Source organism: Notolepis coatsorum (genome assembly GCF_963971535.1).
Source record: "Notolepis coatsorum genome assembly, chromosome: 1".
NCBI lineage: Eukaryota > Metazoa > Chordata > Actinopteri > Aulopiformes > Paralepididae > Notolepis > Notolepis coatsorum.
In genome coordinates, this window is record NC_140165.1 from 17,592,756 (window position 1) to 17,736,934 (window position 144,179).

A 144,179-nucleotide genomic window follows, 5' to 3' on the forward strand; every position below is an offset into this window, starting at 1 on the left:
CATGTTTTCAAAGTAAATATTTTAAATGCTATAAATTCGGTGTCTGAAAAAATTCAGATACATTATTTTCAAAGTAATTATTTTCAATGATATAAATTCGGTGTCTGATAAAATTCAAATACGACTGTCACTCATTTGCTTCCATAGTTACGCCCTATTTTCTCAAAATCCGCCTAAAAATACATACCGTAAATCCTCAAATAGAGGAGGGACCTCCAATAAAGGAGGGGCCTCTTATAATGGGGGGGAGGGGTGTTGATGCATTTAGACAAACACAGGCCGGGCTCTAATATAAGGTCGCAAAAAAAGTATTTTTTTAATTTTTCATGCCGTGATATAGAATGAGATAAACTCTTGCCAATGGAAATCAAGTGCTGCCTCCCGCTACACTGACTACCGTACATTAACGTGTCCCTCTGGTTAGCTTTAGCGCTAGCCGCTAGCTAACGTTGTCATAATAAATAGATCTGTGGTGTCAGCTGGATGACGTTGACTTCGTTTGCAAACGTTAACGTTCGCTATCTATATGGCGTTGGCAGACGAGGCTGGCGTTGTCCAGTTGACACATTACAGACCATGATGCTATGATAACGTTAGTAGCTAAAGCTACTGCATGTAAACAACTCGATTCAACTGAGGAAGTCGAGAGAGTACCACACGCTAAACCGTCCCCGGACCCCACAACCTAGTATAGACAGTTCCAACTTCAGTGTGTGAATTACATTAATCCCACAATTACTCAACTACACTCAATATTTAAATACCAATGCTAGACTAAATAAATGTAGACAGACAATGTACGTATTTAAAAAAAAAAAAAAAAAAAAAAAAATAATAATAATAATAATAATAATAATAATAATAATAATAATAATAATAATAATAATAATAATAATAATAATAATAATAATAATAATAATAATAATAACTAGACAATTCCGCGCGGGGGAAATTGTGAAAGTGTGGGTGACGCCTGTGCACCGCCGGCCAACGGGGGAGAGGGTCTCTCGCGAGTCTCTATGACAAACGGTTCAAAGGATACAAAAAGTGGTCAACATATACCATTTGAAGATCGGACTTTTCCGAGTTTTAATTTTTTTTCGGACTTTTCCGAGTTTTTGAACTTTTTCAGATTTTTGATGTTTCAGAGTTTTCGGAATTTTCCGAGTTTTTGCATTTGTCCGGGTTTTCGGGTTTTCGGACTTTTCCGAATTTTTGAACTTTTTCGGATTTTTGATGTTTCAGAGTTTTCGGAATTTTCCGAGTTTTTGGATTTTTCCGAGTTTTCGGACTTTTCCGAGTTTTTGAACTTTTTCGGATTTTTGATGTTTCCGAGTTTTCGGATTTTTCCGAGTTTTTGAACTTTTTAGGATTTTTGATGTTTCCGAGTTTTCGGAATTTTCCGAGTTTTTGGATTTTTCCGAGTTTTCGGGTTTTCGGACTTTTCCGAGTTTTTGAACTTTTTCGGATTTTAGATTTTTCCGAGTTTTGGGATTTTTCAGAGTTTTCGGATTTTTCGGATTTTTTTAAAGGGGGTGTGGCCTAAGGGGGCGTGGTCTAAGGATCGGGGGAGTGGTCAACATCGACCAATGAAAGGTGGTCAACATCGACCAATGGCACAATCCGCAAGTCTCTACGACAAACGGTTCAAGAGATACACTGAGGGGGTGTGGCCTAAGGGGGCGTGGTCTAAGGATCGGGGGAGTGGTCAACATCGACCAATGAAAGGGGGTCAACATGGACCAATGAAAAATGAAAGAGGATATCCCTACTGAGTACAATGGCACAATCCGCAAGTCTCTACGACAAACGGTTCAAGAGATACACTGAGGGGGTGTGGCCTAAGGGGGCGTGGTCTAAGGATCGGGGGAGTGGTCAACATCGACCAATGAAAGGTGGTCAACATCGACCAATGGCACAATCCGCAAGTCTCTACGACAAACGGTTCAAGAGATACACTGAGGGGGTGTGGCCTAAGGGGGCGTGGTCTAAGGATCGGGGGAGTGGTCAACATCGACCAATGAAAGGTGGTCAACAGGGGGAGTGGTCAACATCGACCAATGAAAGGTGGTCAACATCGACCAATGGCACAATCCGCAAGTCTCTACGACAGTGGTCACCAACCTTTTTAAGCCCAAGATCACTTTTTTTTTTTTGGTGAAGGCAAGATCTACCTATTGAAGCGTTGAGAGAAAAAGACAGCCAAGATTGTACTTTAAACTAAATGACTTTTATTTGCCTGTATTCTAATTACATGCAATGCTTTGGTCCAACATTAAAACGTCAAAGTAGAACTATTATGTACTTTCTCAGTCAGTGCTAAGTGCAGTCATCTTATGCAGCATCACTTTTCACATCAAAACAAAAGTAGAACTGTAATGTGGACTTTCTCATATTATTAACATTGACAAACATATTTACAATTAGCATTTTATAAAGTAGAACTGTAATGTGTACTTTCTCAGTCAGTGCTAAGTGCAGTCAGTGCTAAGTGCAGCATCAGTTTTCACATCAGAACAAAAGTAGAACTGTAATGTGGACTCTCATATTATTAACATTGACAAACATATTTACAATTAGCATTTTATAAAGTAGAACTGTAATGTGTACTTTCTCAGTCAGTGCTAAGTGCAGCATCACTTTTCACATCAAAACAAAAGTAGAACTGTAATGTTTACTTTCTCAGTCAGTGCTAAGTGCAGTCAGTGCTAAGTGCAGCATCATTTTCACATCAAAACAAAAGTAGAACTGTATGTGTACTTTCTCAGTCAGTGCTAAGTGCAGCATCACTTTTCACATCAAAACAAAAGTAGAACTGTAATGTGGACTCTCAGGGTAAGATCTAAAAAAAAAATTGTAATTGTAATTGTAATTTTTTATTTTCATGGAAAGATCTACAGGGACAGTCTCAAAGATCGACCAGTCGATCAAGATCGACGGGTTGGTGACCACTGCTCTACGACAAACGGTTCAAGAGATACACTGAGGGGGTGTGGCCTAAGGGGGCGTGGTCTAAGGATCGGGGGAGTGGTCAACATCGACCAATGAAAGGTGGTCAACAGGGGGAGTGGTCAACATTGACCAATGAAAGGTGGTCAACATCGACCAATGGCACAATCCGCAAGTCTCTACGACAAACGGTTCAAGAGATACACTGAGGGGGTGTGGCCTAAGGGGGCGTGGTCTACGGATCGGGGGAGTGGTCAACATCGACCAATGAAAGGTGGTCAACATCGACCAATGAAAAATGAAAGAGGATATCCCTACTGAGTACAATGACACAACCCACAAGACAGAGGGCGCTGTCCAGCAATTCAGTACTGCAACACAGTGATGGGCAATGATGGGTTAAGTGGATGATGTCATTGGCAGGTCAGCTGAGCCATGAGCCCTGAGCCTCACAGCTGTTAAGCCTGAACCAATCAGCCATGAGCACAATGACTTGCATATTCTGAATTTTCTTTACATGACTGCATTGTCACGTTGATTAAAAGAAAACTATAAGAGATGAAGCGTTGTGACTCGCACAAGAGCACTACAACGAGTAGGCGAAGGGTTGTGTGCGATAATTGTGGCATTCGTGCGATATTGTGGCACTCCTTCGGCGATCGGAACAGAAGGCTAAAAAATTGTGTGAAAAAAGTGATTTCTAGAGTGCGATTGCATGGCGGTCAATGGGGAGGAGAACCTTCAACTGAATGGTCGTCAGTTGAGATAGAAATGTCCAATTCAGTTTATTTTTCTTTTGTGAGCGGGCTGACAGCCGTGTCATCGTTTTGATGTGTTTGTTTTATTTCTACGTCCAAAATTGAGATCACACTCGCAATTCACCCAAGGTAGGGGAAAAAAGATTATTTCAGCTGCTACACTCTAAATTGCAATGCATTTCCAATGGGACCGAAATTTTACCGTTTAAAGTCGATTCGTAGCCAGACGGTGCGGTGAAACTTTACGAGTTCGAATACCGCAGTTGCCATAGGCAGGCCGCTCGTTTTGATACCTTTCACGTGTATGGGGCGCGAACGCTCTGGCACGAGTGGTGTTGGCTGGCAAAATCTGTGGAATAAAGAAGAAGAATAAAAAGAGTGACAAGAACTATAGTGTGGGTGGCAACCTGGCTTCGCCAGGTCACCCACACTAATGAAGTTGGATGTAAAATATTGTGACAAAACATCAATCTGGAGTAACGTAAAAGTCACATGTAAAAGTCACTTCAGTGCATGCTTGATGGGTCCTGAGCAACGACGACACATCCCGCGGTGAGTCTGGGTCCTGCAACGACGAGGTTGGGAACCCCCCCCGCCCCTGTATATTAATACAGATGCTAGTGCAAAATGAATGGCCACTAGGGGTGTAACGGACTCTTTGAGTCGCTTCTTCTCTCTCCCAGTGCAGAAATCACAGTGACCAGGAGCAGCTTGGAGTCTTAGTTGTTCCATCACTTCAGCCATTATAGTGTTTTTCTTCAGAACAGGCCTCAGAGTTCTTCTTTTTTTTATTGTTTTATAATAAGGCCTCGGAGTAAAAGTCTCCCTGCACTGGGGACATGTGTAGATCCCCTCCTGATCATCGTGATCCCAGCAGTCTGTAATACAGCCCATACAGTAGCTGTGTCCACAGGGAATAGTTACCGGATCCTTCAGTACATCCTGACAGAGAGAACAGCAGAACTGGTCCCGGTTCAGATCAACTCCTTGCTGCAGGCACGTGCACACATCGATTTTCTGCTGACTCATGCCAAGCTCTTTTTGTCTTCTTAGTTGTTCCATCATTTCAGCCAGCATGTTGTTATTCTTCAGACCAGGCCTTGGAGTAAAAGTCTCCCTGCACTGGGGACATGACATGTAGATCCCCTCCTGATCACTGTGATCCCAGCAGTCTGTAATACAGCCCATACAGTAGCTGTGTCCACAGGGAATAGTTACCGGATCCTTCAGTACATCCTGACAGATAGAACAGCAGAACTGGCCCCGGTTCAGATCAACTCCTTGCTGCGCCATTTTATTCTACAAAGAGACAGTTTCAAGATGATGCACAATGAGGTCTACTGAGAGAATTGTTGAATATATACTGTACACAAATGTTCTAGAATGTTCTATTATGACATCATACTGTGACATCACAAATGTTCTAGAATGTACTATTATGACATCATACTGTGACATCACAAATGTTCTAGAATGTTCTATTATGACATCATACTGTGACATCACAAATGTTCTAGAATGTCCTATTATGACATCATACTGTGACATCACAAATGTTCTAGAATGTTCTATTATGACATCATACTGTGACATCACAAATGTTCTAGAATGTCCTATTATGACATCATACTGTGACATCACAAATGTTCTAGAATGTTCTATTATGACATCATACCCATACACAACAGAACATGTTAAATAATAATGTTTGGTAAGGCTGTGTCCCTGAAGCCTGTTTTTGGGATTCAAACTTCGTCAGGGTTCTTCGAACGGACGTTCCAACCTTCGTTTTTAATTAAAGAAATTAAATAAAAAAAATAGATAATTAGACAAAAAATAGAGAATTCCGCGCGGGGAAAGTGGGAAAGTGTGCACCGCCGGCCAACGGGAGAGGGTCTGTACTGGCTCTATGACAAACGGTTCCTAATGTACAGTCTCCTCCCCACCGTATGTATAATTTCTCTCCCCACCGTATGTATATATACCGCCATCTTTCTCCCGGGTTGGTGTGATCACATGACTGACAAAGCCGTGCAGTGATAGGCCAGAAGTCAGTTCGATTGCATCCAGGCTCGATTGCTTATCCTGTCTGGGTAGCCCGGATGATGGTTTTTTACATCGAATTCTATACACCGCAATTATGCATCGAATTCTTTACATTGAATTTTATACACCGCAATTATGCATCGAATTTTTTACATTGAATTTTATTATGCATTCGAATTTTTTTACACTGAATTTTAAACACTGAATTTTTATTTCACATAGGTAGATTCGGAGCAAAAAAATTCAGATACATGATTTTCAAAGTAATTATTTTCAATGCTATAAATTCTGTGTCTGAACAAATTTAGATACATGTTTTCAAAGTAAATATTTTAAATGCTATAAATTCGGTGTCTGAAAAAATTCAGATACATTATTTTCAAAGTAATTATTTTCAATGATATAAATTCGGTGTCTGATAAAATTCAAATACGACTGTCACTCATTTGCTTCCATAGTTACGCCCTATTTTCTCAAAATCCGCCTAAAAATACATACCGTAAATCCTCAAATAGAGGAGGGACCTCCAATAAAGGAGGGGCCTCTTATAATGGGGGGGAGGGGTGTTGATGCATTTAGACAAACACAGGCCGGGCTCTAATATAAGGTCGCAAAAAAAGTATTTTTTTAATTTTTCATGCCGTGATATAGAATGAGATAAACTCTTGCCAATGGAAATCAAGTGCTGCCTCCCGCTACACTGACTACCGTACATTAACGTGTCCCTCTGGTTAGCTTTAGCGCTAGCCGCTAGCTAACGTTGTCATAATAAATAGATCTGTGGTGTCAGCTGGATGACGTTGACTTCGTTTGCAAACGTTAACGTTCGCTATCTATATGGCGTTGGCAGACGAGGCTGGCGTTGTCCAGTTGACACATTACAGACCATGATGCTATGATAACGTTAGTAGCTAAAGCTACTGCATGTAAACAACTCGATTCAACTGAGGAAGTCGAGAGAGTACCACACGCTAAACCGTCCCCGGACCCCACAACCTAGTATAGACAGTTCCAACTTCAGTGTGTGAATTACATTAATCCCACAATTACTCAACTACACTCAATATTTAAATACCAATGCTAGACTAAATAAATGTAGACAGACAATGTACGTATTTAAAAAAAAAAAAAAAAAAAAAAAAAAAATAATAATAATAATAATAATAATAATAATAATAATAATAATAATAATAATAATAACTAGACAATTCCGCGCGGGGGAAATTGTGAAAGTGTGGGTGACGCCTGTGCACCGCCGGCCAACGGGGGAGAGGGTCTCTCGCGAGTCTCTATGACAAACGGTTCAAAGGATACAAAAAGTGGTCAACATATACCATTTGAAGATCGGACTTTTCCGAGTTTTAATTTTTTTTCGGACTTTTCCGAGTTTTTGAACTTTTTCTGATTTTTGATGTTTCCGAGTTTTCGAAATTTTCAGAGTTTTTGCATTTGTCCGGGTTTTCGGACTTTTCCGAATTTTTGAACTTTTTCGGATTTTTGATGTTTCCGAGTTTTCGGAATTTTCCGAGTTTTTGGATTTTTCCGAGTTTTCGGACTTTTCCGAGTTTTTGAACTTTTTCGGATTTTTGATGTTTCCGAGTTTTCGGATTTTTCCGAGTTTTTGAACTTTTTCGGATTTTTGATGTTTCCGAGTTTTCGGAATTTTCCGAGTTTTTGGATTTTTCCGAGTTTTCGGGTTTTCGGACTTTTCCGAGTTTTTGAACTTTTTCGGATTTTAGATTTTTCCGAGTTTTGGGATTTTTCAGAGTTTTCGGATTTTTCGGATTTTTTTAAAGGGGGTGTGGCCTAAGGGGGCGTGGTCTAAGGATCGGGGGAGTGGTCAACATCGACCAATGAAAGGTGGTCAACATCGACCAATGGCACAATCCGCAAGTCTCTACGACAAACGGTTCAAGAGATACACTGAGGGGGTGTGGCCTAAGGGGGCGTGGTCTAAGGATCGGGGGAGTGGTCAACATCGACCAATGAAAGGGGGTCAACATGGACCAATGAAAAATGAAAGAGGATATCCCTACTGAGTACAATGGCACAATCCGCAAGTCTCTACGACAAACGGTTCAAGAGATACACTGAGGGGGTGTGGCCTAAGGGGGCGTGGTCTAAGGATCGGGGGAGTGGTCAACATCGACCAATGAAAGGTGGTCAACATCGACCAATGGCACAATCCGCAAGTCTCTACGACAAACGGTTCAAGAGATACACTGAGGGGGTGTGGCCTAAGGGGGCGTGGTCTAAGGATCGGGGGAGTGGTCAACATCGACCAATGAAAGGTGGTCAACAGGGGGAGTGGTCAACATCGACCAATGAAAGGTGGTCAACATCGACCAATGGCACAATCCGCAAGTCTCTACGACAGTGGTCACCAACCTTTTTAAGCCCAAGATCACTTTTTTTTTTTTGGTGAAGGCAAGATCTACCTATTGAAGCGTTGAGAGAAAAAGACAGCCAAGATTGTACTTTAAACTAAATGACTTTTATTTGCCTGTATTCTAATTACATGCAATGCTTTGGTCCAACATTAAAACGTCAAAGTAGAACTATTATGTACTTTCTCAGTCAGTGCTAAGTGCAGTCATCTTATGCAGCATCACTTTTCACATCAAAACAAAAGTAGAACTGTAATGTGGACTTTCTCATATTATTAACATTGACAAACATATTTACAATTAGCATTTTATAAAGTAGAACTGTAATGTGTACTTTCTCAGTCAGTGCTAAGTGCAGTCAGTGCTAAGTGCAGCATCAGTTTTCACATCAGAACAAAAGTAGAACTGTAATGTGGACTCTCATATTATTAACATTGACAAACATATTTACAATTAGCATTTTATAAAGTAGAACTGTAATGTGTACTTTCTCAGTCAGTGCTAAGTGCAGCATCACTTTTCACATCAAAACAAAAGTAGAACTGTAATGTTTACTTTCTCAGTCAGTGCTAAGTGCAGTCAGTGCTAAGTGCAGCATCATTTTCACATCAAAACAAAAGTAGAACTGTATGTGTACTTTCTCAGTCAGTGCTAAGTGCAGCATCACTTTTCACATCAAAACAAAAGTAGAACTGTAATGTGGACTCTCAGGGTAAGATCTAAAAAAAAAATTGTAATTGTAATTGTAATTTTTTATTTTCATGGAAAGATCTACAGGGACAGTCTCAAAGATCGACCAGTCGATCAAGATCGACGGGTTGGTGACCACTGCTCTACGACAAACGGTTCAAGAGATACACTGAGGGGGTGTGGCCTAAGGGGGCGTGGTCTAAGGATCGGGGGAGTGGTCAACATCGACCAATGAAAGGTGGTCAACAGGGGGAGTGGTCAACATTGACCAATGAAAGGTGGTCAACATCGACCAATGGCACAATCCGCAAGTCTCTACGACAAACGGTTCAAGAGATACACTGAGGGGGTGTGGCCTAAGGGGGCGTGGTCTACGGATCGGGGGAGTGGTCAACATCGACCAATGAAAGGTGGTCAACATCGACCAATGAAAAATGAAAGAGGATATCCCTACTGAGTACAATGACACAACCCACAAGACAGAGGGCGCTGTCCAGCAATTCAGTACTGCAACACAGTGATGGGCAATGATGGGTTAAGTGGATGATGTCATTGGCAGGTCAGCTGAGCCATGAGCCCTGAGCCTCACAGCTGTTAAGCCTGAACCAATCAGCCATGAGCACAATGACTTGCATATTCTGAATTTTCTTTACATGACTGCATTGTCACGTTGATTAAAAGAAAACTATAAGAGATGAAGCGTTGTGACTCGCACAAGAGCACTACAACGAGTAGGCGAAGGGTTGTGTGCGATAATTGTGGCATTCGTGCGATATTGTGGCACTCCTTCGGCGATCGGAACAGAAGGCTAAAAAATTGTGTGAAAAAAGTGATTTCTAGAGTGCGATTGCATGGCGGTCAATGGGGAGGAGAACCTTCAAACAAATGGTCGTCAGTTGAGATAGAAATGTCCAATTCAGTTTATTTTTCTTTTGTGAGCGGGCTGACAGCCGTGTCATCGTTTTGATGTGTTTGTTTTATTTCTACGTCCAAAATTGAGATCACACTCGCAATTCACCCAAGGTAGGGGAAAAAAGATTATTTCAGCTGCTACACTCTAAATTGCAATGCATTTCCAATGGGACCGAAATTTTACCGTTTAAAGACGATTCGTAGCCAGACGGTGCGGTGAAACTTTACGAGTTCGAATACCGCAGTTGCCATAGGCAGGCCGCTCGTTTTGATACCTTTCACGTGTATGGGGCGCGAACGCTCTGGCACGAGTGGTGTTGGCTGGCAAAATCTGTGGAATAAAGAAGAAGAATAAAAAGAGTGACAAGAACTATAGTGTGGGTGGCAACCTGGCTTCGCCAGGTCACCCACACTAATGGAGTTGGATGTAAAATATTGTGACAAAACATCAATCTGGAGTGACGTAAAAGTCACATGTAAAAGTCACTTCAGTGCATGCTTGATGGGTCCTGAGCAACGACGACACATCCCGCGGTGAGTCTGGGTCCTGCAACGACGAGGTTGGGAACCCCCCCCGCCCCTGTATATTAATACAGATGCTAGTGCAAAATGAATGGCCACTAGGGGTGTAACGGTACACAAAAACGATAGGTTATGTATATAACCTAGTTATATGAGTACTGGCTGAGCGTCTCGCTCTTTGCCATATCGAGATATACCTCATCTCCAGTACCTATTGTACTTCATTAACAAAAACAAAGCACCCATGCACTTGACCAGGCCCCGCCCCAGTGTCCCCCTATAAGGCACCAGGCATGGTCACACTCGCCCTTCCTCTGGAAAAAGTTTTCCATCAAGAAAAACCCCATCAAGGGACCTCAGGGCGCGCTAAGAGCGAGACGCTCAGCCAATACTCATATAACTAGGTTATATACATAACCTATCGTTATATGTTCGTACTGGCGAATCGCGTCTCGCTCTTTCGCCATATCGAGATATTGGGACAGAGCAGACGTGTGGCCCGACAAATGTACTCCCTGAGGACCCGCAAGCCCTACCACCAGGGGGGAGGGGAGCCCCTTCAATGCCCTCGCACAACCAATGTGACAGGCGCTGTTTCGACAGTGCCTTACCAGCGCGAGAGCGACCGTAACAAACAAAGAGCTGATCGGTAGCCCTGAGGTCCTGAGTCCGGCTGAGGTAAACCCCCAAAGCCCGGACTGGACAAGACAGGTGAAGGCTCGCCTCTAACTCTACAGCGTGAGGAGGCGGATGAAACGCCTGAACCACAATATCCCTGGAGCGAAAAGAACTCCGGATATTTTTTGGCACGAAGACTGGATTAGGCCTCATAGTCACAACGCTATTGACACGAATAGACAAGCACTCAGGCCGCACCGAGAGAGCACAAAGCTCACCCACGCGCATAGCGGAGGTGATGGCCAGCAGGAATGCAGTCTTGAAAGACAGCTGTTCCAAAGACGCCTGCTCAAGAGGCTCAAACGGGGCCTCGGACAACCGGCCGAGGACCAGTTGGAGGTCCCAACTCAGAGACAGAGAACGTTTCACCGGCTTAAGGCGCCGAGCACCAAGCAGGAAACGCTTCACAAGAGGGTGGCTAAACAACGTAATGCCCTCAAACCCCTCATGACAAGAGGATATAGCCGCGGCATATACCCTCACCGTCGAAGCCAACAGGGTCTGCACCAAACCTGAAAACGGAGGGTGGGGTTGTGTGAATTGCAAGGCAAGCCCCCGCCTCAACGTTAACTCCATCCACTTCGACATATGGCACTGCTGTAGCCATATGTGATGATACTCCCAAAGCGCACCCGCCGCCCTTTGGCGCTAGGAACTGTAGATAGGCGGCCCGGTCCCACCCGCTGTGCGTAGCCAACTCTGGACCCGCTAACCGTGCGGGCAGGGCGGTTCGTGGAGTCGGGACATCGGTCCCTGATACAACCCACGAGGCAATCGCACCCAAGGGGGGACCCCGACAGAAAGGGCCGGTTTGATACGGGAGAAGCTGACATCATACCAGGTGACAAGAGCTCCCCCACTGAACACCCCTCCAGCATGGACCGCTGAGGAGCTATTCTGCAGCTGGCCATGCAAGGTGTGAGGACCCCATGGGTTCCTACACACCGTAGCCCTGCAGTGATATTACTACCACCCAAATCACGCACGCCTGCCAGACCACTACCGGGCTCTCCGGAGTGGGAGGCACTAACGTGATACCCGGCCTGGCGAAGGCGAGGTCGGGGAAACCCGTGCTGAGCATTCTTTCAAAGAGGCCTCGAGTCCCCCTGCTGATAACCTTTGAAGGTGACAGACGTAACACCAGGCTCACCAATCGCAGACGCAGAACGCGTGGCGAGGGAGCCACGTGACCAGGGGCGTAGCTGGGGGGGGGGGTAGCTTAGGATGATTCCAAGGGCCCAGCACTGGGGGGGGGGCCCACACATTTATTTTTTCTTCTTCAGGTGTATTATTGATGCTCTCATTGATACTATGTTTGTTTCTGAAGTGTGTGTGTGTGTGTGTGTGTGTGTGTGTGTGTGTGTGTGTGTGTGTGTGTGTGTGTGTGTGTGTGTGTGTGTGTGTGTGTGTGTGTGTGTGTGTGTGTGTGTGTGTGTGTGTGTGTGTGAGATATATAGAGAGAGAGGGGGGGCTTTGGTAGACTATTGCATTGGTCCATTCATTGAAGATGAACGCAATGTGACATCCTTTACTAGGCTCACCCACCAACAGTGCAGGTGCTGAACTGCTGATCCGAATGTATAGGTAAAAACCATATTATGCGTTTTCATCAATATAAAAATGGGCAAAAAGAATTCCGCTCCCGCGCTTACGCGCGCTCGCATTCACTGGGGGCCTACAAATACATTCTTTCATGGGGCCCAGAATCTGGAGCTACACCCCTGCACATGACAGCACAACATTCTCACGGACAGACCCAGGCTCAGCCATCAACTGAGTGTCAGCCCCTTTCCCCATGAGAAGCGAAACGTGGGGCCGCTTGCGCTTCATTGAAGACCCGCGGCCTGCAGCCAAAGATTTCTATAACCCAAAAACACGCACAATGTTTTCAGCATCGGCTGGCCCTGCAGCCCCACTACCCAACACCAATGTGGACAGAAAAACAATCAGCTGAGCCACGACACTGGCCGCAGCTAAATTCCATCCTATGGCAGTATAAACATCATCAGTCCATACTGCCACCTGCCGGGCCGACTTGCTCTCAAGCGTCGGCTTCCGGGTGGGACACCGTTCAACCCCGCCAGGGCAAAGGATCGATGCTACCTGGCTCTCAAGCCAAGGCACACCTGCCTTGCGCCCTGTTGTCAGCCCATTTACCCGTAAAAAGGGTAAATAAGTCTCAGCAAAACCCCCCACATTAGCTACCGACTGACCTTCATCAATGAACCGGTTAAGAGGAGGGAAAAGCGGTGACAGCCCACAGCGGGGAACAACGGGAAAGTGACCCAGCATTACAGCATTAGCATTAGCAGCGTGCTCCAGGATAGCCGGGAAAACGTCCAACTCAGAGTCACGTTTACCCAGATATCCTGCCCCTTGCGCCAATACACAACTCGGTTGTCTCACAGGACAACAAGCAGTATTACTAACGCCAACATTAATGCCTGATGGCACAGGGCCTACCTGAGCGCGAGTTAGCCCGATAGCTAAACATCGCGCGACGTCCCTCGATCCGCTGTCAAAAGACGAGGAAACCCCAGGACAGGCCCGACGCGCCGTTGGAACATGCCGAGAAGATTCCAGGGGCTGGGAAATCTCCGGCGAAAAACCAACATTGTTCAATTTCTCTCTGCATTTCATAACACTAGTTACATGGGATGCAATGCATGTCCATGATGGAAAACGAAAAAAGAGGAAGGGCGAGTGTGACCATGCCTGGTGCCTTATAGGGGGACACTGGGGCGGGGCCTGTGGGGCGGGGCCTGGTCAAGTGCATGGGTGCTTTGTTTTCGTTAATGAAGTACAGTAGGTACTGGAGATGAGGTATATCTCGATATGGCGAAAGAGCGAGACGCGATTCGCCAGTACGAACATATAACCACGGTTCGGTACGTACCTCGGTTTTGAAGTCAAGGTTCGGTACAGGTTTTCAGTACAGTGGGACAAAGTTTGGCTTTCCATGTTCCACTCAGGGGTGATGTAGTGTGCAGTAACTAATTGTACTTGTAGGGCTGTAAGAATTATTATATTAGATTGTGAAAAAAAACAGCCACCGGTGGGCGGTCGTTAATGGTTAACATACCGTTGTATTCGTTCTGTACACAGCCGTACTGAACCTAAGGTCCAGTACTGAAAACGGTTCGGTACGGACACGTGTACCTTTACACCCCTAATGGCCACCCATCCTTTTTTGCCAGATTTTTCTCTCGAACACGATAAGATGCTAGAACGCTGTACATCTATAACACGAGTTCATTCATCTGTGTGTTGTTTACACATGAACTCATCAACAGTCCTGGGGTTCATGCCGGGTCGTGGCAGGGGTCGGAGAGAGGAACGCCGCTGTATTGTTGTGATAAAGAGCTGTTATTGCACCGCTCCCTGGCAGCTGGCACGGGCTGCCACCTCAGCACAATGGCCGCTGGGCTGGCATGCCACCGGTCCTTATTGGCAAATCCCTCCCTTTTGTCCGGGGGGCTTTAGCTGCATGCCCATTGACCACCACCTGTGAGCACCCACCACACCACCTCTCATCCCCGATCAAACATCGGACCTCCACCCCACCCTCCTCGTGCACACTCACGTGAAAAAAGCGTGTGCACACACACAGAGTGAGACAAACACACAGACACTCGCACAGTCGCGCACACATGGGCTCTGTATCACACTGCAAGTGACAGAATCTTTGGCCAGAATGTGACTCAGATCTAATTCTTTCGTGGCGGCGTGACCGGCACAAATCACATGGAATCTGAGCTTTTTAAATTTGATTTGGGCAACTTTCATATGTGGTCCTAAATCAGATACAGTAGTCTGATTTATTTGCAATGCGACCTCAGACTGAACAGTTGTGCATCATTCACGTCATTCTAGATAGATATTTATTCAAATGTTTACGTCAATCTCCTTTATTGTTCATTTGCGCACGTGGGTCAGTTCAGGAGTGTGTCCAATTCACACTGGAATCTGATATTGGCCACATTTTAAAAAGGAACTTGACCAACAAAAAAAAAAAAAAAACTGATCTGAGCTATAAATCAGAATTGAGCACTAAGGCTTGCAGTGTGAACATAGGCAAATATCTCTCTCCCCCTCCCTCCCCCCTCTCTCTCTCTCAGCAAAACCCCCCACATTAGCTACCGACTGACCTTCATCAATGAACCGGTTATCTCTCTCTCTCTCTCTCTCTCTCTCTCTCTCTCTCTCTCTCTCTCTCTCTCTCTCTCCCTCTCCCTCCCCCCCTCTCTCTCTCTCTCTCTCTCTCCCCCCCTCTCTCTCTCTCTCTCTCCCTCCCCCCCCCCCCTCTCTCTCTCTCTCTCTCTCTCTCTCTCTCTCCTCTCTCTCTCTCTCTCTCTCTCTCTCTCTCTCTATCTCTCTCTCTCTCTCTCCTTCCCCCCTATCTCTCTCTCTTTCTCTCTCTCTCTCTCACTCTCCTCTCTCTCTCTCTCTCTCTCTCTCTCTCTCTCTCTCTCTCTCTCTCTCTCTCTCTCTCTCTCTCTCTCTCTCTCTCTCTCTCTCTCTCTCTCTCTCTCACGCCCCTTCCCTCAGAGCACCCACCCACCCCTCCCTGCTCTGATGTGTTTGGGAATCATCGGGTGGCTTCGCGCCGAAAGACAAAAGGGGTGGTAGCGCTATTATGATGTCTCTTCCTGAACGTTCTCTGTGACCTACTGTACAAAGCGCTGCAGAAGCCACTGTGCGACTGAGGGCATCTGAGGGCACCGACTCCAAACGACCCCAACGTCGACCAGACCTCACCCAAACAAACTGATGCTGTATACTGTACACACATCCCTTACCTACTCGTACTAGTTATACGCTGCTGGCCAGTCTGACTACTACCATAGTGTCTTTATACCTGCATCGCTGTACATACAACTCTGTACACATATGATTAGCACTATACTCAGTAGTACTCATTTATATATTGTATATACCCTGTTTAATCACCTGTAGGCTATATTGTATGTTACACTTGCACTCTGGTTGGATGCTAAACGTCTTTTCGTTGTACTGTACTTGTGCTGTATGATGACGATAAATATGAATCTAATCTAATCAAATACTGTATAGGCTACTTTAACAGGAATATTTCAAATGTCTTTTCTACCCCCCCCCCCCCCCCCCCCATTAACAATTATTCATGTTTTTTCCTTTTCTTGATCTAATATCAGTTATTATTTGACCTGGTGAGTAACTGGCTTCCTGGGTGACACTGTTGGCCAACTATACTGTTTATCCCTCTCTCCTCACACAACGTCTTTTTAGGCATCGTCAAGTGTTTTACAATCAGCGAAGACAGACCCGTTTGATTGGAGGTTGTGTACATGGCAGTGTTTTTATTGGACAAGACATAAATCGGTACGTGGATTTATGGAGATCAGACGGGGTGGGGGGGGGATGGGGGATGAGGTAGTGGAAACGGGGGCCTCTATAAGTCCACGACGCGGCGCATGGAGCCCACGGTGGCGTGAGGGGCCCTCCAGTCCTCGTAGCGCCCGTACTCGCCCTTCTCCAGCAGGTACTGACGGCCCTTGTAGGCGGGGTGCTCGTAGAAGACCCAGGCTCCGTGCTGCACGCGGGCGGACTGGACCTCGCGGTACTGCCAGTGGTCCACCAGGCTGGGCACGTCCTCGCCGAGCTCGATCATCTGGCCGCCGAAATCGGGACGCTCGTAGATTTTGACCTTGTACGAGCTGGAGGTCTTCTAAAGATATCATTTGGAGAAAACGTTAGAAAATAACCTACACCAGAAGAAATTAAGCACAACAAAATGTTCATTACACGCACTTACTGAGGAGCCTCAGATGCATTTGTTTTTACCAAACCATCTAGATTTGTGGTTCTCGACTGGTTTGTCACCCCAAAAAATGGGTCACAGGGACAATTTTAGTGGGTCGCAGGAAGTTGAGCGAAATAGTCTACAGTATTTATGATTCTGCGCCTTTATTGTGAAGGACATATATTTCCCATGACGCAGAGTGCGCGCAGTAGCGTTTGCTGCCAGCATTGTCATGACAGTAACATTTGTAAACATGGCGAAGCGCATGGCGAACAGTGGCCCTCAAGGTCAAGTTCAGTGACCCCCCCCCCCCCCCCCCCCCCTTCCCATAAAAGGGAGCTCTGGTGACAAGTTCTGCACAAATAACAAGCTGTATGCCTCCAAGAGGAATTAACTGTAGAAAAAACATGTTTCTGAGTGGAGGGGACCTTTAATGGCAACAAATTCTGGGCCTGCCAAACCAAGAACTAACTGAGTTTGCAACAAGATGTTCACATGCAACTCTAAGACTTACTCTAGTGTCTAACTCTGATCTAAATCCCCTTGAAGGTCCAAACCTTCAAGCCCCCGACACAATACCATGCTACCTTTCATGTACGTCTTACATTCATTTCACATTTTATTTGGATAAACAAATAATAATGTTTATGATCATTATCCCTTAAAACAGGATAATGTACAACCATGCAATGTGCCAATTTGGATACTCGGGAGCAGTTAGGGGTTAAATGTCTTGCTCAAGGACACTTTGCCGCGCTGCCGGGAGGAGCGGGAATCGAACTGGGAACCTTCCAATTACCAGACGACCACTCTACCTCCTGAGCCACTGTCACTTATCTCAGGTCTTCATCTCGATGGTTAACATTTCTCTTAGCCATTTATTTCATAATATTTATATAGTATAAAATATTCTTTCCAGGGTCACTCTTAAGTTAATATGTCAAAGGTATACACCCGCTGTAATGTGTGTCAACATTAGCCCTTTCACTACCACACTACCAAATGGTTAACCCTTTCACTGCGACAATACAGAACGTTAACCCTTTCACTGCCACACGACAAAGGGTTAACCCTTTTACAACCACACTACAGAAGGTTAACCCTTTCACTACCACTCTACAGACGGTTGACCGCCTGTAGTGTGGTAGTGAAAGGGTTAACCTTCTGTAGTGTGGTAGTGAACGGGTTAAAACCAGATAATAGGATAATGTACAAACTAAAACAGGAGCCCCCTGCACCCCAAAATGTGCCCTCATCATGGGTCAGCGCCGGGTTTCCCCCCGCCGGGCCTGCGGACTCACGTGTCTGACGAGGCGACAGGAGCGGATGGTGTCGTTGAAGCCGTTCCATTGCTGGAAGTCGGGGTACTCGCCCCTCATCACCACATACTGGTGGCCCATGTAGTTGGGCCTCTCATACGCCGCCCACGCCCCCTTCTCCACCCGCATGGAGTTGCAGTGGCTGAAGTGGGAGCTGAGCTCGGCGCAGTCGCTGGTGCACTCATAGGAGCGCCCCTGGAAGTTCCTGTCCTCGTAGAAAAAGATCTGAAGAGGAACGGACCCGGTTTCATCAGGCTAGGCCCAGGCTTGTTTTCATCAGGCGAGGCCCAGGCTTGTTTTCATCAGGCGAGGCCCAGGCTTATTTTCATCAGGCGAGGCCCAGGCTTATTTTCATCAGGCGAGGCCCAGGCTTATTTTGGGTGCATGTCTATGTTCCCCGGGTCCTATGTTCCCCGGGTTCTATGTGCCCCGCTTTGATTGATTGATAGATTGAACATTTTAGACCACCAGCCCTGATTCAAAACTCTAACCTTAACAAGTTCGAAAGAGGGCCTAAGCTTAACCGTTCGAAAACAAGGCGGACATTAATAATTAATAAAATAATAAAAATTTATAAAATGTTTAATCTATTAATCAATCAAAGCGGGGAACATAGAACCCGGGGAACATAGGACCCGGGGAACATAGGGATGATCCCCTTATTTTGACTAACGACTAAACAACTAACGACTAAACAACTAACGACTAAACAACTAACGACTAAAAACACACCTCTTCAAACAATATTTGAAAAAATAACCCAAACCTTCTTAGTCTTTTTACTATTATGTACCTTACTATGCTACTATACCTATACTACTACCTATCATGCTAATAATGTCTATACTATTATGCACTCAGAGTGTAACACTCAAGTTCGATACTATTTGACGAACAGTGCCAGTTGTATACCCTTCCTGCTGACTTGTTGTTCACAATTTGCTTTGGATAAAAGCTAAATTACTAAACGTATAAATGTCTAGGAAAACAGATGCATCGGCACTAAGTGCATCAATGTATTTCTTTTTTACGGCATCTTACCTTGCCTAACTGCTCCATTATTGAACCTTAATCGTCCCACTGCACATTGAAGGCAGAACGGGAGAGATCTATATATGAAGCGTGATGAAATGCTTCGCCGGTGGAACCATTGTCATTCAAATGAGGCCGCTTCCAGCACAGCCTCTTTTTTTTTTTGGCAAAGTTTAACGCCTATTGTATGGATGCAGACTGCAGTTTGCTGGCCAATTCTAGAAGAAATCAGACATGGTGTATCTAATAAAGTTGTTTGCCAGATTGTGGCAATCATGGGAAACTTTCTTATTTCTGCAAAAGTGTCCACAAACTCCCCATTACTTCATGCATCCTTTAATTCATATTGATTTTAATTTTTTCGATTACGAGTGCATGAGCTTTTTCTCTCCATTGAAAGCTTGCAACCAGAGACTCTGAGGAAAAAAGCGCTCTGGCTGATAGTTCAGCCATGTTAAAGGAACACACGAACATTTTGGGAAATTAGCTTACCGTCTTCTCCAGAGAGAGAGACAAGAAGATTCCTCTCTGTGTGTTCAGTAGAAAGCTATCTGGCTGCACGTTAGCCTAGCTTAGCACAATGAATGGAAGCGGACATGGCCGGTTAGCCTTCGGGAGAGGTGTTAGTTGGACAATGCCTAGGCTAACCGGCCATGTCCACTTCCATTCATTGTGCTAAGCTAGGCTAACGTGCAGCCAGATAGCTTTCTACTGAACGCACAGAGAGAAAACTGGTAGATCTATCTCCTTGTCTCTCTCTGGAGAAGACGGTAAGGTAATTTCCCAAAATGTTGGTGTGTTCTTTTAAGCTCGATGGAGTCATTCATATAAATGACATGAAAGTGTGGAACATTTTACATTTGACATGTTAGGCGGACGCTACAGTGTGACAGTAGGACGGACATCACAGCGAGCAAGTAGCGGTGGGACTTGTGATTCCATTTGATTGCAAATATTAGAGTTATACTTTTTCATCATCAAGAGATTCATTATGCATCAGAAAGTTTCGATTAGATCCCATTCAGTGCATTGTGATTTTAATTGTTGACACTTAACTGCATAATAATACCTCTAGGAACATAGTTGTTCCACTGAGTCAGTTAATGAGAAAGTAATTTGAGTCTGCAGAGCCAACATGATCCGGGTACAGTGAAACACTTTTCTGTACGTTTTCAGATTCTTCTTTGACCATCTGATGTTCCACGTTATGAGGTCTAGGTCAAGGTCAGATTTATTTATATATATATAAAACAACCAAGGTTGACCAAAGTGCTGCACAATACAGAGTACAAAAGTACAGTAAATACAGTAGTAATAGAACACAAGATGCACATTTACACAAACAGAAATAGTACTGCAAACACATATAACAATACAAATAAAAAAATTCAATATAAAATTTGGTCAAAATGGAAGCACGGATGTACTTGAGGGCTACGGACTGTGACTTTTCTTTTCAATGTCACATCAATAATAATACTGTATGCACTGGATGTCTGGGCAGCTTGTATCCTTTCGGCAAGCAACCCTCCCTTCCGCGTTGCTCTGATTGGCCAGCGATCTACGCTTGTTTCGCCCCTACGCCCGCGCGAGCGCGCATGCGCATGAGCCGCGATAACCCCGCCTACGCCCGTGCGAGCGCGCATGCGCATGAGCTGCGATAATGCCCTCAGGCAAGCCCCCACGCAGGTTAATAATAATAAATGGGTATCGCAGAACACGCCATATTAGCAACACTCGCACACACGCAGGTTAATAATAATAAGCGGGTATCGCAGAACACGCCATATTAGCATGATAATACCTAGCTGCATCAGATAATACCTACCTGCATCAATATACGCCGCGCTATATACTCCAACGCCTAACTAACTAAGATGGACGATCACTGCTATTGAAATAACGTTCATCTCCGTGAGCCTTCAGAGCTGCTCTTATTTGTAAATAGAAGAAAAATTAGTTTTTCATTGTTCAAGAGTGGATATATGTTGCAGAACATGCCTGTTAATTACCTTTTAAATATCTGTTATGTGGTTAGGGTATGTATGTTTTTTAAATAAATGCCCAGTCTTGTGCTTTGTCACCACCTGTCAATCTGTTCTGTTATTGGTCCATGATGGCAATAAGTTGATGATTTTTACAGCCTGGTGGGCGAGATTATGCATGACCAGCCTGTGATCTAAATATTACCTATGTGTTGATGGAATCACGTCAATATAGAGAGTAGCCCCTTACGTGACTGCGATCTGCAAGCCAGGGGCTTTTGTAAAAAGCCCCTGGCTTGCAGATTGCAGTCACGTAAGGGGCTATATTAGAGAGATGAAAACAATACAATATGTTTTTTCAATTGATATGAATAGCTAGTTACGTTAATATAGAGAGATGAACGTTATTTCGATTGATATGAATAGCTAGTTACGTTAATATAGAGAGATGATAAATTAATTAAACGTAAAAAATGTAAGAATTGAACTAAGAGTGATTTGAACTTGTGACCATATAGGCTCCACAGCAAGCTGGCAAACGAGTTGAGCTAAGTGCGTCGATGTTAAAACTGAGTGACAAATGCATAATTTACACTTGTGCCAATTGCGTGCGTTTGTCTAAGTATTATTATTCTAAGTATTATTATTATTATTATTATCTACCGCCGCGGCGGCAAAACCTATTAAAACCTGCGTGTGCATTTACACTTGTGCCAATTGTGTGCGTTTGTCTAAGTATTATTATTCTAAGTATTATTATTCTAAGTATTATTATTATTATTATTATTATTATTATTATTATTATTATTATTATTATTATTATTATTATTATTATTATTATTATTATTATCTACCGCGGCGGCAAAACCTATTAAAACCTGCGTGTGGGCGTGTGGCGGCAAAAACAAAATGCGCATGCGTGCGTTACCGGCGTAGGGGCGAACCGAGCGTAGAAGATCGCTGGCCAATCAGAGCAACGCGGAAGGGAGGGTTGCTTGCCGAAAGGATACAAGTGTCTGGGCACTGTGCATGTGATGTGTCCCCTCTCCTCTCAGTTTAATAACGTTTATTCTTATCTTATATCTCGAAAAGTAACGGCCGGATTGCCATGAAGTTAGCTGTGTCACAGGTCGACGGAACCCTGCAACAAGGCTATTATTTCAATAAACATTGTGGATTTACTCTGTTACAAACGATGTGGACTCAAAGAGATAGAGGGCAACAATTAATAGGATATGATTGATTCCATATGTTAAGGGAACATTTTACAAGTGTATAGCGCTGGTTAGTTTACTTCCTCTCAGAGATGTTTGGCCTTGAAATGTCCTCTGACACGTCCTCCGCATAGGAAGTGTGTTTACCTACGACAAGTCAAAATGGCTACTGTGAAAAAGGGTGGACACTACAGGTGGATTATTTCTAGGGATGTTCGATATTGGCTTTTCTACCGATATCCGATATACCGATATTGTCCAACTCATACATTTCTGATACCGATATCAACCGATACCGATATATGCAGGGTTTCCCCCGCCCCAATATTTTTTTTATCATTTCAGGTAATTAACATTACATATCTCTTTTCGTGGAATTAACACAACATTATGCATACTTTTGACAATAAATAAAATAAGAATTTGTTCCGATTTTAACCGATACCGATAATTTTCAATATTACATTTTAATGCCAATATCGGCTGATAATATCGGTAGGCCGATAATATCGGACATCCCTAAATTTATTTCCCACATATCTACTCAAATTGCCACGGTCCAGCCACGGTTATGCAAGTGAAAGGAACTCAGTGTATTCAAAGAGTAATTATTTTCTACATTGTATAGATTACAGGCTGTGTAAATAAGCATCGTACTTGCTTTGAAATGTGTCAGCAGTAGCTAAATCTAATGAAGGCAAGTTGCCATCCAGAACTAAATAATTTCATGCTGCAAATATTTGAGAATTCCTTTCTGCGGTCCACTGAGAAGTAATGAGTGCACGTTTAAGTTTCACTGTTTGACTCATCTGGATACATGATACAATGTTAATGTCTTTGCTTCCTCGTGCAACAAAATAATTCTGCTGGTGAGTGTGAGGGATTTGTCCAATGTCCAGGTAACTGCGCCAGAAATGGCAGTTTTTGCTTGCATTTAAATGCCTCATCAAAACGAATTCCATAGCGACACATGCAGGGACGTGCACAGGACTTCAGAGGGGCAGGTGCTCAAAGCCTGAAAAGCGCACTGGGCTTCTGTGTGTGCGAAGCGCGCAAGACCGATTTTTGGGGGCCCTTTTTGGGCAGGGGGGGCCCCCTTTTTATGCTTTTTTGGTGATCAAATTGGTGAAATTTTTTTTTTTATCCACTTTTTCTCCCATTTTCTATATTTTCTCCCATCCCAATTTCGTATCATCCAATTCAACCCTCCCCTGTCACGAACGCTGTTTCTTGCCTCCCACAAGCCGGCTGCAATGTGGACTAAGTCATACATAGCACAAGTCCCCTCCGGTACTTGAGGTAACAGCAGTCGCATCTTTTCACCTGCGCAGCTCGATCTCTCAGTGGCGAGGAGTAACGCGTGGGAGGCTCACGCTGCCCCCGACACTTCCTGATTCTACTGCGCAGGCGCACCAACCGACCTGTAGGAGTCGCTGTCCACAACGCCCGATCCCCACCCATCAGTTTCCCACCCCCTAATACGGCCAATGTGTATTAGTACGGACGACCAGCTAAACTGAAAGCAAATGTGGAGCGCTGGGCTCGAACAGGCAAGCCCAGCGTTTCCAGATTTCGTGGCGAGCGCCTTGCCCACTACGCCACGTAGCCGCCCCCTTGAAAGACACTTTTATCACTGACTTAAACTTACAAATAAAAATAAAAACTTGGCATAAAAAGGGCACTTTTTTATGAGGCACAAAAGGGCAGGTGCTTGAGCACACTTTGGGCTCTATGTGTGCACGTGCCTGGACACATGCATGATCAATCTATAATAATATTCAGGTGAGGTTGATTGAGCCTAATACAGAATAGCTTGTGGTTTAATTTATTTTATGCTAAACATAATATTGTTTGAGCTGAGGAATCCTTTAAAGGCTTCCAGGCAAACTTTTTGGTAAAACCTTGCAAGCTTGGAGTAAACCGCTGCCAAATTATTTTGTCTGCTGGCTTAACATTGTTCACAGAACTTAGTGTTCTGCTCTCTTCCATTCCTTCCCTAATGTTGACACACATTACTGCGGGTGTATACCTTTGAAATATTAATTTAAGAGTGAACCTGGAAGAAATATTTTATAATATCTATTAAATATTGTGAAATAAATGACAAAAAGAAATGTTCACCATCAAGATGAAGACTTTAGATAAGCGACAGTGGATCAGGAGGTAGAGCGGTCGTCTGGTAATTGGAAGGTTCCCGGTTCGATTCCCGCCCCTTAAAGACATTTAACCCCTAACTGCTCCCGATGATCCAAGTTGGCACCTTGCATGGTTGCCTCCGCCATCTGTGTTGAGAGTGAGTGAATGGGTAAATTTGAGGCATAAATTGTAAAGTGCTTCGGATAAAAGGGCTATATAAATGCAGTCCATTGAAAATATCTAAAAAATTCGATCTACGGAGAAAGTACAGTAAAGCCTCTTTTAGCGAGATGAGACTTGTCACAAAAAGATAATAATTGGTAGCATATTAGTATATAAATAAATAAAATAGTATTAAATGTGCTGTAAGTGGTATTTTGTTGTTAAAATAAGTAGTCTATGCCATCACTGGTATACTGTAGACACTACAGTGTAGAGTGTCTGGTCAGTAACATATAGGTCTCCCAGTCCCTCTGCTCTGCAGTAAACAGGAAATACATGATGGTACTGGTATCCCATTCCCAGAGAGAACGCCACATGCATGGTCAGACAAAAATAAGAAATAAGAACTAGTTTTAAGCAAATATGTGCTTGAAACAAGTCAAATAATCAGTGCCAATGCAGTAAGCAAATCTGGCTTGGCAAGATTTCTTGACATAAGTAAAAGTTCTCTCTCCTGAGAGACCATTTCATGGTTGATGGCCTCTTTGGAAATCAAAAGTCCTTAAATGTAGTGAGGGGAATCAATTTGTCCATTTTCAAAGTCTTGGTGTTAGGGTGAGGTGACTTTCTAGAACCCAGGAGCAGAACACAGGCACAGGAGAATAGAGCGGTTTAGAATGTTTAATTGAAGTATGGGGGAAGCATGGTCCAAGGGGCGTGAGAGGAGCTTAGAGACAGGGAACAAGGAGTGGAGGAGTGACGATGGTGTGTGTATGTGTATGTATGTGTGTATGTATGTATGTATGTATGTATGTATGTATGTATGTATGTATGTATGTATGTATGTATGTATGTATGTATGTATGTATGTATGTATGTATGTATGTATGTATGTATGTATGTATGTATGTATGTATGTATGTATGTATGTATGTATGTATGTGTGTGTGTGTATGTGTATGTGTATGTGTATGTGTATGTGTGTGTGTGTGTGTGTGTGTGTGTGTGTGTGTGTGTGTGTGTGTGTGTGTGTGTGTGTGTGTGTGTGTGTGTGTGTGAGGTCCATGAGGGTGCAGGCCGGAGGGGTGAGGTCCTAGACATCGGAGAACAAGGGTTAGTATAGAGCAAAAGTCACTGAGCAAACAAAAACATAATTAGATGAACGCTGAGGTCTTGAAGAGAGTCCTATACCACGGGAGGTGTGAACAACACTCGGACGAGGAGTGGCAGGAGTGCAGGCCGGTGAGTAGGTTGATGGTAAGACGGGAACAGGAAGAGGACCATGTATGGGCATGGGAACCTGCTGACAGACAGGGGAGAGAAAATCCCTGGCTGTGGCTGTAACACTTGGGGCGGGATCCACAAAGAATGGATTGCACGGTGCTAGTTGCACCCTACTTACAATTCATTATGAATTGAAAATGGGGGACCCTGGTATAAACAAGACGAAAGTCTTTCTCTGGTCTGCATCCCCTTAACAATTGTGTGTATTGAGCCTTACTGTATTCTACCCATTCTACAATCTGTTAATAAAAGTTTCAATCAATCAAATTTGGTGAGCAGCTCTGGGTACCTTCTCTCTTTCACTGAATTTAACTATTTAAAATGTCTTAGATTAATTATTGTTGTATAGATTGTAGTTTCGTTAGCAAATGTATAGTGCCGAGAATAGCGTGTCCAGGTGATCGTTCACATGGGTAGCCTTTGTGAACGTCATCATGATCAAAACAAAACTTAAAATTAGTTGTTAGTCATTAGGTAAAATTATGATTAACTAATAATTGCTTATTAACTACGCAGATGTATTATTATAATAAAACTGCATACTTGTGCCCTAATGATAAGGATAAACACTCAATGAAGAAACCCAATCCCCTTGCCACTAGGGGTGTAAAGGTACACGTATCCGTACCGAACCGAACCGCTGTGTAGTGTACCGAACGAATACAACGGTATGTTAACCACTAACGACCGCCCACCGGGGGCTCTTTTTTTCACAATCTAATATTATTATTATTATTATTATACATATTCTTTTTACAAGTCGATTATTAATTTCAATATAGAATATTCGTTGACAGCCCTACAACAAGTACAATTAGGTACTGCACACTTCATCACCCCTGAGTGGAACATGGAAAGCCAAACTTTTCCCGACTGTACCGAAAACCCGTACCGAACCTTGACTTCAAAACCGAGGTACGTACCGTCCCGTACTGTGGTTTTTGTGTACCGTTACACCCCTACTTGCCACGCAGGACTGAGAAGAGGGAAGATGGTTGGAATCTGTTCAATTAAAATAACGTCTCTAACATTCTGTCTTGCTGTGTACAGGTCTGTTGCCGCCACAGACCCACTCCTATCCGAGCTCCGGGGGTCATCAGCTATTCTCGGTCCTCGCTCCACAACGGTGGACCGAACTTCCCCCCACAGTCAGGACAGCCGAAACCCGCCCAATCTTCTTCTTCGTCAATCAATATCTGGAATGAAAAACAATTGATAAATAAATAAACTACTAATCTTTGTACTGTCTTTTACTATGATCCAATCCAATCCAACTTTATTTATATAGCATGTTTATCAACAACAAAGTTGACCAAAGTGCTTCAGAATCAATCAATACGGTAAAAAAACACATAGACTAATCACAATACAATGCACACGGAACTACAAACAGATTACGCACTTTGCTACTAAGGAATCTACCTTGCCTATTATTATTATGCTAATATGCACTCAATCTGTATAGCACTCAAGGGTTACATGAACAACGCCACTGACCCTTAGCTGCCAGAGTTGTACCCCTCCTCCTGCTAACTTGTTGTACACAACTTGTAAGTCGCTTTGGATAAAAGTGTTCAGCTAAATGACAAAAATGTAGTAAATGTAAATATTGCGTTGACTGTCTCTCGAGCTGCATCACTGTAGTCTTATCTATAACCCTGACCTCGTGACCCTGTCGACTCCCAGGACTGTTGACATATCCACCTGTCATAACTATAGTTGTCATGGTGACAGACATTACCCCCCCCCCCCCCGCCCCCCTCTGTCAACAGACAGCTGAGACTGCAGGAAACTATAGACTTACTTCACATAACAGATCACTTAAGTGTATACAATTCATACAGTACAATCCCAAATGTTGGAATCTTTATTAACAAACACTCAATCTTATCCAGAAAATGGATACAAATGTATGTGATATAAATGTATATATACTTTTGCAATAAGTATTAAGCTAAATTCACTGTCTCTTTTCACAAGAGAGAACTAACGCCGAGGCTGGTGTCTGTCTTCTTGTCTCTCTCTGGAGAAGACGGCAGGCTGGTTTCCCAAAATGTTGGCCTCTTCCTTTACGTGAGGGGTGAGGGGGGGGGGGGGGGGGGGGGGGGGGGCTGCACGATGAGAAGTAGGGTCTTCTTTTAGTATGTTATTGTATGTTTTTATTGGATTGTTTTTGCATTGTACATTTTTATTGTATTGTTTTACATTGTATGTACACGGGACTGGAGATGTAAATAATCTAGTGCAATGCATCTTTTCTCTTTGGAGACTAATGTTTTTATTTGTACGTTGCCCCTGAAATAAACGTCTATAATAATAACAAGCTCATAGCCACTTCAGTACAGAGTCTGTGGAGTGAACACAGAGTCCAGGCTTGGGCATCCATGGGCACAGTTTACAACATTTACAGCAAGAAGCATCCTGCTTATTCATCAGGTTCAGGAATTTGAATAACAAAAAGCCATTGCAAAGCGTATAACGTATAAAAGCTACCATGAAGCATGACCTATTCAACACAATACAACACCAGAGCAGCATCAAACATGGGCAAGGTAACTGTATATCTCCTAAAGCTATTTTCAATATTTTTGGTTGTTTATGACATACATTTGATTTGATTTGATTTGATCTTTATTTATCTCGAACAACCATAAACACACAAACTTGAAATAACAAAAAAGAACTAAAAATAAATAAAAAGTTTAATTTCTTTTTTTAAATAAAATACAAATAAAAATAAAATAAAATATATCTTCCTAGACATGGAAGCAATTGTCAACATAGCTCAAGACAAATGGTTTTGTTCGAGAAGGGACAGAAAGAAGCAAAGCTTATCTGGTCCTGCCCCTTCCTTACAATATCATATTAAATTATGTAATATGTTATCTATCAATATCAAAAATAATTATACCTATCCACTACAGCAAAAGATAAATAAATAATTACAAAAATACTAGTTCACGTTATTTTCAAGCTCCTCTAACTTATGCTTGTCCAAGAATTCCTGTTTATATCTGCATTTAAACATTTCAATAGTACTTGTTCTTATTGCTATATCAAGGCCATTCCAATGGATATGCAAATTGGGATGCACTTGCTTTTCAGAGTAGTACGGATACCATACATATCCTGCAGTTTTAAATGGTTCAATGATTGTTTTGTCCTTATCAAATTGCCAGATTTCAGTGTTATTAGAATTAATTTCTGACAGTATTTATATTTAATGATCACTATGTGGAGTAATTTGTATTAAGTGCATGGATGCCTCTGGAATATAGTGCACACTGTGATCATTTGAATTCACAGTGTAGTTGCTTAACAGTGCAAGTAGTTTTGAGGGATATAAACCAACCTCGGAAAAGTTTAAATAATGATATATGAGTATCATTAATTAATTAATTAATGAGTGCTGTTTGAAACTAGAAAGGATCTATTTGGCTGAGATGCACCGGGAGCGTGACTATGTTCCCACAGCCCTACAGTATGTTCCCACATTTACATTTTTCATACATTTGTATCTGATTTTATCCCCCTTTCTCTTAATTTGGTAGCCAATTACACCCAACCTACTATTCAATTGTCCTCTGGTAGTAGAGGGTTCGTCCGGGAACATATAGGGTTGTGGGAACATAGGGCCTAATTTCTTGAAAAATCATAGAAATGTGGGAACATAGGATTGTGGGAACATAGGGCCCAATGTTTTGAAAAATCGTAGAATGTGGGAACATAGGGCCTAATGTTTTGAAAAATTGTAGAATGTGGGAACATAGGGCCTAATGTTTAAAAAAATCGTAGAATGTGGGAACATAGGGCCTAATGTCTTGAAAAATCGTAGAATGTGGGAACATAGGGCCCAATGTTTTGAAAAATCTTAGAATGTGGGAACATAGGGCCTAATGTTTTGAAAAATGGTAGAATGTGGGAACATAGGGCCTAATTCTTTTAAGAAATCGTAGAATGTGGGAACATAGGGCCTAATTCTTTTAAGAAATCGTAGAATGTGGGAACATAGGGCCTAATGTTTTGACAAATGGTAGAATGTGGGAACATAGGTCCTAATGTTTGGAAAAATGGTAGAATGTGGGAACATAGGGCCTAATGTTTTGAAAAATTGTAGAATGTGGGAACATAGGGCCTAATGTTTTGAAAAATCTTAGAATGTGGGAACATAGGTCTGACTCCGGTGCACCTACCCTCCCTCCACCACCTGTGTTGTAACATCCTCTAAACACAGTGTTGGTTCACTTAGTTTTAAAGAGTGATCTTTAGATGAAAAGCACCTCTAGGACCAGTGTAGGTACTGGATATGTTTGGTATAGCTGCAGCAGATCAGCTTGGGGTCTGTTCTACAGTTGAGTTGCATAGCAAACGTAAGACTTTTATCACACAGACTTTTATCAAGCATAATGATGATATCAACCTCAGTTCGCACTATGTGAAACTCATCCCAGTAACATTAGTACAATTGCATGACAGCGCCGTGAGTCCTGTTTACTTTTAATAGCTAGTTGCTAACGTCGCCAATATACATTAGCATTTTCCATTCACTTACATGAACGGTTAACATTAGTTTTCTATACTACCTATATGAGCTAGCTACTTATCTGTGATTTATGTGGATTTGGGTGGTGTACACCAGTCTGCTAGTGCTAGTGCTAGTCTGATTAACACAGTAACCCCCCCCCCCCCACACACACACACAGGTGAAAAACCAATGTTCAACGTTAGCTTGTTAACGTACATTGCTAATGTTACTAACGCTGCTAACACTACTAAAGTTGCCAACGTATGTTGCTGACATTGCTAACATACGTTGCCGGAGTAAGAAGCTATACCGTATGTGTTTAGCATTTTCCTTTCACTTGTCTTACATGAATGGCTTCTTGTGCATTTCATTTGTTTAGATCATCTTCTTCGAGGACAGGGACTTCCAGGGTCGCTCCTATGAGTCCAACACCGACTGCTCCGAGCTCACCACCTTCCTGAGCAAGTGCAGCTCCTGCAAGGTGGAGAGTGGCTGCTTCATGATCTATGACCGCTCCAACTTCCTGGGAAATCAGTTCTTCCTGAGAACTGGAGAGTATTCTGATAACCAGCGTATAGGCATGATCGATTCCATCCGTTCCTGCCGTGTGATCCCTGCTGTAAGATAACTGTATTTAGAACATACATACATAACATTCCAATATATGTCAAGCTCATACTAAAAACAATGTAGCTATATACCTAGATATTGAAAGATATGACGCGTTTTCATATGGTTATATATAACAGAAAGTACGTAAGTAAACACCTTTTAATTAGGGCAAGGTGGTGTCTAGGCCTTTATAACAAATCATTGTTAGAGACATTGCACATGTTGGCAGCCGGGCCTGTGAGCAGAGCGAAGAGGGCCATGGCCACATTCCTTAGTAAAACTACGTTCTATGGGGCCTGAGCAAGGACAATATGCTGATGATTCTACTCTGTATAACTGTGCCTCTTAACCTGGTCTTCTACAGCACCGTGCATCTTTCAAGATGCAGATCTTCGAGAGGGAGAACTTCGGAGGCCAGATGCACGAGCTGACAGAGGACTGTGAGTCTATCCAGGATCAATATAGGATGTGTGAGTGCCAGTCCTGCAAGGTGATGGACGGCCACTGGCTGATGTTCGAGCAGCCCGGCTTCAGGGGCAGGATGACGTACCTCAGGCCCGGAGAGTACAGGAACCTCAAGGAGCTGGGGATGAGCAACACCATGAGGTTCAGCTCCATGAGGCCAATCAACGACACCTGTGAAGGTCAACGCCATTGATCTAAAAGAAATACTGAACCAAAACCTCTTTTGACATGACGCCAAAATTTGCTAATCCTTATTGAAATGTTTGTTTCATTGTGTATATCTGAGGAATTTATGGAATGATCATCAAATTAAGAATTTGTAAAAAAATTATGATTTTATTTTAAATATTTTGTCTTACCTCAAAGTCTCTTATGGATATTAATTTTACCCAGTGATTGAGAAGCAATACAAAATAATTTCTCAGCTAATTCATTTCACATGTGGATACATTAACTTTTCCAAAATATTGTATATTGCATTGACTCTGAATACTATCACAAACTGCCACTGCCCTGGCATTACAAATGCCATCTAAATAACTAAACACTAACAGATTCTGGAATAAATCTTGTATTATTTTCCAAACTACAACAATATCTGTGTTTAATTCTGGTGTTCAGATAAGATTTTACTTGAATTAAAATGGCCAAATTGCAAGAATGTTGTATGAATAGTCATTTTCTTTTACCATGGCAGAGGCATGACATATTATACTGACAGCTTTGTAACTGACCTGTCTCCAATGTCCTTCACAACTCTTCTTCTTGTCTGAGGAAAAGCAACAGTTGTGATTGGAGGATCAAGAAATGAAGTTCCGAAAGGAAAATAAAGTAATTTGAAGTTGAAGTTGAAGAAAACCCAGGTGAAAAAATAAGCACATGTGCACCAAGTAATACATTTTTACTTGCTTGTCCACTCATGATTAATGTACTAGTGCTATTGCAAAGTATACACTTGACTTGAGTACACTACACATACGATTATTAAGACAATCATATCAAGTATAATTTTAGCTATTTAAACTAATCCAGGGTGGCATCAATGGTCAATTTGACAAAGCTATCAAAGCATTATATTAGGCGCATGTGCCCAAGTGAATGATTTGATTACTAGCTGGTTCCCAAGTGAAGCTGGGAGATGTGTTATCCCCTACCCTCTTTGACATTTGTGCAGACTTGTGCATTGGTACATATTGATTTACAAGGCAATTCTCTGTCTCCTCCCCTCTTACTGTAAGGGCTGCGTGTGTGTGTGTGGGTCACGAGCAGATAATAGGGACTCTTTACGTATCCATTTAACTGCTTACGCAGACATTAGGGAGAAAGGGACAAATAAACAAAGAACAACCTTTACAGGTGGAAGCCTCAAAGTGAGTATTTAAGAAAATAAGTCAAGTCCAAAAAACAGGACAACACTCAATAAAGAGGTATTGTAGAAAAAGAAATAAGCCACAAAGGCAACTCCTAAAAACAGAGTTTATATTGAAAACATAAAACAATAAACCTCCACCAAGAGAGTTTATGTGCCGTAGTGGGCAAAATACAGTTCCAAAAGAAACACAAGAAAACTGACATGAAAATAAACACTACCATAAAAGGCTCAGCCTCTATAAAACAAAGTGTAAAATAAAGCCATGCCCAAAACAAGAATGGCTACAAAGAAAGGCTAGATGCTGAATAGGGCAGAGATCAGCATACACTTCAATATAACAAGCCTGACCAGAAGGATAGCCAACACAAAGGAAATGAAAAAGCAGCCAACACTACGAGACTCAAAACTAAATAGACTCAGCTTTACCATAGGCACAGCTGCACTGCATCAGGTGCAATCAAGCCCACACACCTGCCGACCCATGAGGGAATTAACAACAGAGGCCAGTGATGCAGCTATCCCTCACAGAAAGGCAAAATAGACAGCTGTCCCTCACAGAAAGGTGAAATAAGGCCAAAACCATGACGGACCCCCTGAGACACGTCTCAGAAATTCCCGAACAAGCTCAGGGTCCAAGATGTCTCTGGCCGGAACCCACATGTCTCTGGCCCATAACCCTGCCAGTCCACCAGGTACAGCATACCCCTACCAACCCACCTACTGGACAGGATACGCCGTACAGTATACACAGGTTGGCCATCAACGAATTGAGGGGGAGGTGGAAGTCTCTCTGCAGGAACCAACTTGCTCCTCCAAACCGGCTTAAGGAAGCTGCATCCTGATTGGCACTGTTTACACCGAACGAGAGAACGAATGCCTGAGGAAATTAATGAAAACTTTATTTACCAGATTGCAGAATGGGTACAATACAGTACGGCTCAATACACACAATTGTTAAGGGGATGCAGACCAGAGAAAGACGTTTGTCTTGTTTACATCAGGGTCCCCCATTTTCAATTCATAGTGACATTTATGACATACATGACATACATGACATCATGACATTTATGGCATAGGGACATGCATGACATTTATGGCATAGGGACATACATGACATACAGGTATATAGTACTGTTACATTTGTGACATAAACGATATGCAAATATACAGTACTGTTACCCATAGATCCTGACAGAGATGGGGAGGAGACTGTACATTAGGAGGGGGTGGGTGGGTGGGAGAGAAATATACTGGAAATTTATGGATATCTCAGAAAGGCTATTATTTATAAATCGCATCACTGGAAACTCGGTACCTAAAATGTTTTCCCCATTTTGTTGCTGAGCAAAAGTTCTTCCTCGGTTATTTTCACGTTTTAAATGACTAAAGGGTTAAGGAAATGTGTTAGGAGGGTAGGTATATATATAATAATATATATAATAAAGAAGACAGGATCCAAGGAACTAAAAAAAAAATTCAAACGTTAGCTTTGTGTTCGCCACAAACCTTTGCAAACAAACAAAGCGAATGGTCAGAAAATTTAGTTTGCAATGAACAAAAAAGACGCTGGACTGAGGAAAATGTACCAGTCTAACTAGCCCAACTAGGTGTTTCATATTATTTGTTGACTTAAGTGACTTGTAGCCATTAGGTGAGTAGGATTCACCAGTGTCATCACGATCAAATCAATCAATCAAAACTTTATTATGGACTCAGGGTCCATATAAAAGACAGGACATTACATAGAATAAAATACATATAAAACACCATACTGTAAAATAAATCATAGTTTATAAGAGAAAAATAAGAAAAGAAAATAACAAATTAAATATAGATGAATTGATTAAGTAATTCATTCCATATAGACAACTATATGCACATTGCACACACACAGCTGAGATTGAAAACCTCTAAAGCTAAACCTTATATTAGACACAGCCAAGATTATCAAATTTACAGTCATTTAGCGGCAAATACAAAATATATAATATTTCTTAAGACAATTTAGAATAGAATAGATAAAAAAAATTAACATGTAACACATAATAATACAACAAACACACACAAAAAGAATAACCAATAGAATTAGAATAGAATAGATAGAATAGATCTTTATTGTCATTGTTACAGTTGTTACAACGAAATAAAAAAAATGCAACCCTAGGTGCTAGTAAAATAAGAATAAAAACAGTCCTAAACACAGTGTTAAATATAAAAACAGGGTGGGGCGTAAATAACATTAATAAAACAGGGGGGTATAAAATATAATTGCACTATCTTTTAATGTTGTGTGTGTGTGTGTGCGTGTGCGTGGGGGGGGGGGGGGGGGGGGGGTGCAAGGAGACTGTTGTTTTAAAATTTAGCTGAGTTTATTGCACATATGGCCCTGGGATAAAAACTAAACTTCAGTCTGTTAGTCCGGGTGGGCATGACGCTGAAACGCCTTCCCGAGCGCAGCCGCACGAGGTGCTTGTTGCCCGGGTGGTGTGGGTCCTTCAGTATTTTTACTGCTTTTTTGAGGCAGCGGGAGTTGTATAGTCCCTCCAGTGAGGGGAGGGGGCAGCCGATGATCTTCTGGGCCGAGTTGACGACCCTCTGGAGCGCCCTCCTCTCTGCGGCTGTGCAGCTGAGGAACCACACATTTATGCAGTAGGTGAGGATGCTTTCCACGGAGCAGCGGTAAAAAGACACAAGCAGGTCTTGTCTGAGGTGGTAGTTTCTTAGTACTCTCAGGAAGTAGAGTCTCTGCTGTGCCTTTTTTACTATCGCCGTGGTGTTGATTCTCCAGGTCAGGTCATCCTCCAGGTGGACACCCAGGAACTTGATGACCGAGACTCTCTCCACACATCCCCCGTCGATATACAGGGGCTGTATGTCAGTCTTCTTCCTCCTGTACACCACAGAGCCTCAGCGACCAGTCGCGACGCCACTTCCACAATTAGGAGTAAACATATAAAGCAAATTCTCCATAAACTAAATAAATAGATATTACATGTCCCAAAAGGAGTAGGAAGGATATATACACTTACATGGTCCTACCTCCTTTTTATAACATAAATAGCGAACTTCAAGTTCATCATATACAACCTAAATAGTTACCTTTTTTAAATACGGTATGTTTACTCTTGGATACACTTGAAAAAAAAACACAACATTATGTCATACAATCTAGACAGATTGATTTATGTTTATGTTTTTTTTCTCTGAAATGTAATGGAGTAAAAGTACAAAGTATACAAACCTAATAATACTTGAGTAAAGTACAAATCCCCAAAACAGTACTTAAGTATTGTAACGAAGTACAATTACTCAAGTACTTTACACCCCTGGTTCTACATAACATGACAACACTGCATATTAGATGGTTCACTAGAGTATTACTAATCATGCACCCAGTATTAGAGACTTTAGACCTATCTCAAACCCTGCCCCTTTTCTTGATCCTCCAATCACAGCTGTCGCTTACCTCGGACTTCCTCGTACAAACAAAGTTTGTACGAGGAAGTCAGAGGTAAGCGACAGCTGTGATTGGAGGATCAAGAAAAGAGGGCAGGGTTTTGAGACAGGTCCAACTTTCCCCTTGTCTGACACCATTGCTAACCCCAAATGGGGCTGCGACACTATTGTCCCATTATACTTGCATATTCTGATGGTCAAACCAATGAGCCAGAATTCTCACAATGTATTTGGACACCCCTCTTTGAGTTTAACAAACAGCTTTCTATGATTAACAGGATCAGGCTTTGGAAGCATCAATAAACTACACAAGAACTGATGAGTTTTGACATCTATATTTGTTTGTAATTGTTTTAAGACATATATACCCAAGTCAGTGCCATATTTAGCTTTATTATGTGTTAATCAACGAATTAATCTATCCAGCAGGATTTTTCCTAGGACTTTTGACAGCCTGCTGGCTATAGGGCACAAGTCAGCTGATTATAATTGAGTACACCTGTTGCTTTCTCAATTATAATTGAGCACACCTGTTGCATGCTCAATTAACACAGGGTTATTGAAGGTAGGATCTGATTGGTTGATTTAAGAATGTGTCTACCTGGTGCCAAAACGTACCCACTATTAATAGCCGTGACTCAGCACTTGCTTCCCATGTGTTTTGGGTGGTTGTCTTTAACATGGCGCACATAGAGGAAAGAAAATGCACAACATATCTAGTTGTGGCAGTTCTTTTTCTCTTGTGTTTGTTGACCCCGTGTCTAGATGGCTTTGGGTTGAGAACATTGAATGAGAATATGGCAGGCAGTAAGACCACAACGATGGAAGTCAGAACAACAGGGAGGATTCTCTTTGATGGGAAAGACCTGGACTTGGTCAAGACTGCCAAACAAAACCGTGGATCCCTGCATGGTGACTCTTATCAAGCAGATGGGCCAGATACAGAATTTGCTCTGGTTTCTATATTCATGATGCAAAATTGATCATTGTATTTCTTTTAGTTTGGTAAAACAAATGCTGGATATACCATGTTATTACCATCAGTATCATGGTTTAAATCTGATTTCATACCATGGTATTGAATACAACATTGGTACAGTGTGATGCCTGACATTTACCATCAAGTCAAGAGTTTAATTTGTCACAGCATACAAGTATACAGTGAAATGCGGGGGGGTCTTGCCCGCAACGATTGTGCATAGTACAATAATAAGAATCCAAGGGATGAGAATGCGACATTTGTGCAATAATGCAAGTCATAAGAGTAAACATAGGTATGTACAGGAGTTTTTCAAAAGCATGGTAAGACATGCTAAGGTCCTGTGATAGTGCAATACACTGTTGGCTACGGATGGGGCACTGGGTCTTATGTACACTACTATACAACCATTAATAGATACCATTAATACAATGGCTGGTACCATGGTAAAATAAAAATAGCCACCAACTGCCATGCTACTTTTTGGGAGTAGACATACTAATGTGAATTCATGCATAATTTGTTCTGTTTTTTTTTTTAGAGGTGCCGGAAGGTCACGCATATGGCCATTCTCATAAAGCAGTGGCTGCACATGGGTCCTTCGTTGCAATGTGGTGGAGACCAGATGCAGTTCAGAGCCATGGGACCAGGAGCCTCGTACTTCCAGCTGGACCGAGGTAAGACCGCTTTACCTGGTGCTATAAATGCTCAAGACGTGTGGCTGCCATCATGTTTATCCTGCAACAATGTCTTTCTCCTCTAATAAGCTTCATTCTTAGCAGGACATGCACCGCCACTGCCTCTGTTCCAGGTGCCTCCAACCTGTGGCTACTCTATGCACAGGAACACCATGGGCCTGGTTTTAGTGGCTCCGTACAATGGCTGCAATATGATGCAAGAGGTAACTTGTTAGCCTGTTTTATTCGGCTTACCAGTCAAATGTGCCCTGACCCTTTTTAGATGTAAACCTATTTAATGTTTGTCTGGAATTTGTTAGTTTACCTGTGAAATGGATTTTCTAATGGTAATTTGCCCTTTCAGAATGGATGTCATGTTTTGCCAATGCGTTGGCAGGGGATTCCAGTAACGCTCTCGTGTCCCCGAGACTCGACTGAAGCAACCACTGCAGAGCCAATGGCCACTACAACGGGGCCTTCGACAACCGAGGAGACGACCCCTGAAGTGACTGCAACGCAACCTCCAGTACCACCTCACTTGCATCCACACTTCCACCCACATGGCCATGCCTGGAATCCTTATCTCTTCCCTCCCTTTAATCCATTTCGTCCCCCTCAAGAGCCAATGGCCACTACAACAGAGCCTTCGACAACAGAGGAGACGACCCCTGAAGTGACTGCAACGCAACCTCCAGTACCACCTCACTTGCATCCACACTTCCACCCACATGGCCATGCCTGGAATCCTTATCTCTTCCCTCCCTTTAATCCATTTCGTCCCCCTCAAGAGCCAATGGCCACTACAACAGAGCCTTCGACAACCGAGGAGACGACCCCTGAAGTGACTGCAACGCAACCTCCAGTACCATCTCTCTTGCATCCCCACTTCCACCCACATGGCCATGCCTGGAATCCTTATCTCTTCCCTCCCTTTAATCCATTTCGTCCCCCTCAAGAGCCAATGGCCACTACAACAGAGCCTTCGACAACCGAGGAGACGACCCCTGAAGTGACTGCAACGCAACCTCCAGTACCACCTCACTTGCATCCCCACTTCCACCCACATGGCCATGCCTGGAATCCTTATCTCTTCCCTCCCTTTAATCCCTTTCATCCCCCTCAGAGCCAATGACTACCACAACAGAGCCTTAAACCAGACAACCCCCAAAGACGGCACATGGCACCCATTACCGTCTAGCTTCAATCCCCACTTCCACCCACATGGCCATGTCCACCCAACGACCACTACTCAGGCAAATTTCAGTGGTTTCTGCTATTTGTTATGGAGAGAAATAAAAGTGAAGAGAAATTATATTCTTGGGTCTTGTAATTCATTTGGTGCTTTGAAGTTCAAACAAGTAGAGAAACAAGCATTTGTGGCTTTACATTTACAAGTTTTACTATCTGCAATCTTGCAGTCATCTGTTCCACTTCCAGGTTTCAGGCTCCTTCACTTCCATGTCATACTTCTGAAGTAAACTATACTGCTGTAAAGATTTAAATTCTGAGTCAAAGGTATTGTTTGTTTCAATGTCTTTACAGATGTATGAGCAGATTCATCAAATTCGATCAGTGTGCTGTGCATCTCTGCCTTACATAGAATGATGGTGTTTCTTGCTGGAGGAATCATTCTGGGAAGAGTGGTTGCTAGCTTATTTGTAGATGAGTTTTGACTCTAAAGTAACTTCCCTACTGAACTGTAGGACAATAGGAGCAGATTTTTTAACTATAACATTACTTTACCAACTCAAGTCAAGAGTTTTATTCACAGTATACAGTGAAATGCGGGGGTTCTTGCCCGCAACGAGTGCAATAATACAATAAGAATAGGATGAGAATAAGACATAACTGGTATGTACATAAAGTTTACATGCTAAGGTCCTGCGATAGTGCACTACACTGTTGGCTACAGATGAGGCACTGGGTCTTATGTACACTACTATACAATGCTATACTATCTAGTTATATTATGTGTCTTAATGCTAGCTTGCTATATCCATCTGTTTACTATACAAGAACCACTCCCGTTCTTGTTTTTAACGTGCCTTTCAGGTGTAAAGTGACCGTTGAGTGAGCGTATGCATGCAGCATGTGTTTGTGTGTTCATGCTAGTGTGTGTGGAGAGTTCAGTGTTCAAGACTCTGATGGCCTGGGGGAAGAAGCTGAGCCGAAGTCTCTCTGTCCTAGTTGCTGGTGTTCGCAGGCGTTTGCCTGACAGCAGCAGCTTGAACAGGCTGTTGTTGGGGTGGTGAGGGTCTTTCATTATTCTGCAGGCTCTGGATTTGCACCTCTTTGTTGTATAGGACCTGCAGGGGTGGTAGTGCAATACACGTAGCACGCTCAGCTGAGTGCACCACTCTCTGTAGGGCCTTCTTGTCCTGTGCTGTGCTGTTTCCATACTAGGCAGTGATGTTACCAGTCAAGATGCTCTCTACAGCTCCGGAGTAGAAGGACTGGAGTATCTTCCCCGATACTCGGAACTTCCTTAACTGTCTCAGGTGGTAGAGGCGCTGCTTCGACTTCTTTACGACTGAGGTTCTCAACTCAAGAACCAGTGGTGAAAATTATTCTAGGTGTGGCGGTGCCATATTCAATCAGTTTCAGTAACTACAGTATATAATCAGACCTGCAAACTGATAAGGGGTGAAAAGGTGACATGTTGCGAACCTGTAGGTTTGTGGGCATTGTCCCCCAGAAGAAAATCATTGTGATTTTAACATGTAAACGAAGCACTCGGAGGAGAAAATAAATGGAAAAGACAACCTGTACCCGTACAATTACATTTTCACATATAAGGCAGAGGCTGAGAATCACTTTTCTTGCTGCCAGTAGAACTGGAAGAGCTGTCGCGTGTCGCCCTAACCCTTTGAGAAGCTTTGTGGTCCGGGCTTGAACTTTCCATAAATGTATCCATAAATCCATTTTGTTAGATCCAACACTGTCTGAATGTATCTTGTGATTATTATCAATTTCCGATGACAACTATTAGCGTCAAGTTATTTCCTGGTTGACGTGATGTCTGCGCCAAGGTCTTTTATTTGTATTTTCTCCACCAAATTTCTCCTTTAAAATGGCTTTTGGAGAACAGATATTATTGAATTTGGGGGCAGCTTTAATCCTGTCTCTTGAGTCCCTGCGCTCATCATTGTCGTCATCACGTTAGTCCGCACCCCCTAACACACCAATGACTCTGCTTGGGGCGCTAAATTAATCGCCTTTTAGGCATCATATTTGAAGACACTGATTGGCTAAATTTAGTTGCTAGGTGCATTTATGTTGCCATGTGCATTTTTCAATTGGCTGCGTTGTGCACTGACGCCCAGTCAGTGGGGCGATGTTTCTAGCACCCCAGAAGAGAGAGGGGATGAACAGGAAGCACAATGATTTATATTTGATATATATTATACGTAATTGTGCATTTTAAATACAAACCTACTTAAAATGAGTTATTATTTATTAAAAAGAAATTATTATATTAATAGCGGTCGAAATCTACTATAATAGAAAAATCCAAAACCACTTTCCACCAGGGGGGGCGGCACCCTAGCGCCCTCTATGGACCAGCCGCCACTGTGTAGAACCTTAATATTATAGCTTATAACATTATGATCACTGAAGCCAACAGGAGCAGATACTGACTTTGATCACAACTCCTTAGCATTGGTATATGATCAATATGTGCAGCAGGTGTGATCAATACAGGTGGCAGATAAGAACCCGGAGATCATACTTTTAAATGGAGCAAAAGGAAGAACATTCGGCTTCAGAGTCAGTTTGAGGGCATTCCAGATGTTGGAAGCATTAGAAGGAAAAAGCATTTTTTCCTAGTTTAAAGCAAACTCGAGGAACCATGAGAACCGGCAACCAGTCTCATCAACTTGTAAGTGTCAATTTCGTTAGACATAGACAAACGGTGGAGGCAATCATGCAAGGTGCTAATTTGCAAGGTTTGGGGAAAATGTATTGAAAGTTAAAGGTGAAACACAACACGTGAAAAATACGAAAATGTGCCTTTTTGGGTGTTTTCCTATAGACAACATGTCAAGCCAATTTCTAAAAATAAGCAAGAACATGAGAACATTTATTTATTTGAGATCAACATGGAAATCGTTTTTCAAACATGTCTTCTCAAGTATCCTAGAGTCCTAGAGTCCCTGGTCCAGCTTGCGCTTGCAGCAGTGGCGAAGATTCGGCTGTTTTGAGCGGTCATGCTCAACTGCCTGCAGCACATTTTGCAGGTGCTCCTGGCTGCTGCCGCCGCACTCTGGGCGGTCATTCACAACATTGATGGCACGTACATTCACCACACCCATCTGAAATGGGATCAGCTCGGAACAGCTCATCTGTGTTTTCGAGATTACAGCGGGAATGTGGCATCCAGCCTGTTCTCCATTGCATCCACCAGTCAAGCTGTAGCCTCACTGGAGCGCCTGGCCGACGCAATGTTCCGCAGCTTGTTGTTAGCGCCGAGAAGCGCCACCATCTTGCTCACCATTGGGATATTGGTCTTTCCATAAACTACTTTAGCCGCCTCGAACCGTGACAAAGCTCCGTTCGATCTCTGCCAACGACGAGAGGGCCTACCTGGAAGAGGTAGAGAATCTGTCACAGTGGTGTCAGGAGAACTGCCTCTCCCTGAACGTCAGCAAAACAAAAGAGATGATTGTGGACTTCAGGAGGTCGGGGGTCAAGGACTACAGCCCCCTCAGCATCGACGGGGCACCGGTTGAGAGAGTGAACAGTTTCAAGTACCTTGGAGCCCACATATCCGAGGACTTGACATGGACCACACACATTGACAGTGTTGTGAAGAAGGCACGACAACGCCTCTACTTCCTCAGGCGCCTAAGGAAGTTCCAAGTCAGTCAGAAGATCCTTAGGAACTTCTACTCATGTACAATAGAGAGCATCCTGACTGGCAACATCACCTCCTGGTTTGGGAATAGCACTGCACAAGACCGTAGCAGACTACAAAGAGTGACACGTTCAGCCGAACGCACAATTGGAGGGGGGCTTCCCACCCTCCAGAACATTTACAACAAGCGGTGCAGGGGGAAGGCTAAGAGAATTATTAAGGACTCGAGCCACCCGAACAACTGCCTCTTTGAACTGCTGCGGTCAGGCAAGCGATACCGGAGTCTTAAGGCGAGCACAGAAAGACTCAGAAGAAGCTTCTATCCCCAGGCCATCAGGCTGCTAAACGAACAATAAACACTATGCAACAACCATCAAATGCACACAGCACACACACCCACACGCACACACTCACTTAAACCACACAAACACACTTTATATTTATTGATAAAGGATTTGCACTACAACTCGTACACCCACTGTAAATTGTACCTAAATTGCACCTCATCCCATTTCTGCCTTGCACTATATAGTATTGTATTAGTACACTGCACAGTATTGTATATTATATGGTAACTCAGTTATGTCTATTCTGCATCGAACATTGTACATATGTCTATACTGAACACTGTGACCTAATTTTTTTACTTCTAATTTACATGCTATACTATGTTATTTTATTTCATACTTATCTTGTCTTGCACAGTCTCTGGAGCGTAACAGTAAGACGCATTTTGTATAAAAGTATTCTGTACTTCTGTATGACAACTATTAAAGAAACTTGAAACTTGAAAACCTGGTCGCTTGGCATGCAGTTGCATGTTGCAGTTGTACATCATGCACCGCAATATCTGGTGACCACTTGGCACTGGCAGCTTGGTGCCACTGCCAGTGATGATGGCATCTGCATTGGTGATGCTCGTTCCCAGACCGAAGACCAGGCTGCAACTGCTCAGGCGGGAGCCTAAGGGTGGCTGGGCATCTTGTGAGAGCTGGATCCTGTGGCAGGAGCCTAAGGGTGGCATGGGCATCTTGTGAGAGCGGGATCCTGTGGTGGGAGCCTAAGGGTGGCATGGGCATCTTGTGAGAGCGGGATCCTGTGGCGGGAGCCTAAGGGTGGCATGGGCATCTTGTGAGAGCTGGATCCTGTGGCGGGAGCCTAAGGGTGGCATGGGCATCTTGTGAGAGCTGGATCCTGTGGATGGGTTGGCGGTGTTGAGGGAATTGAGTGCCTGTAAATGTAAAGTGGTGTAACCATGAAAAAACACAAAATAATATATATTTTCAATCATGCACCTTGAATACATAAAATCATTATATTAAACATCTCAGACTAGTATGAACCTAGGGGCTCAATCCTCAATTTATTTAACCCTTAAATCTAAGTAACATGTGTTCCTTGCATGGGGTCAATTTGACCCCAGCAATTTAAACCTCCAGAAACTGATTATAGTTTTTATAATTAAAATCGTTACCCAAGTTTGTGTCAGGTACTTAATTCTGTAGTCATGTGCGGTGCTATTCCCAAACCAGGAGGTGATGGTGCCAGTCAGGATGCTCTCTATTGTGCATGCGTAGAAGTTCTTAAGGATCTTCTGACTCAGTTTGAACCTAAGGAAGTAGAGGTGCTGCCGTGCCTTCTTCACTATACTGTCTATGTGTGTGGTCCATGTCAAGTCCTCGGTTATGTAGACTTCGAGGTACTTGAAACTGTTCACTCTCTCGACCGGTGCCCCGTAGATGCTGAGGGGTTGTAGTCCCTAGCCCCCGACCTCCTAAAGATCTCAATCAGTTCTCGTCGTTTGCAGAGATCAGGCCCACCACAGCTGTGTCGTCAGCAAACTTAATGATTGTGTTGCTGTTGTGCTTTGCCACACAGTCATGCGTGTAAAGCGAGTAGAGGAGGGAGCTCAGAACACAGCCCTGGGGGGCACCTGTGTTGAGAGTGATGGATGAGGAGGTGCAGTTACCGGCTCTCACCACTTAGTGGAAGTCCAAGACCCACTGGCAGGGGTCGTAGTTCAAGCCCAGGTCTCTGAGCTTGACGACGAGCTCGGAGGTGACTATGGTATTAAATGCTGAGCTGTAGTCAATGAATAGCATTCTCACATAGTTCCCCTGCCTCTTGTCCAGGTGTGATGCTGCTGTGTGCAGCACATGGGCTATGGTGTCCTCCGTGGACCTGTTGGGCGATATGCAAATTGCAGGGGGTCCAGGGTGTTGGGGAGGGAGGAACATATGTAGCCCGTCACTAGCTTCTCAAAGCACTTCATGGCTATGGAGGTGAGAGCTACAGGGCGATAGTCATTGAGGCAAGAAAATATTTTCAAAGGAAATAGATATGTTTATGAAGGGTAGGTATAAAAGTATAGGCTTCTTCCTACATCTTTTAGGCCATTTTAATATTGTTTAGAATCTTTCTAGAATCTTATATTAGACTTGGCGACTTTGATTCACAAATGCTTGCAGGTTGGATGAAAAACATCACAAGATTTGTGAACTCAGAACCTCCGAGGACCATGTGAATGTGGCATGTCTGCAGTGTGCCCCAGAGTTTATGGTGCGGATGGTTCTGGTAAACTCAACCTGTAAATTGATCAGGACCAATTCATCTATACAAGACGATAGTGTGCAGATGTTATTTTAGGTAATCATTTGAAGACCAATTAGCTCACTTACTGTGCACACATTTGGAAGAAACATATTGAGGTTGACATGGAGCTCTGAAGAATATCTTAACTCAATTCCTTTAGAAAATGTGATTCATGACATGTTGCTTTGTGATCTTTTCTAAGCGATACAATGAGAAGTGGCAAACGAATTTACCAGTTTCCCAGAGTACCTCATAACACCGATTAGGTGAGGAGGATTCACCAGTGTCATCACAATCAAATAATCAATCAACCTTATTATGGACTCACTCAGGGTCCATATAAAAGAGGACATTACATGGAATAAAATACATAACATAAATCATAGTTTAAAATTAAAATATAGATGGATTGATTAAGTAATTAATTCCATATAGACATGACTGCTATGACTATATGTATGAGTCAGATGAGTGTCACACCTATATAAGTCAGATGACTGCTAGGACTACATGTATGAGTCACCTATATGCAAGTCAGATGACTGCTACGACTTTGTATGAGTCAGATGAGTGTCACCTATATGCTATATGTATAAGTCAGATGACTGCCAAATAGGGTTCACAGAAGCAACTAATTAAACTGGTGTTTTATGTAGTTCCAAGTGTGCAGACCTTGTGACTCTTAGTTCAACACCTTACTGTACCTCGATTAGATTCCAATTAGTCATCGTACAGTATGAACATTGGCATCCAACCAGAGCACACGTTAACAGTAAGTATATACTTAACAAAGCTAAAGCAATGGTGGCCAGTGGCAGGGGCGGACCTAGCACATTTGGCGCCCTAGGCGAGATTCACCACTGAATACATAAACCACAAAAAATAAAATAAAAATAAAAAAAAAAATTTTGGCGCCCCCCTCTCGGTGGCGCTCTAGGCGACCGCCTATATCGCCTGTAGGAAGGTCCGCCCCTGGCCAGTGGTATAACTAAGTAGTAGCTATGGGATGTATAGATAGGGGTGTAACGATGCATCGAGCCTAATGTGATGATTCAACTGCTATAGGATGAGGTAGGTCGTTGTGATAGTGTAAGGCAGTGAAGCCAGTAGATGGTATCGGCAGAGTTCCTATGCTATGGTCATTGTCGTAGAGTTCAGCGAGTTGACAGACGGGAACCAGCCAAACCAAGCACCTGCCAGAAACGCCCACCACATCCAAAAAGACACCAGCACAAGGAATTAGCCATTAGGCCAAGAGTGTAAACACTTGAAGTTGTTCCAGGTTGTCAAATACAACCATTCAGAAAGCAAGCAGCCACACAAGATACAAAATACTTTGAAAGCTTGTTTATTTCAATCAGAAGCTTTACTTTTCCATTTCATTCAGTTCTAGTCCTTCAATTCAAGCAGCTTAATTTGACAGATACAACATAAAATGAACATTAAAATTATACAGAAAATCTGAAAAAGGAAATTCCTTCATACCAGGACACTGTTAAACAAAACTCTCATTACCAGACCGACTTAAATAAAATTTACAGAGTGGACCCTTCTCAGGTTTCTTCAATCCCTTGTCATTCTCCACCGATTTTATGACACCCACCACAACAGTCCGCTTCAAGTCCCTCACAGCAAACCGTCCTGAGGAAAGGAGAACCAACATGTCTCATCAAGCCAGCCTACAGTTTGAATGATACAACAGCAGTATACAGTGTAGACATGTGCCAAACCAAGAGTGACATGCTTAATTGAGACAATGTTCGATCTAGTTGGAGCTTAAGTAAATACAAGTTGTCCCAGTGAGGCTGCAAAAAGCAGTTTAGCAAATACATACTGTACATCTCATGTAGAAAACCAAGGACTATAAGATACTATACCTAGGGGAGGATATGTGAAGAAGCTCTCCACGCAGAGGGGCCTGATGGGGACCAGTTTTACAGTAGCCGCATCGCCAGACACCAGCGTCTGTGGGGAGTCCTCCAGTTTCTTCCCAGAGCGGCGGTCAAGCTTCTCCCTCAGCTCAGCAAAGCAACAGGACACGTGGGTGGTGTGGCAATCAAGGACAGGAGAGTAGCCAGCCTTGATCTTACCTGGATGGTTCAGAATGATGACCTAATGGGAGACAGCAATGATGAAAATGTAACAGTAGCCTTCAGTCAGGATGTCGGCAGTGACCAAACCCAAACGAGCCAAACCCGTTAAACCAACCTGAGCCACAAAGCTGTTGACATCAGAGGGAGGATCTTGCTGGGCGTTGCCCCCCACATCCCCACGCCGCAGGTTCTTCACGGACACGTTCTTAATGTTGAAGCCCACGTTGTGTCCCGGCAGAGCAGTCTGCAGCCCCTGGTGGTGCATCTCTATAGACTTGACCTCAGCAGTAAGCTTGGCGGGGGAGAACGTCAGCGTCATACCAGGTTTAAGGATGCCAGTCTCAATTTTGCCCACTGGCACAGTCCCAACCCCTGCAGAGTTGAACAGAAGGGGCATCAAGTCAGCCACACAAGTATACCAATCTGAAGATGTATCTTACAAGAAAAATCATTCCAAACTGCAAACACTGCCAAGCGTGCTCATTATAATTCCCCTGCTGTGAATCTGAAGGAGATTATGAGACTCTGTACAATTTAGAACAGGTGAGGTGCTTTAGTAAGGCGAGGGACTGGTCAAGCCATAAAGAGAACAGCTGACCTCCAATCTTGTAGACGTCCTGCAGAGGGAGACGTAGTGGCTTGTTGACGTTGCGCACCGGAGGGCGGATGGAGTCTAGGACTTCCAGCAGAGTCCTGCCGCCTTCATTACCATCCCTGCGCCTCACTTTCCAGCCTTTGAACCAAGACATCGGCCAAGACAAAATAGTCAGGATGCTGCAAGTGATACAAGAAAATACATGTTCCCCATGTTGTCAAAACATACCTTTTGAGTTGCGGTGATCATGTTCTCCCCGGTCCAGCCAGAGATGGGGACAAAAGGGACAGCGGTGGGGTCGTAGCCGATCTTCTTAAGGAACATGCTAACGCTTTTCACCACTTCATCAAAACGTGGCTGGCTGTACGGTGGTTCAGTCACGTCCATCTTATTAACACAGACGATAATTTGCTTGACACCAAGAGTGTAAGCCAGCAAGGCATGTTCTCTAGTCTGACCCTTCCTGGAAATGCCAGCTTCAAACTCCCCTTTGGCTGCAGAGACCACCAGGAGAGCAGCATCAGCCTGGAAAGGAATTTATAATGTAGTGGGGCTTCAATTAAGGAAGACTTATCATTTTGGGAAATGTACTTACCGTTCTCCAGAGTCAGACAAGATGGATACCAATTTCCTCTGTGTGTTCAGTAGAGCTATCTGATTGCAAGCTAGCACAAACGAAAGCAAATACGGACCACTAGCCTAGCTTAAAACTCCAGGAGAGATGTTTGTCAACAGCTAGGCTAGTGGTCCCCATCCATTCATCGTTTGTGCCAAGCTAGGCTACCTTGCAGAACGATATCCTTCTCTACCGACCGCACAGAGGAAATTTGCATCCATCTTGTTGGTCTTTGGAGAAGATGGTAAGCGCATTTCCCGTAGCGTTTGTGTGTTCCTTAAGGTATAACATTAGCACAAATTACTGTCAAGGCCGACAGAATATACAAACATCATACCATTCATAAATAGTGAAAGGGCATAAATACACAGAGTGGGCCCAACGTTGCCATCAGCCCTGTGAAGGCCACTTACCTGTGATGTGCCCGTTATCATGTTTTTGATGAAATCACGGTGGCCTGGAGCGTCAATTATGGTGATGCTGTATTTGTGAGTGTTGAATTTCAGCAATGAAATGTCAATGGTGATCCCTCGTTCTCGCTCAGCTTTCAACTTGTCCAAGACCCAGGCATACTTGAAGGAACTCTTCCCCATCTGTAGAACCAAAAACATAAGATTGATATAGAAGCCAATATTTTTTTTTTTAATAATTCAAGGCACTCAAGTTGAAAATGTATTAGGCTAGTTTGGAAAAAAAAGAAAACAGCCACACAGCCTTCATGAGGCATTGCAATTTACAATGACACATTTCCATTATGAACTAGCTAAATACTAATTTACTCCTTGGACCAAATAGCACATTTGACCAGCATTTGCCACAGCCCTCATTTCTGCCAGTTATCCATAAAAGCTAGTTTTATATTTTCCGAGGAAAAACATCTAGCCCAGGGACTGGTAGCAACCCTGCTCACAAAATATACATTTATAAATGTATAACTTGATATGCAATGTCCCTGATCAAATAAATAAACAAACGTAGAGGCCAAGTGCCTTCTTGTGATATCACATTCACAAGTGATTTGGATTGATTTAAAAAATGCAAACAGTACATGGACGACTACCCCCCCCCCCCCCCCCCCAAAAGCACAATGGTTGAATAGTCATGCCATACCTCAGACGCAGCCTTCTTGAACTTCTCGATAGTTCTCGGGTCGACGCCGCCACACTTGTAGACGAGGTGTCCCGTGGTGGTGGACTTGCCGCTGTCGACGTGGCCGATTATCACCACGTTGATGTGAGTTTTCTCTTTCCCCATAGCAGCAGGGTTTGATGAACAAGATCACTGTAAAATATCCAGAAACAGCAGAACAACGCTTAACCTTCTCCGTCTCAAAAGGAATGAGACCATGAATGATCACAGTGGAAGAGATTAAATACCACAACACCTTAATTGAAGACAGGTGCACTGCTGCTCAATTAGATCTGGAAGACGTGATACGTGAAATAGGGTGTGCCCTCATTGATGAGGGTAACCGAAGACGCATCTTGACCGGGTTTATCTTGCGACAGGTCACACAAATGCATACAAAATGACAGACGCAGCTTCACTGAGACAGACAGCTTCACTGAGACAGATGCAGCTTCGTTGTTTTGTTGTTTTGTTGTTTTATTGTGGATCCCCATTAGTCTACACCAAAGTGAGACTACTCTTCCTGGGGTCCAAACATAAAAAATACAAACACACAATTTAAAAAATATATATATATATAAAACCACAAACATTGAAGTACTCACGAGAAAACATCACAACAAACAAAACAGTAAATCAAAGCTCACTCAATATTCATAAGTCAGATATCACAATTTTCCAAAAATAAAATACAAATTACAGTCAGTCCATAAGAACAAAACAGATCAAAATCATTTAATTTAGCATAACTTTTCTCAAGTCACTGATCACCTTTATATTTCCATACTAATTTCCATAATAAGTCAATGACCAAAACGTAACTCATTATTCAACATAAATTTGTTCCTTACCATAGTTATATTTCTCTGTATATTATTTCAATAAGCAACTGCTCTATACATTACCGTCTTTTTCAGAGTATTTGTTTTTGGTAGAGGTAAAGTAAAGCATGAATCTAATGCTTGCCTTGTGTTATATCCATGTCTCATATTAGTTGGGTACAGTTGTGAGTGCAAACCCTCTGGTTTCCCAGTATTACAGATATTAAACAAAAAAGTTACCAGGCTTCATGCCATCCTCTGTTCCACTGTCATCCAGGTCAGCGCGGCATGCATCCCACCAACACTACTCCTCACAGAGCAGCGCAGAGCGAGACGTGTCGCCCTGTTCTGAGCGAGCTGGAGTTTGTTCAGATCAAGCCTAGAGGCGTTAGACCATATAGTAGGACAGTAGTCCAGGCTGGATAAGATCAAAGATTGTAGTACAAGCTTTGCTGTACCATTAGTCAACAGATTTCTACACCTTCTGATCATTGAAGTTCCACAGCTCATCTTAGCCACCATATTGTTAATGTGTTTCATGTTGCTTCACTGAGACAGACGCAGCTTTACTGAGACAGACGACAGCTACACTGAGACAGACGACAGCTTCACTGAGACAGACAGCTTCACTGAGACAGACAGCTTCAGGAGGCGTGAGCGAGAGATTGACCAGGCGCAATGGAGCAAATGTGGGTCATATCTTCATGATTACGAAATAGACTGAGATAAATGTTCTGTAGCTACAGTTTATTTAGTAAACACCAACAATGCTCCAAAATCCAGCTTGAGGGACGTTAGGAGATATTTGGGAAGGGACAGAGACTGTCAGCCAGATTACGCATGGAACCTTCCATCTTGCACAACCCTTCATACATCTCCCCACGCTTGTTGCTGCTGAAATTGAGATTTTAGAAAGGTGTGGAATAAAAGTATTGCTTTCCCCCCACAAAAAACATTATGATTGTTGATAAAAAAAAATATCATTAATATTGTGTTTACTTCGGTCTGTCCAACTGGAAGTCTGCATGTCACATATCTTTTATGATTTCTCAGACCCTGCACATCATGATTTCTCACAACGCCACTGAGTGACTGAAACACTAGCTGGCTCTCACATACAATTAGCAAGGATTTCAATGGTGAAATCTGTTTACTGATCAGCTGCTCACTGTTTTCTCTTACCGATGATTTCTCAAACCGGAATCTCATTCACTCTCATTTGCTGAATGTTATCTATCACCTTTAATTAGATCCATTGTGTCATGGTTACTTAATAGTTACCATAGTATTTTAAATGTACAGTACATATGTACACACTATTTTGTTTGCTACTATATGGTGGCCAGTTTTGTTGTATTTACATAGAGTAAATTGCCTTCCTGTTGTAATGTTTCTATTCTGCCTGTCACTCTTAGTGTCAGGCAGAAATAACTGAATGTCCACACAATGACATTATAGCTGAAGGTTTGTTTACTTCCATTTGGGGGTTGCATACATGAACTGACAGGTACCGTATCTGACGTCATTATCAAGAGTCTGGGCTAAACCAACTTATGGGTGAAACCATTACGTCAGGATACCACACCTGTATTTAAGAATTCGATCCAATGCTGTCCTGTGTGTCCTGTGTGTAAATCAGTATGATGTGATTTGTAAAGTATTTATTTTGCACTCAAAGAACAGCAGTCATCAGAGAAGGTCAAATTGGGGAAAAAACTACTTTATTTATCTAACTACAGTTTCAACGATTAACAGGAATCCATGATACGCTTCATGGAGCTGAACCTCATCATGTTGCTCATTCCCTCCCTGAGGTTCCTGTACTCTCCGGGCCTGAGGTACATCATCCTTCCCCTGTAGCTGGGCTGCTCGTACATCATCCAGTGGCCGTCCATCACGTTGCAGGACTGGCAGTCGGACATACGGAAACGATCCATCATGTTGTCACAGTCGTCCATCAGCTCGTGGGACTGTCCTCCGAAGTTCTCCTTCTCGTAGATCTTCATCCTGAACTGTCCTCTGTGCTGTAAGGAGGAAAATGGACATCACCGTGTTAACAATCGCGGTTGTGTTTGAATCCTATGATGCCTACTATAGTCCCTTTACTAAAAAAGGCAATCAGGGCTGGTTGATAAAATCTCCTTAGCTGCAAGCATGTGTGTGTTCGTGCTAAAGTGTCTGTTAGTGTGTGAGCGTATACAGTATAGTATGTGTGTTGTGTGTGTGCTCATGTGTGTGGAGAGTTCAGTGTTCAAGACTCTGATGGCCTGGGGGAAGAAGCTGAGCCGAAGTTCATTAAGACATTAGGGCAGTGAAACTGAGACTTGGGGTATCTCTTACCATGGGGATCATGCGGCAGGAACGGACGCAGTCGCCCATGGTCATTCCCATCATGCGCTGGTTGTCGGGGTACTCTCCCCTCCTCACCAGCATCTGGTGGCCCATGTAGTTGGGCCTCTCGTAGACCATGAAGCAGCCGCTCTCCACCTTGCAGGAGTTGCACTTGCTCAGGTAGGAGGTGAGCTCGGAGCAGTCGCTGCTGGTCTCATAGGAGCGACCCTGGAAGTTCTTGTCCTCGTAGAAGATGATCTGCAAAAAAAGAGCCACGCGTCGTCAGTGACATTCCAGAGATTAAATAGGAGGTTCTTCATGAGCCTAGGGCATCCATACTGCTACTGATGACAACGCTATCGTGTATGTTCATGCATTTTGATTTTGATCTAAGTGAAGCGCACTTTTAGTTGACTTTTAGATCCAACATCAATGAAATAGCCATAAACAAAAAAGAAAGCCATAACAATACTATAAAAATAGCAGCATAAGCAACAATAAAATAGCACAAATTTACAATACAATAATCACAGTGTAATAATCACAGCGTGGATGCGGCGGGTTACTTTCTCATATTTTTTTTATTCAGAGTTAATTATATTGTTTACACTGTTTCTTTGTATTCTTATTCTCATATTCTTATATTCCCTTCTAATTTTATTGCCTATATACTTGTGTCTTTCTACTATTACCCTGCCCATACCTGTGCCTCCCCTCCCCTCTCCCCCATGCTGCTATGACGCCCACATTTCAAAGGAATATCTTATCTTATCATAAGAGTTAATTATATTGTTTACACTGCCTATTTCTATTCTATTTTTATTCTTACTTCTCCACTGCACTATAATTCTATGACCTGTATCGTGTCTCCTACTACCTGTACCTCCCCTCCCCCCTACCCCATGTTGCTACGATGCCTAAATCTCCCCAAGGGGATCGATAAAGGAATATCTTATCTTATCAGCTGAAACAGTTTGTGGTTGGGGTCTTTTCTAATACATTTTCAATATTGTCATGCCTTTGATGTTTTTTTTAAGAATTCCTACAGTATGAAAGTTGCACTTACCCTGCCCATGGTCATGATGTTTGTGGACTAATTTCAGATGTAATGCCTCAACACGGACCCTTTGCCCCTTTTATACATTGGACAGCCATAGTATCCCCGTATGCATTGTACCCAAACCTTTGTGTCATCATTCTATATTGTGGCACACTTTGTGGCATGTCACAATTTGCACTACAGTTATTGTAGGATACAATATGGGTCTGTGTTTACTTCCCACCAGTCCAGTCCACACCTTTCCCCGTACCCGACTTGTTGCATAATCCTTTCTCTCACAGGCATGAATGCAGAGCGACTGGACCGGACTGAACGACAATGGGAGAAAATGTTGTTCTGGAAATCACTGCGATAAACACAGTGGATTTCAATGTTTTTGGGGGATTTTATATTAACTGATTGGGGTGCACTTCCATTCCTACGGCTTGATGTTTGAAAACATAATGTGAGGAATATGAATCCTATTCTGGCGTGTGACCTGGAGGTCAGCGGGTGGGTGGAAGCCCCTCCCCTAATTGCAGGGGAGGGGCAATATAACCCCACAAAACAGCATTCAACTGAACAATAATAACTATTGAGGTCCATTGAATATGAATGCAGGGCCTCGTGATGACTCATGGCGTTTCACACGAATGTAAACAAGGTGGCCGCGGGGTGAGGGTCATTATAAAAGAGACACCGGGTTGGCATGGACTGTACCACTTGGTCATCTGCAACAAGCCATCCCAAACCGTCATCATGGGCAAGGTAATATATCTTTTTTTTGTAAAGTATCTGTAGTCTGTATCTGTAAAAAAAAAAATATATATATATATATATTTTTTTTTCATATTTCACATGCAATATGCACAGCCATTAATTATAGCATTTGTCAATGTGGTTAAAAATCTGTAAAATGCTGAAATTATGCATTTTCCAAAGACAATAGCATGTTGGCTCAGGAGGTATAGCAGTCGTCTGGTAATCCGGAGGTTCCCGGTTCGATTCCCGCTCCTCCCGGGCAGCGTGTCGAAGTGTCCTTGAGCAAGACACTTAACCCCTAATTGCTCCCGATGAGCAGGTCGGCACCTTGCACGGTCGCCCCTGCCATCGGTGTGTGAATGTGTGAGTGAATGGGTAAAATGTGAGGAACAAATTGTACAGCGCTTTGGATAAAAGCTGCTATATAAATGCAGCCATTTACCATTTATGTTGACAATGGGTTTACAAACCGTTTAGACATTCAAAACAAATCCAGTCACAGTGTGTTCTACAGTATCGGCCACTTCAGACAAAGGCCCAGGTGGCTGAACTGTTCTCAAGCTCCGGGGATCACAATATTGTCCTCTTGTTGTCCCTCTAGATCATCTTCTACGAGGACAGGAACTTCCAGGGTCGTTCCTACGACTGCAGCAGCGACTGCTCCGACGTCAACATGCACCTGAGCCGCTGCAACTCCTGCAGGGTGGAGAACGGCTGCTTCGTGGTCTACGACCGCACCAACTTCCAGGGCAACCAGATGTTCCTGAGGAGGGGAGAGTACTCCGACGTCCAGCGCATGGGCAGCATGTCCGGCCAGGGCATGATGGGCATGACCATGATGGACAGCATGCGCTCCTGCCGCATGATCCCCATGGTGAGACCGCGCCTTCGTTGACCTATCTATCTATCTCATCTCACCTATCTCAAATCTTTAATTGATCCTCCAATCACAACTTCCAATTCACTTCCCATAGACAAACTTTTTAGTTAAACTTTTTTTTTTTTTTTTTCTAACCCCTGAAAAATCGAAATAGAGTATGATATATCTTTAATATTGAATACATAAAGTGTTACAAGAGGAAAGACTAGATCCCTGGAGCACTCTTTGAACCTCAAAATGATCTGTTTGGCTGTGGTGCACCTATATCCTCCCACCATCCTTACCAAGCATCCTCTACGATTCTATTTTGGATCTGTGGGCGAGATTACAAACAATATTCAAGCGTTTATAACAAGCTATTGTAGAGGTAATCTTCTCCTTCTCCAAACAACTAATCTAATTAATTGACCTATCTCAAAGGGGAAGCAGCAGTTTCGTACGTAAACTTGGCTTCTAAGGGTCACTCTCGGCCCGGAGATGGTGTGGTCATCGGAACCCCTGCCTCTCGTCTAGACTAGAGCAACAGCCTGGAATAAGATCCAGCCTTCTCTCCTGTGTCTCCTCTACACACTGTCCCCTACTGTCTCATAAAAGAGGAAATAAATACGAAGGGGAGTGAACTATTAAAGGGGCACTTCACCAATAAATAACAACCATTTATTGTGCACATAATCTCACACACATATCCCAAGCCTCTAAACGGCTTTGCACACATTCATTTCGCTTGACAGTTATTGAGAGTTAATGAGTTTGAATATCTTCTCCCCCGTGATGTCTTGAGAGGACACTGAATTCTTGCGTTGTGTTCATGACGGCTCAATGAAATGATGTAGATGAAGGAATAGAGATAAGGATTGTAATATAGGGATAGCTATTCTTTTTATCTACATCACTTCATGAACTCTCTGTAACTGTCAAACTGACTTGCCACTAGGGGTGGGACGATACATCGATCCAGATCGATACATCGATGTAATTATCAACGATCGAATCGGATCGATGCGATGTAATAAGATCGATTCATATCGATACTCTTATTTTGAAAATCCTGTGGCGAGTCTCATAACTGATTGTGTTAAATGCACTACTTGCCACTCTAAAGAGAATCTTCCTCATCATTTTTCTTGGCCTTGTTTTTTCCGTCCAACAGCACCGGGGACAGTTCAGGATGAGGATCTACGAGAAGGAGAACTTCGGTGGCCAGATGCACGAGCTGATGGACGACTGTGACAACATGATGGATCGTTTCCGCATGTCCGACTGCCAGTCCTGCAACGTGATGGACGGCCACTGGCTGATGTTCGAGCAGCCCAGCTACAAGGGAAGGATGATGTACCTCAGGCCCGGAGAGTACAGGAACCTCAGGGAGGGAATGAGCAACATGATGAGGTTCAGCTCCATGAAGCGTATCAATGACATGTGCTGAAATCCCCAACGTGAGAAATCATGAGAGTCTGTCAAAAATAAAAAAAAACGTATTTTAAGTATTTCTTCTAGTGCGTGTCCAGTATTTGTCATAAGCCAGTTCTCTTAAAGTGGAAAAAACACTGCCGGTTTTCTTGTAGGTTTTCTAAAATAATGAAGCGCACAGCTTCCTATTACTCCCCGCAAACATTTCAAGTGTCTTTCCTGAGATAGATGTGGGCACACCTAAGAACCAAAATGACCTGTGTTTTGCATTGTATTTGTTTCATTATCTCAAGGGCCCTATATGGTAAAGTTTAAATTTTGTCCTGATTAAGTTGTCCCTTAAAGGATAACTCCACTTTTTTTTTAAATTAGCTTATTTAACATCTTCCCTGGAGTTAGACAAGAAGATGCATACCTTTTTTGTCTCTGTGCGTGCATTTTAGCTTTGGGAATAGACGCTCCGTTAGCATAGCTTAGCTTCATCACTGGAAGTGGGGGAGGACAGTAGCCTTACAGTGCCTTACAGTGTATTGCAAGGTCTGACATTGACCAAACTTGATATGCATGACCTTGGTGGGCTCTAGGTCAACTCCTGAAAAGGGGGTCAATGTCAGACTTTGCAATCAAAAGTCAGAAGATCATTGTTATAAAGAAAAAAAGCTGATTTATTTTGCCTATAATCTCACACATGTACCAACATATGTGTAAAAATTTACACATTGTCATTTAGCTCACACTTTTATCCAAAGTGACTTACAAATTGTGAATTTATTTGGTTTGCGAGTTGGAACATGTGTGATTTCATTATGATGACATGACATATTCCAGTATTAAATACAGCTTGGTGGAAATTAAAAAAGAAAAATGCAAGGCCTTTGCATATACGTATTTCCAGGTCAATCACTCACTAAGGTCTTGATATCTTTAAAATGTTCATGATTTCACTGAGCTATTGCACTTCCTGGAATATGTGATCACACATTCCGAGCTCTTTCACCCAACACCTCTCAACTAATTTGTAGTTCTTTGTAACAGTACAGTTTGTAGTTTTTGGAGGTTACGGACATAATGAATCGGCTTTCTTTCCCCCCCCCATTCCATTAACACTTTCAGCGCCAGCCATTATCTTCATCCTTGTAGTCAATGGGCCACGCTTTAAAAGATAGGCATTTTCACTGTGCGTCACAATGTTTGCAGAGCTATATCTATATTCTTTTTTTTTTATCCACTTTTTCTCCCATTTTCTATTTTTCTCCCATCCCAATTTCGTATCATCCAATTCAACCCTCCCCTGTCTCGAACGCTGTTTCTTGCCTCCCACAAGCCGGCTGCAATGTGGACTAAGTCATACATAGCACGAGTCCCCTCCGATACTCGAGGTAACAGCAGTCGCATCTTTTCACCTGCGCTGCGCGATCTTTCAGCGTTAGGGGTCTGCGCTTTGGAGGGGCGCCGCCCCCATCGCTTCCTGATTCTACTGCACAGGCGCACCAACCGACCTGTAGGTGTCGCTATCCACAACGCCCGATCCCCACCCATCAGTTTCCCACCCCCTAATACTGCCAATGTGTATTAGTACGGACGACCAGCTAAACTGAAAGCACAGGCGAACAGGCGAACCCAGCGTCTCCAGTATTCGTGGTGAGCGCCTTGCCCACTGCACCACGTAGCCGCCCCCTCACTGCAACTTTCTTGTTGTACTGTACCCCAATGTTTATTGTCCAACCCCAACAAAAAAATACTTTGTGAATATTTCTACTTCTACTTTTACTTTATTTGTGGTCAGAGGGCTAGCCTACCAAGTACAATCAGATCGGTTGTTTAGAGTAAAAAACATCTTCTCCAGAGAGAGACAAGAAGATAGATACCAGTTTCCTCTCTGTGCGTTCAGTAGAAAGCTATCTGGCTGCACGTTAGCCTAGCTTAGCACAATGAATGGAAGCAGACAGTGCCGGTTAGCCTAGGCATTGTCCAACTAACACCTCTCCCAAAGCCTAACCGGCGCTGTAAGCTCATTTCCCAAAATGTTGGCGTGTTCCTTTAAGTACTTTCAGGAGTGCTTCTCATTTATCTTTAATTGAGTACTTTTCTAGACAAGTAGGGGAGAACGGGGGACGTTGTCACACGGGTAGGTTGTCACATTCATTATATTTCACCACCAGAGGGTCCTCTCTCCCATATGTTGGTATTTAAATGTCCAGAATTGGGGTCAGAGTTCACCTACATTGTCATCTTTGGAGTGAAACAGCTGCACTTGAGGTGAGAGGACTTTTTGTGTTTTTCATGTCCATTTGTAAATATTCCACTCCTCAGTATTTTTCTTCTAGGCTTTTACACAATTAATGAAACAATTATTGTGATATTGTGAATTAGTGTGAAGGGATAGCTACTGTATAGTTTATATTGTTGTTAGCTAGCTAACTAGTTGTTAGATGGCTGTTAGCCTTGATGCTATCAAGACATTCCAGTTGGGGTTGGTTGTCACATTTTCTTTGGGGTTGGTTGTCACATGTTGTGTAGGCTATTATTGTTAGGCATACTAGGACCGCTACTATTCCTAATTTATGCAAATGACATGTCGTCAGCTTGTGACTGCAACTTGTTCCTGTTTGCGGACGACTCAGCCCTGCTGGTCTCTGACAAGAACAAGTTACAGGTTGAAAAAGCCCTCAGCTCGGAACTAGGCAAAATCTGCATATGGCTCGCCGACAACAAACTATCATTACACATGGGCAAAACAGAGTCCATTCTCTTCGGTTCAAATAACAAACTCAGCAAGACTGACGACTTCTCGGTTACAGTGGGTGACAATATTGTCACAAGGAAAGATGAAATTACCTACCTGGGTTCCATCCTAGAGGCTAATCTTTCCTGTGACAAAATGGCATCCAATGTAATAAAAAAAGTCAACCAACGAACGCGATTCTTGTACCGGATCTCCTCTCTGGTAAACAAGAATACCCTGAAGACTCTAGCAGGAGCACTCATTCAAGGGTACTACGACTATGCTTGCACCTCATGGTACCAAAGCACCTCAAAGGCACTAAAAAACAAATTACAAACATCTCAAAACAAGCTAGTCAGACTACTACTTGACCTGACTCCTAGAACCCACCTCACCCCTGCCCACTTTGACAACCTAGGATGGCTTAGAGTAGACGACAGAGTACAGCAACTTGCAATGGGCCTGGTCTACAAGATACACTACGCGACCAAGGTACCCATGTACATGTCAACATACTTCCCAAAGGTCAGTGAATACCACGATCACAACACCAGAGGGAGCTCCACAAATCATGTAAAACCCAGATTCGGCTCAAACAAGGGACTAAACACGTTTCGCAATTATGCCACATCAATGTGGAACGCCCTGCCTAAAGCTGTAAAGGAATGTGAATCACTACCCACCTTCAAAAACACTCTCAAAAAACACCTACGTGAGACTGCAATTCGAAACTGGCCCCTACAAATGTCCTAACCTAGTTGTACAGTAAATGACCAAGTAAGGCTTTGTCAACATTCCAATGTACAGTGTAAAATGTGTGTGTGTCCCCTACCCAAACCCCCCCCCCCCCCCCCCCCCCCCCCACCTCCAATGTACAGCCCTCACCCAACCCACCCAACCCCACCCCACCAACCTCCTCCAATGTACAGTTTCTACGCCAAATGTATATACACTCCTTTTCTGGACACTTTTGTATCACAAACAGTACTGTATTTGCAAATCTGATATGTCATAAATGTATAGATGTAGCAGTACTGTCTATCTGTATGTCATGTATGTCATATATGTTATGATGAATTGAAAATGGGGGACCCTGGTGGAAACAAGACGAAAGTCTTTCTCTGGTCTGCATCCCCTTAACAATTGTATGTATTGAGATGTACTGTACTGTACCCATTCTGCAATCTGTTAATAAACTTTTCAATCAATCAATCAAAAGGCTGATTTATTGTGTTCTTATTTTGTTATATAGGATGGCCTAAAGATGTGTTTCCTGTTTATGTTCATGTTAAGATGCATTAAGTTATGTATTTGTCAACTTGTCAATGCAATTAAACTTTCAAATTTAGTTCTGCCTTCTTGTCTTCTTTTTAAGATTTTCCCTATTAAAACACATGGTGACAACCAACCCCATAGTGTGTGACAACCATCCCCAATCCCCATGATGGGGTTGGTTGTCACAATGTAAAAAGTGTGACAACTATCCCCGTTCTCCCCTACTCCTACATACAGTACAATTCTACAGAAGTAACAGTAGTTCTACTTGGGTAATTTTATATTTCAGTGCTCTTTCCACCTCTGCTAGCTGATTTTGTTGTCAATGGTGCTGAAGTACATAAAGCAGTGCTATCATGTGATTGTGCTGATGATAGCACTGCTGTTGTCGACATCATGTTGACTTCAGCTCTCGTAGGAATCAACAAGGTCTCATGGAACTATCCAGCAAGCATCAGGTCGACATCAAAGTCAAAGTCAACTTTATTGTCCGTTTTCCATTTGTGCAAGACATACAGAAATGTTTTATTACGTTTCTCCCTTCCCATGTTGTATATAAAAATATCTAGACAATATAAAACACAGACTGTATGAATTAATGTTGCGTTTTCTTTTTTCAAATGTAGCCAAGAGTAAAGACCCTAACCCTGTCAAAACAAAAACCCTTCCCATGGTAAAGATCTAGACAATATAAAACACAGACTGTATGAATTAATGTTGTGTTTTTTTTTTTTTTTTAACTTTGGCCATTCCCCTGGCTCTTTTATACGTTTATCGCATTTATTCTGGTCAAGGATGACCGACAGAAACAGGCTGAAAGGGTTCAGATGGGGGGGAAGACACTCTGGGAAAGGCACGGCTGCAGTCCGGGATTCGAACTCGCTAAACCCCAGATCCGTGACGAGCACGGTTGTCCCCGGCGCCGAAATGGCACTTGCGGTACGTGGTGAGCTACTGGAGCTCCCTGTGTTTTTTTTTTAGCCAAGAGTAAAGACCCGAACCCTGTCAAAACAAAAACCCTTCCCACGGTGTATATAAAAAGATCTAGACAATATAAAACACAAAGGTAACATAATAGGACACAATATACAACACACAATATACAGGACTATGTATACAATATAAACAGTAGCTAAAATGAAATGAATGAGTGAATTAAATAAAAGAGGTAAAAGAGAACTTAGTGCAAATATTCCTAGCAACAGTAGTACATAGTAAAATAAAATAAAATAAAATAAAAGTGGCAGTGAGTTAGTAAAGTAAAATCCATGAGTCCAGGCCAGGTGTTACAACTGGACATGAATAGCATTTCGTTCAACCGAGATGTAAATTAAGATAAGATATTCCTCTATTGATCCCCTTGTGGAAATGTGTTGGCATAAAAGACATAAATAAAGCCAATAACATTAAAAAAATATATATATTCAGAGTTAATTATATTGTTTACACCGTTTGTTTTTTCTCGTATTTTTTATATCCCGATTTAATTGTATTGCCTAAATGTATGTCTTTCTACTATTACCCTGCCGATACCTGTACCTCCCCTCCTCCATACTGCTACTGTATGATGCCCGAATTTCCCCAAGGGGATCAATAAAGGAATATCTTATCTTATCTTAAGTCGATCTGTCTTTCTGTCTAGCAGTCTGTCTACTTGAAATGCTTGGTTCTGTATGACCCTCCTGACATTGTGCTTCATAAAACAACAATAGACCAAACAATAAAAGCCAAAAACCTACAATGCATTTCTTCGACTCTTAGTACTCTTCCCACTTTTTCATTCCCTTAGGAGCTCTCAACTAGGAAGTCAAATGTGTGCTATACTACAATCATTAAATACAGCTTGTAAGAGAGACCACATCACCCCTGTCCTTGCCTCCCTTCATTGGCTTCCAGTACGCTACAGAATACCTTTTAAGGTTCTCCTATTCGTTTTTAAAGTCCTTAACCCTCATGTTGTGTTAGGAATTGGCACCACTGACCGTTGTTAGCGGGTCAATGTTGACCCGGGGTCTAACTCAGTCCTACTCCTGACCACTAAAAAGAAAGGAGTATCACTCAATATAGTTAATATTAATACTACATCCTAACTAACATTATATGCATTCATAACCATATAATCCCATTGTAATTTGATTTTATGGCCCCCGAGACACTTCATGTCCCTTATTTTTAAGATGAAAATGAGGTTGTTCAATCATAAATGTGAAACCCATAGATAATGATGTTTTCTGACTATAATAGAACAATATTAGAATATAACTTCTGAAAAAAAGTTTAGTATATTTATTATTATTTTATTTATTTATTTATATTTAGTATTTTTATAGTATAGTTTTACCTTGCCGGGTCAAGAATGACCCTAACACCACAGTCGTATCTTTTTTTCTGCAGATACCTTCAGAATTTTCAAAATGGTGAAACATAGTTTTGCTGTGCTTATGTTGTGGAGGATATCATAAAGCCTTGTTCTAATAAAATCAACTACATGGTAGTTATTACATATTATAACCCTCGACAGATGCCTTCAAATCTAGACTCAAAACCCACTTCTACTCATTAGCTTTTCCCGATGTTCACTGAATCATGCCCTGTTTTCCTGTGTGTTTGCTTGTGTGCCCTCCTGTAAAACTGAGATGTGATTGTTGTCTGGATGTATATGTGTATCTACCCTCTCTCTCTGTACAGCACTTTGGTTGACATGCGTCATGTTAAATGTGCTCTATAAATAAATCTGATCTGACTGATTAATTGATTGCAAACACATATTCCAGTGTTAAATATTGTAATGTATTATTTATCATGACAAATACAAAAAGTACAAACTCAAACTCAACAATGAATTATGCTGCCCAAAGCGCCAGTATAGCTTTGTGAGCTTGTTTTAACCCTTTTTTGACAACAATGGAGTTCTATATATGACTTATGTGTTACATCTGGTGTTGGCCAGATTGATCATACTTGTAAGTAGGATAAATGCATTGTAGATTTTGGTCTTTTCATAGGCTATGTTGACCATAAGAAAACGATTGAATTACCCTGGCCTTATCCTTTAAATTGAAACGGATGGACAGTAGGCCTATTGTTTGTGTATTTCTACTAGTGTTTTTCCTAAGACTGTGTGACAGCCATTGTGTGCCAAAGGAGAACATTGACCTTGGCCTTGATTGCCAAATGAGAACAATGAATGAATGACAATGAATAACGAATTGGGGAGGGGGTAGCGGGACTTATTGATTTATTGTGTGTTATTCTGTGTGTCCCCCTCCTTCTGTTTGCGAGAGTGTCCCCTGTGTTGGGTGTGATACGTAGGAATAGTATTTGATGTGGGTTTTGTTTTCATTGTGTGGAAGGGTGCACATAACCACCATGACACCACCAGTAAGAGTGTGTACTAAACCCTGGCTAATGTGGCGCAAGAGTAGCAGCCATGTGGCTGATGGGATTAGTATTATCTGCAGTGCCACCACCTGTCCACAAGAGGGACCCCCAACACCTCCACCCGGTGAGAGAATCCATTGGCTGCGTCTCCCACTACCAATTAAAGGGACATTTCCTCATTGTGTCTTTAATTAAGTGTAATAAAATGTATGGTTTGTTATTCCTTCACCCGTTGTGTCTGTGTACTGTCTGGGAACCTACTATACCAAAATTCACACCCAGGTCGGTTTAGGTAAACTCACTCTTGCTAATTCTCTGAAGTTATAAAAGATTAATCAGACATTTACCCACCATTTCAGATTGAGGGTAAACACTATTACCAGCATACTATCCTGGATGAGTGGTGGGACTTTGAGGTTGCGTTTTCCATTCAATTTGGCACAACACTCCCCCAGTGCAGGTACATGTTCACTGAGCATGTGCCGTATACCCTAACCTCCCAATGGGTGACTCAGCCTCCACACTATTAGCCAGAATTAATTTCCCCCAAAATAGGAAGTAACATCCACAGAAATACATCAGCTTCATTCTTGTCTACCTGTATGCACACGTTCAACTTCTGACCGTTATCTTTTGAAAGAAGACAATGACAACACATGCAGTACATCACAATACAAGGTACACAGTAGTGTATAATAATCCTTTGCACACCAGGCCGTGGCAGTAGCTGACATTGCTACACGTTGCTCGCTCAGCATATTGTTCTCTCTACCATACAAGCAGACGTCTCACAGGGTTATGTATAAAAGGACGGCGTTAGGTCTAGTGTCAAATATATGGGTGTAACGCGTCTGAATGAACCGGACTTTCACACTTAATTTTATCGCCAAGCTTTCGGTCCACATGACGTCTATCAGAATGCTTTATGACTGCATCAAAATGGTAATTTCAAGTGTAAAGGAAAACTTTTATAACCTTATTTCGCATTATGGACTACTGGACTACTTCTGGTCCCCAGGAAATGGTACCAGAAAAAAGGTTCCCTGGAAGTTCCTTGTGGGGAAATGGCGCTTTATCGTCACAATGGCAAGAAACAATTGAAAATCCAGTGATTCTATTGCATTTAGTGGGTCCATATAAACCAAGCGGTTCTTCAGTACTTTATTTATGAGCTGCTGTAGAAGAAGTCACACTTTTTTTCCTGCGTTTGAAAAATTCCAAATCTCTTCACTTCTCACCAGTCAGCAGGTAAAGTATTTTATTTAATTTTATTTAATTTTTATTAAGGATCCCCATTAGCTGGTGCCGTGGCTCCCAGCTAGTCTTCCTGGGGTCCCCACAACATAATACATAAAACAATTAATAATAAAAAAGATAAAAACAAGGATTTAGCATATACCGCAAGTAAGCTAGCTTTCACAGATGCTATAGAAATGAAAAACTATTTAACTATTAAACTATAGCATTAACTAAAACATACAATAAATACCCATTTTTAAAGATACAAAATGAGAACTTGTATGCTAATAGGCAAAAACCCATACACAAATGTAATACACACATTAAGGCAACAGCTGAAAGTGTGATTTGAGTTTCTTTTTAAAAATCGATTCACTAAAAGTGTAGAGATAACTAGGTAGAGTAAAGTAACATGGCAAAGTAATGTTTGGGCAAGAAGTCGTCATAGAAACACTGTGTTACAATATGGATATTCAGTCAGATGACTCATGACAGGAGGGAGTGATCGATAAACAACCCGCCTATAGGAACCATACAATATCATATAAAGCCATATTCTTCTCAGGCCATGAGAGCCAATGGATGCCGAGGTGGTTACTATCTTTTACTATGATGTACTTTGCTACTATGTCTATATTACTATCTACTATGTACTATGTGTCTATACTACCTACTAGGGCTGTCCCCGACTAAGGATTTGGATAGACTAAAAAAGAAAAAGAAAAAAAGTATAATATATATATATTTTTTTTATCATTCCATTTGGGCTGTGGGGGGTGCTTAATGTCTGAAGGAGTCGACTGAAGGCTCCTTGTCCTCTGCAAAAGCATGTAATTGGTCCACTGATGGATACATCTTGATATTTGTCTAGTCTAGTGTGTTCATTAGATGGGTGAAATCCTCTTTCAGTGCCTCTGTGCCTGTTTTCTTAGGCAGTTAGCCTCTGGTATGCGTGCCATTAGCGTTAGCCACGCTTCTAGGCCTCTTTTCTTTTGGAAAGAATGATACAAAAAAATAAATATTATATATATTTTTTTTTTATTCGACTAAGAGGTTGGCAGTCGACTACGGCTCCTTTCGACCGATTAGACGACTAATCGACTAATAGGGGTCAGCCCTACTACCTACTATGCTAATATGGTTATTACATTACATTTAGTCATTTAGCTGACACTTTTATCCAAATCGACTTACAAGTTCAGTACGACAAGTCAGTAGGAAGGGTACAACTCTATCAGCTGAGTAACAATGTTCATCAAAGTGTTCAAACTTGAGTGCTATAGTGTTGAGTAAATGTTAGTATATTAGGAAGAGTGCATGACAGTAAGACGGTAAGTAAGTAAATGTAACACTCAAGCTCGACACTGCTAGACAAACAATATCACTGACCCTGTACCCCTCCTGCTGCTCCTTCTTGTTCACAAGCTAAATTACTAAATGTAAATGTAAATGTATTTGTAAACACCAGAAATCACTGTTGTGCCTTCTCAAAGTGTATTGGGCCTAATTCAATTAAACATCACGTGATAACTCCACAGACACACATCGGACCCTCTACAGTAGTTACCGTCAGTTCTGTTCAAGAATCTACAGCTTGAATATAAAAATGTGAGAGAAGTAAACTGTGCAAACAATATAATTAACACTGAATATAAAAATATGAGAAAAATAAATGAACATCAGTCTATAGTATACACAAAAGAAAATGATAATGGTTCATGTTGATAACACTGTTCAAATTGCAGTCTTATTGCAGGAATCAATTCTATTTTCAGTCATCTGAAAATAACAAACTATTCAGATTGTTACTGAGTTAGATGCATGTATGGTGTATGAACGGATACAATTTAGAAATGAACCTTCTCAAACCTGACCTTTGATCTGCACAAGATATTTGTGCATTTTCATTAGTTTATGCATAACATTGCAAAATTGACCGTTTTATTATATAAAAAGATGAAGAACAAACTATGGTACGGTAAAAGTTGTTACTAGTGAAATGTGATTGTCTTACAGTCTTGCACTCCCTTACTGTACACAGTTGCACAAAGTTGCTTTGCATCAATTTCCCATTAAGACTCCACATAAAATAAATAATGAGGGTAAGATGCAACTTGATAAAGAAATATATTGAATGAAAGATGTAATGTTTGAACGATTTCTTTTTAATATTAACTACATTACAAACAAAATGTCATCTCACAATAATTTCACTGACGAGTAACAGTGTTTTATAGTGAAACATTACTATTCATAGAGCTTGCTTTTCATCGCCGGACCCATTTAATTTTACCTTACAGGGCACTAAATGATCAGTTGCAGTCTGCATTGCGATGATGTATAGTACAGTACAGTACGGACCTCTGTGCTGTTGAGCTGACTCTGTCATTTTATACAATTGGGAGCCCGATTCTTTTGATGTCACATCACGCATATAAAAGGCAGCCCGCCAGTGAGGAGCACAACAGATATCAAAAACAGTCACCATGAACGGAAAGGTAATGAGGGGGTGTGGATCGTTGTCTCCTTAGCAAAGAGAAACTGCAGTATATTGCCAAGAGAAGCTCACTGCCACACCTGTGACAATGATCTTTACAGAGCAGTTTATATTTCACTATTCTCAGTGCAGGACCACATACTACATACCACACAGTGATTAATGCCATGCACAGTTCTATTTAGTGCTACTGTGATAGACACCAAAAAATTAACACAAACATGCACACTGGACTAAGCACTCGCCTACCACGGCAGAGACTCTGGGATCGAATCCAGCTGTCAGCGGTACCTCCGGTTTGGTCAGTCGTCACACGGGTGGGAAGCCGGTGGGGGTGTGTGTCCTGGTCGTTGTAAACTGCGACTCCTACTGGTCGGTCTGTTTACTGTTCAGCAGGGAGGGGATCTGGGGGGAAATGGCGTGAAACTCCTCGCTGTCAGGTGAAAAGAAGCGGCTGGTGACTCCACATGTATCGGAGGAGGCATGTGGTAGTTCTACACCCTCCCCTGGTCGACAGTGGGGCAATGCGCACGACGACCAGGAAGGGAATTGGCATAACGACTAAATTGGGATGGGTGAAAAAAATACAGAACCCCCCCAAAAAAAAACATGCACATTCAGCTTAGGTGATTTCCTAATGTCAAACCTTCATGCAATCCGCCTCTCTGTCCCCAGATCACCTTCTACGAGGACAAGAACTTCCAGGGTCGCTCCTATGAGTGCAACAGCGACTGCGCCGAGATCTCCGCTCACCTGAGCCGCTGCAACTCCTGCAGGGTGGAGAGCGGCATCTTCATGGTGTACGACCGTCCCAACTTCATGGGCCAGCAGTACCTGCTGAGGAGAGGAGAGTACCCCGAGTACCAGCGCCTCATGGGCTTCAGTGACTGCTTCAGGTCCTGCCGCATGATCCCCGTGGTGAGTGTGGATCACGCAAGTTACTGTGGGACAACGGAGAGACCAATCTGTGTGCATATTCTACTTCTTTTTCGTCTTCGTGTTAATTTCATAATGGATTATTTAGTACTAGCCTATTAAAAGGTGCTATAAGTGGTATGTATTTGTTAAAATAAGTGGTCTACAGTACAATTAATGTTAAAATAATAGCTCTACATTCTGACAGCCATCACTGATATAGTGTTTGGTTTGAGTGTTTGGTCAGTAACATGTCCATGGCAGTCCCTCCACTCTGCAGTAAACAGAAAATAAATAGTCTGGTATCCCGTTCTCACTTTATGCAATCAGGAGAGAGAACTCCACAATATGTGCTTGAAACAAGTAAAATAATCAGCCAGAGCAGTGAGAAAATCTGTCTTGGCAAGATTTCTTGAAATAAGTAAAGCTATCTAGGGCTCTCTCTCCTGATAAAGTGGGAACGGGATATCAGAACATTCAAACTGAGTACATTTTACTCAAAAAAAAGTCAGTACATTTGAGTAAAATGTACTCAGTTAGAGTAACATTTACTCTGCAACATTTACTGTGTACTGACCAAACACTCTATATCAGTGATAGCTGTCAGAATGCAGAGCTATTTAACATGTACCTTAACAAAAACATACAACTTACAGGACCTTTAATAATGAACTATCATTCAGCCACCAATTTTATTTGGATGCACCCCTACTGCGCATTTAGCTAAATCCATTTGTAATTGTTTTGCAAATTGCAGCATAGGGGAACCTTTAGGATGAGGATCTACGAGAAGGAGAACTTCGCCGGCCAGATGCACGAGGTGATCGAGGACTGCGACTCCCTCCAGGAGTGCTACCGCATGTCCGACATGCAGTCCTGCAACGTGATGGAAGGCCACTGGCTGATGTACGAGCAGCCCAGCTTCAGAGGCAGGATGATGTACATGAGGCCCGGAGAGTACAGGAACATGAGGGAGATGGGAAGTGAGGAGATGAGATTCTCTTCCATCAAGCGCATCACCGAATCCTACTAACTTTCCCAAAGAAGTCTGGATGATTTTTGAATCGACATGTAAAAAAAATTATTAGCGGTCACTTTATTTCCCTAGCAAAGTGTCACTGAAAAGAGGGAGGTGTTTAGGGGCAGCCCTGATATGCTCCATAACACTTTGTATTCTGAATAGTCTTGTCTTCTACCACTAATAAAATTGTCATCTATAAACAATACAGTTGTACGATCTGATATTTCTCTGTTCACAATAACAGCTGACCATACATATAACCATGATATTATTATATTATTAAATGTACCAGCAGGGAGATCATATTTTTGGTTGTGTGTGTATACTGTATGTCTGTCTGTCAGGTGGGCGTGGGGGCCACGGAACTCCTACCTTGAAAATCTTCGGTCAACAATAACTTTTATTTTAATTACTTTCCATCATACTTGGTAGTACAGTTACACCTTTGCACACAAGATAACAATATACTACCAGCCACCGGCATCTGCTCGTTTGTGACTGGCACAGCCAAGCTGACCAGAGGTATGTTATGAGACCTGATCAAGCTGATATTGTGTTAAGGGCTCCAGAGTGTGACCATTTAGTCACATTTTGCAACCAATTGTATTTAGATAGTGCTCCTAAAGATTATAACTAGTAGCACCAGTGCACCTTACAAATACACCCCCGTTTTTTTTTATTAATCATACCGTATACACCACGTTAATTTCTCATCTCCGGGAAGGAGAGATGTGTGTATCCAGCCAGCTCTCTCTCTTTCTCTCTCCCCATCTTTCTCTCTCCCTCTCTCTCTCTCTCTTCCCTCCCTCTCTCCCCCCCTCTCTCTCTCTCTCTTCCCTCCCTCTCTCTCCCCCTCCCTCTCTCCCCCTTCTCTCTCTCTCTTCCCCCCTCCCTCTCTCCCCCCTCCCTCCCTCTCTCTCTCTCCCCCCTCTCTCTCGCTCTCTCTCACTCTCTTCCCTCCCTCCCCCTCTCTCTCACTCTCTTCCCTCCCTCCCTCTTCTCTCTCCCCCCCTCTCTTCCCTCCCTCTCTCTCTCCCCCCTCTCTCTCCCCCCTCCCTCTCTCTCTCCCCCTCCCTCTCTCTCGCTCTCTCTCTTCCCTCCCTCTCTCTCTCCCCCCCTCCCTCTCTCTCGCTCTCTCTCTTCCCTCCCTCTCTCTCCCCTCCCTCCCTCTCTCTCCCCCTCTCTCTCACTCTCTTCCCTCCCTCCCCTCTCTCTCTCTCTCTCTCTCTCTCTCTCTCTCTCTCTCTCTCTCTCTCTCTCTCTCTCTCTCTCTCAGACTGACTCATGTTTCACTATTCTTTTAGAACATCTCCGTGGTGCTGCACGCTATCTGCACTTGTTAGCAACCTTACTTTTGTAGCTTTCCAAAGAGCCACCTGGTGTGATCCTAGCCCTTCCAGATCGCTCTGTAATCCAGCTTGGAAAAGCAGTGTCCTTTTGGAGATTTAGTACAACTAATAATAACTGTGTTCTGTGATCAGTTATCCCTATGTGCATGTTGAACGGAGCAGCTGTTGTCCCTGCTACTGCTAGGGCAGCTCTGCTCTACTGGGGTGTGGCCTGTGTCTGTGTTTGATTGGTTCGTCTGTTGATGAATCAGAGGCCATGTTGCTTGTTGGTGGGGCACAAGTATCTCAGTTTATTATAAAAAGATACATCTGCATGCAACCCAACAACCCAAATAATAATAGCTTAAGCATAATACATAATGTGTAGATCCTTTGTGCATTTTTATATTATTAAAGAATAAACATGCTATATAATGTAGATATATAATTATTCCATTTGTAATTGTAATTATGTTTTGTGTTTATGTGTACAAATATATTTTATTTAAAAAGTAGCAGGGCCACTGACTTTTGTCTTACAGGGCATTCAGATTAATTCATGAGGGCTAACTGAAATATTCATAAATTCACAAAAAGTTTGCAAAAAAAAACTCAGCAGGCATCAGCAGGAAATGGATAAAGGGCAAACATATAACGCCCATTTTGCATATATAATAAGATATCAGAAAACTTGCAATACATTTTTTCTTAGTTGTTATGTACATAACAAACTGGGAACGTTTCATAGTGATATCTATTCAAATATTTGTTTTGCCTATTCACCTGGGCTGTCTCGCCTTAATTTTGAAAAACGATTCAAGAGTGCTATAGTTGGCTAGCTAGACACAGATGGTTTCAAGACTTTCAATCTATTTGTAGGTAATTTGCCAACATTTAACAGAGTAGATGTAACAGGTTATGGAAATCAAACCTGGACGGTTTGTAGTAGGTTCCCAACAGAGCAGACAGAAACAATGGGTGGAAGGCAATAACTTTATTCTACAAAATATATAGAAAGATTGGGGGAAATGTCCCTTTTTGGGCAAGGCAAAGGGCAGTCAATCGTTTTGTTCTACACAACACGCTGACTCACAATAGGCCACACTATATTACACAAAGGGTCCGGGGTGCTATAGGCTATTGCTACACACAGAGCTAGACTTTGTCATTTCACAGTGTTACAAAGGATCAGATTAAACCGAATATATATATTTATTTATTGATATATATTGCATAGTATTTGTATATCGTTTGATATCCCCTGTATATTCCTTGTACATATACACGGAATATCCCTTTAGCCCAGACCATAATAGTTCATTCTCCTATTGGACAGCGGTCCACCGGCGCCAGGGACCGGCCTCCGGAGCCAGGTTCAAAGTCACCGTCAAGATGTGTCCGGCCTTGCCCAGGGATACGCGACAGAAATGAGAGTGGAACTAGTTTGTTCACCGTGCGTATAAATACGGCGCAGGTGAATGTAGAAGCCCCTTACCTCCTTACCTCCTTACCTCCGTACCCTTCGTCCTTAGTATGTTACCGATAAGTTGAAGCCTCACCCACGATACAACGTGCGGTGAAGTATGGCCTGTTTGGCCCCAGAATAGAGCATCGAGACCGCGTGCGAACTAGTAACTGAATTGTCAGAGTTTGGCGCTATACCGTCGAGTGCGACATATTTCTATTAAGTCTTTAATAGTCTATTTGTGTATAGTGTATCGTGCGGTTGGGATTCTATAGTGACCAGCATCTCCAACGCTTTCTCGTATTAGCTAGAGTTCTTATCCAGGCTGGGCCGACCGCATGGCGCTTTCACCCGAGGAGACCTAGACGAGAGCCGTATGGACATGTACACTGGATTAATCTACCCGACGACTGCATAGCCCTTTGCGGCTGGAATATATTTGCTTTGGTCCTGTGATTTATGGAGCGGAGAACCAGCCGACGCTGCACGTGTTGGATTTACCCCGAGAGGAGTCAAGTCGAGTCGGCGCCCAGAGAGCCTGAGGCCGACTAGCTTTCTTCCCTGTGGAGCTACAGTCTACAAGAGAACCAAGCTGTATTCGTCTGTGGATCAAGAGGCTACTGCACCGGCTTCTGTACCTGAAGTCTCCCTAGTCATCGTTGACCAGACGTCCTACTACCGACAGATCTTCTACCCCCCCTGCTGGCTTACAACCAGTGGGAACCCCTTCCAGTATCTCCCGCTATATTACTAGTGTACCATAGATATAATTCCCTAAGATTCAGGTTGTATAATTACCTCCTGCGTAACCAGAGAATGGACATTCGTTATTGATTTGCCTACGCATACTCCTTTGCCTTACAAGTGCATTCAAAGAATAATGTAAAGTATCCTATGTACCTTTTGCTCCATTAAATACTTGATTAATACCTTTGACTGGAACCGATTTCATTGTGGGAAGTGTTCATCATATTCATATATCGTGTACTGTATGGCCAGTAATTAAAGTACATAAAGCGGTAGTGGTTTAATGATACCATACTTATCAATACAGTCAGGGAATTGTACCCCTCAGTTACAATTGGTCCTTCGAGCCGGAGGGTAACTAGTGTAATATTAATATAGTGGTAATAATATTGACATGGCCTATGATGAACACTCCTCAAAACGGTTCTCCTAAAGTAGATCGCCCGCAGCGTAGACGGCAGACACCTCAGTACTTAGAGGATTACGTTGCCAGTATACTACCTAGCCTTCTACAGACGGTAAACGCGGAAAAAGTAGATAGTAAAATTATGTCCGACCCTATCGCCCAGGTTACCCAGCCAATAGAGGCCCTAGTGGGTTCTAATGTAACTGACCAAGCTCACGGTAGGGACCAGGAGGGACCTGACACGACTTTACCCCCCGCCAAGACCGAAGAAGTAGTCCCCGGAGAGCTCCAGGATAAAGACGGCTCTCCAGGGATGGAACTCTACCCGCTACAAGAAGAAGAGACCCCGGAGATGGATCTCCAGGACTCGCCACAGGAGAGCAGATCTCCAACGAGTACTGCCAGGAGCGGATCACCTCAACCAGCGTCTTCCCCCAGCGGGGCGGACAAGATGCTGGCACAGGCATTCCTCGCCAGCCTAGCAGCCTCTACAGAGCGCGATCGACTCCAAGCACAGATGCTTAGCGAGCGCGAACATTCTTCCATGGAAAGAGAACGCCTTCAAGCACAGCAACGGAGCGACGAAGATCGTATACGTCTAGAGATTAGACGCCTTCAGACGGAAGAGAATATGGTAAGAGACCGGGCCGAAGCAGAGCGCGCCGCCGCCGAAGCAGAGCGCGCCGCCGCCGAAGCCCAGCGCGCCGCTGCCGGTGCCCAAAGAGAAGCAGAGCGCGCCGCCGCCGAAGCCCAGCGCGCCGCTGCCGGTGCCCAAAGAGAAGCGGAGCGCGACATCGCTCTCACCAAGCACGAAGCCGAGCGCGACCGATTACAAGCGCAGATAATGGAGCAGCTGATCGCCAGGGCGACACCCCCTCCCTCCGCACGGGGTTCCAGGGCCTCGTCAAGACACGGGTCAAGGGCACCCTCCCCTACCCGATCAAGCGACCCTGAGCCCGACCACCAGAGAGAGCCTATACCCCCCTCCGAACTCCTTCCCCGACCGATCCACGCGAGGACCAGCTACAAGGAAGAAACGGTCTACACCGCGGAGAGGCTAAATAGACGACTACAGAATCTAGAGGACCTGCCAGAGCAAGAAGAAGAGGGAGAGGAGGAGAGTCAAGCCCGACAGCAGCACAGAACTCCACAGGACCAGGAGGTCCAGTACAGCCCAGGCTCTACCCCCGCGGCTCTGCGCTACAGACCCCCGACTCAATTCACGGGTGAGCTTGGCGCACGACCAGCCCCGAGGAATAGCACCTGGATACGCGGGCCATGGTACCCAGCAGGTACCAGCCCACCAAGAGGCGTAAGAGGAGACTCGCCTAGGAGGCCTCTCTTCCAACGCTCACCGATGTGCCAGCCATCCATGACATCAAACATTGGCACACCGACGTTTCCGGACTTCACCCACGAGAACAGAGCACAGTACACCGAGCTACGAATGTGCTTAGAGACAATGATGTCCGATGTAGCAGACGAACCGTACAAGTATGCTATCCTACTGAAGCACCTCAAGGTGCCCCGAGCGCACAATATAGCGCTGGCCTATGCCACCTCTACTACCCCATACACAGCGGCTCTAGCAGCACTCGACCAAAGATATGGACGCATATGGGATTACGTAATACAAGAGATAAGGCATATCGACCGCCTACCCCCAGCAACAGACAATCGCTCACTAGATGACCTGTCTATCAAGGTACAATCCCTGGTAGGGATGCTGGGGGCGCAAAGAGAAAAGGGTATGCACGAACTGTACGCGAACTCTAATGTCGAGAGGATTTTAGAGAAGCTCCCGCCCGCCCGACAAGAGCGCTTCAGGCGGCAAAGAGACCACCGTGATCCTAACGGTCCCGAGCCATCCCTCCTAGACCTAGCCGACTTCCTAGCGAGAGAAGTCAACAGCCTACGGTTGGATACGTTCATGCGGAGCACCCCAAGCTCCAGAGAGGGACCTAGGAGAGCAAACGATGGCCGAAGATTGGTGACCGTCATGCACCAATCAGAACCAGTACCGAGCAGCAAGAACCACAGTACCCCCTCGATGAAAGAGAAGTGGAAGATGGTGTGCCCGTACTGCGAGAAAGAACACTGGTTGTCACAATGTGACACATTCAAGAAGATGACCGCCGACGAGGTGGGTCAATGGATAAAGTCCAACCGCCGCTGTTACCGATGTGCGCGCAGTCACATGGCAGCCGACTGCCGCTTAAAGAAGAGGTGTAGTCGGTGTGACGGAGCCCACCTAGATGTCCTACACGACAGTAACAGAAGAAAGCCCACACCCTCAAGCAGCACAAAGGCAAGTGTTATGTACATTGACCCCGCCAGCAGCGGGGGCGCCCGAGTGCTCTTAAAGGTGGTCCGCGTAACACTGAGTTACCAAAACAAGGTCATGGACACTTACGTCGTCCTTGACGACGGGTCAGAGAAGACCCTTCTCCTCGCATCCGCTGCGGCCCAGCTGGGGCTGCGGGCGAGCGAAAACCAGATGACGATTCGGACAATAAGAAGAGATCTAAAGACGATAAAGGGCGAGAATGTCTCCTTCACTATCGCAGCAAGCGGGCAGCCAGAGAGACGGTATAGGATTACTAATGCTTTCACCAGCCAAGAAATAGGCCTGTCGCAGTATACCTACCCCATCGCCAAGCTGATGGATAAATATGTGCACCTGCGTCAACTACCTATCCCGCTCATAGACGGTGCCACCCCGACCCTGCTGATAGGCTCCGACCATGCAGACCTCATAGTCCCGATAGACCGGGTCCACACAGGGCCCAGAGGCTGTCCTGCAGCAGTCGAGACCCGCCTAGGATGGACATTACAAGGCCCCCTCGCTAAGTCTCTTAACCGAACAGCAGTCACTAGCTGCCTCCACTCCAGAGTGACAGAAGAAGACACCACCCTCCTACAGCATGTCGAGAGGCTATGGACACTAGAGACAATGCCCTTTAAGAACGAAAAGAAAGACATTCGTTCCAAGGAAGACATTTACGCCATAGCACTCCTCGAGCAAGGGACAAAGAGAGTCAAAGTCAACGGAGTGATGAGATACGCAACTCCACTCCTGAGGCGAGAGGGTATGCCCACCTTCCACGCCCCAAAAGAAGCGACGGAGCGGTATCTACTGAACACAGAGCGGCGCCTAGCCAGAGACCCCGCTCAGGAGACTGTGTACCGCGCTGAGATTGACAAGCGAATCACAGCGGGACACATAAAGAAAATTGACTGGCGACGTCGTGCGCTGCTCCGCGCCTCCCTGATCAAAGACGGCTTTGATCTCCGGCAGCGGGCCAGCAGCGACCCCCCAGTATTGCGCAGCCTCTCCCCAGAGGACAAGCCCCTGCTGCGGTTCCTATGGAGAGAGAGGATCGGGGATGAGCAACCAGCCATCTATCAATGGGAAGTCCTCCCTTTCGGAACCACATGCAGCCCATGCTGTGCTACGTTTGCACTGCAAAAACACGTCGCAGAGGACCCAGCAGCTGATGAAGAGGTCCGAAAAAGTGTAGAAAATAGTTTCTACGTGGACAACTGTCTGCAAAGCGTCTCGACGCCAGAAGAAGCCGAGGCCCTTCTACTCAAGCTCCGCGCCTCCCTGATCAAAGGCGGCTTTGATCTCAGGCAGTGGGCCAGCAGCGACCCGCAAGTATTGCACAGCCTCTCCCCCGAGGACAAGGCAGCAAGCAGCGAGACCTGGATGGCGACCATCCCAGGAGAAGCCCAAGAAATGACATTAGGACTAGTCTGGCGCTTCAAAACAGACTCGCTCCATTATAAACACACACCCCTGACCAAGGAGCAGGGAAGGTCGACTGCACTACCGACCACCAGACGGAGTGTATACAGAACACTTGCCAGACAATATGACCCGTTGGGATGTATTCTACCTTACACCACCAGGGCAAAGATGATTGTAAGAGCGTTATGGGACAAGGACCAGGGCTGGGACGACCCCATACCCGAACACCTTGCATCCACATGGAGAGAGTGGGAGACGGAACTCAGCTCACTCCCAGGTGTTAACATACGCCGCAGCTACTTCCCACCCACAGTGAGGCCGGAGACGTGCCAGATGGACCTGCACGTTTTCAGCGACGCCTCCGAAGTAGCCTACAGTTCGGTGGCCTACTTGCGTGCCCGAGAGGAGGGAGGAGAAATACATACTGCTTTCATCCTGGCTCGCTCAAGAATAGCCCCACGAAAGCAACAATCTATCCCGCGTCTAGAGCTCTGCGCAGCCCTAGCAGGAGCACAACTCGCCACGTTAGTCCAACGTGAACTCACCATTCCGGTGCAAAGAACAATCTTGTGGTCAGACTCCACGACAGTACTCACATGGATCCGGTCTGATTCGTGCAGATACAAGGTCTTCGTGGGAGTCAGAGTCACAGAGATTCAAGATTTAACAGAAGTAGCAAGCTGGAGGTATGTGGACACAAAACACAACCCAGCTGACGTCATCACCCGGGGAATGTCCCTGGATGACCTCACCCGTCACAACCTATACAGTGACGGGCCAGAGTTCCTCAAGCTCCCGGAAGAAGAGTGGCCTACACCCACCCCACGGGAAGCGAGTAAAGAGGAGGCAGAAAACAAGAAATCTATGTTCTGTGGATTGAACACACTCGTCTCCACAGACCCCGACATAGACGATTGCCTCACCCTAGAGAGTGCGCAGCTAAAGACATTCCTGTGGCACCACCCAGAGGTTCAGCTCACTACTGACATTACTGCAGCTGACTACGAAGAAGCGGAACTTCTTCTACTACAACGAGCCCAGAGAGACTCGTTCCCCGATGAGCTAGACTGTCTACAGGGAGCAAAGTCCGTCCCATCAGACAGCAGACTGCTCCACCTAGCCCCCGAGAGCGACGCCCATGGTCTCATCAGAGTGGGTGGTCGTCTGCGGAGAGCCCCAGACTTACCGGATGACGTCAAGTACCCGATAGTCTTAAACAGCCGACACAAGGTCACAGAGCTGATCATAAAGAAATACGACGAGGATGTGCATCACGCCGGGGCAGAGAGAGTCTTCGCGGAGATCAGACGTCGTTATTGGATACTGCAAGGGAGAGAAGCAGTGTGGCGCTTCCAGCGAACCTGTCTAGACTGTCGTAAGTGGCGAGCGCAGCCCAGTATACCCCGGATGGCTGACCTACCTCCCTGTCGCCTCCGACTCGGCGACAAGCCCTTTCACTCCACCGGTATGGACTGTTTCGGCCCGCTGTATATAAAGAAAGGAAGAGGCACCGAGAAGCGGTGGGGTATTGTGTTCAAATGCATGACCACCCGAGCGATGCATATGGAACTCCTTCCAACCATGAGCACAGACTCATTCCTTATGGCCTTCCGAAGATTCACATCGCGGAAAGGTAAACCGTCTATATTGTTGTCTGATCACGGGACAAACTTCAAAGGCGGAGAAAGAGAGCTGAGAGAGAGCTTCCAAGCTATGGGCCCAGAACTTAAGACCCACCTCGCTCCATACCAGATTGACTTCCAGTTTAATCCCCCGAACGCACCTCACTTCGGTGGAACTTGGGAACGAGAAGTACGTTCAATAAAGACAGCCCTGTACGCCGTGCTTGGGGCCCAGACCGTGGCGGAAGAAGTCCTAATGACAGTCCTCACGGAGATCGAGGGAGTATTGAACTCAAAGCCCCTCGGTTACGTCTCAAGTGATGTAGCAGATGTCGACCCAGTCACCCCCAACACACTCTTGATGGGGCGGCTGGACCCCGCGCTACCACAGACAATGTACAGGCCTGAAGAAGCGAACGGCCGAAGAATGTGGAGGTACAGTCAAGTACTGGCTGACAAGTTTTGGAACAGCTTCCTACTCCACTACCTACCGTCTCTACAGACCCGCCAGAAATGGGTGAAAGAGAGAGACAATTTGACAGAAGGAACAGTCGTCATGATTATCGACCAGTCACTACCCCGAGCTATGTGGCCGGCTGGCCGCGTAAGCAAAGTGATCACCGGTGCCGACGGAAAGGTCCGAGCAGCCGAAGTGCTCGTCCAAGGGCGGACCTACACCCGACCCGTGGCGAGGCTAATAGAACTGCCAAGGCTCCCCGATACCATCGATGACGACCATGACCCCATGACTTTGTGAACTGACAGACCCCTCACAACAGACATTGAGTAGTGGACAGTGCGGTTAATCTGTCTCTGCTTAGCTAATTAGGTGGGACTAATTAGGGGGCGGCTGTTACAAAGGATCAGATTAAACCGAATATATATATTTATTTATTGATATATATTGCATAGTATTTGTATATCGTTTGATATCCCCTGTATATTCCTTGTACATATACACGGAATATCCCTTTAGCCCAGACCATAATAGTTCATTCTCCTATTGGACAGCGGTCCACCGGCGCCAGGGACCGGCCTCCGGAGCCAGGTTCAAAGTCACCGTCAAGATGTGTCTGGACATGCCCGGCCTTGCCCAGGGATACGCGACAGAAATGAGAGTGGAACTAGTTTGTTCACTGTGCGTATAAATACGGCGCAGGTGAATGTAGAAGCCCCTTACCTCCTTACCTCCTTACCTCCGTACCCTTCGTCCTTAGTATGTTACCGATAAGTTGAAGCCTCACCCACGATACAACGTGCGGTGAAGTATGGCCTGTTTGGCCCCAGAATAGAGCATCGAGACCGCGTGCGAACTAGTAACTGAATTGTCAGAGTTTGGCGCTATACCGTCGAGTGCGACATATTTCTATTAAGTCTTTAATAGTCTATTTGTGTATAGTGTATCGTGCGGTTGGGATTCTATAGTGACCAGCATCTCCAACGCTTTCTCGTATTAGCTAGAGTTCTTATCCAGGCTGGGCCGACCGCATGGCGCTTTCACCCGAGGAGACCTAGACGAGAGCCGTATGGACATGTACACTGGATTAATCTACCCGACGACTGCATAGCCCTTTGCGGCTGGAATATATTTGCTTTGGTCCTGTGATTTATGGAGCGGAGAACCAGCCGACGCTGCACGTGTTGGATTTACCCCGAGAGGAGTCAAGTCGAGTCGGCGCCCAGAGAGCCTGAGGCCGACTAGCTTTCTTCCCTGTGGAGCTACAGTCTACAAGAGAACCAAGCTGTATTCGTCTGTGGATCAAGAGGCTACTGCACCGGCTTCTGTACCTGAAGTCTCCCTAGTCATCGTTGACCAGACGTCCTACTACCGACAGATCTTCTACCCCCCCTGCTGGCTTACAACCAGTGGGAACCCCTTCCAGTATCTCCCGCTATATTACTAGTGTACCATAGATATAATTCCCTAAGATTCAGGTTGTTACCTCCTGCGTAACCAGAGAATGGACATTCGTTATTGATTTGCCTACGCATACTCCTTTGCCTTACAAGTGCATTCAAAGAATAATGTAAAGTATCCTATGTACCTTTTGCTCCATTAAATACTTGATTAATACCTTTGACTGGAACCGATTTCATTGTGGGAAGTGTTCATCATATTCATATATCGTGTACTGTATGGCCAGTAATTAAAGTACATAAAGCGGTAGTGGTTTAATGATACCATACTTATCAATACAGTCAGGGAATTGTACCCCTCAGTTACACACAGGATAAAGCATGCAAACATATAAACCCTAAAGGCTGTCTGGGGTTAGGGCAGGGGTCGGCAACCTTTACTATCAAAAGAGCCATTTTGCCCCCTCCTGCACAAAATAAAATTCATCTGGAGCCGCAAAACCTATTTATTTATTTATGAAGATAACACAGTTTATTACATGGCGTTTTAACATTCGCCGAAATGCTTGATTGTGATTGGTCAATAGCGCTCATCAGAGGTCCGTTATTACTCGATAACAGACCTCTGCCGAGCAATAATGACCGCTGTGCGCAGCTGGACCAATCAAGCCCACTGACATCAGTGCAATCAGACACACCTGCTGGCTGCTGGCGAAGCTGCCGGCGATGACAGCGGGAGCGACAGAACAGAACTGCGTCTGCATTTGATCTCGTCTTGTCGATGGTGTAAAATGAATAGGTATATTGTTAGTAAGTTAGATCCTCTCGCATTACATTCACCATACGAGAAATATTCAAAGTTTCAATTTGTTTGCCCATTAGTATAAATTCAGTGTTCGACTTACGTAATGATTTGCTCCATTTTGGTCTGAAACGCCAACGAATAATCCTCACAAAGCGAATGTTGACGTTATGGTGAACGTTCTTCATTCAAGCGAGGCATTCAATACAGCTGTTTTGCAGAGCACCAGCCGTCCCCCATTCCTTTGCTCGCTCTAGTCACATAACGTTGAACGCACACGGAACGTCCACCTTGCAAACATTGCAACTGGCTATTGGACTGGCTTTGGTTTACATTTTTAAATGCTTCAAATCTTCTGACATTTTGTCTAGCTGCTCAGGTGTTACGAGTTATCAGGTGGACCTGCCGGTGTTTCGGGAGCGATGCGTTGTGAGCTTGTAGGTCTGCTATTTTCGGCACACGTCACTGTCGTGCGACGGTGTAAATCAAAGGAAATGCGTTTGTTTTGGCAAATTCTTCTGCTCTGTGTGACAATAAATAAATGAATGATGATATGTAATTTAAAACCAAAACTAAGGCCTCAGTATGAGTTTAAGACGTGAACATGGTCATGTTTGTTGAATAAAATAAAACGTATTTTTATTTTATTTCACTCCCGATTTTTTTTCTTTTCTTTTTTGATCCCGATCCTCTGAAAATCACGTGATCGGCCCCGATCCCGATCACGTGATCGGACCGGGACATCCCTACTTAAAACAGTTCACTCTCTCAACCGGTGCCCCGTCGATGCTGAGGGGGCTGTAGTCCCTGACCCCCGACCTCCTAAAGTCCACAATCATCTCTTCGTTTTGCTGACGTTCAGGGAGAGGCTGTTCTCTTGACACCATCCCGGTAGAACCTTTACCTCTTCCAGGTAGTCCCTCTCGTCGTTTGCAGAGATCAGGCCCACCACTACTGTGTCGTCAGCAAATTTGATGATTGTGTTGTTGTTCCGCTGTGCCACACAGTCATGTGTGTACAGGGAGTAGAGGAGGGGACTCAGAACACAGCCCTGGGGGGCCCCTATGTTGAGAGTGATGGATGAGGAGGTGCAGTTGCCTGCTCTCACTACCTGGGGTCTGCCCGTCAGGAAGTCCAAGACCCACTGGCAGAGGTCATAGTTCAAGCCCAGGTCTCTGAGCTTGGCTATGAGTTTGGAGGGGACTATGGTATTGAATGCTGAGCTGTAGTCAATAAATAGCATTCTCACATAGTTCCCCTGCCTCTTGTCCAGGTGTGATGCTGCTGTGTGCAGCACATGGGCTATGGCGTCCTCCGTGGACCTGTTGGGGCGATATGCAAATTGCAGGGGATCCAGGTTGATGGGGAGGGAGGAACAGATGTAGCCCTTCACTAGCTTCTCAAAGCACTTCATGGCTATGGAGGTGAGAGCTACAGGGCGGTAGTCATTTAGGCAAGCAGGCTTGGATTTTTTGGGTACAGGGATAATGGTGGACTTCTTCAGACAGGTGGGAATGACAGCCTGTTAAGGTTAAATATGTCAGTGAATACCGGGGGCAGTTGGTCGGCACAGACTTTTAGGACACTGCCGGGGATACCAGTGGCGAATCCTCATGGAAGCCAACGGAAGCCAGGCCTCCCTATAAAAATATGAATTAATATCAAATATGAAATATGAAAAAAAATAAATAAAAAATATATAGTTCACAATAATAATAAAAAATCATTATTTCTCATCTGTGTTATATATATATATTTTTTTAAATGTCTCCCTCTTCTCCTTCTCACTCTCTCTAACACACTGTCAGACTCACTGCAGCAGAGGAGACTGGAGAGGAGGCAGGGGGGAGGTGTCTTTCTCCAGCCTCCCCATGTATGTGGACTCCAAAACCAATACTAGCCAATCAGATTCGAGCTGACTAAAGCCCTGCCCACACCTTAAAACGGGCCAGTCAGCAGACGCTCAGTCAGGTCGCTTTCACATATAGTTTTGGTGGACTCTGTGCGGTTCTGAGGGTGAAGTTGCAACATTGTTGCATTCTTCATTTGGTTCGCCTGCGTTCACATAGAAATCTGTGAGGCGGACCGGACCTTCTGAACAATGTCACGCGGTCGAAAAGGGCGTTTGTCTATTGGACAGTGGAAATGTGTGTGTGTCTGCGAGCCCGTGTGTGCGCGCGCGCGTGTGTGTGTGTGTGTGTCTGTGTGTGGACTGCGAGTCCTCCAGATCAGCGGAGCGGAGGCGAGTTTTGACATGGCATTGATCCATTGTTCTATTGAAGCACATTACCACCATCCTCTCGCTAAACAACTTGTAGACTACGGTGTTTTTATGAGTGCCCACAAGTAGCTGTTTTATTAATAATATAATAAGCCGCGTTTTTTCTTCCTTCTTCCCAAGATGCACAGATATATAGATATATAGATAGATAGATAGATAGATAGATAGATAGAGAGAGAGATAGATGCAGTGTGCTTGTTTTGCAGTGAATGAATGCTGCGAGCAGTGGTAAGGTAATAATAGTATTGACGTGGCATTGATCCATTGATCCAATGCCGTGCGCCTCGGTAATAATACAGTTTTTCTCAATTGCTTTGGTGCATTTCTCTGATCAGAATTAAAGTTTTCATAACTGTTAGTTCAACCTCCACAACATTTTGTAATTTGTGCACATCATAGTAGCAGTTTCTCATTCCTCCGAACAAATTGCAAATGCTTTTGGACATGCATCAATTGCTTTCATACAATTCTCTGCTGTTTTATAACATTATCATTTGCTTAGGTCATGTCAGTCAAAATGAACTATACTTATGACTGCTGAATAGTCATTCCCTATAAAACTAATAGTCCTCATTTCATTGCTTGAGTCATTACATACAAATATGTTGAACTAGTTGTCAAAATCTGTCAAGCCAATTTTATACATTTCTTTATACATTTTCCCCTGAATGGAGCTGGATGCCAGGGAATCGCTGCACACATTCATACATGTTGATGAGGCGGGTTTCAATCTGGCAAAAGGTAGAAGGCGTGGAAGGAATCGCATTGGACAGAGAGCAACCACTGATGTCCCAGGCCAACGAGGAGGGAATATTACAATGTGTGCAGCCATCTCAGAAAACGGCATCCTCACCCATATGCCCCGCATTGGTGCATACAACACACAACATCTGCTGACTTTTTTAGACTCTTTACAGGGACATAATCCCTGAGAATGAGAGGGGGCTAAATGGCGACCATCTGACCAAGTACGTTGTTGTATGGGATAATGTGCGTTTTCACCACGCAATTCTGGTCACAGTGGTTTGCAGCACATGAAAGGATGCTGGTGGAATATCTCCCTCCCTACTCCCCATTCCTGAATCCAATAGCCAAACAGACAGGAACGTCTGGATGTGAATGAATGATTTACAGTACTGTGTATGTTGTATGTTCCAATTCAGTTCCAATATGTGCAATATTGTTTACAGTTGTGCACAGCTCTACCCAACGGCCAAAGGGTGTTTCTTATGTTTGTTGTAAATTAGTTTGTATTTTTCTTTTGCACAATGCTGTGAACAAATTAAAATTGCAAAGAGCATATGCAGTAAAAATGTGAAACATACGTGTCTTGTACTCATTTACCTCACTAAATACAGCAATGTGTAACTGTAGATTTCAAATGGCTGTGCAAATAGTGTATAGTGCTGTCTTGAGCATTTTCAGAAAGTGTCACCAAGATCTGACTTTTTTTGCATTGGAAAACACTTACAGAGTGAACTGTCATAACGAAAACATGGCAAAGCCATTTGACTATCTTGTTCATAAACAATGGTGTCAGGACTTTTCATTTTGATGACAGTGACACTTTCATTGACATGAATACTTGCTTTTGAGGAATGAATTATCCATTTTGAGCAAGTGACACGCTTCTGCAGGTTATCACCTAGGTTTTGCAGTTTGTACTAATTGTTTTGAGAAATGCACTAACAGTTATGAGAACTTTAATTCTGATCAGAGAAATGCACCAAAGCAATTGAGAAAAACTGTAATAAGCCGCGTTTTTTCTTCCTTCTTCCCAAGATGCACAGTTAGATATATAGATAGATAGATAGATAGATAGATAGATAGATAGATAGATAGATAGATAGATAGATAGATAGATAGATAGATAGATAGATAGATAGATAGATAGACAGATAGATAGACAGATAGATAGATAGATAGATAGATAGATAGATAGATAGATAGATAGATAGATAGATAGATAGATAGATAGATAGATAGATAGATAGATAGATAGATAGATAGATAGATAGATAGATAGATAGATAGATAGATAGATAGATAGATAGATAGATAGATAGATAGATAGATAGATAGATAGATAGATAGATAGATAGATAGATAGATAGATAGATAGATAGATAGATAGATAGATAGATAGATAGATAGATAGATAGATAGATAGATAGATAGATAGATAGATAGATAGATTGGTTCGATGAAGCCGAACCGAGACCAACGTTTTCAGGCGGACCAGAGTTCGCCTGTTTGGTCCGCGAACCGAGTTCGACACGCATTCACACAAACCCGAAAAACCGGACTATCGAATTCTGGTCCGAAAGTCCGGACCAAACAGCCCCTGTGTGAAAGCGACCTAAGTAGTCTGGCCTCCCCTCTGCACATTTGAAATTTGTATTAACCCGTGACTGCTCCCACGGGCCGAATATTGCAGGATTAAATCCACGGGTACCTCTCGGCGTGCCGAAGCTTTTCCTAAATCACTTCCATCATCGAAAACGAGGGGAAAAGGTTGGCTCGCGACCCTGAAAATGTCGCGTGATTTTAAAAACGCTGTATTAAGTGAGCCTATTATGGGCTCCGCGCGAGCTTGCTATCGTGGGAACATCTGGGCGTCCCGCAACTTTTACTCATTCACATGTAGCCCCGAAAATGCTTAGAAAAGGAAAGCCAAAAGCGTGGAATAAACTCGCCGAAACGGAAAAGTGTCCCACGGGCGCGCCGTGATTCCGATCCACGTGAAAATATTCACGGCCATAGAGGAGAGCGTGGGACACCTTTTTGCAACCGAATATGTGTCTCGGATTTGCTCCGACGCGGCGCGCAAAATCGTGCAAGGAAAGATCGGACCAAAAATGAACCAATGCTCCAGCAGTATTAATGACCCTGATGTAAACACGACAAACGTCTTTCTCTGGTCTGCATCCCCTTATAAAATTGTGTATTGAGCCGTACTGTATTGTACCCATTCTGCAATCTGTTAAGTTTGACTGGCCGCCGAGCCATACTGTAGTGTACATGGTGACTGCTTGACTTAAAAAAAAAAAAGAAAAAAAAAGATATTAACCCTTTGATCGCCGGGGTTAAATTCATAATTTACCATCCCTCGCCAGCCCTATTTAACATGGAGAAGTTCCCCTTCTTTGCAAGGCTATAACTTTTTAAATTGTATTGCTAAATTGACATTACCATGGCCCATTCAAAGTCCTATATCTATTGTTCAGGGTGTAGCAACGTTATACTTTTTCATTCACATATTCATACTAAAATACGGTCTAAAGTATAAGTATGTTTTTATCGTTTTCTGCAGCTTTCTCCAGAACGTGATTTATAGCCCTAAATGCATTATATTGATGATTGTATACAGTTTGATAGCAATCGGCGCGAGATAAAAAATTTCAAATGGACGTACTTCTAGAAGTTACTACGTATGATCTGATGTTGACCGGATGGGCGGGGGGTCGTTTATAATTCCGTGGGCAACGTTATATCATTCATCTAGTGTGGGTGATATGATCATTGGAGCAGTTAGTATAGAAGACATTACAAAATAACGCTGAAACTCACCGTAGCTTCCTCTCGCCGTTGGGAGATGAGCGTGGAACAGAATTTTTTCTATTATGGGATATAGAAATACCCGGTCCATTTCCAGGTTGTATAATAGTATATACGTCCAAATCATGTTGTTTATTGAGTTATTGGCAACGGATCGATATCCAAAACGTCCCTGTTTCTTCCCTGGGCGATCTGCCGATCGGCCACCAGATGGCGCTCTTGAACCGTTAGAGAGTTGACAGGGGCTCACCAGTACATATAATGTCTCCGGGGGAGAAATATGATTTCGATCACAGATTTTTGAAATATTGATATCAAAGACGCTGTCCAGCGTCATCGGCAGAATAAGCATTGCGGGGAATGACGTGTTTCAGCGTCAACGGCGATTAAAGGGTTAATAAAAATATGTAATACATTTTTTTTTTATACTTTTTTTTTGGCATCCCCTGTTATTTTACCCACGCGACGCCACTGGGGGATACCGTCCGGTCCTGCTGCCTTCCTGATATTCACTTTCTTAAAGGTCCTCCTCACCTCATGTTCTGTTATCCTGAACACTGAGTCTCTGTCGGAGTGCCCCCCCCCTCCATTGCAGTGGTTTGTAGGCTGGTGTTGTTATTCACAGCCTCAAACCTCGAATAGAAGGTATTGAGATAATTTGCCAATGAGATGTCACTGTTCAGCTTGAGGGAGGTGCCTTTGCAATCTGTCATCGTTCTGAGGCCCTGCCACATACGTCTAGAGTCAGCCTGTTCATACTGAAGTTCAATTTTATCCCTGTAGCGCCGTTTTGCCTCTATTACTGTCCTCCTTACGTTGTATCTCGCCGCCTTGTGTTCATTCATGTTGCTTGTCACAAGCCCGGCATTGTATGCTGAGGTGCGCGCTTTCAGAGCCTCACGGACGGATTTGTCTACCCAGGGCTTTTGGTTTGGCTAAACTCTAATTGTGGTAGAGGGGATTGTTTCTTCTATAAAGTACAAACAAAGTCTAGCACTGTTTCCGTGTAGTCATTAATATTGTCTGTGTTGTCGCGGAACACACTCCATTCTGTACATTCAAGTGCAGCCTGGAGCGTCCCCTCTGACTCCACAGGCCAGCGCTTAACCTCTCGCGTTACTACAGGCAGGGGTGCAGTCGTAATATGGGCGGAGGCCAAACGGTATCCTATTATTATGCAAAGTCTAGGCACTTATCACCTAGACTTTGCATAATAATAGGATGCGCGCACTTCGAAGCCCAAACGCTGTTTGACCGCGGTTGCCCAGCACTGCACCACTGACTACAGGGGCGCGCTTGAGACTTTGTTTATACTGCGATAAAAGAAAGATGGCGTCATGGTCTGATTTGCCGAAAGGACTAGTAGCTTGAGACTTGTACCCGTTCTTAAATTGCGAGTAGCAATGGTCTAGGATATTCCCGCCTCTGGTGGAACAAGTCACATGCTGATAGAAATTTGGCAACACTTTTCTCAGCGCTATTAAAATCACCCGCAACCACAATAGCAGCGTCAACGTTAGCTGTTTGGAGTTTGTTTACCCCGTCGTGAAGAACTGAAAGTGCCACTCCAGTGTTTGCGTGGGGGGGAATATACACTCCACTTGTACAATGTATGTGGCCTACTGTGTGTGGGCGTGTCAGTAAAGTAGTAGTGCTTTTGTGTGTGTTTCGCCTTGTGGCAAGTGGCTGACACCAATACTAAGCACCAATACAGCAACCACCTCTAACTCAACATCAGCAAGACCAAGGAGCTGGTGGTGGACTTCCGGAGGGGCAAGAAGAGCCCCCCCCCCCACTCCCATCACCACTGAGGGGATGAGGTGGAGATGGTGGAGACATACAAGTTCCTTGGAGTACATCTAAATAATAAATTAGACTGGTCGGACAACACAGAGGCCCTCTACAGGAAGGGACAGAGCAGGCTAGCCTTCCTGAGGAGACTCAGGTCCTTCAACATCTGCAATAGACTGCAGTCGTTCTACCAGTCTGTAGTGGCCAGCGTCCTCTTCTATGCTGTAGTATGCTGGGGGAGGGGGGGGGGGCTACATCAACTCAAGGGACACCAACAAACTAAACAAGCCGGTGAGGAAGGCTAGCTCTGTGGTGGGTGTCAAGCTGGTAAGACTGGAGGTGGTGGCAGACAGGAGGATGAGAAGGAAGCTGGCCGCTATCCTGGAGAATCCCTCCCACCCCCTCTACGATGAGCTAGTCAAGATGAGAAGCACGTTCAGTCACAGACTCATACCCCAACGACACACACCACTACCCGCCTCGGCTAGTTCTCCACAATAGTGGGCAGGGACCGCTGCCAGCAGCCGGAGAACTAACAGCAGCAGTGTGTCTGACTCCCACCTAAACAGCACAGACTACAGTGGCGGCCGGTGTGAACTACATTTGGGTGGTCGCGGGCATCTGACCAAGCTGACCAAGCGAATACTGACTCATAACGTTACCAACGTTAAGTCGAGTTAATTGATTCATACTACACTAGTACACGTATGATCATCAATCCAATAATGAACACATATATATAGGCCTATCTTGTCATTTTAAACAAGTTACCATTCATTCATTCATCCATGCAATACCCACAGCGAAATTAACACGCTGTGTTGAAAGAGCAAGAGAGAGAGAGAGAGACAGAGAGAGAGAGAGCGAGAGAGAGCGAGAGAGAGAGACAGAGAGAGACCGCATTAACTCATTAACTCACTGTTTAGTTGAAACGTGGTCCAGTCGGAGGGCTTGATAAAGTGTATAATGTCCACTGTCCCACAGTCCCAGACTGTTGTTGTCGATGTATATCCACTGTCCAGAGTGACTGCATCACAACACAACAGCATCGAGTAACTAACTAACTAACTTTCCTAACCAGAAACTGACGTCGGCCAATCAGAGAGAGCGTCTCCGAGAAATGCGTCTACGGAAAATACTGGCGTCGGCCAATCAGAGAGCGTCTCAGAGAAATGCGGCTACGGAAAGTATAGACGCTGCTTGCTTAGATGATAATAGATCGCTTGGAAAAGCGCCCGGCTCCCATCATAATACATCATATTTCAACGCACAGCGCGTTACGCACTGATTGGCTGCGACGGATACAGCGATGAAACCAGTGCACGCCCGCTATTGCGTCTAGCCCGAGAGAAATGCGGCTACGGAAAGAATAGACACCTATTGCGTCTAGCCCGAGAGAAATGCGGCTACGGAAAGGAGTCACTTCCTGTTAATGAAAACAATAATTTATATTTGATATATTAACGTTATATTGTGCATTGGAAACACAAACATACTTAAAATGAGTAAATATTATTCATTTTAAACATGTTTATTTTATTTATAGGGCCCAAAAAAAAGAAAAAAAAAATCTTCTTCTTATTTTAACCAGGGAGGGCGGCGCTCTAGCGCCCCTATCGGCCAGCCGCCACTGACAGACTCCAATATATAACATGACGTATATCATGCCATGTATACTGCACCTGGATATACTGCATACTTACTTACTCATAGTATATATTTAGATTCTAATGTTTATTGTAACCATATTTATTGTAATGCATAATATAACTGATAGGGCATACAGACCCTCATCTGCACCTTGATTACACTATACTTGCTCATATGCATATTTTCTACTGTACTATAGTTTTATTGCCTGTATTATGTCTTCTACTTTTACCATGCCCATACCTGTACCTCCCCTCCCCATGCTGCTATGATGCCAGATTTCCCCCAAGGGGATCAATAAAGGAATATCTTATCTTATCTTATCTTAACTTTAGTTACTAACCCACGCTGCCCAGATATATTGAACACGACCCTACAGGGTTGTCTTACCCTGCACTGCCTGTCTGTCAGAGGCCCCCGGCACCTCCGATCCGGTGGATGAGCCATTGACTGCCTCTCTCCACGGCCAAAAGGGACATTTCCCTAATTTCTTGTCCATTCTTCTGTTCACACATTTGTAATAAAATGATTGTTCTTGTTTGCACCAGGTTGTCTCTTTCTACTCTGTCTGGCAACCTATACCAGGGGTGTAAAAAGTACCCAGAAATGAAGTATGGGTACCGTCTCAAAATCTTACTCAAGTAAAAGTCAGAGTATCTGGCTAAAAACACACTTGAGTAAAAGTAAAAAAAAGTTTCTACTTTTAAATGTAAAAGTAAAAAGTTAAAAGTTAAAGTAAAAAAAAAAAAGTGTTTAATCCCAAAGATCCCCACTTTCTAGTCTTGCATAAGGACCAATCAGCATGGGTATGGGCGGGTTCATTTTCCATTGATGGGGATTCGATTGGCTGTTTTTAAATAAAGTGCGGCCGCAGGATTAATAACGTTGATGTTAGTTCGGCCAGAGAAACAAATATACTAATTCAAATGGTTGGACCTGCGATATTTGTAATTTGTACTTTGTAGGTCTGCATTTTAAATGCAAGGAGTAAAAAGTATGTTTTTTTTCTCTGAAATGTAACTAAGTAAAAGTACAAGTATACAAACCTAATAATACTTGAGTAAAGTACAAATCCCCAAAAACAGTACTTAAGTATTGTAACGAAGTACAATTACTCAAGTACTTTACACCCCTGCAACCTACTACCCTCCCCTGTCCAGACTCCAGGCTGATTTCCTCGACCGGTGACAGATTTAACCAGTAATTATTAAATGTTTTGAGCACATTGTGACGCTTTCCAATTTGCATATAGAGCAAAGAGGGGTGTGCAGGATGCAACAGTAACACTTCTGAAGTTTACAAACACCTGGAAACCCCATCGTCTTATGTGAGCACCGCGCATATACTGTTTTCTGATTTCTCATCTGCCGCTAATATTGTCCAGGCAGACCTATTGACATCTATTGATCTATTCAGCTGCTTAATAAGCTCTGATGACATGATCTGAATTTCAGCATTTAATGTCCTTTTTATTTATTTCGCAAAATTATGCTTTTCATTTTTTATTATGCAATTATGATACTTGTGTTTTATGTTATATTATGTCCTGTCAACAGTTTATTTATTTTTTGTGCTCATTGTGCAAAGCAAGTTCCCCTAGGCCTAGGGGCAAGAACGGTTTCATTAATTTATAAAATTGATATTTTTGGAAACATTTGTAATTGAAAATGTTTTAACAAATGTACTTGAGGTGATGAGGTTGGCCAATGCTGTAATTTATAAATCACTAGTACATTGTAACAAACTGTTGACAACTTGTACTGAGAAGATGGATTGTAATTATTACCAGCTAAATGTGGCCATTTATAGTGTTCTATTTATAATACACAACATCTAACCCCTAACACATTTGAACATTACCACTCTATCAAAACCTATAATCTATCTCTAATTACATTACAATGTACATCCATTGTCATGGAGAGAGTTTGAACGAGACAGGAACCATAATGTTTGAGACGGTCACAGAGACTTACTGAGGTGCTACTGTATCACTGCATTCTTGCACGGCTTCACTGGTGGCTCTGATTGATTGATTGATTGATTGATTGATTGATTGATTGATTGATTGAAAACTTTATTAACATTATAATAATAATTAACATTATTATTATTATTATTATTTATTAACAGATTGCAGAATGGGTACAATACAGTACAGCTCAATACACACAATTGTTAAGGGGATGCAGATCAGAGAAAGACTTTCGTCTTGTTTACATCAGGGTCCCCCATTTTAAATTCATAATGACATTAATGACATATGCAAGTCGCAACATTACATATATATATATCTTGACATTTCTGACATACATGACATACAGGTATACAGTACTGTTACATTTTTGACATACAAGATATGCAAATATACAGTTATCCTAACAGAAAATCCTAACAGAAAATATATACATACGAGGGGGAGGAAACTGTACAGGGGGAGGGGGTGGGTGGGGGGTGTTTGTACATTTACGGGGGCCATACAGATATATATCATGACATTTACGACAATACATGACATACAGGTATACAGTACTGTTACATTTGTCACATACAAGATACAGCTACAGTAAGTGGAGGTGCAGGTTCATGTGGGAATTAACTGTTAGAGTAGAAGTAGAACGCTTTATTGTCATCGCACAATACAGTACAACTAAATTAGTTTGTGCAGCACCTAAAATAATGATACCTACGTACACACACTATACCACACAACACATCCATGATGTACCCATAGACACACTACCATACATATAGTGTACACGCACTATCACACCACACATTCATGTACCTACACAATACCATTTATTTTTAAAGCATTGCAAAACATCACAGTAGAAAAAAGATATTGCACATCGGCGGAAAATGTTGCACATTAGAGAATACTAGGGATGCTCGATATTGGGTTTTTTACCGATACCGATATACCGATATTGTCCAACTCTTAATTTCCGATACCGATATCAACCGATACCGATATATGCAGGGTCCCCCCCCCCCCCCAAAAAAAACAGAATAATTTCAGGTAATTAACATTACATATCTCTTGCCGTGTAATTAACACAACATTATGCATACTTTGACAATAAATAAAATTATATTATTTTTTATTTTTTTGAAAACCGATACCGATATTTTCCGATATCACATTTTTATGCCGATATCGGCCGATAGTATCGTACATCCCTAGAGAATACCATTATTGCATTACTGCACATGTCCCAACATCTGTCATACTGTACATACAGTAACTGGTATATAGAGGAACAAGTAAAACATCCAAATTAAATTCCTCTTCCATTCCTACTCCTACTCTTATTAGATACGCTGCTGGCCAGCATGACTACTACCATAGTGTCTTTACACCTGTATCACTGGACATATTAAGACTACAACTCTGTACATACATTTGATTAGCACTATACTCCGTAGTACTAATTTATATATTTTATAGCCAGTTTAATCTCCTGTACATTGTATATTCTATTGCACTATACTGTTACATTTGCACTCTGGTTGGATGCCAAACCTCCTTTCGTTGTACTGTACTTGTGCTGTATGATCACAATGAATTAGAATCTAATCTAAATCAAATCTAATCTCGGGATATGCTGTGCAGTATTAAAGGAACACGCCAACATTTTGGGAAATTAGCTGAGAGACAAGAAGATAGATACCAGTCTCCTCTCTGTGCGTTCAGTAGAAAGCTATCTGGCTGCATGTTAGCCTAGCTTAGCACAATGAATGGAAGCGGACAGTGCCGGTTAGCCTAGGCATTGTCCAACGAACACCTCTCTCGAAGGCTAACCGGCACTGTCCGTTCCCATTAATTGTGCTAAGCTAGGCTAACGTGCAGCCAGATAGCTTGGTACGTTTCTACTGAACGCACAGAGAGGAAACTGATATTGATCTTCTTGTCTCTCTCTGGAGAAGACGGTAAGATGATTTCCCAAAATGTTAGCGTGTTCCTTTAACACACTTTACCTATTCAAGCAGGGATTAGGTGCTCGCTCACTATAAACCTCCAAAAGACAAGCGGTTGAAAAAGTGCAACGTGTGAAGATTAGAAATCGCCATTATGTCTAGTATTTGCTTACGTGACAGCACGCTATCTCTTCTCTTAACGTGTGCTTAGAGCATGTGCAGCGCCACCTCTGGCATGTCACCGCGTGCCACAATGAGACTTTTCTTTCTTTTCTCTGCCATTCATTCCATCCGCACAATAGTGAACATGGACCACAATGCAAACAATGGTAAATAACGAGCGTGTGGCTGTGCAACAGGGCCCCTGCGACATCCTGTCAACTCAGGGCTTTTCACAATAGATATGGAGATTCTTTTGACGTTAAGCCAGGTATAAATACCCCAAGGACAGGGCAAGAGCAGTACAATTACCAGCTAAACATCTTCCTACCATCCCCGAACACCCACAACAGCAGCCACCATGACTCAGGGAAAGGTAAGCTACTGTTTTATAGAATACATTGAAGGGAATTAACTCAAATAATGGAATTTTAACGATTAGCTTGCTTTGAAATTTTAATAAATATCGTTGTCGTTGTTGTGTCGGCAGATCATCTTCTACGAGGACAGGAACTTCCAGGGTCGTTCCTATGAGACCAGCAGCGACTGCCCCGAGCTCACCTCCTACCTGAGCAGGTGCAACTCCTGCAAGGTGGAGAGCGGCTGCTTCATGGTCTACGATCGTTCCAACTTCCAGGGAAACCAGTACTTCGTCAGGAGGGGCGAGTACTCCGACTACCAGCGCATGGGCATGAGCGACTGCATCAAGTCCTGCCGCATGATCCCCCAGGTGAATAGAACATCCTTTACGAATGTAATGTTTTAGAACAGCTGATTCAGAATCTAAATGATTTATTAGATTGAATCAATTTCTACTGTTACTTTTACCTGGGATTGCAGCTAAGGAGATTTTATCAACCGGTCCTGATTGTCTTTTTTTAGTAAAGGGACTATATAGTAGGCATCACAGGATTCAAACACAACCGTGATTGTTAACACAGTGATGTCCGTTTTCCTCCTTACAGCACAGGGGACAGTTCAGGATGAAGATCTACGAGAAGGAGAACTACGGCGGACAGTCCCACGAGCTGACTGACGACTGTGACAACATGATGGATCGTTTCCGCATGTCCGACTGCCAGTCCTGCAACGTGATGGACGGCCACTGGCTGATGTACGAGCAGCCCAACTACAGGGGCAAGATGATGTACATGAGGCCCGGCGAGTACAGGAACATGAGGGACATGAGCATGAACTCCACCTCCAACATGAGGATCAACTCCATCAAGCGTATCACCGATTCCTGTTAATTCACACTTCTTTTTGTGTGAATAGTAAGTTTTTAAAATAAAAGCTTGTCTAAGAAAACTTCCTGTTTACGTTCATGTTTGATATCTGGTTGAATTACTGCTATCATAAAATGTATTTATATATTTATACTATATATACATATTATATATTTATTTATTTATTTATATTTATATATAATAAAAAAGGAAATGTAAATATACATTGGAACAGTTGGGTAACACAGGTTTAAGAGGTCATATTTTTGTAATAGACCTCACAGGTGTGTTGCAATTCTTCTGCGCCACTGCTGCTATGGAGAAATGAATGGGTTATCAACCCTGGGAGTCACGTGATATAGTTCTAAGACCTGCCTGGGTTTACATGGTTCCATTTATTCAATTGGTCTGAAAGAGCAGAGTTGAGCATAATTAAATTAAATCAGCATTTTTAAATGTGAGGAAAAACAAGGAAGAAGTCATGGATACAACATTGTGTACTCAGTGGTGCCATCGACCCCCTCATACTGTTTCAAACCCTGACCAACATGAACATTGCCCCCTCCCTCTGTTTCTGGCTGCTGGACACACTGAAGGGCCGCAAACAAGTAGTCCTCTACAATAACCACACCTCTCTCCCTCTGACCACCAACATCGGAGTACCACAGGGGTGTGTTCTTTCCCCATGACTTTTTCCCCTCTATACAAACAACCTCCGATCAGCATCCCCCTCAGTCAAGACGCTGAAATACGCGGATGACACCACCATCTTAGGGCTGATCTCCAACAACAAGGAGGATGACTACCGGCTGGAGGTGGAGCGGACACTAACGTGGTGCAGAGAACACAACCTCATACTCAATGAAGGCAAGACTGTTGAACTTATCATTGACTTTAGGAAAACCACACCCACTAAAACACCCATGCTCATCAACAATCAACCCATTTCAGCCACAGACACATTCAAATACCTAGGAACATACATCAGCAATAAACTAAACTGGGACCATCACACCACTCATCTACTCAAAACTATTTGATCTGAGACAACTCAAGAAATACAAGGTTAGGAAGAACTTAATGGTACAATTCTACACAGCCATAATACAAAACATTATTTCATTATCCATTACTGTATGGTACGGCAACACACCCAAACACACACTACACAGACTAGACAGGATCATTAAAAAGGGCATCCAAAATCATCAACTGCAAACTCCCCACCCTGGACTCCATACACAAACATCACACCATCACACGCGCAAACAAAATCATTAGTGACCCCCTGCACCCAGCTCATCACCTCTTCCAACACCTCCCCTCTGGTAGGAGGTTCAGGTCACTAGGTAGTCGCACTGTAAGGTTCAACAACAGTTTCTTCCCCAAGGCCATGCAACTGCTTAACTCCAACTCCTCCTAAATGTACCCCCTGCTGTTATGTTTCTTCGGTCTATGTTACATTGAACTGACATCTATAGTTTTTCGTACTGTACTGTTTCTGTCATGGATTTGTTCTAGGTGGTGTTTTCTGTACTGTACTGTTCCATGTGTCTTTTTATGTTTTATGTGGTGTATTGTCGCAGCTACCACCTGCACCGTGCTTGAATTCCACCGGCCTGGCCGTGTGGCAATAAAAGGAACTTGAACTTGAACTTGATACACAAGTACTACAATTTAGATTAGATTAAAATGTATTGTCATTATAAAGCACAAGAACAGTACAACGAAAAGAGGCTTGGCATTCAACCTCCGGCTTGGTCAGTCGTCCCTACTAAAACAATTGGCAGTGTTAGCGTGTGGGAAGCTGGTGGGGTATGTGTCCCTGGTCGTTGTAAACTGCAACTCCTACTGGTCGGTCGGAGCGCCTGTTCAGCAGGGAGGGGATCTGGGGGGAAATACCGTGAACCTCCGCACGCGTTACGTTCCCCCAGTGAAACTCCTTGCTGTCAGGTGAAAAGAAGTGGCTGGCGACTCCACATGTATCGGAGGAGGCATATGGTATTTCTACACCCTCCCCAGGAAGGGAATTGGCATAACGACTAAATTGGGATGGGTGAACAATACAGAAATATAATTTATATATATAATATAAAAGACACACATGACAAGCACGATATATCTCTGTGATGCAAGACGCGATACATACAGTATTTCTGTATAATCATACTAAATATGCCATTATTTCATTTAATTTCAAACCTTTATTTAAACTCAAAAGGCAACTGAGGTTTCCCTCATTTACAGTCACGTCAAGTGCAGGGGCGGATTTAGGATTGTAGGAGATCCGGGGCTTAGCCCAGCGGGCACGGATTTTTTTTACTTCGACACCACAACCTTTAACTTATACCACCACCTTAAAGTGGAGATGAAGCAGTGAACAATGTGATCCTAGTTTGTTTGTTGTGTACCTTGTGTAAGACAGGGTTCTATAATCAAATGTGAAATCTATCTTATTTGTCTGAAAAATCAAATATAATATCCCTGTTTTCAACATGGGCGCCGCCATTTTGTTGCTGACGTCATGGCTGACGTCATGGGGCTGGTTTGGTGTATACACTGCTGGTTAGCTGCCTATAGTGAATGGGTCAGTCAGTAAATAAAATGTTGCCTACAAAACAACGGGACCGCGGTGGTTCTGTTTGTATTGCTCCTGGCTGTTCAAACTAATTTTACCATGTGAAAGAGAGGAAAGTTGGTTAATTTCCACAAACTACCAGTGAAAAAAACAGTGTTGTTGGCACGTTGGCTCAGGCTGGCTGCACTCAGGTGGCGCGACCAGCCTGTTGGACAGGGAAGGAGGATCTGCAGCGAACACTTCATTGCCTCGGATTATGTTGTTGGGGGTGGAAGGTTTGTCCAGAAGACCACTAATCAGCTGAAGCCGGACGCGGTTCCCTCAGTCTTCGACAGACAGACCGGCCCAGGCAGTTCAGCGTCGCGGAGCATTCAGCCTGTATACCTAGATCCACTTCAACCAGCGTCGCGGAGCATTCAGCCTGCTGGCTACATAGCTCCACTTCAACCAGCCGAGCGTCGGGAGCTCCAGCAGCTTGTCGGTGTGCTAATAGCCTGGAGCCAGCTACCGTTAGCTTGCCGAGGCTATTAGCACACCGACAAGCTGTGTAGCCAGCTACCGTTAGCTTGCCGAGGCTATTCGCACACCGACAAGCTGTGTAGCCAGCTACCGTTAGCTTGCCGAGGCTATTAGCACACCGACAAGCTGTGTAGCCAGCTACCGTTAGCTTGCCGAGGCTATTAGCACATCGACAAGCTGTGTAGCCAGCTACCGTTAGCTTGCCGAGGCTATTCGCACACCGACAAGCTGTGTAGCCAGCTACCGTTAGCTTGCCGAGGCTATTAGCACATCGACAAGCTGTGTAGCCAGCTACCGTTAGCTTGCCGAGGCTATTCGCACACCGACAAGCTGTGTAGCCAGCTACCGTTAGCTTGCCGAGGCTATTCGCACACCGACAAGCTGTGTAGCCAGCTACCGTTAGCTTGCCGAGGCTATTAGCACACCGACAAGCTGTGTAGCCAGCTACCGTTAGCTTGCCGAGGCTATTAGCACACCGACAAGCTGTGTAGCCAGCTACCGTTAGCTTGCCGAGGCTATTAGCACATCGACAAGCTGCTGGAGCTCCCGACGCTCGGCTGGTTGAAGTGGATCTAGGTAGCCAGCAGGCTGAATGCTCCGCGACGCTGAACTGCCTGGGCCGGTCTGTCTGTCAAAGACCGAGGGAACCGCGTCCGGCTTCAGCTGATTAGTGGTCTTCTGGACAAACATCCCACCCCAACAACATAATCCGAGGCAATGAAGTGTTCGCTGCAGATCCTCCTTCCCTGTCCAACAGGCTGGTCGCGCCGCCTGAGTGCAGCCAGCCTGAGCCAACGTGCCAACAACACTGTTTTTTTCACTGGTAGTTTGTGGAAATTAACCAACTTTCCTCTCTCTCACACGGCAAAATTAGTTTGAACAGCCAGGAGCAATACAAACAGAACCACCGCGGTCCCGTTGTTTTGTAGGCAACATTTTATTTACTGACTGACCCATTCACTATAGGCAGCTAACCAGCAGTGTATACACCAAACCAGCCCAATGACGTCAGCAACAAAATGGCCGCGCCCATAATGATAAATGCTTCAAAAATGCACATAACAAATCGTTTTTTCTTAGAAACTGCTTATTTTTATAACGTGATCTAAATACTAATGTGATGCTATGAATATGTATTTATCGCTATGCTTCATCTCCACTTTAAAGCGGACAAAAGGCACTAGAGAACACTTAAATTCACACCCTTTAATTAATGAAGCAAACTATAATAATTTATAATAATAATAATAATAATAATAATAATAATAATAATAATAATAATAATAATAATAATAATAATAATAATAATAATAATAATAATAATAATAATAATAATAATAATAATAATAATAATAATAATAATAATAATAATAATAATAATAATAATAATAATAATAATAATAATAATAATAATAATAATAATAATAATAATAATAATAATAATAATAATAATAATAATAATAATAATAATACACTGTGTTTGTATAGCACCTTTCATACAAGAATTGCAGCTCAAAGTGCTTTACAGCAGTACAAAAAGACAGGCATAAAATGAGCACAACATTGGCAGATCAAGAGCAATGCATAAAGTGCAGACATAAAGCATAAAATAGATAGCAGTAAAATAGACAAAGTCAAGGTAAGACATAGAACATTAAATCACATCGTTTTTCATATTAGGATCTAAGATCTAGGGTTAACTCGCCGAACGTTGAGCGCCAGGACCCCCGAAAACCAGAGTATAGTCGGGTTTCAGTTCAGTTCAGTTCAGTTCAGAGTTTTTATTTGCCACATGGAATCATACAATCAGAGTTTCTTCATTACACAATCATAAATATCATTCCATATCGTTGTTTCTTTTATTCGATATTTCCATTCATAAAGACATGCCGGCAGCCTGTGTTATCACTGGGGATGGGTCTGAGATCTCAAAAGTCCAATACCGCCGCCTAACACCTTGCGGCCGCTATTGCACTCCATTTGAAACGATGTGGCTTGGTGTCTGTCATTTTGGAAATGACACCAGACCACCCTGAAACTACACTCATATTCACGACGGTATAAAACGGAAATGTATGGATGGAAAAATCATCTGTTTTTTGCATCTTGACCGGAAGAAACTCAATGACAATCGACTATATTATTAGATCCATAGCTATAATATATAATATAGCTTTAGGCCTGCAAACACAGCCACGTATCCCCATGTTAAAAGGCGCTGGCCTTTCAACAGTAACAGTAAACAGCGCCATCTGGCGCTGAAAGTGTTAATATGCGTCTTTGTTTACTCTTTGATTATCACTGATACAAAGTAAAATAGTGCAGTGCAATAAAATAGTTAGTAAAATAGAATAAAATAATGCAATAGTGCATTGCAATAAAATTGTTATCATAGTATTTTTTCGGGAGGCCGGTAAGGAGTGCATTACAGTAGTCGAGTCGGCTTGAGATAAAGGCATGGATCTGGTTTTCAGCGTCCTTTTGATTTATAAATGGCCGTACTTTGGCTATGTTTCTAAGGTGGAAGAATTATGTTTTTGTCAACTTGTTGATTGTGATTTAAAGCTTAGGTCTGAGTCCACCATAACACCAAGACTTAACTCACTCAAATACAGTTAGCAGCTGGATAGACTATGGAAATTAGCTTCTGCTAAATCTGGTGCAAACATATTTTCATGTAACAATGATCAATTGTCATTTTTTATATATATATATATATATATATATATATTATTATTATTAATTTTTTTGAAAATAGATTCTGGGCTTTTCAGAAAACATTCGGGGCTTGAGCCCAAGTAGCCACCCCCTAGCCCCGCCCTCGAGTGTACACACAGAAATGAGCAAAAAAAAGCAAATAAAATCATACAGCATATAAAACAATAAGACAATAAGACAAGGCAATAAGCAAGGATAACAAATCAATTAAAACATGTACAACCTGATTGACAAAGGTTGGAGATCAAGGTTTTAAAACTGCAAAACAGAGGGGAAAATCTCAAGCTTTAAGGACGGTTGGACGGTTGGAGCCTTGACGTAAGTGGTTGTACCGTATATATCTACGGTTGTGGGGGTGCTGGAGACATGATCCAATTAAGCATTACATCACGCGCAGGAGTGTGTTATAGGAATTAGGGTGGTTGTTAGGCCCGACCTGCAGCGGAGGCTGTACAGTTATCTATGGCTGCACTGTATGCAGTGGCGGACTGGCCATCGGGACGTTCGGGACGAATCCCGATGGGCCGGGACCAAAGTGGACTGGCCAAAAAAAAAAAAAAAAATTATACTTTTTTTTTACTTTTTTTTTTTTTTTTTTTTTTTAATTTTTTTAACTTTTTTTCTTTTTTTTTTGGGGTCAGTGTGTGGGCCAGTGTGTGGGCCACTAATGTGGGCCGATGTGTGGGCCAGTGTGTGGGCCAGTGTGTGAGTCGGTGTGTGGGCCAGTGTGTGGGCCGGTGTGTGGGCCAGTGTGTGAGTCGGTGTGTGGGCCACTAATGTGGGCCAGTGTGTGGGCCGGTGTGTGGGCCAGTATGTGGGCCGGTGTGTGGGCCGGTGTGTGGGCCAGTATGTGGGCCAGTCTGTGGGCCGGTGTGTGGGCCAGTGTGTGGGCCACTAATGTGGGCCGATGTGTGGGCCAGTGTGTGGGCCAGTGTGTGAGTCGGTGTGTGGGCCACTAATGTGGGCCAGTGTGTGGGCCGGTGTGTTGGCCAGTGTGTGAGTCGGTGTGTGGGCCACTAATGTGGGCCAGTGTGTGGGCCAGTGTGTGGGCCGGTGTGTGGGCCAGTATGTGGGCCGGTGTGTGGGCCGGTGTGTGGGCCAGTATGTGGGCCAGTCTGTGGGCCGGTGTGTGGGCCGGTGTGTGAGTCGGTGTGTGGGCCACTAATGTGGGCCGGTGTGTGGGCCGGTGTGTGGGCCAGTATGTGGGCCAGTGTGTGGGGCGGTGTGTGGGCCAGTGTGTGGGCCAGTGTGTGGGCCAGTGTGTGGGCCACTAATGTGGGCCGGTGTAGTGTGTGGGCCGGTGTAGTGTGTGGGCCGGTGTAGTGTGTGGACCAGTGTGTGGGCCATATGTGGGCCGGTGTGTGGGCCATTATGTGGGCCGGTGTGTGGGCCGGCAATAAAACAATAAACAAGTTGCATAAACTAAATCAGATTAAAAATGATCACAGTTCTGGTTTGCCTTAAGATGCAGTTTAAGCTGGGTCTTGAACATGGAGTATGTAGGGCACTCTCTAATCACAACTGGCAGGCTATTCCAGTAGTTACCACTTTTAACAGAGAACACAGTTTTTGCAATGGTAGTATACCGAAAAGGCACCTTACAGTCCCCTCTACTGATGGCCCTGGTGGTAATGCCAGTGTCTGCTTTCTGTTGGATGAACTCATTCAATGGGGGAGGGGCAAGTCCATGCAGAACCTTGTACATGAAGCAAGTATATTTGAAAACTTGGAAATTCTCGAAACTTAGCATGTTATGTTTTTCTAAAACATTACAGTGATGAAATGAAATTGGTTTCCTATCAAATACTTTTATGGCTTTTTTGTAGAGTAATTATATTGGTGTAAGAGTAGTGACATATAAAAGAGACCAGTTGATAAAACAGTAGGCCTACTCGATGTGTGATAAAATCATTGAATGCAGAAACATCCTTGCAGCATTAACTGGCAGGCAGGGCCTGATCTGCCTGAAGTTTTCGATGTTAAACTTGACTGTTTGTCACTTTCTTCACATGACCTTTTGAAGGTCAATGTAGAGTCCAATGTGACCCCAAGATACTTGAATTAATGTACAATGTCCAGCTCCGCCTCTCCCAGAAACACATTAGAGTGAGTGACCTCTACTGGTGACTTTGTGAACATCATACACACTGTTTTCTTGGTGTTAAGTGAAAGACATGCTTTTGTTAGCCAGTCTTGAATGAGACATGAGACATCAGTAAATGAGATTCACGTTTCCTCCCAACCGCGAGTAGGCCTAGAAGCGCAGAAATGGAGAATGCAAAAAAAGAAAGGGTGGAGCTGAAAAAGCTAGAATTAAAAAACTAAAATTGCTAGTAAAAGACGCAGAACAATGTTCTAAAATTACAGACATGTTTACCCGCTGCTGCTGCTAATGATGATGAAGTTCAAGTGGAAGGAACCAACAGTAACATGACAGGTGCATGCAGTAGCCTAGTGCATATTCTACTGTTGGTGTCTGCCGGTTCATGAGGGCTAGCTAGCCTATACTAGCTCTTGCAGTGATTTCAGTCATTCTATTACAAGACAATATGCTTTCCGTATTCCTGATTCCTTACAGCACGTGGACGTAAATAGTTGTGACTTGTGACGTTTTTTCTCCGACTAAAAGTTTAGTTAGCAATGTTAGGACTAGTGCCCACCACAGCATCAGAAGCTAAAGTGCTAACCTAGAGAGCCAATCAGAACCTAGGACGGGCTGCAAATTAATCGGCTACTAATATTATAATAGTAAATACTAAAATAAAATACTATTATGTTCCCTTCCAAATGTTCATGTTGATATAATATTGGTAATCTAATTGATTGAATTGATTAGTTGCCATTTTACATGCTTAAATAAGATGTACCTTAGAATTCCCAACTGCCATGTTCTCGATCTGTATATGATTAGTCTCATCTACATGTTTGTAAATAACCACAGCTAACTAGCTTAAGCTAACAACTAGGTCAACTACTACCCCGTAGTTAAACATATGTGATTGCATATAACAGCTAACTGCTACAGCTAAGTTGGTAGTTAGCCTATTCCATTAATGTTGAATGTATTTATGAAGGTTGTTGATGGTGGTTGGCGCTGATTAGCAGACATGATTCCGTCAGTCTGCCACAGGGCAGCTGTGTTTGCTGATGCTGCTCACAACCACCAGTAGTGTATGACTGTGTGAGTGTGAATGCTTGATGGTTTCTGTGAAGCGCTTTGTGGAAGGAACAATGCTGATATACAGTTAAGAATGAGTAATTCGCTTTTGGTTTTTAAGAAAAATTTGTAAAGCTATTTTTGAAAACTACAGGGGTGAATAATACTGTTTTCTTTTGCTATTTTCTTTTAGAATACTGTTTTGGAGTCTTAATTTTTTTAATTTTTGTTTTTTTTTATCCACTTTTTCTCCCATTTTCTACATTTTCTCCCATCCCAATTTCGTATCATCCAATTCAACCCTCCCCTGTCACGAACGCTGTTTCTTGCCTCCCACAAGCCGGCTGCAATGTGGACTAAGTCATACATAGCACAAGTCCCCTCCGGTACTTGAGGTAACAGCAGTCGCATCTTTTCACCTGCGCAGCTCGATCTCTCAGTGGCGAGGAGTAACGCGTGGGAGGCTCACTAATACGGCCAATGTGTATTAGTATGAACGACCAGCTAAACTGAAAGCAATGTGGAGCGCTGGGCTCGAACAGGTGAGCCCAGCGTCTCCAGTATTTGTGACGAGCGCCTTGCCCACTACGCCATGTAGCCGCCAATTTTTTAAATTTTTGTTAAGAATATAGGACAGGCATATATAAGCATTATGCTTCAGTCTGTACCTTTTCAGTCACTGTAAAATCAAATATTGTTAAATGATGGGGTATATTGTATTGTGTGAGATGATGACTGAATAAACTACTACTACTACTACTACTACTTTGGGTGTTTTCAAAAGGCTGAAAAACGCTGTATGAATTCAAGCCATTATTATTGATTGCTGATGTTCTTCTTATGCAGTTGACTCTGAGGAAAGAGAGAGCGCCCAATCCAGCACAGCTGACCCTGAGGGGAGAGAGAGAGCCCAGTCCAGACAGACAGAGAGAGAGAGAGAGAGAGAGAGAGAGAGAGAGAGAGAGAGGAGAGAGAGAGAGAGAGAGAGAGAGAGAGAGAGAGAGAGAGAGAGAGAGAGAGAGAGAGAGAGAGAGAGAGAGAGAGAGAGAGAGAGAGAGAGAGAGAGAGAGAGAGATCAGGGACCACCCTTTGTCTCTCACCTCCATACCTAAACCATCCCCCTTCCGACACCATTTGCATCTCATTCCAACTGCTGGGAGCAGCAAATTGGAAAGAGGCCAATTTATGGTAAGTCGCAAATGAGTGCTGAGTGATACGAAACCTTAAGGCGATCAAGGACACTCTTGCCTGCATTAATAGGATTAAATGTCAATCTTTAAACTACTCACCCTATTGTGTAAAAACAGACCTGCGCATAAACCGTTTTTAAGTAAAATTCTAGATATAGGCCTGTGGAAATTGCCACAATAGGGGATTTAAGTCAAACAAAGCGAAAATGTGAAAAAGAGCTATGCTGACAATATAGAAATGAATGGTGATTGAACTGTAAATCGTATAAAAGCAGCAGCTATCAGAAGCAGGTCAATGTCAGTGGTTGTGTGCAGTTTGTATGATTTCTAAATTAATATCACAATAAATAACCTACAGTATTAATAGAAATCCTTTTAGAAAGTGTAGGACTATAGTAATTTGTTAGACGGTTTGTCTTTTGACTTGCTCTCATTGTGAGGTTTTGCCTGTTCCCTGGACCTTTAATTCCCTGTCTCCCCACCCACTCGCTCCGTTCCTTTAAGGTACTTTGTTGATTTATTGCATTCCCTGCCTCGCTCCGTTCCTTTAAGGTACTGGGAGGATTCTGTGTTGATTGGTCCGTGCCGAACACACACTTCTAAGTCAAGTATCAATTACCATCACGCACCTGATGTGTGTTCTAATTAGCGCCCCAGAGGGCTTTAAATACCTGGACTTCCCCTCCAGTCCTTGTCGGGTCGTTCTCTATTCCTTATCCTTATCTTATCTGTATCTGTATGCTGGTTCGTCTCCGGCGTGAGACGAGGTGCCAGCCATCGCCACCTGTCGCCGTTTGCCTGGAGTGGGACACAGCCGGTGCGCTCTCTAATTCTCTACGGGAGGTTTCCCTGTGTCCCACTCCAGACGTCTAGCTGGCGCGCTACTACTCCAGACGCACATCGCTCCCTATCCTACGGGGGGATGCGCGCTCTTCAAGCCGACGCGCCCCACTCCAGACGTCTAGCTGGCGCGCTACTACTCCAGACGCACATCGCTCCCTATCCTACGGGGGGATGCGCGCTCTTCAAGCCGACGCGCCCCACTCCAGACGTCTAGCTGGCGCGCTACTACTCCAGATGCACATCGCTCCCTATCCTACGGGGGGATGCGCGTTCTTCAAGCCGACGCGCCCCACTCCAGACGTCTAGCTGGCGCGCTACTACTCCAGACGCACATCGCTCCCTATCCTACGGGGGGATGCATGCTCTTCAAGCCGACGCGCCCCACTCCAGACGTCTAGCTGGCGCGCTACTACTCCAGACGCACATCGCTCCCTATCCTACGGGGGGATGCGCGCTCTTCAAGCCGACGCGCCCCACTCCAGACGTCTAGCTGGCGCGCTACTACTCCAGACGCACATCGCTCCCTATCCTACGGGGGGATGCGCGCTCTTCAAGCCGACGCGCCCCACTCCAGACGTCTAGCCGGCGCGCTACTACTCCAGACGCGCATCGCTTCCTAATCCTCTACGGGAGGATGCGTCTCTCCGAGCCGGCGCGCTCTTCTCCAGACGCGCTCTTCTCCAGACGCGCTCCACTCCAGACCCCCGAGCCGGCGCGCTCTTCTAGCCGGCGCGCTACTACTCCAGACGCGCTCCTACCCCAGACGCGCTCCACTCCAGACCCCCGAGCCGGCGCACTCTTCTAGCCGACGCGCTACTACTCCAGACGCGCTCCTACTCCAGACGCGCTCCTACTCCAGACGCGTTCCCACTCCAGACGCGCATCGCTTCCTAATCCTCTACGGGAGGATGCGTCTCTTCGCTTCCAAGGAGGATCTCCTTGCCAGGCCTCCGTCGTCTGAACCCTGCCATCCCTGTAAGCAGCTCTAGCCCTTGCCCTGTCCAAGGCCTTAACCCTGTTTTTTCTGTCCCTGTCTCCAGCCCGCCTCCGCGGGCCTCTGTCCCTGTTCCCCTCTCCATTTCCCCTGTTCCTGCCCTGTCCTTGCCCTGGCCCTGTCCTTTAGCCTTAGCCCCTCAGCCTGCTCGCCTCTTAAAGGCACAGTGCCAATTTTCCCTAATTCTTGTTTCCAGTATTTTGTGTTCTCCCTTAAAGGGACAGTGCCGCTTTTTGTTTGTATTCAATAAATGCCCTGTTCTTGGCTTACTCTCATACCTGTCTTGTGTTGTGCGATTGGGGTCGGTTACAAACCATAACAGTACGACCCGACCAGTCGACGACCCCAGCCAGCACAGACAGTGTATGTTGAGTTTGTCCTTTGTTAGCTCCCCTGTTAGCCTGTTAGTCTCCCCTGTTGGCTTCTTTGTTAGCTCCCCTGTTAGCTTCCCTGTTAGCTCCCCTGTTAGCCTGTTAGTCTCCCCTGTTAGCTTCCCTGTTAGCTCCCCTGTTAGCCTGTTAGCTCCCCTGTTAGCCTTTGTTAGTTCCCCTGTTAGTTCCCCTGTTGACTCCCCTGTTAGCTTCCCTGTTAGCTCCCCTGTTTAGCCTGTTAGTCTCCCCTGTTAGCTTCCCTGTTAGCCTCGTTAGCTCCCCTGCAGCTTGCCAGGCCTCTACTACCAGCTTGGCCCCAGTCTGCTAGCTTAGCCCCGGCTGCTAGCACAGCCTCTATGTTAATGCAGCCCTTGCAGCTAGCATAAGCCCTGTAGCTAGCCATGCCCAGGCAGCTAACCCGGTCCCTCTGCATGGCCTCCACTTTTTGTGTAGCTTTCCCACTGCTAGGACTGCCCCTTCAGCTAGCAAGGTCAGTTTCCCCACTGCTAGGACTGCCCCTTCAGCTAGCAAGGTCAGTTTTCTCCCACTGCTAGGACTGCCCCTTCAGCTAGCAAGGTCAGTTTCCCCGCTGCTAGGACTGCCCTTTCAGCTAGCAAGGTCAGTTTCCCCACTGCTAGGACTGCCCCTTCAGCTAGCAAGGTCAGTATCTCCCACTGCTAGGACTGCCCCTTCAGCTAGCAAGGTCAGTTTCCCCCACTGCTAGGACTGCCCCTTCAGCTAGCAAGTTCAGTTTCCCCACTGCTAGGACTGCCCCTTCAGCTAGCAAGGTCAGTTTCCCCACTGCTAGGACTGCCCCTTCAGCTAGTATGGTCAGTTTCCCCGCTGCTAGGACTGCCCCTTCAGCTAGCAAGGTCAGTTTTCCCCACTGCTAGGACTGCCCCTTCAGCTAGCAAGGTCAGTTTTCCCCACTGCTAGGACTGCCCCTTCAGCTAGCAAGGTCAGTTCCCCACAGCTAGGACTGTCCTTCCAGCTAGCTTGTTCTCTCATGCTGGTCCAGCCCTGTCTGCTAGCCTAGCTCCGGCAGCTAGCGCAGCCTCTATGTTAATGTAGCAGTACAGCTAGCATAGGCCCTGTAGCTATCAGTGCCCTGGCAGCTTCCCTGTCCCTCTGCTAGCCCCACTTTTGGTGTAGCTTCCCCTGCTAGCATGGCCCATTTTTTGTTTGTTTGTTGCCTTGTCATGTCCCCTGCCCCTCTGTCTGTATTTTTGGGTCGCCCGGTGGCTCCCGTGGAGGGGGGGGTACTGTGAGGTTTTGCCTGTTCCCTGGACCTTTAATTCCCTGTCTCCCCACCCACTCGCTCCGTTCCTTTAAGGTACTTTGTTGATTTATTGCATTCCCTGCCTCGCTCCGTTCCTTTAAGGTACTGGGAGGATTCTGTGTTGATTGGTCCGTGCCGAACACACACTTCTAAGTCAAGTATCAATTACCATCACGCACCTGATGTGTGTTCTAATTAGCGCCCCAGAGGGCTTTAAATACCTGGACTTCCCCTCCAGTCCTTGTCGGGTCGTTCTCTATTCCTTATCCTTATCTTATCTGTATCTGTATGCTGGTTCGTCTCCGGCGTGAGACGAGGTGCCAGCCATCGCCACCTGTCGCAGTTTGCCTGGAGTGGGACACAGCCGGTGCGCTCTCTAATTCTCTACGGGAGGTTTCCCTGTGTCCCACTCCAGACGTCTAGCTGGCGCGCTACTACTCCAGACGCACATCGCTCCCTATCCTACGGGGGGATGCGGCTCTTCAAGCCGACGCGCCCCACTCCAGACGTCTAGCTGGCGCGCTACTACTCCAGACGCACATCGCTCCCTATCCTACGGGGGGATGCGCGCTCTTCAAGCCGACGCGCCCCACTCCAGACGTCTAGCTGGCGCGCTACTACTCCAGACGCACATCGCTCCCTATCCAACGGGGGGATGCGCGCTCTTCAAGCCGACGCGCCCCACTCCAGACGTCTAGCTGGCGCGCTACTACTCCAGACGCACATCGCTCCCTATCCTACGGGGGGATGCGCGCTCTTCAAGCCGACGCGCCCCACTCCAGACGTCTAGCTGGCGCGCTACTACTCCAGACGCACATCGCTCCCTATCCTACGGGGGGATGCGCGCTCTTCAAGCCGACGCGCCCCACTCCAGACTACTACTCCAGACGCACATCGCTTCCTAATCCTCTACGGGAGGATGCGTCTCTCCGAGCCGGCGCGCTCTCCGAGCCGGCGCACTCTTCTCCAGACGCGCTCCACTCCAGACCACCGAGCCGGCGCGCTCTTCTAGCCGGCGCGCTACTACTCCAGACGCGCTCCTACCCCAGACGCGCTCCACTCCAGACCCCCGAGCCGGCGCGCTCTTCTAGCCGGCGCGCTACTACTCCAGACGCGCTACTACTCCAGACGCGCTCCTACTCCAGACGCGTTCCCACTCCAGACGCGCATCGCTTCCTAATCCTCTACGGGAGGATGCGTCTCTTCGCTTCCAAGGAGGATCTCCTTGCCAGGCCTCCGTCGTCTGAACCCTGCCATCCCTGTAAGCAGCTCTAGCCCTCGCCCTGTCCAAGGCCTTAACCCTGTTTTTTCTGTCCCTGTCTCCAGCCCGCCTCCGCGGGCCTCTGTCCCTGTTCCCCTCTCCATTGCCCCTGTTCCTGCCCTGTCCTTGCCCTGGCCCTGTCCTTTAGCCTTAGCCCCTCAGCCTGCTCGCCTCTTAAAGGCACAGTGCTAATTTTCCCTAATTCTTGTTTCCAGTATTTTGTGTTCTCCCTTAAAGAGACAGTGCCGCTTTTTGTTTGTATTCAATAAATGCCCTGTTCTTGGCTTACTCTCATACCTGTCTTGTGTTGTGCGATTGGGGTCGGTTACAAACCATAACACTCATCAAGTGGGACAGATGAAAGCAGCGACATTTGCAGCCGGCATTGTCACACAATGTAACTCACACTTGTTAATTTCACAACACCCTCACAATGTACACATGGACTTGTACAATGTATTGGTAACTGTTAGATTTGCATGTATGTATGTGTATTGCTAATTATGTACTGTACTGTATTGAATTATATTTGGGGTTTATCTAAAAGAACCTGATGAGGTATAGGGCTGAGCCCAAACGTTCGAACGTTCGGACCTTCGCTCGTTACGTTGGCATTCAAATCTTAATTAATGGGTTCGAACCTCCGCTTAAAAAAATGTCTTTCCGTTTTTTAATTTTAATTAAAATTTTACACGAAAAATATATATCAGAATGTGATATATATCAGAATAACACAGCACTATGTTGTGTTTACAATAATTCTAAAGTCACGCGCGAACACAGGACAACAATAATCTAGTCGAGATGAGGAGGGGTCACCGTCATACATTATCAGGAAATGAATCAATCATGCAAAAAAGAGAGAGTTGACTCACACTCACCCATTTTATTTCATAATACAACGTTTTCCGAATGGATGTTTGGATTCAACCAAGTGTATGCAGTGATGCAGAACTTTCCCAGCGGAACACAAGTTACTTAACATTACACAGGTTATGTTATGCACATTAATTAAGCTATGCAGAGTGCAGCCCTTTAGATTGCTAACGTTAAGATAGCAGGAGCTGTCGGCCAACAAAGATGTTGTTTCAACAAATGTATTCACAAAATGGATTACCATCCAAATTATATTGAAGCCTCCCATGACTATAGTAACTAGGTACTACTACTTAACCGCAGCAATATGTGCATATGCGTAAATGTGCGCTATGTGCCTAAAGTCAAGACTCGACAGTACTGAACCAGAAAAATGATTTAGGAGCAACTTTTTTGCATGATTAAAAACGAAGGTTCAAACGTCCGTTCTAAAAAACCCTGGCGAAGTTCGAAGCCCGAAAACAGGCTTCGGGGACAGCTCTATGATGAGGAGAGCATGCTGAGGTGTCTTTTGTTAGGACAATAAAGATAACCGACACAACACAATTCATAAATGCACCCGGATGTGAGTTGGTGCCCCTATGAAGTTGGATTTCAATTGTGGAGAGAAAATGTTTTAATATAAATTCCAAACAAATGTGATGTAATGTATACATATATTTTTTTTTTTATGTACTGTATGATCAACCTACTAATGTACGATCAACCTACCGAGTCATACAACAATGAGAATGCAATATAGATTATAGAAAGAAATATTTGCAGTTTTCATCATATAGTTTAGTTATAGGCTGGGCTAAACCAAAAGAAAATGGCTGAATTGTTTTGTTGATGAACAGGATCAAGGGATACATGTGAAAATCTCTCTCTCTCTCTCTCTCTCTCTCTCTCTCTCTCTCTCTCTCTCTCTCTCTCTCTCTCTCTCTCTCTCTCTCTCTCTCTCTCTCTCTCAATACAGTAGGCAATCTTTATTCTAGTTGAAACAGTCGTGGTTTTGGTCACTCTGAGCCTTCATCAGACATGACCGCATAAACAAAAATATATTGTTCCGCGAAAAGCGCTGACGGGCTCAGTTGCCAATTTGAATGACAATACTGCAGGTCGTCCATGGATTATAAAGGGAGGACGCGCTCCACAGCTGTGGCTACAGTGTGACGAAGGCTAGCCAACACAATGGGAAAGGTAAGGCTGGTAATTTTGCTATGCATCGTTTGTGCCTCTGTGTTCCTCCGCAGATTATTCAACCGACATTAATAAATGGGTAATTTGAGTCCCTTTGTCACGTGGTAAAAGTCCACAGATTCTCCTTATCTTGGCTCGTCTGCTTGAAAATACCACTATACAGTGTCCATTAGGGCTGGGCGATTCTTACCCAAATGTGAATCACGATTTTTCTCTCTAAGAATTGAGATCATGATTCTCTCACACGATTCTTATTTTTTCAATAAAATAATTGATTGCACTCTTTCTTAAACAGACAACATAACATATATGAAAGTGCTTGACTTAAACTTAAAAGTCTCTTGTAACATACAAAATAACTCAAGTCAGAATCATCAGTTAAGTAAAAAAGTTAAAAATAAATAAAATTAAATACATAAAAAAATTTGTCATCATTTAGAAATGAGATTGCATAGGTCTATGAATCGAGATCGCGATCTTTTTTCGATTAATCGCCCAGCCCTAGTGTCCATGTCCATACAATCAAACCCCCCCCCACCACCAAAAAAACAACACACAATTGATCTGTTTTCAGATCAGCTTCTACGAGGACAGGAACTTCCAGGGTCGCACCTACGAGTGCACCGAGGAGTGCTCCGAGATGCACTCGCACTTCAGCCGCTGCAACTCCATCAGGGTGGAGAGTGGCGACTGGATGGTGTACGAGAGGCCCAACTACTCGGGCTACCAGTACTTCCTCAGGAGGGGCGACTACCCCGACTACCAGCGCTGGATGGGGTTCAACAACTGTGTCCGTTCCTGTCGTAACATCCCCCCTACGGTGAGAGAGCTCGTATAGGACCCTCCGGTCTAATAATAATAATAATAAACTTTATTTGTATAGCACCTTTCGTACAGAAACTGCAGCTCAAAGTGCTTCACAACAGAAAAAAGACAGGCATAAAATGAGCACATAAAGTGCAGACATTATAAAATCACAGTTTTTCACATTAGAATCTAACATCCCAACAGGCCACCTTGTTTATGCTTTGATTACGTTTTAAATAGACAATAATACAAAGAATAAGATAGAATAGACAGAGTAAAATAGTGCACATAAAGTGTTTTTTTAATACAATTTTTCTGGATTACTGTTTTAAACGTTTAAAGTTGTCTTTACCTTCTCGTTTGGTATCCACAGTTTAAAACATGGAGATCAGGAAGGGTCACTTTCATAGTTGTATTGTACAGGAAGCTCCCGGTGGGCGTTGTGTGTCTTGTGTGTCTTTCACTAATTATTGACAAAAAAAGACATTAACATTTACATTAACATTTAACATAGAAAACATGGTAAAAAAATTGGATTGTGTACTTTCAAATTTGAAGCCTGCCAACTTCAAGAGGACATATTCAAAGAGCGGTGTAACTGGACCACTCGCCACTTTAACGTAATCTTTTAGAGGTCAATAGTTCAAGGATTCTTAAGTACATTCAATGGCAAATAATGGATAACAGCCTTTGCCTGAAGACTATAGGAAATATCTCAATAGCAATCAGAATTTTGAATGGAGGACTTTTACTTTTCCCAGAGTACTATTTTATCTGGGGTTTTCTACTTTTATTTAAGTAGAATTTTAAATTGAGGACTTTTCCCAGAGTACTATTTTATCTGGGTCTTTCTACTTTTACTTAAATAGAATTTTGAAAGGACGACTTTTATTTTTCCCAGGGTACTATCTTATTTTACTCAAGTAAAGGAACTATGTAGGTCTTCCACCACTGACCGTGTGTCGTGTGTGTTCCCCGCAGCAACAAGCTTCCCACAAGATGAGGGTCTACGAGGGCTGCGAGTTCGGAGGTAAGATGATGGAGCTGACGGACGACTGCCCCTCCCTCCATGACCGCTTCCAGTCCAACGACATCTACTCCTGCAACGTGACGGAAGGCCACTGGATCTTCTACGAGCATCCCCACTTCAGGGGTCGCCAGTACCTGGTCCGCCCCGGCGAGTACAGGAGGTTCCACGAGTGGGGAAGCATGAACCCCACGGTGGGATCCATCAAGCGCATCACCATGTGAGAAGTCTCGCGGAACACAATGTGAACGACAACGAATAAAGACCATCCAAACACACTATGTTTGCCCTTGCGTTTTCTTTAACCCCTTAAGCATACCCCGCATTTTGCATAAAACGCCTGACGATTGCGTACCCAAAGTAATTTGCGATTTATTATACGCTATACTTATAGCACATGCATGAGTCTGGTCTCTTTTGAAAGGTAACATTTGGAAGTGTCTTACACAATAAAGGGGGGAAAAAATCACTTTGAGTGCTAATGTAATAGAGAAACAGAGGTTTGAACACATTGAAGTAAAATATTTGCTCCTTACTTTTGTGTTGACTTGTTGCCAGATGCTTTTGGGTTCCAGCTGAGAGGTAGGAGCTGGAAAACATAACGGTTCCATAGCCTGAAGGCCCGTATACGGTCCCCCGAATGTTAAGAGGTTTTTAAAACAAGATCATGCATGCAAAGTGTAAGGAAAATACACTTTGTTTTGAAAGGGTAGAATTTGTATACATATATAAAAGTATAGTATACTTTTTTGGGGGAGGGGTGCATTCAAATGATTATCCAATTCGAATTCAAATAAATGTTTCACACTAATGGGGTTTAATGAGGTCAATGTTTTACTTTGTCAGCAGAGATCAGCCATGAAGTGCCTGTCAAAGTGTAGATAGTAAATGATTAAATGGACCAGTGCTATAATGAGGAAAGACCGGGCAGTTCTTGTTCATCCACACTGTTGTTTCACGAGGGGATCAGGCATCACATTTGACCTCCAAATGTTTATTAGGGTAATGAACTGTAATGGTTTTATTTTGATCCTTTATATTAAGGCGGAAGGCAAGTGAAAGCATTCTAAATCCAAACACATTGAGTGATTATAATAGAACAACATCCCTTCCTCAACTCTGCATGAGTCTAGTGCTCTCACACCTTGTGGTCACCAGATGTTATGGTTTGTAACCGACCCCAATCGCACAACACAAGACAGGTATGAGAGTAAGCCAAAACAGGGCAAATATTTATTAAAGAACAAAAAGCGGCACAGTCCCTTTAAGGGAGAACACGAAAACACTGGAGTCAAGGAAATATGGAAAATGCGGCACTGTGCCTTTAAGAGGCGAACAGGCTAAGGGACTAAGGCTAAGGGCCAGGGCTAAGTGTCAGGGCCAGGACCGGGGGCACTGGAGAGGGGGACAGGGACAGAGGCCCGGAGAGGCGGGCTGGAGACAGGGACAGAGAACAGGGTTAAGGCCTTGGACAGGGCGAGGGCCAGAGCTGCTTACAGGGATGAGGACAGGGTTCCGACGGCGGAGGCCTGGCACGGGAACAGGGGCCCGACGGCGGAGGCCTGGCACAGGGACAGGGGCCCGACGGCGGAGGCCTGGTACGGAGACAGGGGCCCGACAGCGGAGACCGGGGGGAAGAGGCGCCATCCTCCCGTGGAAATAGGGAGCGATGATGCGCCGGCTTGACGTCTGGAGTGGGAACACTGGAAAACCTCCCGTAGAGAATTAGAGAGCGAAGACGGTGTCCCACTCCAGGCACGGAGATCCTCTTCCTCCTCCTCGGGTGCTGCAGACGGGCAGCGCAGAACAAAGGGGTCCCAGGGGACCGGGGCGAAGAGACGCATCCTCCCGTGGAAATAGGGAGCGATGCGCGCCGGCTTGACGTCTGGAGTGGGAACACTGGAAAACCTCCCGTAGAGAATTAGAGAGCGAAGACAGTGTCCCACTCCAGGCAAACGGCGACAGGTGGTGATGGCTGGCACGTCGTCTCACGCCGGAGACGCGGCAGGAGATGGTAACGTACAGGATGGTAACCGTACAGAACTCCATGAACACAGAGTGAACATAGATACAGATACAGAACGAACACAGAGTCCAGAACACAGAACGACCCGACAAGGACTGGAGGGGAGCCTGCAACCTATGTACTCTCCCGAGCAGATTGCAAACTCCCAACAGGTGCGTGAAGGTAGAGGAACAAGAAAGTCCAAGGGTGGGGGCTGGTGAAGAGCAGGAGGCAGGCAAAAGTTCTCACAAGGGTGGGGGCTGGTGAGGTGAGGAGACAGGGAAGAAAGGTCCAGGGAACAGGCGAATCCTCACACCAGAGATACACACGGTTTGAACAAGCTGTTTTATTGCGAACGGACAAGGGGGAAGAAGTTCCCTAGTTGGAGTCAGTGATTTGCCTGAGGAACCCCACCCTTGGGTTCACGCCCATAGACATAAAGGCTAGATGACTCACCCGCGCTGCTGGCCAATGGAGACCGACGTTGCATCTTGCCACAGGCAGCACGCCCACTCATAACGATTTTCAAACGGTTTGGTTTGTTATTAATCGTCAGAGATAGAGTTATCCACGTTAATAACATTAGTAATAAACCAAACCGTTTGTAAATCGGTTGTAAATTGAGCAAGCTATGGTTATTTCAATGGTACATGCACCATAGACATTCATGTTATGAGTGGGCGTGCTGCCTGTGACAAGATGGCCGCCGGTGAACTATGCTGGAGACTCCGCCTTCCACCATCTAGTTATATGTAGCAGGGTGGATTATCCCTGCTTTATGGGAGTGGTTGTGTCACATTCAACTACTAAACTACCGTACTACTGTTATTGTTACTATGTACCGTATGTTCTAGGCACTTGAGCTGCAATATGGTCTGTAAATGTGTAGCCTATAGGCTAATTGATTTGAACTTTGACCTGGCTCAACCTTGACCTTTAATTTGTATATGTATATATACCCCACCCCTTTTCACATGTCGTTGACACTTGAAAAAGGCCACAGGCCGGGCGGCTACGTGGCGTAGTGGGCAAGGCGCTCGCCACGAATGCGGAAACGCTGGGCTTGCCTGTTCGAGCCCAGCGCTCCACATTGCTTTCAGTTTAGCTGGTCGTTCATACTAATACACATTGGCCGTATTAGGGGGTGGGAAACTGATGGGTGGGGATCGGGGCGTTGTGGACAGCGACTCCTACAGGTCGGTTGGTGCGCCTGCGCAGTAGAATCAGGAAGTGTCGGGGGCAGTGTGAGCCTCCCACGCGTTACTCCTCGCCACTGAGAGATCGAGCTGCGCAGGTGAAAAGATGCGACTGCTGTTACCTCAAGTACCGGAGGGGACTTGTGCTATGTATGACTTAGTCCACATTGCAGCCGGCTTGTGGGAGGCAAGAAACAGCGTTCGTGACAGGGGAGGGTTGAATTGGATGATACGAAATTGGGATGGGAGAAAATATAGAAAATGGGAGAAAAAGTGGATAAAAAAAAAGAAAAAGGCCACAGGCCGAAACGTTGTGTTCAAGTACATTAAAACTTGGGAACACTATATACGGTGTGCAGACTTTTTTTCCACAAACATAGTGGTTGTACACGGCCACCTGGAAGTGAGAATGCAGCAGAGCTGAGTCCAGCTGGATCCCCGACTGTAGGCCAGGAATGTTGAAGTGGAGGTCGAGCAGCAGGAGTGGATGAGGCCTAGGATTCACTGACCTAGGGATGGTACTCTGGTCCTTCTTGCCCTCCAGGGCGATCAGCAGTAGCTCCCCACACACCCACACTTCCCCCAATACTTCCTGAGCCCTCCCACACCTGATGGCCGTAAGATGGATGATATATTCGCTCCCCAAAGCAGTACTCTCCCTTAATGATGAGTGGAGATCTTTCACAATAAACTATAGGCAGGGGGTGGGGAAAGGGTTAAACAATAATGAGAATTACCCGCAGAGAAAAGGGTTAGACAAAATGCACATTAAAGACACACACACAGTGCTCCCATTTACGTCTCCTTTACTGGAAGTCTGATTCAAGATACAAAGGAATTACTCAATTAGGAAAGTTATTCCCACACTGGGCACCTAGTGCTCTCGCTCTACAATACACATGGAGGGAAGCTATTCCCACACTGGGCACCTAGTGCTCTCACTCTGTATTACAGACACAGTAAGAACCTCTTCCCTTTAAGGGTTATATACTGTTCCGCTTCGCGGTAGGTGAGTACAAGGTAAGGAGTAAAGGAGTTCAATGGGAATTTTATAAAGAACCACACATTATTATTACACTCAAAAGAAATTAACAGTGGGCCCACATTAGCAAATAAAAGTCCTATCTAAAGCCGGCTTTTCCCCCAAAACAATAAATGGTTGGGGCGCCCCTAGACACTGCTGCCAGCATTCGTTCAAAGCACCGTTTATCTTCGCCTTTAGAGAGCCTGCGCCACACAGTGAATTGTCTACCGATAACGTTTCAGCACTCGAAGCGCCGCTGTACTTATCCATGGCGGGCCTGCTCTCACCACCAACCATCCGGGTGGTAAGATGGCCGCCGGGCGATCCCACGATACAGGCAGCGGGGCGGGGTAGACGCTGGGCAGGTGAGCAACGGCTTGGAGGGGCTGGAGGAGCGTGCACTGTAGTGACGTCCTCTGCTGGGCTGAAGAGGTGGGCCGACACGCGGGCTAAACTGTGGTGCTAGCCTAAACAAAGCTAAGCTGTGGGTCGTGGTGAACCCCCCTGCTATGACGCCTATACACAGGTGGACAATATCTACCACCTGGTCTTCGGCATGCGCTCGTCCGCGGGTGCATTCACAATGTCTCTTCCGCATTAACCAAACGCTAAGCTATCGCATACTGTACTTCTAGAATAACCCCTTGTTATTCTAACTGAGTTTATCTCTCGCGTGCTGAATCTCCGGAGCTCCAGTCCAGTAGGTCTTCCTCCCTCTGTGGAAAACGATGAAGAGGAAGCCCCTCCCTTGGCACCGCACTCTGAGCCCGTACTTCTTCACCTGTGCCTCCCTGCCCAGCGTGACCACCAGCGCCCCTGGCGGCACCTGTATCCTGTCCCACTATGAAGCGTCAATGTTAGGATAGGGAGAATCAAAGAGAGCAGCAAGTTAAGTGTCAATGTCGGGGTAGGGATGATCAAGAGCGGTCAGCCGGTTACACAACGTCCTCGTGAACACAGGGAATGCAAAAGATTAGCGTTAGACACCTTGAATAATAGTCATACATTTTCGGGTGTCTACATATATATAGGCCTACTGTATATCTATGCTCACGCCCAGGGGTGTAGCTCCAGATTCTGGGCCCCATGAAAGAATGTATTTGTAGGCCCCAGTGGAGGTTTCTCTATGACAACACGTGAAATACAAATTCACTCATAATTCATAATTATTATTAATTTACATATACCTATATATATATATATATATATATATATATATATATATATATATATATATATATATATATATTTTTTTAATTATTATTATTATTATTATTTTATTATAAATGTTTTCCTCTGTAAAAACAATTCCAGTGAATTTTTTTTTCTTCAAAAATGGCCAACATTTACAGCTCTGAGCAGGCCTGCACTGCAGTATTGCCTGCAGTAATTATTCGTGAAGAAAACTTCACAGGTGTGACCCATTGTTAATAAATAATAAATAACAGCAAATCAAAATAGGCTATTAACTTCATCTAAGCACGGTCTGTGCAGTTAAACTCTTGCCATTGAATGGATAACAAGGCTGTCAATCATTCAATCCACCAATCAGCTAATGGTTTCTCTTTGGCTGTTCTGTGGCTCTGCAGCTAGCATGATTGACAGCCTTGTGGCCCAATCAGATAATGGTTTCTCTTGTGCCGTACTGTGGCTCTGCAGCGAGCTTGTTTTCAAAATAATTTTTATCTCAGGAAGATACGCAAGTCTTGTGAATGTCTAAACAGGGCTGATGACATTGATGAAGATGATATCAATAACAACAATGCCTCTCCATTGTGCATCGTTTGATGATATATATTTTTTTTATCTCAGTCGTTGTAAAACGAAAGCCTGCAGTGCTTAGCCTGGACGCAGCCGAAGTGTAGTAGTTCTAACGTCACTCGGGAGACAAAAGCCAAACATCAATTTGATGCAACAAGCTGGCTCGCGATGCACTATTGTTTACATTTTCCATGGGATTAATGCAAGCGGCTCGAGTCGGACTCGTCACATGGAGAAGCTGCACTATTCAACGATATGGGTAAGTCGTGTCTTCTTGGCTTTAGAATGTCAGTTTGTGTAACGTTACTGTAACCGAATTGAAACCGCATCATAACTCCTACATCGACCATGTCACTTTTCAAAAGGCATGAATGAATGAAAACTTTATTTAACAGATTGCAGAATGGGTACTGTTCTGAAGGATCAGATTAAACCGAATATATATATTTATTTATATATATATATTTAATTGTATTTGTATATCCCCTGATATCCCTTGTATATTCCTTGTACAATATGCATTGAATATCCCTTCTAGTCTACTGAACATCCCATAATAGTCTCCATTCTACCATTGGACGAGACCTTGGTGCCAGGTCGCCATACCCCTCAGACCAAGTTCAATCGTACCGCTCAACATGTATGGACAAGTCCTAGTTCCGCGTAGGAATATGTCTACCGCACCACTAATGGTACTATTTATTCATAGTGCGTATATATACTGCGCTATTAAAGTAGAACTTCCTTTTAGTCCAGTTCCTTACCCTCCAACAGAGTGACAGACGCAAAAGCCTCCCCGCGAACCACGTGTGGGCAGTAAGGCCAATTCGGCCCAGTATCGGCATTGAGACATCGTGTATATTAATATTTGAATAGTCATATTTGGCACTATATCGTCGAGTTGGACGTATTCTATTAAGCTAATAATAGTCTATTCATATATAGTGCCTCGTGCGGTAAGAGTTCTATAGTAATCAGCACCCCCATCGTTTCGGGCATCAGCTGGACGCTTATCCAGGGTGGTTGACCCCACGTGAAGCTGCACCCGAGGAGCTCCAGGCCAAAGAGCGAGTGGACCTGTATATTGGATTATTCTACCGACGACGGCTAGCCTTCCCCGGCTTGGATTATGCTTTGAGTACTTTGATTATTCTATGGATAAAGGCCAACACTGCGGTGTGTTGGAAATACCCCCCCCGGAGAGGACGACAGGTGAGACGGCGCTCTGCACAGTGAGGTCGCCTCACGTCTCTCCGTCGTGGACCGGAGGACGCCGGCCACAGAGGGTCCAACTGCATTCATCTGTGGATCGAGGATCGTTGGGCACCGTGTCGCACAACTGTGGACTCTCCCAAGATACCCTCGGCCAGACGGGATCCAGCCAGTGACTCTCTAACCCCCCCCCCCCCTCCAGCTGTCCTACAAGCAGTCGGAACCTTCCCCTAGTGTATCCAGCTATATAATCATTCAAGTATCATCGCTATTGTTCCCTAAATATTCCAGGTTGTATATTTGCTTCCTGCGCAATCAGAGATTGGACATTCGATATTGATCTACCTATGAATACTCATTTGCCATAAAAGTGCATACTATTTCAAATCATAAATGTAATTAAGTGATCGTTGTACATACCTTTTGCTATGTATTAAAACTCAAACTTTCGATTTGGTACATTTGTGTTGGATCCGTTTATCAGGTGGGAGTGTTCAACATATTCATACCTAGTACTGGGTGGCCAGAGTCTAAAGTACAAGAGGTAGTGGTAGTAAGTATCATATCTAACCATACAGTCAGGGAATTGTACCCCTCAGTTACAGGTACAATATACAGTACGGCTCAATACACATAATTATTAAGGAGATGCAGACCAGATAAAGACTTTCGTCTTGTTTACATCAGGGTCCCCCATTTTCAATTCATAGTGAAATGTATCTTGTGTTATTAGGAGCCCTGCTAAAGTTGGTAGCTAACGTTATATTGATAATGTTTCAATATTATTAGGTTGATAATGGTGTCAGTGTTTCAGATAGCAAGGTGGAGATCTTTGTTAACTAGTAGAGCTTTGGTTGAGAGAGATTACAGTGCTGTCTCTTAAAACTCATAAACAAGTATTGAGCAAGACGAGTTAGTCTGTTGTGTTGTGCGTATTGTATGGGAGGGATAATGATGACTGTGTGTAACTAGGAGGGATATGAGGACTGTGTGTATGTGGCACTGAATTGATGTAAACAAGACGAAAGTCTTTCTCTGGTCTGCATCCCCTTAACAATTGTGTGTATTGAGCCGTACTGTATTGTACCCATTCTGCAATCTGTTAAATAAAGTTTTCATTCATCATTCATTCATTCATTCATTCATTCATTCATTCATTCATTCATTCATTCATTCATTCATTCATTCATTCATTCATTCATTCATTCATTCATTCATTCATTCATTCATTGTCCTTGTGTTACATAAAACCCATCTGTGGCCTTGTGCAGAGGAAGGTGGTAAATACATGTTAGATATTCCAATGTACAGTTTTGCATTGACTCTAAGAATGGTCTGTGTTATTGAAATCGTCACAGCAATATAGTTTGTTTATACTTCAGAAGTATGATATTTAAACATGGTCCCCAAAATGAATGGAAGCGAATGAGGAGCCTGACACCTGGGAGGAATGGGGGTGTTGCAGCGTTGGGGATGTTTAAAAAATATAATTTAATATATAATGTTCTGAAGGGTCAGATTAAACCGAATATATATATTTATTTATATATATATATTTAATTGTATTTGTATATCCCCTGATATCCCCTGATATCCCCTGTATATTCCTTGTACAATATGCATTGAATATCCCTTCTAGTCTACTGAACATCCCATAATAGTCTCCATTCTACCATTGGACGAGACCTTGGTGCCAGGTCGCCATACCCCTCAGACCAGGTTCAATCGTACCGCTCAACATGTATGGACAAGTCCTAGTTCCGCGTAGGAATATGTCTACCGCACCACTAATGGTACTATTTGTTCATAGTGCGTATATATACTGCGCTATTAAAGTAGAACTTTCTTTTAGTCCAGTTCCTTACCCTCCAACAGAGTGACAGACGCAAAAGCCTCCCCGCGAACCACGTGTGGGCAGTAAGGCCAATTCGGCCCAGTATCGGCATTGAGACATCGTGTATATTAATATTTGAATAGTCATTTTTGGCACTATATCGTCGAGTTGGACGTATTCTATTAAGCTAATAATAGTCTATTCATATATAGTGCCTCGTGCGGTAAGAGTTCTATAGTAATCAGCACCCCCATCGTTTCGGGCATCAGCTGGACGCTTATCCAGGGTGGTTGACCCCACGTGAAGCTGCACCCGAGGAGCTCCAGGCCAAAGAGCGAGTGGACCTGTATATTGGATTATTCTACCGACGACGGCTAGCCTTCCCCGGCTTGGATTATGCTTTGAGTACTTTGATTATTCTATGGATAAAGGCCAACACTGCGGTGTGTTGGAAATACCCCCCCCGGAGAGGACGACAGGTGAGACGGCGCTCTGCACAGTGAGGTCGCCTCACGTCTCTCCGTCGTGGACCGGAGGACGCCGGCCACAGAGGGTCCAACTGCATTCATCTGTGGATCGAGGATCGTTGGGCACCGTGTCGCACAACTGTGGACTCTCCCAAGATACCCTCGGCCAGACGGGATCCAGCCAGTGACTCTCTAACCCCCCCCCCCCCCTCCAGCTGTCCTACAAGCAGTCGGAACCTTCCCCTAGTGTATCCAGCTATATAATCATTCAAGTATCATCGCTATTGTTCCCTAAATATTCCAGGTTGTATATTTGCTTCCTGCGCAATCAGAGATTGGACATTCGATATTGATCTACCTACGAATACTCATTTGCCATAAAAGTGCATACTATTTCAAATCATAAATGTAATTAAGTGATCGTTGTACATACCTTTTGCTATGTATTAAAACTCAAACTTTCGATTTGGTACATTTGTGTTGGATCCGTTTATCAGGTGGGAGTGTTCAACATATTCATACCTAGTACTGGGTGGCCAGAGTCTAAAGTACAAGAGGTAGTGGTAGTAAGTATCATATCTAACCATACAGTCAGGGAATTGTACCCCTCAGTTACAATTGGTCCTTCGAGCCGGATGGTAATCAGTGTAATATTAATATAGTGTTATTAATATTAAAATGGCCTATGATGAACACTCCACGAAACGATCCTCCTAACCAACAACGCCCGCGGCGCAAACGACAGCTCCCTCAGTACCTAGAGGCTTACGCTGTCAGTCAACAACCTAGTCTTCTACCAACAGTAAACGCGGTAAAACTAGAAAGTAAAATTATGTCTAACCCTAACGACCAGGCTACCCCGACCATAGAGGCCCCTATGGGTTCTAATGTAACTGACCAAGCTCACGGTGGGGACCAGGGGGAACCAGACATGACTTTACACCCCGCCAATACCGAAGAAGTAGTCCCCGACGAGTCCCGGGAGGAAGACAACACTACCGAGAGAGAACTCGGCACGGAAGAAGATGAGGAGAGCACCGTGGAGATAGAGCTCCAAGACTCCGCACGGAGTACCCCAAGGGACGGCTCCCCTATACAACCGTCTTCTCCCAGCGAGGCAGAGAGGACACTACAGCAGGCATTCCTCGTCAGCCTGAAAGCCTCTACTGAACGCGATAGACTCCAGGGTGAACGCGATCGATTGCAGATACAGCAACGGAGCGAAGAAGAGCACATACGCCTGGAAATAAGACGCATTCAGATGGAAGAGAATATGGCAAGAGACCGGGCCGACGCCCAGCGCGCCGCCACCGGTGCCCAGAGTGAATCGGATCTCACCAAGCGCGAAGCCGAGCGCGACAGAGCACAAGCGCAACTAATAGAACAGCTGATCAGAAGGACAACACCCCCTCCCTCCACCAGAGGCTCCAGGAACTCGTCTAGACATCACTCCAGGGCGGCATCCCCTAGCCGAGTAAGCGACCCTGAACTTGACCAACAGACGAGGTCTATACCCCCCGCAGACCCCCTTCCCCAACCGGTCCAAGCGAGACCCAGCCACCGGGAAGGAGCAGCATACACTGCGGAGAGGCTAAATCAGAGACTACAAGCCCTGGATGACCTAACGGAAGACGAAGAGGAAGAGGAGGAGAACCACGCCCGACGACAGCACAGTACTCTACCGGACCAGGAGGTCCAGTACAGCCCAGGCTATACCCCCGCGGAGCTGCGCTACAGACCCCCAACGCTATTCACGGGTGAGCACGACGCACGACCCGCACCGAGGAACAGCACCTGGACCAGCGGGCCATGGTACACAGCCGGTACCAGCCCACGCCAAGGAGCAGGAGGAGACTCGCCTAGGAGGCCTCTCCCCCAACGCTCGCCGATGTATCAACAATCCGCGTCATACATTGGCACACCTATGGTACCAGACTTCACCCAGGAGAACCGGGCCCAGTATACGGAGCTCCGCATGTGTCTGGAGACAATGTTGGTGGATGTCATTGATGAACGCCATAAATACGCGATACTACTGAAGCATTTAAAGGTACCCCGCGCACACAACATAGCGCTCGCCTACGCCACTTCCACGACCCCATACACCGCAGCGCTGGTAGCGTTGGACCAGAGATATGGACGTATATGGGATTACGTGATCCAGGAGATCAGGCACATCGACCGCCTACCCCCAGCAACAGACAATCGAGCACTGGACGACCTGTCCATCAGAGTGCAGTCCCTGGTAGGGATGCTGGGAGCGCAGAGGGAAAAGGGTAGGCATGAACTATACGCCAACTCAAATGTAGAGAGGATCTTGGAGAAGCTACCGCCCGCCCGACAGGAGCGCTTTAGGCGGCAGAGAGACCACCGAGACCCTAATGGCCCCGAACCGAACCTCCTCGATCTAGCCGACTTCCTGGCGAGAGAAGTCAGCAGCTTACGGCTAGATACATTCGGACGGAGCACCCCTGGCTCCAGAGAAGGAACCAGGAGACTAAATGATGGAAGAAGATCGGTGACTGTCATGCACCAATCGGAGTCAGTGCCAAGCAGTAGGAGCCACAGTACCCCCTCAAGAAAGGAGAAGTGGAAGATAGTGTGCCCCTACTGTGAGAAAGAACACTGGCTGTCACAATGTGACTCATTCCCCAAGATGAATGCGGAGGAAGCGAGTCAATGGATAAAGTCCAACAGACGCTGTTTTCGCTGTGCGCGATCACACATGGCAGCCGAATGCCGCTTAAAGAAAAAGTGCAGTCGGTGCGATGGAGCCCATCTGGACATACTCCACGACAGTAACAGACGGCGGCCTCCACCCGCACCATCAAGCAGCAAAGCAAGCGTCATGTACATCGACCCCGCCAGCAGCAGCGGAGCCAGAGTGCTCTTAAAGGTAGTCCGTGTGACATTGAGCTACCAGAATAAAGTCATGGACACTTACGCCGTCCTTGATGACGGGTCAGAGAAGACCCTTCTGCTCGCGTCCGCTGCGGCCCAGCTAGGGCTGCGGGGGAGCGAAAACCAAATGACAATTCGGACAATAAGAAGAGATTTGAAAACGATAAAGGGCGAGAATGTCTCAGACAGCAGATTGATTCATCTGGCCCCCGAGAGTGACACACATACCCTCATCAGAGTGGGTGGTCGCCTGCGGAGAGCCCCCAATTTACCGGATGACATTAAGTACCCGATCGTATTGAACAGCCGACACAAGGTCACAGAGCTGATTATAAAGAAATACGACGAGGATGTACACCACGCAGGAGCAGAGAGAGTCTTCGCGGAGATCAGACGTCGTTACTGGATACTTCAAGGAAGAGAGGCGGTGCGACGCTTCCATCGAACCTGTCTAGACTGCCGAAAGTGGCGCGCGCAGCCCAGCATACCACGGATGGCTGAGCTACCTCCATGTCGCCTCCGACTCGGCGACAAGCCATTCCACTCAACAGGCATGGACTGTTTTGGCCCGCTGCACATAAAGAAAGGAAGAGGCACCGAGAAGCGGTGGGGTATTGTATTCAAATGCATGACCACCAGAGCGATACATATCGAGCTCCTTCCGACCATGAGCACAGACTCATTCCTTATGGCCTTCCGAAGATTCACATCACGGAAAGGAAAACCGTCTACATTATTGTCCGATCACGGGACAAACTTCAAAGGCGGAGAAAGAGAGCTGAGGGAGAGCTTCCAAGCTATGGGCCCAGAACTTAAGACCCACCTCGCTCCAGCCCAGATTGACTTCCAATTCAACCCCCCAAACGCACCCCACTTCGGTGGAACTTGGGAACGAGAAGTACGTTCTATAAAGACAGCCCTGTACGCAGTACTTGGGGCCCAGACTGTGGCGGAAGAAGTCCTAATGACAGTCCTCACGGAGATTGAGGGAGTATTGAACTCAAAGCCCCTCGGTTACGTCTCCAGTGATGTAGCAGATGTCGACCCAGTCACCCCCAACACCCTCCTGATGGGGCGGCTAGATCCCGCGTTACCCCAGACAATGTACCGGCCTGAAGAAGCGAACGGCCGACGAATGTGGAGGTACAGCCAAGTATTAGCCGACAAGTTTTGGAGCAGTTTCCTACTGCACTACCTACCGTCTCTACAGACCCGCCAGAAGTGGGTAAAAGAGAGAGACAATTTGACGGAAGGAACAGTCGTCATGATTATTGACCAGTCACTACCCAGAGCTATGTGGCCGGCTGGCCGCGTAAGCAAAGTGATCACCGGTGCCGATGGCAAGGTCCGAGCAGCTGAAGTACTCGTCCAAGGGCGCACTTACACCCGTCCTGTGGCGAGGCTCATAGAACTGCCCCGACTCCCAGACACAATCGATGATGACCATGACCCTATGACTTTGTGAGTTGACTGACCCTTACAGCGAACCCTTGAGTGGTAGACAGTGCGGTTAATCTGTCTCTGCTTAACTAATTAGGTTGGGACCAATTAGGGGGCGGCTGTTCTGAAGGGTCAGATTAAACCGAATATATATATTTATTTATATATATATATTTAATTGTATTTGTATATCCCCTGATATCCCCTGATATCCCCTGTATATTCCTTGTACAATATGCATTGAATATCCCTTCTAGTCTACTGAACATCCCATAATAGTCTCCATTCTACCATTGGACGAGACCTTGGTGCCAGGTCGCCATACCCCTCAGACCAGGTTCAATCGTACCGCTCAACATGTATGGACAAGTCCTAGTTCCGCGTAGGAATATGTCTACCGCACCACTAATGGTACTATTTGTTCATAGTGCGTATATATACTGCGCTATTAAAGTAGAACTTTCTTTTAGTCCAGTTCCTTACCCTCCAACAGAGTGACAGACGCAAAAGCCTCCCCGCGAACCACGTGTGGGCAGTAAGGCCAATTCGGCCCAGTATCGGCATTGAGACATCGTGTATATTAATATTTGAATAGTCATATTTGGCACTATATCGTCGAGTTGGACGTATTCTATTAAGCTAATAATAGTCTATTCATATATAGTGCCTCGTGCGGTAAGAGTTCTATAGTAATCAGCACCCCCATCGTTTCGGGCATCAGCTGGACGCTTATCCAGGGTGGTTGACCCCACGTGAAGCTGCACCCGAGGAGCTCCAGGCCAAAGAGCGAGTGGACCTGTATATTGGATTATTCTACCGACGACGGCTAGCCTTCCCCGGCTTGGATTATGCTTTGAGTACTTTGATTATTCTATGGATAAAGGCCAACACTGCGGTGTGTTGGAAATACCCCCCCCGGAGAGGACGACAGGTGAGACGGCGCTCTGCACAGTGAGGTCGCCTCACGTCTCTCCGTCGTGGACCGGAGGACGCCGGCCACAGAGGGTCCAACTGCATTCATCTGTGGATCGAGGATCGTTGGGCACCGTGTCGCACAACTGTGGACTCTCCCAAGATACCCTCGGCCAGACGGGATCCAGCCAGTGACTCTCTAACCCCCCCCCCCCCCCCTCCAGCTGTCCTACAAGCAGTCGGAACCTTCCCCTAGTGTATCCAGCTATATAATCATTCAAGTATCATCGCTATTGTTCCCTAAATATTCCAGGTTGTATATTTGCTTCCTGCGCAATCAGAGATTGGACATTCGATATTGATCTACCTACGAATACTCATTTGCCATAAAAGTGCATACTATTTCAAATCATAAATGTAATTAAGTGATCGTTGTACATACCTTTTGCTATGTATTAAAACTCAAACTTTCGATTTGGTACATTTGTGTTGGATCCGTTTATCAGGTGGGAGTGTTCAACATATTCATACCTAGTACTGGGTGGCCAGAGTCTAAAGTACAAGAGGTAGTGGTAGTAAGTATCATATCTAACCATACAGTCAGGGAATTGTACCCCTCAGTTACATATAATATAATATAATAATTTGTGCTTCACCTAAAAATTTGGTCAGCAGCCTCCACTGGTAGGCCCCCAGTGAATGCGAGCGGACGTAAGCGCGTGAGCGGAATTCTTTTTGGCCATTTTTTTATTGATGAAAACGCATAATATGGTTTTTACCTATACATTCGGATCAGCAGTTCAGCACCTGCACTGTTGGTGGGTGAGCCTAGTAAAGGATGTCGCATTGCGTTCATCTTCAATGAATGGACCAATGCAATAGTCTACCAAAGCCCCCCCTCTCTCTCTATATATCTCTCACACACACACACACACACACACACACACACACACACACACACACACACACACACACACACACACACACACACACACACACACACACACACACACACACACACACACACACACACACACACTCACACACACACACACACTTCAGAAACAAACATAGTATCAATGAGAGCATCAATAATACACCTGAGTGAAAAAAATAATGTGGGCCCCCCCCCAGTGCTGGGCCCTTGGAATCATCCTAAGCTACCCCCCCCCCCCAGCTACGCCCCTGCTCACGCCGCCGCAGGTAGTGCGCTCTACCCCTGTAGTTGGGCTGGTCGTACAGGAGCGAGTGGCCGTCCGTCACGTTGCAGGAGTTGACCTCGGCTAGGCGCGTGCGGTCCTGGATGCTGGGGGCAGTCGTTGCTCACCTCCCGCATCTGGCTCCCCCACACCTCTCCAATCTGTCTACCCTCCCCCATTTATACATCTTTGTCTCTCACCCCCCCCCCCCCCCTTTCAACCCTCTCCAGCCCTCCCCAACCCATGTCTACCCCCTCCTCCTCCTTCTAACTCACCCTCCAATCCAAGACCTGGTCCATTCTATCCACAATCCCTTTCTCTCCACTATAAAGACCTAGGTTTTACTGGATTCTCAAGCTCTTTGGAGGGATACTAGGCCTTGTCATCCAGCAATAAACTCTCATCCTATTTGTACTTGATACTCTGTTTGAGCTAAATAAACCTGTGTTCTACAATTGACTGAGTACATCCTTACTCATGGTAAATTCCCTCACATCGCCCATGTCGGGACGCTCGTACAGCCATATCTTGTAGGAACCGCGGTGCTGCGAGGAAGAGATCACACCACTTTTGCGTGAAACAGACTTTCTGTTCAACAACGATGGTTTCTTCATGGCAAAATGTTATGGGCTAAAGTTCCTTCAGGTCCACGGAACCCGTCTCGTTGCAATGCTCATTAACTTCTTGTTCTGGACAGGCTCCAGCATGTTCAAAACTCAGCTGCCAGGGTTCTCACCCGCACCAAACCCTGGCAGCACATCACCCCCACCCTCATCCACCTTCACTGGCTCCCCATCAAATCCTGCATCACCTACAAAACCCTCCTGCTCACTTACAAGTCCCTCCATGCTCTGGCACCTCAGTACCTCACTGACCTCCTCCACCCCTACACTCAGTCACGGTCCCTGCGATCCTCGGACACTGGTCAGCTCTCCATTCTCCGAACCAGACTGCGGACCCTCGGGGACAGAGCTTTCAGCGTGGCAGCTCCCACCCTCTGGAACTCCCTCCCCGCAGAACTCCGCAACGCCCCAACTCTGGACTTCGCCCTATGTAAAGCTACCTTGGGTTTTATAAAAGGCACTATACAAAACCAAGTTATTATTATTATTATTATAATATTATTATTATTATTATTATTATTATTATTATTATTATTATTATTATTATTATTATTATTATTATTATTATTATTATTATTATTATTATTATTATTATTATTATTATTATTATTATTATTATTATTATTATTATTATTATTATTATTATTATCATTATTATTCTACTATTACTATTCTATTAATTTTATAACATGTTCTTCATGAATATTCAGCCCTATCCTGCTCTTACCTCAGTGTATCAGTGTCACCGACACGGTCAATATGGATAACAGCCTTTGTCTGAAGACTATAGGAAATATCTCAATAGCAATCTGAATTGAAAGTACTCAGTATGAAGCTTAAAGGAACACGCCAAGATTTGGGGAAATTAACTTATCATCTTCTCCAGAGAGAGAGACAAGAAGATAGATACCAGTTTCCTCTCTGTGCGGTCAGTAGAAAGCTATCTGGCTGCACGTTAGCCTAGCTTAGCACTATAAATGGAAGCGGACAGTGATGGGTAGCCTTTGGGAGAGGTGTTAGTTGGACAATGCCTAGGCTAACCGGCACTGTCCGCTTCCATTCCAGTCATCTGGCAATCCGGAGGTTCAGTAACCCACCATGTCGAAGTGTCCTTGAGCAAGACACTTAACCCCTAATTGCTCCCGATGTGCAGGTGGGCACCTTGCATGGTTGCCTCTGCCATCGGTGAGAGAATGGGTAAAATGTGAGGAACAAATTGGAAAGCGCTTTGGATATAAATGCAGCCATTTACCATTTAATCTGTAACAAATACGTATTTTTTTATATATTTAAAAAAAAATACATTTTCTTTATCAAAAAGGATACATATTAGTTTGATGGATTTTCTTGTTGAATGCTTGCTCAAACCTATTGTGCTTTTATTGTAAATGTTTTAATTATTTAGAATTATTTTTGAAGGTACAATTTGTAATCCGAATGAAAACCAATGTGTGAAAGAGATTTGACTGAGCTCATAGAACAAGGACAGACTATGTGATGGCCAAACCTGAGTTTCTAATCAATTTTGATACCGATCAATGTAAATATTGGCAAAAATGTTTTTTGGTATTTTGAATTACGATGAGTTATGAAAATTTGAAAAAGGCTTATTTTCGATCTACAAAGCAAACCCCCTGAATAATCTACATGATGCATACAGCCCAAATGTAAATGGTCAGATGAATTACAGATTGTGCCTTAATAATGCATGTCAAACTTACCTTTCCCATTTTTTCCCAAAGTTGAGATTCAGTGGACACTCTTCTGTGTCCGTCGTGCTTTTATAAAAAACAACTGTGTGATAAAGTCATTCAAATAAGTTCCATCTACAGTTACTGACACAAATCTGGTTATTTATAGCCGCGCTTTACTGTGTGACGACTTGTTGTTCCCGTTCACTTTCCACATGTTTATCACTATTGATCAAAACACTACTGTACTGCTCACAGCATCATCATTTAGTCGTCCTCAGACGAGCTTGACCACGGAGTCTGCAGTCTTCTCGGTCGTCCATACGTGCAGCAAGCTCCACAGGACGTCCTTGTGATCGACACCCGTGTGATGGATCCCACAGCACCATCCTGCTGGCCGGAAGCTCTCTATACAATGGCCGGCAAGTTTCATCCTCCTGGCCGCCACTTTCTCACTCAGCCTTGGTAGCCCCCCATACAGCTGCTTGTGGGTAACATGCTCGTTCTGGTCGATGTTTAGCACTGCACGCAGGGTGGGCTTTAGCAAAACAACATACTGCCCCCACACTGATATCTATGCATTATATTCCACAATCTCAACATTTGAAGCTTTTTGAGAGCTCTTTGTTTTGGACTTGTTGGCCTGTACCTCGACGACAGTGTCGGTGTTTGACCCCTGAGTGTTGGTGCCTTTTTGGGGAATGTCATGCATGATGTCGGCAGGCCAGGAATGCTTTGGTCAGTTTTCATGCATGACGTAACAACACTACAGAAGTGCATGTACATACTTGAATGTGTTGACCTATTGCATTTCAGTCAGATGCAATGACTGCAATTCATTAAGCCTGGACTATTACTTATTCCTCTCAAATGATCATATTCACTGATAAATACAAAGGTCATATTTAAAATAATAAAATGGAACCATGTATCCTAAATGGTCGCATAACTACTACCTTGTTACCACGGGCTAAGAAGAGCAACACACTAGCTATAATGGGGGGGGCGACAGTGGCGCAGGAGGTAGAGCAGTCGTCTGGTAATCCAGAGGTTCCTGGTTTGATTCCCGCTCCTCCCGGGCAGCGAGTCAAAGTGTCCTTGAGCAAGACACAAAACCCCTAACTGCTCCCGATGTGCAGGTTGGCACCTTGCATGGTTGCCTCCGCCGTCGGTGTGTGAATGTGTGAGTGAATGTGTCAAATGTGAGGAACAAATTGGAAAGCGCTTTGGATAAAAGCGCTATATAAATGCACCCATTTACCATTTAGAAATGCATTTACATACTTGAATGTGTTGACCTATTGCATTTCAGTCAGATGCAATGACTGTAAGTCATTAAGCCTGGATTATTACTTATTCCTCTTAAATGATCATATTCACTGATACGTAGATACAAAGGTCATATTTAAAATAATAAAATGTAACCATGTACTTCAGTATGGAGAACTGGCGCAAGGACTTCATGGACTTGCTATCGATGGAACAGGCTGCTCTGTCTCTTCAAGAGAGTGATAGGCCCGATGGCCTTCAAGGTCCCCTGAACTTTATTAGATCACTATCTGGAATAAGTTTGTCTACTGAACCTTTGTAACGCTCTGCAACCCCCCCCCCCCCCCTCGCCCCTTGTTGTTATTGTTATTATTATCATTTCTTGTCTTGTTTTGTCGTGTATGTATTGTCTTGTTTGAGAAAAATAAAAAACTTTAAATATCAAAAAAAAAATTTAACCATGTATCCTAAATGGTCGCATAACTACTACCTTGTTACCATGGGGTAAGAAGAGCAACATCATACACACTAGATATAATGGTGTAGCGGTTAACACTCACAGCTAGAAGCCTCACAGCTATAAGATCCTGGGTTCGATTTCCGCTTAGGGACCAGGTTGCCGTGTTGCCAGTTACCCAGGTAGGTTATCTCCCGGCCTTTCTGTGTGGAGTTTGCATGTTCTCCCCGTGCTCGCAAGGGTTTTCGCTCCCGATAAGATAAACCCAGTGGAAAAACATGCACAACAGATCGCTAACGCTGTCGAAGATGGACAGGAGCACTTGGATTGGTCCCCGGGCGCGGCCCCACGCTGCAGCCCTTGTCTGCTCCCGGCTGCCCTTGGTGGGAAGGACAACGGGATGGGAAGTGCAGAGAACATTTGCGACTCAGTGCATGTTCCAACGCTTTGGACTCCTGAGGCTCGCTGAGTTTAACATACACCAAAACGCATCAATTATGTATCAAGTTGTCAACAACATGAATCACAGACTGTCTGAGCTTGTCCCAGTCTGCCGTCTACTGCACATCCACAACACAAGAAATAGGCATCTTATATTTGGCAGGAGTAGAAAACTCAAATGTGCTAGCCTAAGCATAGCATGCAGGGGCCCACAGATCTGGAACGAGCTTGACGAGAGTCTGAAACTGTCTAAATCCTTCAAAACATTCAAAAAATCACTGAAAGAGGAACTGCTTAAATCATATCTCTAAATCACAACTTAGGTATATAAATTGTCTGTATTTATGCATCTATGTGGATGTCAGTTAGTAGGTAGGTGTGTAAGCCTACCCACGTTGTATGTTTTGTTTTTGTTGTTTATTTTTTGTCTATATTTGTGACAGGCTCCCTCCAAAAGCTTTAAATAGCTTCTTGGGAGACCTGGCACATGCACACAATTGCGTCGTTGTTGTTTCACATGAAGATATGTACATGTAATATATCATGTGTGTGTGTGTGTGTGTGTGAATAAATTAATTCATTCATTCATTCATTCATTCATTCATGTGTGTGTGGGTGTTCCTGTGGGTCGCCCATCGCATGTGTGTACATGTTAAATCTGCATGAGAAATAAAGACTTTTATACATCTTCTATAATGAATCCATCTGTGTTGATGCTCCCGCTGGTGTCGTGTATCTACACATCAAGCTCAGGGGGGGCCGTGCCTTTGCTGTCGCAGCCCCTGCACTGTGGAACACCATCCCCACCTCCATTAGGCTTGCCCCCTTTGATTGATTGATTGATTGATTGATTGATTGATTGATTGATTGATTGATTGATTGATTGATTGATTGATTGATTGATTGAAAACCTTATTAACAGATTGCAGAATGGGTACAGTACAGTACAGCTCAATACATACAATTGTTAAGGGGATGCAGACCAGAGAAAGACTTTAGTCTTGTTTACATCAGGGTCCCCCATTTTCAATTCATCATAACATATATGACATACACGACATACAGATAGACAGTACTGCTACATCTATACATTTATGACATACCTCGATAGATGCCTTCAAATCTAGGCTCAAAACCCACTTCTACCTACTAGCCTTTCCCGTTCACTGACTCATGCCCTGTTTTCCTGTGTGCCCTCCCATAAAACGGAGTTGTGATTGTTGTCTATATGTATCTATGTATCTACCCTCCAGTGGCGGCTGCTGACCACATTTTTTGGTGAAGCACAAATTATTATATTATATTATATGTTAAATTATATTTTTAAAACATCCCCCAATGTGTGTGTCAGTGGTGGCTGTGAGTTAAAAATATTGGGGAGGACGGGAGAGATAAAAAAAAATGTAATAAAGAAGTACAGACACACAGTGTGGTTATGAAGACAGCAGACAGACACTACAGTTAAAGACAACAGGCACTAGTAAAATACCTAGGAGTAACTCTTGACACACATGCCTCACTTACAAACATCAATAGCTTAGTCAAGAAGGCAAATCAAAAACTATTTGTTTACAGCCAGATAATCAGACCATTTCTCACCCTCACTGTTTCAAACACATATCTACATGCATCTACATTCACTGGCATTCTTTTTACAGAGGAAAACATTTCTAAAAAAAATAATAATAATAATTTAAAAAAATATATAATTATATATATATATATATATATATATATATATATATATATATATATATATATATATATATATATATATATATATATATATGTAAATTAACACTTTAATCGCCGAAGACGCTGGGCAGCGTCTTTCCCCGCCATGCTTATTCTGCCGAAGACGCTGGGCAGCGTCTTTGATATCAATATTTCAAAAATCTGTGATCGAAATCATATTTCTCCCCCGGAGACATGATATGTACTGTTGAGCCCCTCTCAACTCTCCAACGGTTCAAGAGCGCCATCTGGTGGCTGATGGGCAGATCGCCAGGGCGGAAACAGGAAATGAAAGCTGGTGCTCATTTCAATTCGGTCCGATCACTCGGTAATAGTCTCAGGACTCGAGCTGATCACAACGGATAGCAATCCGTTACCAATAACTCGATAAACAACATGATTTGGACGTGTATATACTATTATACAACCTGGAAATGGATCGGATATTTCTACATCCCATAATAGGAATATTTCAGTTCCACGCTCATCGTCCAACGGCGCGAGGAATATACGGTAAGATCCAGCGTTATTTTTCAACGCGTTCGATACTAACTGCTCTAATGATCATATCACCCACACTAGATGAATGATATAACGTTGGCCACGGAATTATAAACGACCCCCCGCCCATCCGGTCAACATCAGATCATACTTAGTAACTCCTAGAAGCACGTCCAGTTGAAATTTTTTTTATCTCGCACAGATTCCTATCAAACTGTATTTCATCATCAATATAATGCATTTGGGGCTAAAAATCAATTTCTGGAGAAAGCTGCAGAAAACGATAAAAACATACTTATACTTTAGACCGTATTTTACGTTGCTATACCCTGAACAATAGATATAGGACGTTGAATAGTAATGTCAATTTAGCAATACAATTTAAAAAGTTATAGCCCTGCAAAGAAGGGGAACTTCTCCATGTTAAATAGGGCTGGCGAGGGATGGTAAATTATGAATTTAACCCTGGCGATCAAAGTGTTAATAATAATTATGAATTATGAGTGAATTTGAATTTCACGTGTTGTCATGGAGAAACCTCCACTGCCCTCTGTACAGCACTTTGGTTGACACGTGTCATGTTAAATGTGCTATATAAATAAATCTGATTGATTGATTGACACATGGGACACCGGAGGTGTTTGTGGAACGAAAAGTAAGCGGACGAGGCACAGCGATACGGGGGATGGACACCATTTTATTCAGCGTGTGAAAGAAGGCGTACAGCAGACACTGGATCAGAACCGTCTCCTCTTTAGAGGTCCATCAGGCGTCGGATGGAGCCCACCCTGGGGCTCATGCCTCCCCACTCGCCGAACCTCCTGTACTCGCCGGGCCTCACGTAGTACATCCTGCCGCGGTAGTTGGGCTGCTCGTACATCATCCACTGGCCGTCCATCACGTTGCAGGAGTTGATCTCGGACATGTGGAAGCGGTCCTGCACGTTGGGGCAGTCGTCGCTCAGCTCCATCATCTGGCCGGCCATGTCGTTGCGGTCGTACATCCTCATCCTGAAGTTACCACGGTGCTGTGGGGGGTGGGTAACAGACAGGTGAGTTAAAGGTGCTATAGATAATGTTTTTATAAAGAGTAATCGCTAAAAAAAAAGAATACATCCACAGAAAAGCATTGATTCATGAATTTATCATTTGAAAAATGTATGCGGGTCCAAAATGTATGTTGCTCACTTGTTGCGTGCATGTATCCCCTCCCTACTTCCAATTTCCCCGTGTGGGAATGCACCTGATTGGATCAATTACATGCTGGTGCTCTAGTGCGACTGTTATCTGAATGGCTGAATGTTATCTGTAGCACCTTTAAGACAGTTGAGAATTATTGATCACAATGTTGCTAATAATATACAGATTTAAGCTTGTCGTTCCGTTGCACATCCTCTAAGTCTCTGTGGATAAGAGCGTTGGTTAAATGGAAGAAATCTGCAGTTATTTGCATAGATGATGATGATTCTCTATGATGTGGTTACTGTGTCTTAGTGCTACATGCAAATAGATCCCTTTGTTTGCTTATGCAGATTCTAAATTATAATCCTGATTCTGTTGTTTTGTGTTAATAAACGACTGCATTTCTATACCGTTCTTCTGACTGCATATATCTTTCCTTATGGTTGTTTCTTGGTGTGAATTGAACCCCTAACCCTGACAGTGTTATTGCCAATACTCAGGCTCTTTACTCATTTAGCTATACAGGACCACACACAATATAATATATTATATATATTATATTATATTCATTATGGCTCTTTCTGGGGTTGAAAAACAACTTTTCTACAATAACTACTTAAAACTTTGTGTTTTAGTCTATCTCAATAGCATATTTAACTATTTGACTCACGTTATCAAAAGTACAGTACTATATGTATGTTAGAGGGAACTCATCTATTATTTTCTGAACCCTAGACCCTAAAATTTACTGCACAACATTTGTAAACAGGGTTTACACGGAGCCACTACACTGCAATCCTAACAGCCTGTTACCATGGGGATCATGCGGCAGGACCTGACGCAGTCGGTCAGGCCCATGGTGCGCTGGTAGTCGGCGTAGTCGCCCCTCCTCAGGAAGTGCTGGTGGCCCATGTAGTTGGAGCGGTCGTAGATCATGAACATGCCACTCTCCACCCTGATGGACTGGCAGCGGTTGAAGTAGGAGTGCAGGTCGGAACAGTCACTCATGCACTCATGGTGACGGCCGCTGAAGTTCCTGTCCTCGTAGAACATGATCTTAGGGGGGGGGGGGGGGGAACAGCATGTTGTTACATCATCCACAGAGGCCGGGGGAAGATCCCTCTTCTGACGCCAAAAAAATTAAGGTGTTATCCGTGGTAGTGCTAAGAGAATCACATACCTTGCCCATGGTTGCTGGTGTGGTGAGTGAGCCTCTCTCTCTATGCTTGCTTCCTACAGCTTGATGCGATTCCTTATATACGTCGACGCTTTGGAAAGGTGTGATGCTAACGCTTTGTCATTCAAATGGGCAGGTGTGCGAGTCAGCAGAAAACTCAACAGCATCTTGTTCTCCATGCCATCCCATTCGGACATTGTTGACAAGAGTATAGCCACACTGCTCATGTTGGCCGCAGAGTGCTGCTGAAGCCTCGCTGGTGTAGAATCTGAGGTATTCCTTACTGATATTTAAGGGGAATGTATGATAGAATGCACAGTACCATTTTTGGGGATATGATAATGGTTCATAGTAGTTCTTAAGTAAATGGTGACCATAGCTATAATATACATCCTCAATAGTTATCAGGCATGATGGTTCATTTTGGTCATCTTTGATAAGCAGAGGCACTGGAGACTGTATCAGAGATAGTAATAAGGTCATCGTTATCAAATCATATTGAATATCTTACATTTAAGGACCGGATCTAACAACTGTAATGGGGCAGCATGGCCACTAAGATTTCTTGTAGTTTCTACCACCACTTATGAAAGGGGGGGTCATTATGAGTGTTCTGGTCCTCGCAGAGTTTTCCTCTACGGACAAAGGGCCCTTTCTCCTGTCCAGCGGAGCTTTGTGTGTGACCTTTTTTCTGGTTGGGACCTCTGCCAACGAGGCACGTTTTAGGCCACATTGACCCATTCTGACCCAGTGGATCTGTGTCAAAGGAGCCGTCAGCGCGACTGAGCCAGAAGGATCACTAGGTGGTTTACTTGGGCTCTACAGGGCTCCGGGTCGGGGTCAAAGGGCACGAAACGGGACACGTCACTGACGACGCGGACAACAGAGGGGGGGGGGAAAGACAATTCAGGATGTGCGTTCCACTCACGTTCACAAACCCAGGAACTCACTCATTCCATTCACGACAACGGATCTGAATGAGGTCACAGGACGCCGCGAAGTCGAGAGGACGCAGCTAAATCGAGCTCTTGAATTATCCACTCATTATGTGTAAGCAGTGTTTAAGTCGTCATACTAACGATTCTTTGAAGACTTAAACCTCTTAAACCTGCCCCTCTTCACCCGATCCCGGCTATGGGGGAGGCGTTTGAACACGTACTGTTGTGTTGGTCCCCTGCCGAAAACAAAGTCTGGTAACCAGTTCCTGTTAAGAACTTTTTTGTCAAATCATGGTGCGGTCAAAGCCCAAGAAAGATAACCATTCTGCCGAAGCCCATCTGTTACTGTCAGGGCTGTAAAGTACTTGAGTAATTGTAATTTGTTACAATACTTAAGTACTGTTTTTGGGGATTTATACTTTACTTGAGTATTATTAGGTTTGTATACTTGTAATTTTACTCAATTACATTTCAGAAAAAAACAACATATTTTTTACTCCTTACATTTAAAATGCAGACCTACAAAGTACAAAGTACAAATCTCGCAGGTCCAACCATTTTAATTAGTATATTGTATCTGGCCGAACTAATGTTAACGTTATTAATCCTGCGGCCGCTCTTTATTTAAAAACAGCCAATCAAATCCCCATCAATGGAAAATGAACCCGCCCATACCCATGCTGATTGGTCCTTGTGCAAGACTAGAAAGCGGGGATCTTTGATTAAACACCTGCTATCAGAAGAATAGACAGTCAGAGAAAAGGTTTTTACTTTTAAAAGTAGAAACTTTTTTACTTTTACTCAAGTGTGTTTTTAGCCAGGCTTTTACTTGATTATGATTTTGAGACGGTACCCATACTGTCACTTAAGTATCATTTCTGGGTACTTTTTACATTTACATTTACATTTACATTTAGCTGACGCTTTTATCCAAAGCGACTTACAAGTTCTGTACGACAAGTCATCAGGAAGGGTACAACTCTATCAGCTGAGTAACAATGTTCATCAAAGTGTTGAGTGCTACAGTGTAGGTTAGTATAGGACAAGTGCATGACAGTAAGGTTAGTTAGGGTTAGATCTTTTTATTTTATTTTATTTATTTATAATTTTTTTTAGATAATGGTTGAAGAAGTGCGTCTTTAGTCGACGGCGAAAGATTGGACGTGTTTCGGCTGTCCTAACTGGGGTGGGTAGTTCATTCCACCATTGTGGGGCAAGGACTGAGAATAGGCGACTTCTCTTTGATGACCCTCCCGGAGCTTGGATAGGAGTAGGTCTGAGGCGGCCAGAAGATGCAGAGCGTAGGGCTCTTGAGGGTGTGTAGTTAGAGACCATTGACCGGAGGTAGGCGGGAGCGGTTCCCTTTGCTGCACGGTATGCTAGGTCGAGGGCCTTGAAGCGGATACGTGCAGCAATGGGGAGCCAGTGCAGGTCCCTAAGAAGTGGGGTGACATGGGCCGACTTCGGTAGGTTTGAGATTAGGCGGGCCGCTGCGTTCTGAATGAGTTGAAGAGGCTTGGTGGCGGTGGCCGAGAGGCCAGCGAGCAGTGCGTTGCAGTAGTCGAGGCGGGAGATGACTGTTGATTGGACGAGGAGTTGGGTGGCTTCTTTTGTCAGGAAGGGGTGGATCCTTCTGACGTTGCTCAGGAGGAATCTGCAGGTTCTGGTTGTCGCTGCGATGTGAGCGGAGAAGTTCAACTGGTCGTCGAGGACAACACCAAGGTTCTTGGCGGTCGGGGATGCGGTCACAACTGTTTTTACACCCCTGGTTACTGTAGAGGGAGGCACAGCTGCGGCTAAAGCGGCCTTCAGATGAGAAAGATTTTGCTCACTGCAAGGTTTAGATTAGATTTGATTCAAATGTATTGTCATCATCATACAGCACAAGTACAATACAACGAAAAGAGGTTTGGCATCCAACCAGAGTGCAAATGTAACAGTAAAGTGCAATAGTAATATACAATGTCCACGTGATTAAAGTGGGTATAAAATATATAAATTAATACTACTGAGTAATAGTGCTATAATCAGATGTATGTACAGAGTTGTAGTATTAATATACAGTGATGTATAAAGATGAGGTATAAAGACACTATGGTAGTTGAAGGCCCTCCCATAGTCGAGCGGACCATACACGGAGCAGACTCCCGCGGGCTCAAAGCTGGTCCTTGTGCAAGACTAGAAAGCGGGGATCTTTGATTAAACACCTGCTATCAGAAGAATAGACAGTCAGAGAAAAGGTTTTTACTTTTAAAAGTAGAAACTTTTTTACTTTTACTCAAGTGTGTTTTTAGCCAGGCTTTTACTTGATTATGATTTTGAGACGGTACCCATACTGTCACTTAAGTATAATTTCTGGGTACTTTTTACCCAGAAAGCTCCTATTTTCTGACGCGCGGACGTCCGCGGCGCCCACTTGGTGTCAAACAAACTGGCGCGAGGTGTAAACTGGTGTAAACTGGCGCGAGACATGTAGGAAATTGGTCCGCGGAGATCCGCTCGACTATGAAAGCTCAAAGAGTCCAGTGGCAGTGGACCTCCGCAGAGTCCAGTCCGTGTACAGTCCGCTCGACTATGGGAGCACCTATGTCATACTGACCGGCAGCATAAAGGGTAGGTAAGGGATATGTACAGATAGTATCTACAGATATGTAAAAAGTAGGGCTGTTAGTTTATCGCGTTAATTAGATTAATTAATTACACAGCTAATTATCGCGTTATGAAAATTAATGC

General features: G+C 44.3%; 7 protein-coding genes across 7 annotated transcripts in view; 3 read left to right on the forward strand and 4 right to left on the reverse strand.

Annotated features, from left to right (window-relative positions):
* Positions 1-16,373: 16,373 nt before the first annotated feature.
* On the reverse strand, positions 16,374-19,102 carry LOC311224786 (gamma-crystallin M2-like; the record flags this gene model as incomplete). The annotated part of the gene is made up of 3 exons (XM_084309907.1): positions 16,374-16,649; positions 18,026-18,268; positions 19,085-19,102. The coding sequence occupies 3 exons, from the start codon at positions 19,100-19,102 to the stop codon at positions 16,374-16,376; spliced, it is 537 nt and encodes a 178-aa protein (XP_084166033.1).
* A 22,985-nt stretch (positions 19,103-42,087) lies between these two features.
* LOC311224879 (elongation factor 1-alpha-like) lies at positions 42,088-49,947 on the reverse strand (the record flags this gene model as incomplete). The annotated part of the gene is made up of 10 exons (XM_084310018.1): positions 42,088-42,206; positions 42,365-42,503; positions 43,666-43,844; positions 46,938-47,030; positions 47,267-47,501; positions 47,598-47,854; positions 48,081-48,231; positions 48,306-48,602; positions 49,107-49,286; positions 49,804-49,947. 10 exons carry the CDS (start codon positions 49,945-49,947, stop codon positions 42,088-42,090), a joined length of 1,794 nt encoding a protein of 597 aa, XP_084166144.1.
* A 2,443-nt stretch (positions 49,948-52,390) lies between these two features.
* LOC311244432 (gamma-crystallin M3-like) lies at positions 52,391-54,054 on the reverse strand (the record flags this gene model as incomplete). Its single annotated transcript, XM_084333931.1, has 3 exons — positions 52,391-52,666; positions 52,983-53,231; positions 54,040-54,054. 3 exons carry the CDS (start codon positions 54,052-54,054, stop codon positions 52,391-52,393), a joined length of 540 nt encoding a protein of 179 aa, XP_084190057.1.
* A 717-nt stretch (positions 54,055-54,771) lies between these two features.
* Positions 54,772-57,080, forward strand: LOC311244423 (gamma-crystallin M3-like; the record flags this gene model as incomplete). The annotated part of the gene is made up of 3 exons (XM_084333920.1): positions 54,772-54,780; positions 55,376-55,648; positions 56,805-57,080. 3 exons carry the CDS (start codon positions 54,772-54,774, stop codon positions 57,078-57,080), a joined length of 558 nt encoding a protein of 185 aa, XP_084190046.1.
* An 11,779-nt stretch (positions 57,081-68,859) lies between these two features.
* LOC311244445 (gamma-crystallin M3-like) lies at positions 68,860-96,705 on the forward strand (the record flags this gene model as incomplete). The annotated part of the gene is made up of 3 exons (XM_084333958.1): positions 68,860-69,099; positions 95,946-96,185; positions 96,421-96,705. The coding sequence occupies exons 1-3, from the start codon at positions 68,977-68,979 to the stop codon at positions 96,703-96,705; spliced, it is 648 nt and encodes a 215-aa protein (XP_084190084.1). The 5' UTR covers positions 68,860-68,976.
* Positions 96,706-97,229: 524 nt separating this feature from the next.
* LOC311224964 (gamma-crystallin S-1-like) lies at positions 97,230-115,707 on the forward strand (the record flags this gene model as incomplete). The annotated part of the gene is given in 5 exon segments (XM_084310132.1): positions 97,230-97,340; positions 113,588-113,624; positions 113,627-113,649; positions 114,224-114,469; positions 115,438-115,707. Coding segments are annotated over 5 exon segments (687 nt in total).
* Positions 115,708-138,904: 23,197 nt separating this feature from the next.
* The window catches only part of LOC311225044 (gamma-crystallin B-like), a gene marked incomplete at both ends in the record, with an annotated part of 11,371 nt that continues 6,096 nt past the window's right edge, over positions 138,905-144,179 (reverse strand). The window contains 3 exons of the mRNA XM_084310253.1: positions 138,905-139,177; positions 140,145-140,387; positions 141,321-141,375. Of these exons, the coding sequence (XP_084166379.1) occupies positions 138,905-139,177; positions 140,145-140,387; positions 141,321-141,375 (571 nt within the window). The remainder of the gene's footprint in view (positions 139,178-140,144; positions 140,388-141,320; positions 141,376-144,179) is intronic.